This window comes from Phalacrocorax carbo, chromosome 3 (genome assembly GCF_963921805.1).
Source record: "Phalacrocorax carbo chromosome 3, bPhaCar2.1, whole genome shotgun sequence".
In the NCBI taxonomy this organism is placed as follows: Eukaryota; Metazoa; Chordata; class Aves; order Suliformes; family Phalacrocoracidae; genus Phalacrocorax; species Phalacrocorax carbo.
Genome location: NC_087515.1, coordinates 3,693,649 through 3,833,426, shown reverse-complemented (window position 1 = coordinate 3,833,426; position 139,778 = coordinate 3,693,649). Strand labels below are relative to the sequence as shown.

The 139,778-nt window shown below is 45.7% G+C and overlaps 7 protein-coding genes and 1 long non-coding RNA gene across 12 annotated transcripts; 5 read left to right on the top strand and 3 right to left on the bottom strand.

Annotated features, from left to right (window-relative positions):
- The first annotated feature begins 10,133 nt into the window (after positions 1–10,133).
- TRIM67 (tripartite motif containing 67) lies at positions 10,134–46,218 on the top strand. Of its 2 annotated transcripts, none has more exons than XM_064445657.1 (10): positions 10,134–11,313; positions 17,580–17,675; positions 21,202–21,324; positions 22,634–22,744; positions 24,964–25,117; positions 31,734–31,879; positions 34,773–34,911; positions 35,972–36,275; positions 42,240–42,402; positions 43,704–46,218. In XM_064445657.1, the coding sequence occupies exons 1-10, from the start codon at positions 10,423–10,425 to the stop codon at positions 43,767–43,769; spliced, it is 2,193 nt and encodes a 730-aa protein (XP_064301727.1). In that variant the 5' UTR covers positions 10,134–10,422; the 3' UTR covers positions 43,770–46,218. The 2 variants fall into 2 exon arrangements, with proteins under 2 accessions (XP_064301727.1, XP_064301726.1); XM_064445656.1 differs by having other exon boundaries at positions 24,964–25,123.
- A 7,931-nt stretch (positions 46,219–54,149) lies between these two features.
- On the bottom strand, positions 54,150–61,470 carry C3H1orf131 (chromosome 3 C1orf131 homolog). Its single transcript, XM_064445655.1, has 6 exons — positions 61,392–61,470; positions 58,581–58,637; positions 56,971–57,066; positions 56,178–56,264; positions 55,139–55,191; positions 54,150–54,486 (listed from the first exon to the last, which is right to left on the bottom strand). Exons 1-6 carry the CDS (start codon positions 61,407–61,409, stop codon positions 54,357–54,359), a joined length of 441 nt encoding a protein of 146 aa, XP_064301725.1. The 5' UTR covers positions 61,410–61,470; the 3' UTR covers positions 54,150–54,356.
- Positions 61,471–61,492: 22 nt separating this feature from the next.
- On the top strand, positions 61,493–85,132 carry GNPAT (glyceronephosphate O-acyltransferase). 2 transcript variants are annotated; one of them, XM_064445649.1, is made up of 16 exons: positions 61,493–61,919; positions 65,370–65,558; positions 68,015–68,191; positions 69,035–69,164; positions 71,746–71,873; positions 72,323–72,398; positions 72,987–73,138; positions 73,230–73,360; positions 74,035–74,258; positions 76,750–76,995; positions 77,677–77,756; positions 80,255–80,395; positions 81,899–81,998; positions 82,090–82,183; positions 84,291–84,352; positions 84,653–85,132. In XM_064445649.1, exons 1-16 carry the CDS (start codon positions 61,668–61,670, stop codon positions 84,694–84,696), a joined length of 2,226 nt encoding a protein of 741 aa, XP_064301719.1. In that variant the 5' UTR covers positions 61,493–61,667; the 3' UTR covers positions 84,697–85,132. The 2 variants fall into 2 exon arrangements, with proteins under 2 accessions (XP_064301719.1, XP_064301718.1); XM_064445648.1 differs by having other exon boundaries at positions 65,367–65,558.
- A 355-nt stretch (positions 85,133–85,487) lies between these two features.
- On the top strand, positions 85,488–91,182 carry PDCD2 (programmed cell death 2). Its single transcript, XM_064445650.1, has 6 exons — positions 85,488–85,811; positions 85,895–86,146; positions 87,467–87,652; positions 88,687–88,802; positions 90,012–90,128; positions 90,783–91,182. Exons 1-6 carry the CDS (start codon positions 85,514–85,516, stop codon positions 90,978–90,980), a joined length of 1,167 nt encoding a protein of 388 aa, XP_064301720.1. The 5' UTR covers positions 85,488–85,513; the 3' UTR covers positions 90,981–91,182.
- Positions 91,183–93,144: 1,962 nt separating this feature from the next.
- On the bottom strand, positions 93,145–103,717 carry TBP (TATA-box binding protein). 3 transcript variants are annotated; one of them, XM_064445651.1, is made up of 8 exons: positions 103,371–103,717; positions 101,016–101,259; positions 100,067–100,398; positions 98,580–98,667; positions 96,456–96,547; positions 95,091–95,258; positions 94,705–94,799; positions 93,145–93,812 (listed from the first exon to the last, which is right to left on the bottom strand). In XM_064445651.1, the coding sequence occupies exons 2-8, from the start codon at positions 101,067–101,069 to the stop codon at positions 93,733–93,735; spliced, it is 909 nt and encodes a 302-aa protein (XP_064301721.1). In that variant the 5' UTR covers positions 101,070–101,259; positions 103,371–103,717; the 3' UTR covers positions 93,145–93,732. The 3 variants fall into 3 exon arrangements, with proteins under 3 accessions (XP_064301721.1, XP_064301723.1, XP_064301722.1); XM_064445653.1 differs by lacking the exon at positions 103,371–103,717 and adding an exon at positions 102,939–103,235; XM_064445652.1 differs by lacking the exon at positions 103,371–103,717 and having other exon boundaries at positions 101,016–102,256.
- On the top strand, positions 101,068–103,061 carry LOC135312383 (basic proline-rich protein-like). Its single transcript, XM_064445461.1, has 2 exons — positions 101,068–101,088; positions 102,216–103,061. The coding sequence occupies exons 1-2, from the start codon at positions 101,068–101,070 to the stop codon at positions 103,059–103,061; spliced, it is 867 nt and encodes a 288-aa protein (XP_064301531.1).
- Positions 103,718–103,728: 11 nt separating the features above from the next.
- Positions 103,729–110,658, top strand: PSMB1 (proteasome 20S subunit beta 1). Its single transcript, XM_064445654.1, has 6 exons — positions 103,729–103,995; positions 105,046–105,153; positions 106,601–106,682; positions 107,111–107,240; positions 108,814–108,920; positions 110,392–110,658. The coding sequence occupies exons 1-6, from the start codon at positions 103,880–103,882 to the stop codon at positions 110,575–110,577; spliced, it is 729 nt and encodes a 242-aa protein (XP_064301724.1). The 5' UTR covers positions 103,729–103,879; the 3' UTR covers positions 110,578–110,658.
- A 16,290-nt stretch (positions 110,659–126,948) lies between these two features.
- LOC135312806 (uncharacterized) lies at positions 126,949–129,522 on the bottom strand. The gene is made up of 3 exons (XR_010372424.1): positions 129,200–129,522; positions 128,747–128,922; positions 126,949–128,228 (listed from the first exon to the last, which is right to left on the bottom strand). It is a non-coding gene; the product is annotated as an uncharacterized LOC135312806 (long non-coding RNA).
- Positions 129,523–139,778: the final 10,256 nt, after the last annotated feature.

Here is a 139,778-nt window from a genome sequence, read left to right as displayed (position 1 = left end):
TGACCCACCTGAAGGGTACGTGTCAGGTCTAACCTCGCCAGCTGCCTGGAGCGGCGCAAGCAGGGCAGTGGGTGGCTGGTCCCCACAGCTGGAGGCACCTGTCCCACGGTGGGAAGAGCCATGCTCTCAGGGTGGAATAAATCCCACCCTCCACCCCTTGCTTGAGGACCTGGAGACTCAGTTTTATCAAATCAGAAAAAAAAAAAACAAAAACAAAACAACCCAGCAGTGTTCAAATCAGAGACATTCCCATTATTAGGAACAAACAGAAATCACCGCGCTCTTCTCGTATAAAACATTTGCAGTGGTGCTAAATGAGCTGCTGCAAACGTTGTAATGCTCCACTGATTTTTTGTTACTCGGCAACTACCGTGGTGGTTCAGCAGCAAATAGGCTAAACTGCATTCTCCTAGCAGAAAATAACGAAAGAGAATGGAAAGATCGGGACACCGAAAGGGGCCGGTGTCACTGGTGGCACAGCGGGAGGGAAACGAGGAGCAAATATAAGTTTGGCAGCCTGGAAAGGTTACGTTGCTGGCAGAGCTCCTGGAAAGGGATCAGGGATCACCATCCTATTAGGAGATCAAGGGGAGGCAAATTGTGAAGCCAAGTGGAATAATTTAAAAGAAGGCTAGTGAGAGGGAGAGGTGAGGACAGGACAGCATACTACTAGGGCAGAGATTTGCCCAGTTTGGGACAGAGGAGTTTGGTAGGACTGTTATAATCTTAATCTTCCCATTAACTGAACAATTACAGAAGATGCCAACACATACTTCGAAGATACACAATTTCTGCTTGCAGTTAAAACTGGTTGAATGTTAGGGGCAATACCTCAAGTTAAAAGAAAAAAAAAACTAAAAATGAATGGTTGGCCAAATCCCCGCCGCTCTGCCTCTGCAGAGGGAGAGCTGGTCTCCATTCGCTGCCGTCAGGTAAGGGAGCACTCATGCTCAGCCAAGAGCGCTGCTCCCTGCGAGCACCGCTTCTGCTTGGAGCTGCCTCTCTAGAAATCCATGTGCGCTCATCCGAGAGAGCAAAGCCTCGCGTGCCCTGATACGGTGCATGTACAGCCGTCTACAAAACTAAGGGAATGATTTTAGTTCCTCAACCTGCCTTAACCTTTTTTTCCTCAAATTCTCCTGAGCCCTTTTTTGCCACGTTGTGCTCCTACTTTGTAAGGTTCCCTCCGTATCTGTTACTGGGTCCTGTCAAAGACAAGGTGGACCAGGTTCATAGTTGGGCTGATGTGGCCTTTTTTTATGTTCTTCCTTGGGTAACAGCTTGCTAAAAATTAAATCATTTAGTAAAAGGACAAATTAAATAATCAGCTGGGTTTTTTTTCCTTGGGTAACATAAGAGTATGTATGTTACTTCTGGTTTGAATTAAGGCTATAATCATATCCACATTGCTGAAACTGTTATGTTTCATAAAGCAGCCCTATTATTTTCTGCATATTTTTCTTTGTGTGTGGAGCTTTTTCATTTTATTAAATTGCATATCCATGGAGGATTTGGGGGTACTCAGCCAGTCAATCCAATTTGCAGTTGGACGGTGGTTGTAGTGGGCTAAGTCCCTTATCTGTCCCCTTCAGCTGTTTTACTCCTCTGCTATTGACAGAAACATAAAATGAAAAGTGGAATCAACTCAGAGGCAAGAGCCCAGCAAGAGACTTAGGAGGGAAAAGTCGAGAGGGGAGATTCTGACTAATCTCTCTGCAGCTGGAGTAATGTGCTGACAGATTTGGTTTTAAATATGCATGCGATAGATTAGGTATTTCACAAATATTGCCATTTCGTTTACCTTTGTGGGTATCAAAGCAAGTGTAAGAAGAAAACTGAAATCAGATTGGCAATGGTGGGGTTGGTTTTTTTTTTGAGAAGTGGGATTTATAGAATTCTGGTGTCCTGCGTGGTGTGTATTGGGAAATGGTGAAGCTTGAGGAATGAAGAGGAGGCCTGAAGGGTGATTAGCCATTCCTATAGGGTGATAGCAGAAGCATAAAGAAGAACTAGTCGGTGAATATCCTTGATTCTGTGCATACTTCATGTTATGTACAAACTATGCTGAAAAGCATTCATGCTTTTGAAATCAGTGAATTACTGAAATCAGTGGTTATAATGGTAGAAAATCAGCATAAATAAGCATTTGAAGCTGACGGACCAGACTGTCTGGTGTGCTTGGTAGGATTCATAGTTGTCTTTGTACCTTCTGACTCCAGACCAGAGAGGGTCTCGCATTTCTTCTAGGTTAGTACTTCCCAGCAGGCTAGATGGTGACAGCTCCCCACGCCCCTTGACGACCTAGATTGGAGGTTGTCACCACAGGAGTGTGGTGATGCTGCTTTCTTCATGCAAACCTCTCTGCTGTGCTTCTGTTTGGGGTCTGGCATCAGGCAGCGCACAATGATGAATAAAATCTCTTATGTGAGGGGTTCTTCCCCAGGGAAGATCCTCTGCCTCTTGTGATCCTCTGCCTTCAGTGATGTGAAAAAGAAAACCTCATGGTCAGCATTGTGTCCCATCAGCTGGCTGGGGTTTTCGCTGCAGTGAGGGCGAGCCTTTCGTGCCTGAGGGACAGGTAGGCAAATCTTCCTTCTCTTGAATGAGGGTTTCTTGCCACGGCCACTACAGAGGAGTGATGGGATAAACCCCACCTCTTTGTGTAGGAATCACGTTCTCCAGATCGCTTCCCTCTTGTCCATGGGGGAGACAAGGGTGCACCTGGGGCTGGGCTCAGTGTGAGGTGGGCAACAAGTGGAGTACTGGAAGGTGGAGGCGTCTGTCTGCGAGATGAGCGGTGGGAGAAGGGCAGAGAGGCTGCGATGGGTGTCAGGAGGGCAGGGCGAAGGAGCAAGGGAGTTTCTTGGCGACAAGGAAAGAATGAAGTGAAGAGTAGCAAGGGAAAGCAGCATAAGGAAGAGGGAAGCAGAATCTCTGTACTTATCTGAGAATATTAAAAGATACTATCATAGATGAAAGGAAAACATAGCAAAGCGAAAGAAAGGACAAAAGCAGAAAGAAATTTTTCAAATCAGAAAATGTAATGCTAAATGAAGCAATAAAATACATTGCCGGTGCAAATGTGATTGATTTGGCTGACTTCCTTGTCCTCCCTCCTACTGGGCAGCTGCTGAAAGACAGGGCCACATAAAACTCAGGTAAGTGAGGTGGTGTGTTGTTGAAAAAAGGTATATAGAGCATGGCATCTTGCAGACTTGCCTCCCCACTTGATTGATGCTGATGTCTCAGGCCACAGACGTCGCTCTTTGGCTCTGGTATGAATTCTCAGCGGTGCTGCAAGGGGCCACTCCTCCCCTCTCCCGTCCTTGTGCAGGCACAGGCATCTCTGAATTAAAATGCTGATGCTGAAAAAGAACTGTTCTGGGCTGGATTAATCCTTGTGGCTGCATGAAAGCTACTGTGAGAGCAGGAGAGGTGATGAGAATGGGCAGCTAGGGGTGATGGCGGAAAGGACCTCCCTTTATAGCGGTGACACAGATTTATGCCAGATTATAGTGCTCGTCTCATCACCGACTGGCAGGACACGAGTTCCCGTGCTCATAAGAGGCCTCTCCTGTCTTGTTTCTCTGGTGCATAACAATGTAGGTGTTCTTGCTTACTTATCAGAAACCCAGCTGAAAAAAGAAGGGGAAGCCCAAGGCAGCCCCTGTTGCTGCAGTGTGTCAGCCTGGGGCTCACTCGCAGTTATCATCTCCTGCACTTCTCTCCAGTGATCCTGCTTTCTCAGCTCCTACCCCTTGTTTCTCCACGCAGCTTTCAAGTCTCCTCCTGATTTTCAATGCTCCGGGACAACACTGCAATAAATGGCTTTGGTCAAACCCGCTAGAACGTCGTGCAAATTTTGCCCTAGTAGCTCCCGCCAAGGCAGGACTCACAGGTCTCCTGGTCTTCAAAATATGCATTCAGGGCGTGGTTGCTGGAGACCTCGTGGGAGGTTCTGATCTTGAGCTACTTGCAGAATAGAAAAGCAAAGCTCACCTCTTCGGGTATTTGTAGATCCTTTATGGCTTGGGGAAATTTCCTCACTAGTTGTCTTTTGATAAATAACAATAGCACTTTTTATCTTTTCCTATGTATAGTAAAGCTGTAGAAAAGCTACTTAGGCCTCCGTTCGAGATAAAAGACCTTTCTCAGTGAGTCAAAATGGATCAGCTCCCTAGCCCAGTTCACAGAATACCGCCCACACTTTCAAGGACAAAAATTCACCACACCATTTATGCATATCTTAAAGAAAAGATGTGAAGTGATTGTGGAGATTGCCACACGGTGGCAATTTACCTCCACTTTACAACTGTATATAAAAATACCTAGCCCAGCCCAGCTTCTTTTCCAACTGCCTGTTCTCTTTCAGCCTATGCTTTTAGGAAACGCTGGCACTTCAATGTTAATATTATTCACTTCCTTAGGTTTTGTTAGCAGTGTTTGTCCCGCTTCTTTCTTCCCGCCCTCCCCGCAATGCTTAGGATGCCATTACTTTTTCCTACCTCCTTCCAGTCTTCCTGCCAAAAGAGAATATTGGGACAGGTTTGGAGTTTATGCAATCATTGGCTAGTTTCTTTAAAAGCAAAATAAGCTTCTTTCCCTCACAGGCATGAGTGGGATGACCAGGGGACAGCTGGGGAGAGCAGGGAACCACGGCAGGACAGGTGCGGAGGGTTGAGACAGGCGGCAAGTCCGTGCTCAGGACAGTGTCCTACGACCCCCTCCTCAAGTGGGCACAGGGAACAAAATGAGGGCCATAACCCAATCTCTGCCATAATACCATTGAAACCAAATCAGCTCTGTGGGAAGTTTACACACTTACTTTAAAGAAAGGGGAGCAAACGCAACAAGAGCTCTATTATAATAATTGTATTGCGAAGACGCTGACCATGATCCCATCGCCAACGGCATTTGGAAACGGGTCCAAAGCAGGGCTCAATCTCCTGCCCTCCTTTAGAGGCAGCTGCTCAGGGTCCTCTCGCCTCTCGAAAGAGCAAGCACCCTTTTGAGGATGCTGCCTGCAGGTTGAACTGTAGCAGCGAAGGAAAGGACCTCACTCCACTGCAAGAACAGCAACAAAGAAAGGGCTCCTCACACAGCAGAAAAGCCAAGATGTCCCGGGAGTGATTCCAGAGCCTTGCAGGCCGAGGTATTTTTACAACATCACAGAAACATGAGAACTTATTTTTCAAGAGTCCTGACTGTAGGTTAGTGCCTTTCGTCTGTTCTTTCCAATACAAATTTGTTAAGAAGTGTTGAAACCGACCCGTTACTGAAATTTGCCTGTGCCAACCTACCGCTTTTTGTTGGCATATATGTTTAAAGCAGTATTCTCCTCTGTATCAAATTTCATTCATAGATTGCTGAAATAGATTTAGACGTGTATTTGTCAAGTAATATTTAGGATCAAGCATCATTTTTTGCCATTTAAACATCATAACAAGCGTATACCTAGCAGGCAGTCTGGATAAAATTGTAGAGAATGGTCCTCTGTTGTGAATTACATTTTTTACGGCAGATTTACTCCGACTGAGAAAATTCAATATGTAGCCGCATTTCTATTACAGATACAGTCTTCTGCTAGCCAACAGATAAGCTTTTTATCAGCAGCCACGCTTCTGTGGCACTATTCTGGGCTCCTGCCAAGCTCTGCCTTCATTCCTTTCATGAACAGATCAATGTGCAAACATCTGAAAACCCTAAATAACATAACAGCTACTTGAATGCATGCTCAAAAAATCACCCAGAACCAAACCAATTTCAAAAGTGTTACACGTACATATCGTATCTAACGCAAAGCCACAAAAGCAAGGAAGGAAGGGAAAGGGGTAGCACATAGCTGCCATTTCCAAAGCTGCCCTGCCCCACAGACCATATACATCAGTCTTTCCTCTAAACCACGGTGGAAGCCTACCCTCCCACGCCTCTTTGCCACATCACCCCTCAAACAGAACACGCAACACCAGCATCAACCGCAGCTAGTAACGTTGGGAAGAAGAGTCTGGATAAAGAACGTGATGAAGAACAAGCAGAGAAGGGAGGTTACAGTGTGGCGTCTTGCTTGTTATGCCGGGGTGTGATGTATGTGTGTGCATCAAAACACAGAGCCACTGGTTAGTACTCCAGCCCAAAATTCAGAAGATGACGAGCCGCGGCAGCTGCGTTGTCCGCAGCGGTTGCTGAGGGCATCCTCCGCTGATAACTGAGCACCGTGCATTTATAATGAGGCATCGAGACTCTACACCTTACGCTGCCACGCAAGCTGCTGCCATCAGCCCAGGTGCATTTTGCCTTCTCTGCTCCTGTGAACTGTCGGTCTTTCTTTTTGTAATGGAATAAGCACTTGTGGAGATAATTCCAGAATCCCAGGTGGGAAGGGACCTCAGGGACCATCTAAGTCCAACCTTTCTGGGAAGAGCCCAGCCTAGACAAGCTGGCCCAGCACCCTGTCCAGACGGCTCTTGAAGGTGCCCAACGTGGCCGAGCCAACCCCTTCCCTGGGGAGATTATTCCAAAGGTGACTGTCCTCACTGTGAAAAATGTCCCTCTGGTGCCCAGTCGGAATCTCCCCAAGAGCAACTTGTGTCCATCCCCCTTGTCCTCTCCATGGGACTCCTTGTGAAAAGGGAGTCTCCATCTCCTTTGTAGCTGCCCCTTAAGTACTGGTACATGGGGATGAGCTCCCCTCTGAGCCTCCTTTTCTCAAGGCTGAACAAACCCAGCTCTCCCAGCCTATCCTCGTATGGCAGCTTCCCAGTCCTTGGATAACCTTGGTGGCCCTTCTCTGGGCCCCTTCCAGCCTGTCCACATCCTTTTTGTATAGCGGGGACCAGAACTGGACATAGCACTCCAGGTGTGGCCTGACAAGCGCTGAGCAGGATGGGATAGATCCCTTTTTTCTCTGTTACACTTCAAACCATAGGATGCGTGCTTGGAGTGATGCCTGTTAGTGGGAGAAATGCTGGAATACTGGACTTTAAAAGTTCCCATTGGGGAAACAGCAGCGGTAAAAGAAGACAAGTGAAGAAAGTGACACGATGTTGGTGGACAGCTACTGAAGGAAAAAAATGAGAAAAAAAAAAAGAAGGAAAACTTATTGGAAAGGAGTTAATGTGTGAGCGCAATATAAAAAATAGGAGAACGGAAATGGGAAAACAATAAAAAAAGCAACAACAAACGGAAGGCGAAGGCATAAGCAATAAAACAAGAGAAGCAGAAAGACGATTCAAATCCTTTTCCTTACTGAGATGTTGTACAGCAACCCGCCTTATCTTTTATTATATAAATTTATAAATAAACTTTTTTTCCTGTCAGGGGGATAGAAAACATGCTAATAAGTTCTTACAGAGGGTAAATAGTTTAAGGGGATGATACTAGTGATACTGAAATAGTAAAATGAAGATCAAAGCTGTGACTGCCAGAATAAGGTTTCTAGGTTATCCATATACCGTTACAGCTCTAACAGATTAAAGACTCATTTGAACACAGAAAGAGGAAAAATCATAGGGATCATCTCTGTTATAAAGATGGCTTGATTACAAAACATCAGGCTTAGACTGAACAGTGCTTTATGAATAGCTGCGGATATTAAATGAATATTAAAATTAGTGGGATCGACTCAGCGCGGTCTGTTCTTCAGCAAGAGTAAAGGTGTCCAAAGCCAGGCTGCTGAAGCTCAGCGGCATTTTTTCAATGCTCAGGTCAGTGTCTGTTCCAGCCTCTGGAGCAGTACGGGTGACAGCGGTGTTTTGACTGTTCACCTCCGTCATCAGCAGCGTGCTTACAGTTTTATAGATAAATATTTGTCTTCAGGAGGAAAACCTGTGTTCTGCCACCTAAACCCATCAGAGCATTTAGTAAGTGCTAGCTCCACCAGTCCCTGGTGCTACGAAGACGAAGGTTTCTGCATTCAAACTCTACAATTCCTTAGAAATAAGAGCTGTTCTGGGATCAGTAGGACAGATAAACGGGGGCACCAGCCCACCCACAGCTCTCCCATCTCTCAAAGCCGTAGCTGTCCTGGGCATAAACATTGCAGACAAACTTCTAAAGTAGGTGCAAAATGATCCTGAACGAAGTGCAGCTCACACCACAGTACAGAGGAGTCCAGATCACTTTTTCATCTTTGTTTCAAAAGTCATCATCTGTTATGGAAATACGCTCTAAGGCCAGATCAGGTTTGTGGAGAGGAGGAGAAAAGTTCAGGTTGAAAGAGGGTGGTTGTACTTCAGAGATGGTTTCTTTCTTGCCATTTCCCTCTGTAGAAAGCACAAACAATGCTAGGATTTTATGTAAACTCTAGAGGAATGGTCAAAATGGAAATGCAAAATTCTGGAACTTGCAAGCCCTGGCTAAAAAGCAGCTCTGAAGGGGAGCTGGTCGTGTTTGATGTTCACACCTTTGCATTTCCACCACTTCCTGACTGGTACGTCCAGTTTTGCTCAGGTGTCTCAGACCTGCTGGTACCATCGCATGTTACGATCGCTGGCACCTTCCACACAAGATGGGTGAAGAAAGAAAGCAAAAGTCCAGGAAAAAATGATACCGTGCCTTCCTCATTACCTTTGGGATTATGGCTTCCAACATCGACTTGAAATTTGTGACTTGGATTCACCTACAGGTCTGCAAGAAATCTTTAGCATACATCCACTCCCGCCGCCGACAGATGGTAGAGCAGAGAGCAGAGACTGTGAAGATAACAGCATTTCACCCACAGCTTTTTCTTGCGATGTAGTAGCATAAGGTAGCTGCGAAATCAGTGGCGTTTCAGAACGTTTCTTGCACCGCTGAGGTTTCTGGCTGGAGGTAGCCCAAACACACAGTCAGTCTGGAAACTCTCAATCTCGGCACAGAGGTCACGTAAAAGAAGAAGCTGCCGAGCCAGAAGATAGGCAGGTTTATGTGGGTCACGGCTGTTTCTTTTATGTGCCAGAGGACAAACCTGCCCCTGTCCACCTTGAACTGGGGAACTACAAAGCTTTAAATCCCTCAGGACTTTTTCCCCCTCAGCTTGTCATGAGAGAGGCTAGGCAAGACACAGGAAGGAAAACTGCAGAAAGGAAAGACTGAAAAAACTGGAAGCTTTAATATATTCCTACTCTCGGTCCCCACTCCTCCTTTTCTACGCATCAACAGTTTTAATAACCTGGCGAAAGCAAAACCCGAGACTAGAAAATCCTTTCCTACCCAGTGTCACAAAATGCTCATCATGTACTAAAAAACATTATGATGGGAGGCGATGCATTTAATGTGTTCTCTCTGCCCTTTTTTTTCATTTGACACCAGTTAGTTCTGCATTTTTAAATAGCTGCTCTGAAACAACCCGCTCACATTTTGAAAGAAACGAAAAAAAATTAGGATCTGCTTATGGATCTGAAGTCGATACAGAAGTGGCTTTTAAACAAGACGGACGAATAATAATAATGATGATTAAAAAACCCACAGTGAAATCACTCGCACGTATAATCGCTTCGCTATGGAAATAAACCACTGCTACCTCCACGCTAAGCATATGTAGAATAAACAAAACAGATGGAGGATTTCCCACTGCTGGTTTCTTTCTTCGACGGATGGTTATTTTCTGTTCGTAAACTCTCAGCTGTCATCCCTGATTTATCTTCCCAGCGAATTTCTGTTGGGGTTGCACTGCCGGAGCTTGGGCGAGGCGGCAGCTCTCCCCGCTGCCCACACTCTTCCGCCCCTTCCAGCCGCAGCATTCGTAACCGGGGTCCGCGCTTCTCCTGTAACCCCTTTTCCATTCTTCCCTCGAACAGTGCCTGACATGTTGGGCATCTGGGTCGTGCTCCAGCACGGCGAGGTGCGTACGACGGCGAAACACGCTTAGTTTGTTGGAAAGCGTCCTCCTTCCCCCTTTGCTCGGGGAGGGAGGGCTACGAGGGACACCCAAACCCCGCCTGCGTGCAATCCGCTACCCAAACAATGGCTTTATTTAAACAGCTAAAGACATCGCTGCAGAGAGAGATCCTTTAAAAAATGTTTTCGCCGTCCCCAGCCGTAGAGCGAGCGATCACTTATTTGCTGGAAAGGGCTCCTCCCGCCCCTTCCTACTCCTGCCCTCCCTCCTCCCCCCGCCTCCCCTCCCCATATATTATTACTCTATGCCACCAACGTTAAAACAGCCCCACCGCGCCGCCGGCCCGAGCCAGCCGCTCCCTCGCCCCAGGCAGCCGCCGGGCGGCCCCTCCGGCCCCGCCGCGCCGGGCGGAGCTGTCTGTCCCCGGCGGTGCTGAACCGCCCGCGGCGGCGGCGGCGCCCGGAGCCCCCCGGCCTCGCCCCGGCGCCCGGAGCCGAGGTAGGCGGCGAAGGGCGCCGCGGGGGATGGGGGGAGCCGGCGGCGGCGACCCCGCGCCGCCCCCCTGAGCCCGCCCGCGCCCCGCACACAAAAGCCGCGCCGCGGCCATGGAAGAGGAGCTGAAGTGCCCGGTGTGCGGCTCGCTCTTCCGGGAGCCCATCATCCTGCCCTGCTCGCACAATGTCTGCCTGCCCTGCGCCCGCACCATCGCCGTGCAGACACCGGAGAGCGAGCAGCACCTGCCGGCCCTGCTCCACCCGCGGGGCCCCGCCGCGGGGCCGGGAGCGGGAGCGGCCGCCGCCTCCGCCGCCTGCCTGGACCCGGAGTGCGCGGCGGGCGGCGGGGACCACGCGGACAAGCTGAGCCTGCACAGCGAGACCGACAGCGGCTACGGCTCCTACACCCCCAGCCTCAAGTCCCCCAACGGCGTGCGGGTGCTGCCGCTGGTGCCGGCGCCCCCGGGAGCGGCGGCGGCTCCGCGGGGCGCCGGTGCCGCCAGCTCGTCCCTCACCTGCCCGCAGTGCCACCGCAGCGCCTCCCTGGACCAGCGCGGCCTCCGCGGCTTCCAGCGCAACCGGCTGCTGGAGGCCATCGTGCAGCGCTACGAGCAGGGCCGCGCCGCCGCCGCCGCCGCCGCCAAGTGCCAGCTGTGCGACCGCAGCCCTCCCGAGGCGGCGGCGGTGCTGTGCGAGCAGTGCGAGGTGCTGTACTGCGCCTCCTGCCAGCTCCGCTGCCACCCGGCCCGCGGGCCCTTCGCCAAGCACCGCCTGGCGCCGCCGCCCGCACACCCGGGCGCCCCCGGCGGCGGCGGCGGCGACGGCGGCGGGAAGGGGGCGGGCGGAGGCCGCAAGCCGCCGACGTGCGCCGAGCACGACCTGGAGAACTACAGCATGTACTGCGTGAGCTGCCGCAGCCCCGTGTGCTACCAGTGCCTGGAGGAGGGCAAGCACGGCAAGCACGACGTGAAGGCCCTGGGCGCCATGTGGAAGCAGCACAAGGTGAGTCCCGTCAGCCGGCCGGGAGGAGCCGAGGCGGTGCTCGGCGCTGGGGTTTGGCCATCCCAATGCCGTGACGTCGGGCTGGAGTTTGCGGGACTCGAGGACGCTTCACGTCCATCAGCCTCCGCGACTTTTTACCCCTTGCCACGGTGCGTTTGGGTCTCCGGTCCTTCCCGACTGCCCAGCGACTCCGCAGCCGCTGCTCGGGGTTAGAAAACGCACAGGCTCCCTCCCGCATTGGCCTCGCCTTGCCTCAGCCGGCAAACCTCAGGCTAAACCAGGTCCCCGGAGGCACCTGGGAGTCGCGAGTCTGCCTCACAAACTTGTTTGCCTTTCACAGCGTCTCTGGCCGTCCCGTCCTCTCGCGGGTGGCAGCAGCCGCCTGTGCGGAGCAGCAGTAGACAGGATGGTCGTTCCTCCCTTTCACCTGGGGCTCAGCAGGAGCTGCCACAACCATTTCCCGCCACGTCCTCCTCCCTGCCGTTGTGTCAGTGAGGGGGGGTGGCCCGGAGCCACCCAAATGCTTTAGACAGGAAAGCGTGATAGGGAGGATCGCGGGACATCGCGTTGCCTCCTGGGCCTCAAAGAGGCCTCTCCTCCCTCTCAGTTCCCAAGCGGTCAGAAGGAATGGCTTGAGGGACCTTCATGACACAAAAAAGAGTAAGGAAGAATAGGACGGACGGGGTCTGGGGACAAGTAAAGCTTTTTCTGGTTCACATAATGTCGCAGTCTGATTCATGCTTCCCTGCAAGCGATGCTCCTTAGCCCTCCCTGGAGCCCCCGTGGGAAGACCTCAGAGCCAGCCACTCTGCAGCACAGGCAGTTTGCCGAGTTCTAGTAGAGCTGCTGGGTCAGAACGTACAGAGGGGACTTTAATACCTGCGTGCTGAGAGCAGTCCTTTGGAGCATCCCGCTGTACTGGGGGAAAGGACTTCTGCCACAGCTGTGCAAAGAGCACTTGGCCAGCTCTGCTGGCTGCAGGATTCCCTTCTTCCCACCTTCTGCTGCAGTTAGCAGTAGAGGAAGCACAGAGAGATCCCTTCAGACACTGCAGGAGAGGACAAAATCACGACTGGTGTCACCATCCCTCAGCCATGGAGGGGTTGAGCACAAGCTCGACTAAGGCATTTGGCAAGGAAAAAAATTGACTTTTGATTTTAGGATTCAAAAAAGATGCCCCTTGGGGTGGTCTGCATGGCTTGGCCGTCTGAGAAAGACACTTCTTCAGTACGTGTTTCGGTCTGTGCCAAGGGCTCAGCCATCTCCGCCCTAACGTGGCGGGTGTTTGTGCAGGTGGGATGTTCTCCCGGCTCAGAAGGAGCAGGTTACAACTATTGCTACTCGTGCAAATGGCAGGATCCACTTCGGAGCAGAATTACCTTAGTGAGTAGGGACTAAGTTCAGTGTTCAAGTGTGGCTGATGTTTTGGATTGTGAGGGACCAGCTTGTGCTGTATTATGGTCTATCTCGAGTTAAAACCGTTTGATGCCTTTTGAACGATGTGATAAACTCTGGTGTGATGAAAGTGCAGTCAGTCATTTCTTTCCTTCCTACCATCAAATATTGTCGAAAGAAAGACCAACACCCTGGGGGATTGCATTTTCACTGCATTTTTTTTCTGGAAGGAAGGTATCGCAGAGGGTGATTTTCTCTTGATTTACAGACTCAATTGATGTGACAATTCTAGTGAAAGGAAAAAAATACTTAAAATTAACTAATTTGTGGACTCACAAATTGTGCTATTGGGAATATTATTTTTCACAGAACAATGAGCTTGGTGGAAAATAAATATAAGGGAACCATATAGCCAGACAGCCTAAATCATCAGCTTATATTCATTCAGATAAATTGTTTTGGAATTAGATAGTTCTGCTTAGAAATAGTTCTCAGATACAGCAATTTCTGCAAGTTTGTTACCTGTCGTTACTTTGGCCAAACCATAAATTACTTACGTTAAATTGCCAAATGCAATTCAAGTTTTATGTGTTCTCTCGAGGTGCTCCAGGCGTAGCCAGTAGAGGCAGGTGGAAGGGCTTGTCTGTAAGAGTTCTCAGCCCAGTAAACTGGACAGACTGACAGTTGTTCACCATCTGCTGATAAGCACCTGCTTATCTCCTCCTAAGGCCAGTGGCTGGCGTTCTTCGCCTAAGGAGGGCTGCCAGAGCCACCTCCCCACCTCTCACAGCTCACCCCACACCAGCAAACTTGAACCGTTTTTTCGACTGACTTGTAGAACCGCTTTTCCAGAGGCCTTGTGTGCCTTCAGCTTCAGAATCCGTTCCCATTCCGCTTCTGTATCAGCCTTTTGCTCAGCCTGTTTGCCTACTCCTTTGTCTGGGCCTTATATGGTGACCGGTGGCAAATAGAGTGTATAACCTTGTCCGCGCGGTGCTTCAGACCGCGCAATGAAACGTGTGTTTACCCTCAGCTGTACTGCTGGCAGGAAAGCTGGTTGGCCCTGTTAATGGTTCAGGTTTCCCCTTTACGCTGCTGTATGTAACTTCTTCAGAGAAACTGAAAGTTGTGTACAATGAAACCAGGGGCCCAATGGCATAAATCAGTGTAAATCCACTGACTTAACTGGACTGTATTATATTCACTTGCATGAACCGTGCACCTAGGCCAACAGTTGAAGTTCATGAAGTAAAACTGGCTTAGTCTGCCGCCACAGCAAAGTCCTTTTAGGTCTTCATAACAAGAACAGTGACACTGCTGTCAGATTTAGGTTGTTTTGACCCACTAATATGAGGAATGGTGGTGGACACATTTCAGCTCTGCCCATTCTGAATGGTTAAATATATATATATACACATACATCAAAATGTTGAAGAAGGAAAAAAGCCACAGCTGGACAGGTCTGTGACGGACAAGCAAGCACGTGGTCAAAAGCAAGTATCAGAGCCTGAACGCCTGCGTTCATTTGCCAGCCTAAAGAGTTGCGTTCCCAAAAACATGAGGGCTGTTTCAGAATTCAGCGCCAGGGTAAGCTTATCTAATCAATAGTTAATCTGCTGCTAAGGAGAGACGGAGGGAAAACAAATTAAATGAGCATGAACCGTTCAGTTGAAAAAGGATGTTGGCATTATCTGGTTCATTTTCTAAAATCAAAGGAAGCATCAGCCTTCCGTGCCCATCTGGGTTTAATTACTCACCCTCATTATCTCTCTGTTCCTGAATTTGATAGAAGTAGAAACTTAGTATCCATATCCAGCGTCCACATTTTTGGTTGCAAGACCAGGTATTCAAGTAAAGATAACGCCAGGTAGAATACCGTTTGTCGGGAATTATTAATCGTCGCAGCCAATGGAGCTTGTAACATTTCAGTTTGGCTTCCAGTAAATATTTCTGTAGCACAAAAGATTGCTCTGAGTGTACAGTGCATTTTTTTTATGGCTTGGTTGGTTTACTGAGGGCTTAGTCATGTAGCTCCGTTTGATTTTAATGGGAAGCACATGACTAAATTCCACTGCTTTGTAAGGTGTCCTTTACAAATGCTTGGAAAAACAAGGCTATTATCTCTAAGTGGGTTTCACAAAGGAGATCTGATCTCCTCCTTGGTTTCCTGCTGCAGTTGCGTTAATGCAACCACAGGTTTTAATGAACACGGCATTTCTCTTACAAGCCCTTTGAACAATGACGTTGTTGAGTTTCTATTGCAGCTCTTTGCAACGGGAGCCTGCTGGGAGCCAGGAGTGACTGCGCTAATTGCCATCGTACATATGCTGGTCACAATTTGTCTGCATTGAATCAGTTTTCTGTGGTGGCTGTGATGCCCACATATGGCTTGTGGCTGTTCTTATCTTGCAAAATGTGCTTTGAGATGATTTGAGAGCCAGGGCAGTTGTTGGAAAAGTGGAAGGTTTACTTTTGTTGGGACCAACCTTTGGTTTTGATTTGAAAGGAAGGAGCACTTGCCTCCCTGGGAAAATTTGGTTGGGCCTGTTGATGGCAGACCATACCATGCTTTTCCCACCTATTTCTTCCTTACTTCTTCCCCAGATGCTTGGTCATATGCTGCTTTCATCTTGTCCTGCAGCAGCTTGACAAACCAAAGGCTCAAACGTGCTACCTTGTGGATGTGCGACCAAAAATTCTGTCAACCGTGATCAGCCCATGGAGAGCTGATCTGAAATCCTGATGGTCTGATCTGGCAGAAAATAGGGACACTTTCAAGGACTTAGAGTTTGGTTCTGTGACCTCAAGTACCGTTTGTATCAAACGTCGTCGCTTTGAATTTTTGTGAAGTGACAGGAGTTTGTGTAAGGGAATATTAAATATTCAAATATTGAGAAACATACACAATAATGTGTATTCCCATTACATTTTCTCCAAATGGGTTGTGGTAAAGCATATATTATTTTCAAATTTAGCACTATGTAATACCTACAACTGGGCTAAAAGGAAAAGGTTGTGTGAATTGTAGCGAGGTGGGGGGTTGGTCTCTTCTCCCAAGTTACTGGCGATAGGATGAGAGGAAACAGCTTCAAGCTGCATCAGGGGAGGTTTAGATTGGATATTAGGGAAAAATTTATTCACTGAAAAATTGGTCAGGCATTGGCACAGGCTGCCCAGAGAGGTGGGGGATTCGCCATCCCTGGAGGTATTTAAGAGACGTGCAGACATGGCATTTTAGGGCATGGTTTAGGAGACATGGTGGCGTTGGGTTGACAGTTGGACTTGATGATTTTAGAGGTCTTTTCCAACCTTAATGATTCTATGATTCTACGAACGTGAGGGAAAGAGCCTAGGATGGCTTCTTCCTCTATGACTCAGTCCCAGCTCCCGGTCAGGGTTTGTACCCACTTCCCGCGGAGCTGTGCGGGGTTTGGCAGGTGCCTCTGCCTGCCTGCGCCTGCCTGCCCTGGAGCTGGGCTGTGAAGCGCCCAGAAGGAGCTGCCGGGGTCTGCTCTTTGCTGTCCTGTGCGAATGGGCGAGGACAAGGGGAGGAGGAGTTGGAGACGTTCAGGCAGGAGGTAAGCTCAGAACTTTGGCAGCCTAAAGAAGTGAGCTCTGCCCTTTTCAGGGATGGAGTGGTTTTCTTCCCTCCAGGAGCAAGAGGGAAGCAGAGAACGGGTGGTGACTTCCCAAATTTCAGTTAGGTCTCCTCTTAGAAGCTCATAATGTTTGTGCCTCCCTACAAGGCTCTGTCTCAAGGCACACTCTCCTCCTAAGGAATCAAGAAGAGGAATTAACCTTCTGAAAGCCTGACGTTAGCAAAGATACTTTGCTCCCATTTCCTGATGTCAGTTGTCTTGTCTGTTTGGTGAGGATAATTAATTAAGTATTGGCAATCTGGTAGTTGCCAAGTCTGCCTGAGGGGTAGGCCCACGAAGAGAGTGTCTAACCTGCAGGATGCTCACGGTGGGACCTATCTGGTCACTCTGTGTGATGTCTGCACCGACAAGTAGTGCTGGACCTGGGCTTGCCGTGGGCTCACAAGCAGAGCAATATGATTTCTGTAATCCTGGCCACGCTTCCAGGGAAGCTGCGCCGGGGCTGCTCTGCTCAGACCGTGGCGGTTCTGGGTCTGCCCGGGGGCAGAACCACCATTTCCCTCCCGTCTTGGAAGCCCATCAAGAAGCTGCTTGCTCATTTTAGAGATCTCAGGTACCAGGTGAGCAAAGAGAATGTTGGGTCTTCAGCGTAGACTTAAAATAGATATAGCCCTTATCTTTCATCAGTCAAAAGTTAGAGAAAGGGTTTTTTTCCAACTTCTCCAGAAATATTCACCCCTTTGTTGGGTTGGAGCATGGGAAACTGGAGCCCCAAAGGGACATTACTGTGAAGTCTGAAAATTTGTCTTTGAAGTCCTAGTGTATCTCAGATTTGGTAGAATTGGCCACATTTGTTAAAAAAAAAATATTAGGCTTTGATTAAAAAAAAGTGCCATTTTGGAAAGCACTTGGGGATTTTTTCAGCATGACAGATGCTACTGTGTAAGTGTAAGACTGTTATTTCCTTATATATGTGGGTAGCTGTCTTAAAAAAAGGTATTTTGACTTACCAAGTCACTGCAAGAAAGTGGAATGCACAGACACAATACTTGACTGCCCCCACATGCATATTTCACCTTTATTAAATCTTATTACAATGAAAATCTTCACTATTCTTTTCTAGCACAAACACTCTGTGTGTGTAAGAATACATGTGACAGCAAATAAGCCTTTTAGCACATTATTAATCATCAAAACCAAGGATTAGTAAGAAACAGATTTGCATTTTATCTCTGATTTTTCCTTTTTTCCCCCCTTTTTTCTTTCTTGCAGGCACAGCTGTCTCAGGCTTTAAATGGTGTTTCAGATAAAGCAAAGGAAGCTAAAGAATTTCTTGTTCAGCTGAAAAATTTATTGCAGCAGATCCAGGTAATTGTAGAATATTAGCTGTTTTGATAATACAGTAATCAATTGAACTGAGTGAATAATTTATTTGATGACTTTGTCTCCTGTGCTGTTCTTGTCTTTCCTGGAATCATCTAACCCTTTTTGAATGGATTTGCTAGGCAAAATAATTCATCAGATAATGCCTGCAAGCCCCTCTTAGCTTCTAGATCGTTTGCTGTTTATTGCAAGAAGCTGATACTCAATACTGGACATCCGAGCTGTGGTGATGGGTATTTGATTGAATCATGCTTCTGGGCTCCTTCCTGACTGCGATTGCTTCAGCTGGGCATATAGAAGTTCTCATTTTAACACATTTGAAATTTACTACTTGTTTTCATCTTACATTTTCTAAAAATGTACTTGTTTCTGGACCAAATCCAGTCAACCTGTTTATTAGAGTATTTGTAGGAAGTCAAAAAAAAGAAGAAACAAATGCTGCTAAATTAATGTGGTCATTTATTGAAGCAGAAGGTATTTTCATGCCTATAGTTGCCCAGCTTTAATAGTCAGAAGAGGGCTCATGGTGAGTGCAGTAATTGAGGGCACAAACCCAAAACGAAACAAGTCCCTTTTTCAACCAAATTTAGACTTGTCAGTGCTGGAGGTCAGATGATCCTCAAGGTCCTCTCACCCTGCAGAGTGTGGCTGGAAATGTGCTGCCGTAGTTTGAGCTTCACAGCGCCCGGGAGGGGACACTTGTTATCTGTAGCAGCAGTGCTCTGCGGTGGTGGGTCTTCTCTGGGATAGACACCATCTGCCCTGCGATATGCCCGCTCTGCTGCTTGCTCATCTTTCATCAACAAGCAAGTCCTGTGCCCGTTACTGACAGAAAGCCAAAGCAGAATTTTGAAAATCTGTATTTAGTTTAGAATTTAGCTCATCCAACCTAGCCATTAGGGCTTCTTTCGTTGTCCGAGGAGAAGGACAGGCACCTCTAGAGAGTGGTTCTTCCCATAGGTGTGAACAGCTATTTTAGGATGGGATAACTCATCTAAAACAGTAGTCTGTCAACAATCTTTTCCTGAGTCACCTAACTCCATTAAAAATGTATTTTTTCCCTTCTGAAAGCTAAAGGTGGCCTATTATGACTATTTATGACTATGCTGTAAAATCCTTTAATGCGTTTCAATAAAAGCACTGCCAAATTGCTCTGCGTAAGGGAGCTGCTACAATTAGATCCAAGGACCAAGCCATTTCTTCGATGCTGCTCATTGCTTAAAATGCTAGAGGAGAACTCAGAAGAGGAAATTGTATCCAGCAATCACCTTCTAATATTTAGGCATGCCTGGGCACAAAGCTGGATCCGAACCTCATGTGTTGAGTCAGTCTCCAGCATGAGTCTGAGTGAGGACATCAAATTTCAGCAAACCAATACAGCAGGACTAATCAGCTGCATATGTATTCATAAGTAAAACAAGGCTAGGGCATAACTCTGAGTGCTAAAGGATGATCACCCACAGAGTTTAACCCTTAACGAGCTCCCTGGCATGGTTTTGTCTCGTGGCAGATTGCACTCTTCCCAGGTGATGCCTGAGCAGCGTTTGGTGATAGTGCATGCCAGGGAGCACTCCTGGTAGCCAGGGTCGGTACAGCCACGCTATTTTAGGGGAAAGGGTTTAGATGTGTCGTGAGCTGATCTGTGCCTTTTAGCATCTGGACGAAAAAACCAGTTCTTGGACTGTTGTTTGCGGGGGGAATAGATGTAGCCTTTGTGCGTAGATTTATACCCAGAACCATGGATCTCAGGGCAGGTTATTTCTAATAGAAGTCTTACGATGGTTGCCACACACAGACATACAGACATTTACCCTTCAGCAAAAATGTCTTTAAAATGTATTCTTACACAAAGCAGTGGGCAATTTGTACATTTTATCCTGCTGTCTCAATGCACAGCAGACTGGACAGCCATCTGCACCCTTTATCTCCTCTCTGAGTGTGCTAGAGCTACTAGGAGCTGTGCTTTTACGTTGCCTGGGGCAGCCTGCAAATTCATAATCTAATTTTCTTTTCCCTGATTTGCAGATCTCTTGTTTGCCCATCTTTTTTCCTTCCCTTCTCCTTTCTGAGGTAATTTTTACATGTCGTGGTGGTCTCTTCTTTTCAGAAACTGCCTGTTCCTTCCTTGCTCCTGCTTGTTGCTGTCATTATCTGATTTTCACATTTTCCTATCTGCTGTAACAATTTCCTCCTTTCTCACTTGAGAGAGGCATAGCGCCAAACACCCCGTTTGATGTGTGAACAGAAAATGAGGAGAGAAATGATGCACTACAGCCGTCGACGGACGCAGGCTTTGTACACAAACCAGCACTTCAGGAGTGGCTGGATGGAAATGGGCTTAAGAGGGAGTCGGGTGTGATATAAGCCGAGGAGGGAGAGATGCAAACAGGAAGAGTCTGAGACAAACCTGTGAACAGTAACTGAGCCGCCCTGGTGCCTCTACCCCCATGCATCTTGCTGGCAGGTCTAGGACTGCGGCGGGGGCCTCTCAGGGAAGAGGGACCTTATATCCCTCAGCTGGAGAAGGGGATGCATGGATTGCAGTGAGGGAAGGGAAAACGGTGCTGAAAATTTTGCTCTCAAATGAAGGAAGACAAAGCAATGAGCAGAAAAGCAGAGAAAAGCATAAACAAAAGAGCTAAGGGGTAGCAATGGCTTAGGGGTGTGTGATGGCTTTCCGTGGAGATGCTTCTCCTTCAGCACATGTTTAAGATCTTCTCACATTTAATGCTGCTTCTTTTTTTTTTTTTTTAAACTTGGGGGATTGGGAGGGAAGCTGATGGGACAACTGAACATCTCCTGGGAAAAGGAGCTTGAAAGCTTTCTCCTTCTTCTAGTCTGATGAGCAGGGGAAGCAAGGGAGAGTCTCCCTTTGAATGGGTGCTACAGCATCAGTTCCAACACCAGGGAAAGCCACCCCCAGGAGGAGGAGCAGCTCGGAACCTTGTGGTACCATCTACTCAGATTTCTACAGCTGCAGTGGGATTCTGTGGTAGCAGGGTTTGTTCCCCACTGACAGGATGGGGTTTCTGTAAGGCTGAGCGATACACAAAATCTCAGGGATCTGCACCTGATTAGTTTCCTTGTAATAAGCTGCAGACCAGATTCTGGACTGTAATTGTCTTCTAATTGCTGTGGTGTAGAGCCAGTGATTTCAAAGTTGCTACAGTTGGATAATTAAAACAGAATGGGGCATAAACCTCTTATGTATATGTATGCACTGTGTATGTTAGGTTCGCATTTTACATTATATTGTACTACAGCTGTTGTCCAGAAAGTGCCAGTAAATCAGGGTTTTAAATAAGCCCATTTTGTGGCATAGCATCTTACTCTTTCATTTTATAGCATGCAGCTATTACTGGTACAGCTATAATAAATTCAGAAAGGCAACAGAAATGCCGAAGCCTTGAAAGGAAATCTTTTTCTGAATGGAAAACCCGGTAAGAATGAACAATAACTTAAGGTGTAAAACATGCTTTCTTTGACGAGTATGACTCTCGCCTTCTTCTAGGAGAATGGGTTGGATTATGAAGCCTGTCTTGTCGCTCAGTGTGATGCCTTGGTTGATGCGTTAACGCGACAAAAGGCAAAACTGCTCACAAAGGTGACCAAAGAACGTGAGCACAAGCTGAAGGTGAGCACAACTGTCATCAGCCGAGCACAGCTCTTGAATACCTGGCATTACTGTGCATTTTGTTAAGTCCCCAGCCCTTTACAGCATGAAAACTTCTACTGACCAAGTCTTAAAGTCCTTCAGCAGGTTCCAGTTCAGCTGTTTGGTGGAACTCTGCTTATACACTTAAAATGAGGCAAATATTTCAGCAGTTTGTTGAATCAGGCCATCAGTCTTTATTTATCTGATAGGTTTGGGCTGGCTTGGGAGAGGTGCTTGTCAGTGAAACCTGTGTGGTTTGGATTCTGGGACCTTCCAAATGCAAGAAAGCCGTTCTGCCCAAGTAAAACATTGGGATTTTGGTGTCTCTTCAATGCTTTGAAATTCAGGCAAGCCACCCCCAGAATTCCATGTGCTTACCCAAAAGATATTAAAGAAATGCAGTAGAAGGGTGTGGGAGAAGAAAGCTATAAATGGTTGAACAAAGTGGCAGTCAAGAAATGTTTAGACACATTTCTTGAAAGCTCAAACTGCATATGTGATTTTTGAGGTATCATAGTGCCAGAAACATTAACAGTATCGAAGGCAGAAGGAAGAATGAAGTGAAAAGTGTAACATGGCAAACAATGAATAAAATCTACCTGAGATCAGCATTTAAAGAACCCCATGCTTAACAAGAACCAACACTCGGGACATACTGCTAACAGCACAGCTAATCCTGCAGTTTGTGCCTCTCCGGCTGCTGTACCTCCGGAGCTGTGCTGTCGGACACAGTGCTGCTAGGCCTAGCCTCCAGCCATGTGACAGCAGAACCAAGTCCAAAAGTCCGGAAAAATGAGTTGCAGCTTTTTTATTTCTTAATCACAGAATATGTTCTTAAGCAGAGCAGGATCAGTGGTGAATTGTGAAGAGAATGGTGGGGTATAATCTGCAAGAAACCACTTCTGCAATTATCCTCTATAATATTTGCCTTTTAAGCGATGGATTTTTTAAAAACTCAGATTTTAGCATGTGATTGTAAATGTGAACACTGCAAACGCTGAAACATGTTCTGTGCTCTTTCTGCCCCGAGCAAGCCTGATCTTTGAGCAATTAATCTGCTCTGAAAATTGAGATTCCCTGTGCACAACATTTTGCCAAGCTAATTATCGGTATTTACAATACAGAACAAGCGAGTGTAGCTGATGGAGATATGGCAACGGCCATATGGCATCTAAATTAAGCTTAACTTTAACACGCTTTTCCATCCGTTGTCTCTTCTGAAATAATCTTGTACAATTCACTGTAAGCTGAGGCAGTCATCAGAACTGTACTGATGCTTGTTTTCCAGGTTGTTTGGGACCAGATAAATCACTGTACGCTGAAGCTGCGCCAGTCAACGGGGCTGATGGAGTACTGCCTAGAAGTTATCAAAGAAAATGATCCCTCTGGGTTTTTACAGGTATTTTTCTTTCCAGTGTCCTGGGGAAAAAAAAAAAGATGTTAAAATTAAATCTAAAAATGGATGGCTTTGCTAAATAGCCTCTTCCACCTCCGAGGCAGGTTCACCTTCAATCCTCTTAGTACTGCCTAAAAGCTCAGCTAGCCTGGTGACTGCATGCATGTCCCAGCAAAGGGAGGGCTTTGAACAGCCGCACTCTGACCCAGGTGTGGGAGTCAGTGGTCACAGCACTTCCCGGACTGCTGATGTCTTTCCTCTTGCCAGCCACCCCTCTGGGCTGAAAGAGAGATGCTATACAGTTAAAGATAACTTTCTGTGGAATATTATTTTGTTCTTGTCTGAGAAACCCAACACGGGGCCTCACGGAGCTTTCTGCTCAATTTGGAAAGGTCTTTGACTCAGCAGAGTAGTATTTCTCCCCTTTTTGCTTCTCCCCTTTTTGCTTCTCCCCTTTGCATTACTCTTTCCCATGTGAAAGAGTCCTTTCAACATCTCCCCCGTAAGGAAATCCAGCCTTGAGGGCTTGCGTGTAGCTTTGCTTCGCTCGGGTTGTTGCACCTCACAGGGCTACAAGACCTGTCTTTAGCTGAAGGATCCAGGTGCCCCCCCCTTTGCACAGTATGGCCTAGCCAACAATTGCCTTAATTTGCACGATATTGTTTCGTAGGTGCAAGCAGTGAAAGTGTCTATTGATGAGATAAAATGTAACAGTTTTATTATCCAATTAATTATTTTTCCTAATTAATCCTATTATTTTTATGAATTATTTTCTTTTGCCCTGTTAGTTTTATTGCTTTATTAATTGCCTAAGAAGAAAAGCACATCAAACAAAGTGATCTGCCTGTCAGCTGAACAGGGCACGCTGCACACAGGAATGCATGGAGTGTCAGGGGCTGTCACAGTAACCCTAAAAAACAGGATGAGAATTAGGCAACTTAAACTTATTAGCACTCCAGATTGATTGTTACTGTCGCGTCTGGTCTCAAGCGAGAGTGGGGCATGTGTGGTGTATAGTAATCTCAAGACTGCACAGATTTTAGCAGGCTGTCGGTTGGATACTGTGGGATAAACGAAGCCTTTAGGTCTTATCTACGTGCTCGCTAGATACATGCTTCGCTTTCATTTCAGCTTACTTTTCCTGTAACCTTTGTGGCTTCATTCTTTGCGGTACCTTTTGTAAAAAACATACTTCTGGTTTTACGTTTTCATGGTTTATCTAATGATGCTTTCAAGGCAACCAGCAAACACTGAGACACTGCATTACTTAGAGCAACTACTTCTGCAGCCAGGCCATTGAAACACAGCCAAGGGATCCAGCATCCCAGAAGTGACTCCAAGGTTGTAGGAAGGCCATAAGATGCTTCTCCACTTCCTGCACAGACTGATTAGGAGCTGTTGATGCAGGGGCTCAGACAGGAGTGTCTTCAATAACAGTAATGAGGAAAGGTATCTGAACTCCTCTGGTAAAGAAAAACTCTCTCTGACCTATCCAGAGGAAAATTCTGCTCCGGTGAGTTACGGGAAGCTCACTGGCAGGGACTCCAGATATCCAAACGGCAGCTTCACGGAACTCAAGGACAGTTGAGTTCATTGATTTCCGCAGAGCCACTATTTCACTTCTAGACGAGTCCATTGTGATCAGCTTAGTCTGACTTTCGGCTTAACCGTCTGTGGGCTGAGCTAGAGCAAAGCTTTAAAAATGAAATTCAGTTTTGATGTAATGGTAGAAAATCCACCATATTCTTTGGAAATCTACCTTAAAACTTATCACCCTCACTGTAAGAAATATACACCTTCCTTCCCATTTGATTTTTTAATTTCTTTCAGCTTTCATCCACCGAATCATCTCTGCTGAATGGGAAGACCCTCTGACATTTAGGCCTGTCTTTGGGCAACTGCTTTTTAAATGGGAGAGCAAAACCAGACTGTGCATGTCAAAGAACAGAATGCAGAAGTATATGTGTCATTCAGAGGCATGATACATAACATAATCTTAACAGGCTTTATAAATGTGATTTTTACGTTCCTTCCGTAAGATGAGATTTGTTTTGGAAAGACGAGACAAAAGGATGCAACATAAATGGAACTCACTCCAAAATGACCAGACCCTGTCTCAGCTGTGCTGTCATACTCCCAGCTTCACTGAGCTGTGTCTATCCCACAGGCATTCTGTCACTTCTCAGCTGCAGTTTCATCATAAGCCTGACACTGTCTTTCAGATTTCGGATGCTTTAATCAAGCGTGTTCAGGTATCTCAGGAACAGTGGGTCAAAGGAGCCTTGGAGCCAAAAGTGTCTGCTGAGTTTGACTTGACTCTGGATAGCGAACCATTACTGCAGTCGATTCACCAGCTGGATTTTATTCAGATGAAATGTAGGGGTGAGCTTTTTCTGTTTTTCTGTTTTTCATACATGTGTTGAAACAGTGCTGGGAAGAAGGGGACATGGAGGGAGGAAAGAGGAATGACTTGAAATTGCTTTAAAAGGTTTTCAAGCAAATTCAGATTACTGGGTGTTTCCTAGAAAGGTGCGCTCACCTCACATGCGGTGACCTGAGCAAGCTCAGACAGAGATAGCAGGTGCAGCTAAAGATTCGAAAAGATAAATTCTTCAGAGTAGGGCTATCTATCAGCTTTGAAGATTTGAAGATTAAAAATACATTAGCTGCATGTAACTTCATGCCATTTTACAGCATTCCTACATTTAACATAGTTAATTCAAAATACCAATTACCCCTATCTTGTCAGGAACAGCTGAAGTAGTAAATTCCACCCCTCCACATATACTTGAATGGGGGGAAAAAAAAAAGCTCTTTGACTTATATCTGGACTGTGCTGCGAACAGTGCCCAGCTTAAAAAAAATAGTGAGGCAGAGATTCACAGGGGGAAAGTAGCACTATGGCTATACCCTTCCTTGATTCCAGGTATCTAAATAGTCCTAAGGGACACACTAAAGGGAAAAGAGGTTTAAAAAAGTATTTAAAAGCAGAATCTGATGAACAGTAGAGGCTATTGAACAAAAAAACCCCAACAAACAAACCACCATGCACTTGTAATGAGCTTGGTTTATATGGAGCAGGATGAGAACTGCATCAGAATTAGGTAGATCCTTAGACCAGCTAGATTTGAAAGCCAGTGTGGTCCCTGGGAATGATGCCATTAGCTTCCCTCAGTGGTAATTCAAGCCCTAATTATACATGTGGGTGACAGGGTAGAGGCTGCCAGAAGTCAATGAATGAGTTAAGGGTAATCGTGTCGTGTTGCCGGATGTGCTTTTTTTTTTGACTCTAAGCAAGCACAAAGGTTTCTTTTCTGTTTATCTGTCCTCTCTGGGACTAATTCTGAACATAAGAGACCCAAGATGAAGTAATTAGGGTGGATAAATTGCAGATAAGTATGTGGAGATATGACAATAAACAGTCAGAGGCAAAAGTCTGCTCACCAGGAATGGTTTGCATCTCGGTGTAAACAGGCTGCATTAAAGTTACTCGGAAAATACCTGTGAACTGCTCCTGTGAAATGGTACCGGCCAGGAAAGTGGAGTCAAGAAAGAGTATCACTGATAAAACTTCTCTGAATACTGTCTGCAATTGTCTGTTTAAATCGGTTTGTATTTAACGCTGGCCATAGTTATTGTTCAATATATTTCATACTAATCTTCTGCCACTCTCCTTCCCAAACATATAAAGAATTTAGTTAAACTCTCAACTTAGGTTGCTAATTAACCACAGGTCACTTGAGGTGACAGCAGTTTAGGTATCTGGCTTTGGGACATTCATCTAGCTTTAAGTTTGAAGACTGAGAGATTTTAATCGAGCCAGATTCACTCGAGCTTTATGAAAGATAGTGCTGTCTGCTGATGCTCTCATTTATCATGCAATCGCAGTGAAGCTCTGCTACTGAGCTAGACACGGTCTGAGAAGCAGAGAAGAGGACAGGACTGCTTCTGCCCAAACCTGCGCAGAGCTTACAGACACCCTTGGGCTTTGCTCCCCAGGCGCACCTTAACTGTGAGACCTCAGGAAGGGTTATTCCTTGAGCTGCCTTGGCCTTGACCAAGGAGTAGCTGCCGCAGGTCCCATCAGGTTGGTCAGCACAGCTGGCCTCACCATGTACATGCCATGCAAAGAATGGTGGAAACGCCTTTTATCCTGGCCACCATTCCTTCACAAGGGACTGCACTATTCCTCTTTGCACCTCTGTGTGCCCAAGCAGTACAAGCCACCGACTGGTCCCAAGCTAGCATTCATAGGTGTTGAGGATTGTTTAGTATATAGAGGTGTATTTATATTTTTCAGTTTGTGACTGCAAATCTATTTGCACTTGAACTGCTCAGTCTGACACTTTGGCCTTTTTTTTTTTCTGAAATTTACCTCCGTGACCTCAACGGGCTCTGCGTTATCTTCTCCTGCACAGTGGTCTTGCATCTAGAAATACAGGTACTGCAGAGTGCTTTCAGCAGTGAGCACCCAGACTTACTGGGAACACCGCTTCGCTGACTGTGCAGAGAAGCTGGTGTTGCAGGGCGATGTTTTGCTATTTATCACCATCAGGAGTTGTGTATTTCGGAGCCTCCAATTTCTCAAAAGAGCAATCTATGGGTCTCTTCACGTCCGCTCCTCTTTCTCCAATCCGACCTACCCCAACGCCCCAACAAGTGATCAGTCTTTGCCAAACGCTGGTGTTGAGGGGAGTGTTATTAAGTCACTATACTGGTTGTTCTGACAAGAGTAGATGCATTAAAGACATCAGAGACGATCTGTAAAGGGAGTTTGGGGGAAACCTAGGAGAACGGGGCCAGCGTGGCTTTTCCAACTGCAAGCGGTTTTGTTCCGAAAGCTTTGCAGTGTGTACTGCTCTGTGCTACTGTTATCGATGCTTAGTGCATGACTGAATTTCTACATTTTTTTCGAACTCTGGCCTCATTCAACCTCAGTGAGCTTGCAAGGGTCATTTAGAGTGAAAGCATGCTTGTAAGTAAACATTGATTCACTAGACAAAGAAAAATGAAAACGAGAACAAATCACATTACATTTGCTTTGATGACTTGTTCATGTACCTTGCTGGTAGACTCTGTGTAAGCCCATATCTAAAGCTAATCTCGATAAATAAAGATCAGGGGGTGTTTTTTCTTTTTACAGAAAGAAAAAGCAATTTGGTAACAAATTAAATGTGCAGAGATGTGATAGGTGCAGAAGTAATGCTTAAGCAGTCGTGTTGACCGAAGGCTCGCAATGATAGCTCCCCAAGCTAGCTGACCTGCTGAGACACACTCACAGCTCTAGGAATTCAAAGCTTCCCAGATCCCTTTCCTCTGTCCATGTTCTCTTCTCTCTGTTTCTCTTTTTGAGCGCCTCTGCACAAAATTCCTGTCCTCTTTGATGACTGGCTCAATGTGTATATCACATTTCCTCAGTGCAAGCTATGGGCACAGGCAAATACGTGTTCCAGGTTTGTTTTGTTCAAACAGCTAGGACTGCCATGCAGTCTTGGTTTGCTGTAAACGGGAGACTAGGTGCAAAATAGGAAAAAATATAGCTGCTCTCTACTCTTCTGTACTCTGAATACTTACTCATATGCCCCTTCTCCTTGTCAGGAGTGACTCCTTCCTTCTGCAAACCAAGTCCATGAAGACTCCCCAGACACATCTCCTGGCACAGCTCTTCTCTCCTCCTCCAGCCTTGAGCTGCACAGCCCTGATGATGAAAGAGTAACTGTTTCATCGTAGGCTTTATCCCCGGGTCTCTCTGCTCTGCATCATGGACCCAGGTCTTTGCCTGTGGTCTTTCCTTCTCTCTCGGTAACACTGTTAGTAGGGCACTTGCTACAGCAGTGACTCAGGCTATTACGGGGCTGTACTGTGGTTTTGCAGGAGGTTGAAGTTTTCGTGTTTCTGAGGGTCCTGCTCTTTCACGGCATTTAGTCCTATAAAAATTAATCTGGGAAGGTGGAGGGCATCATTGCACAGCTTGCTCGTCAAGAGGACAAATAACAGACGACATCTTAGAGCAGCCCTACTCCACCCTGAGAGGAGATCAGCTGCGAGATACATTGAGCAATGTGGTTTTGAAACTGCTGAGTTGACATGAGACATCAGTATCCCATTTTTTAGCTAAATGTGACCTGCGTGAAGCACTTTTAAAATAGCAGGACATCATTCAGACTCATTAATAGGTCTTGCTGTATGAATGCAGTGTCATTTGTCCCTTTATATTTTTAATATTTTCCTTCAAAAACTCTCTGGGGGACTTTAAGTTGAACAAGAAGTGGGATGGTGGTGTAATTTAACATCTGAGTCTTCTTGTTTTTCTGACACTTAGCCTACATTTTTCTTTTCCTAGTGCTGTCCCATTGCTCTTCACTATGAAGTATATCCCAGCATCCTGATTATTCATCTCACTTTGCACTTCCCTATGACTTTTACAATAACTGTTGGCCTTTTCCCCTCCCAGAGGGAATGTGAGGTCAAGGCACATCTCTGCCCATCCACACTCAGGGGAGGAGGCAGGAGGGCAGGCACAGCGACGAGCGTCATCCAGTAAAGCTGCGCAGCCCCTTGGTGGGAGCTTCTTACCTCTCCTTCAGCTGGTGTAGGTTGTGCAGCTCAGGCCATAGTTTGGCCCAAAGGGCGTGGGAGGCTGATAAGGATTACTCACAAACCTTAAATGTCCAGTGAGACAGTAAAGAAGCCCAGACACTTCCCATAGTATGTGTGACTCACAGGCAGGGCCAAAATTCACACTGCCCCTGGGAAGTAGGAACAGCGGCACTTTACTGTATGAAAACATATTCTAATCCTAGATGGCATTCCTGTTTCCGCTATTAAAAGGGACTCATAAAAAACACCCTCCCCCAAAAATTCTGCTCTTTTTTTTCAGCATTGTGCATTACATGACCAGGCCCTGAAAGCCTCCCGTCAGTGTTCCCAGGAGATCTTTCCAGGGGGTTGGAGAGGTTAGTGATTTATTCAGAGGTGGGGGGGGTGTTGTCTGTTTTGCACTTTATAAACCTCAGGAATCAGGTTTTCATCCAGTTTTGCCAGGGGGAGTCTCAGAAGTGGGGAAGACCCAGCGAATGCCTCCTGAGAGGGTTAACCAGTTAGCTGAAGTGACAGGAGTGTGGGCTGCTGATACAGCCCTGCCTTCTCCCAGGCTCATCAGTCACTGGAAGTACCCAGGCTAACAAACACAGACAAAACCCTGAACTTAAAATGGTTCACTTAAAAAATCCCATTACCTCTGAATTCCTTGTTTTCAGGTTTTTGACTCTTGTAATGTCACATTTCTGTTACTTCTCCAGACGCAGTGTCTCCTAGAGAAAAGTCTGAACTTTCCGTGTGAAAAAACAAGCAGGTTTTTATTTGTGACACCCTCTGAGTCATCCTTAAATATCAAGGAATAGGAACAAAGCTTTTTTTTTCTCTCTCTTTTCACAGAAAAACCTTCAAGAGCTAATTTATAAAGCTCTTTCGTTTCAGACCACAGTCATTCTTCTGGGCTACCAACCATCCACGTTCACTGCAGTGATGGATAACGCCAGCGGAAAGCCACGGTAGCTTCTGCAGTGCTTAGCACAAGTGTGACGTTGACTTTTGTGTCACTTCCAAAGTGGGGGTGAAGCCTTAGCCCCGTCACACAGTAGCGTCCATTTTCCCACAGACTGCTTGGTACACGAAACACAGTCCTCTTTTATCTGAAGAGGTAAAATAGGACAAAAGGAACAGCTCGAGGGCTTAGCTCTCACGCAGACAGCGGGAGGAAAATAAACTAGAGGCTCAAAGCAGAGCAGATAGAAGAGCAAACTGACATTGTTAAGAGCTAAGTCAATGAGTGCGCAGAGCACTCAGCTCCTTGTAAGACGTGGCTGAGCTCTGCAGAAATGAGCCTGGACAGAGAAATTCAGCCTTGGGCAGAAGACCAGGCAGGGTCTATGCACCACGTACATCCCACTTAACCTGTGCGATTTCAACAGTGTGTAAGATACATGCCAGGTCTCTTCAGAAGACCAAATTTTCACTTTATAATGTCCAGCAAAGAGTGAACGATGAGAGTTTAGTTGTGTTTAGCAGAGAAGGTGTGGTGGAGGCCTCTTTACCACAGAGGCACGGCTGAATGTTTTACTCTGTTTGTTTTTATTTTTAAGAGGCTGGTCTGGTCAACAGTCTCTTTGTGCTTCTCCTGAGCAAGTCACTAAACAGGCATGTTGGTAGATAACTTCGTGCCTATAATTTCTGAGAGGGGAGAGCCACAAGCAGTCTCCTGTGGTGCAGAAGTTCTTTTTTGCTGCCTGAACCAAGGGATTTAGATAACATTTGCAAATGGAACAATTTTCTTCAACAGTTTCTTTTAAGTGTGGCTGCCATAAAGATAACATATCCAAGGTGGTTTTGATGAAAAACTGGCTGAGGGGTGGTGTGTTACATTAGATTTAAAAGAAAACCAAACCCCTATTGTGAAGAATTGTTTTCCTGCTGTTGGTGGGGTTCAGGCTCTATCTTGTCGCCGTGCTGGGAGGAGTGGCTGCTCTGCTGGTTAATAACCCAAGTCTTCATTAATGAGCTGGGCTTCCTGGCAGCACTGTGTCTCCCATGCTGCCCCATGGCCCCTGCCCCCCACTGCTCTCTCTCCTTTGGAGGACAGCAGGGGCAAAGTGCTCTGGAGTGAGGAAAAAACCTCTTCCAGCCAGTGACCCCTGGGAAGGAATCCAGACATGGGGTCCCCAGACTGTAGTTCTTACGAGGCACCAGAAGCATGTCTGGATGTGTTTCTGTTTACACATTTCAGCCAAACGATTTGTCTAACCCAGCAGCAAAATTTTGTTATATCATTTTTACTGCTTTTTCTTTCAAGGAAGGGAACAGACCCTCTTCCCAACGAATACTGACTCCCCGGTGAGGGGAGGGAGGAGACGAGTGGCTGCCTTACTGCTCGGGGCACAGACTAATGGGGTAGGGTGGAGTTACACTAATCTGTACCCAGTTCCTGTTACAGTGCCACCCATCCCATTACTGCAGCTGGAGAAGTGTTGTACCAGAAACAACAGTGTGACACTGGCCTGGAGGATGCCACCTTTGAGCCACAACCCGGTGGAGGGTTATATCTTGGAACTTGATGATGGAGACGGTGGCCAATTCCGAGTGAGAATTTCATTCAGCATTTATTTGTGTTTCTTTGTATGTGAGTTTCCTCAGGATACGGATTTGTGTCTGTCCGAGGGGTGGGGAGAGGGGGTAGGGAAAATATGGGTTGTGAAAACATCCCTGCCTACATCGCATGGATGTAGAAAGCAGTGCAGATGCTGCTTATTAGAAGGACCCCCAGCTTGGGTAGGAAGTTTGGCTGAAGTTATTCTGAGGGCTCTGGCAAAGAGGGCCTTGAGGTCCCCCTGGAGCATACCAGAGCAGAAAATCCCATACTAGCCTACAGAAGCTAAAAGTGATTCATTCCACAAAACTGGTATTTCTTTGAAGCCCCTACTCTCATCTGTCCATAGCGCTCTTTCAACAGCTGAGATTCTTGGTCCAGAAATGCACCCCAATTTTTCCTAGTTTTCTGCGTAAAAAATGGGATCCTACATAAAAACTACGGGATTTCTAAATCTTTTCTCTGAGAGTGGATGAGACCAGGCTGGTGGAAGCTTTCCACAGACCTGCTGCGATGGGGTTGGTAAATATGGGAAGGCATCCCGAGTGCTGTCCTTCCAGACCCTCAGGGTAACACCACAACTTCTTGCTCCAGGCTGCAGGTGCAGGGTACTTAGATGTTCCCATCCCTTCTTGCCACATCGTGATAAACAAACTACAGAAATAATTCAATCGGCCTTCTGCCAGCCATGATCCTGCTGGAAGCTGTGGCCCTTCCTCCTCTGGCAGGCTTCATGCTTCTCTTGCTCCAGGACCAGGATGGCCCAGTGCATTCCCTAGGGGCTGGGGCCTTGAAAGCATCTGGAGGTCACTGTGGAGTACAGCTGCTCTCTTCACAAATGGGAAATTTTGCCAAAAAAAAAATGTGATGGCAATTCTTCAGGAGCTGCAAACTGGCTTCTCGCTGGAAACCTAAAGGTTCCTCAAGCAGAAAATGGCCTGGCACGGGTCCACCCGAGGAACTGCCTTCCTAAGCCCAACTGCTACGCCCATAGCCAGCAAAAGCACCTGATTTGGATGCCCTCATTAGAAGAGACAGCGATTTTGGCAGGACATTTTGAAGAGGGCACTGTGTTTCTGGAAGGTCTCCTCCATTCTTTGGTACAAGTACAATTTCACATGGGTTTTAAGAGGCTGGTCTCCACTACTGAAAGAGTGAAAAGGTACCTTTGTGAACTGCCAGTACAGTTAATTCTAGTAGGTAAGAGTGTTATCAGTGCATGATGAATGAAGACTTAGGAACAAGGTGTTACAAATTCCAGTCTCTTGGATAAACCTTTTCAAGTGCTATTTGCATCTCAATATATACTTGTGATTAAACAAGATTTCAGGCTGGTGCGTATCCAAGCTCAGTTGTGTGGGGTGTTTTGCAGCTGGCAAAGGTTTTAGGACTGCCAGTGCTGCTGTGTCAAGATTTTGGATTGGAAAAGCTACAAAACCATCTCAGTCCTGAGCAATCTAGCTTCTCAGGGGAACTTTTTGCCTGCTGTGGTAGAAGAACCCTCAGCTTTACCCGCTGAAGGATAAACTGCAGGCTTCTCAGTAATGCCTTTTCAATAAGAGTTTGCTGACCCTTTTCATGAAGCATTATATACCTGAAAGCAATGACACTGACTGCACTTTATCAGCATTCCATGAGTGAATTTAAAGAACCATTTTTGTCTGCCTTCATAGCAGAAAGCATCAATCTGAATAAACACAAGCAGTGAACAGTGGTAAAGATATGAAATGGATTAGAAAATATGAGAGTTGTCCTACAAATACTACTTTTTGCACAGACAGCATATGTTATAACGTGGAGATAAATTAAGCTGTTCTATTAAAACTCTTCTTTCTCTCCATTAAAGATCATCAGCTAACTCAGGACCCAAGAGATTTTGATATTGGTAGCAGCCTCCATGGTAGCACATGGGGTGCTGTAAACTTAAGTAATTCCTTTCTTATTCATCACATAATTCACTTTGGGTTCATATCAAAGAGCCGTAATTAACAGGACTACTCTTGGGCATACACCTAAGTGTCTTAACTGAACCGGAGCCTGAGTGGTCTGCTTAGTCACAGCCGTCTTGAGGGCATTTGCTACCATAAATCTATGGATTTCACAGACTGAGAGAAATCAGAGGAGGAAAGGAATTGTGGCTTTCAACCTGCTGCCAAAACAGGATTTTTTTTACTTTTCTGGTCACTTTCTGTTCAGTTTTCCAACAAACATGAGGTTTCTAGGCTTCTTTTAGTTCACCATAGACCCTACAATCTGACTGATCCTCTTCAGAAGTCTGCCGAGATGTTCCTCCTCCTGAAATATTTCACATTACACAAGTGCTTGCTGTTTAATAGATCTTTGCAGACTTTTATGATGTCTCTGTTGTCTAGTTGCCATTTCATCATGTGATGCATGTGATCCTAATCTTTAGGAGATCAGTTTCTTCTAGCTCTGTGTTTGCAGGTTTCAAAATTATATTTTAACACAGGCATGAAGCAACCTTTCCGTCAGGATAAAACTGTATTTACTCAGGTTTTTTGGTCCCACATAAATATGAGAATGGCCATAGTGGGTCAGACACTGGGACTGCTACCCAAAATGGTGTTTTAGAGTAGATGTTTAGGAAAAAATGACAAAATTTAAGATCTTTCTGTGTTGCCCATTTTTGCTGTACCCTTCCAGCTTCATCTTCATCTTAGTGTCTCTGCTGCTAACCATCCTTGATGTCTCCACTGCTGTGGCTGTCCGTGTTATAACAGCATAAGTTCTACATCCTGGGTAGCAATAGGAAGCTGTTTGCTTGTGGCTTCTAAATAGAAGTCTTCAGATGTGATCACAAGGCACAGAGAACCAATTAAACTATGTCCCTCTTTCTCTTTTTTTTTTTGGGGGGGGGATGTTTAGGAAGTATATGTTGGCAAGGAGACTCTCTGCACCATCGATGGCCTTCATTTCAACAGTACTTATAATGCAAGAGTCAAAGCTTTCAACTCATCAGGAGTTGGTCCTTACAGCAAGACAGTTATCTTACAGACGTCAGATGGTGAGTTGGGTTTTTGACTGTTTCTAAGTGAAAAGCTGCAGGTCTCAGTGGCCGGACACTTGCATCCCTTTATACCCTGTAATGTCTTTGGTGCTTACGGGCATGGAGATTTTGGATCCCAGCAGGGAGGCCAGGAATCAAGTGTGCACAGGGACTGACCTCTCCTCCCAGGACTTGTGGGGATTTTCCATTATCAGTAACACTTCAGATTTCAAATAATGCAATTTTATTTGGCTGTAGAAGTCTGGGGTCTAACTAAGATTCTTATTTGCTTAAGTGTGCAGAAGCAGTTATGCAACACACGGGATATTTTTGTGTCACTCTGTCCCCACTTCTCCATAAATCTTTGGAATTTGCCTTTTTCTTCACTACTGCTTCAATTTCACAGCAATCTTTGATAATACAGAGATGGGAATTCATGCTTCTTCCTCTGTAATTATACCTGACATCCATACAGGCATTACAAGAAGTTCATCTTCATTAATGATATTGTAATGAATCGAGAAGTGCATGCTATTATCGCTTCCACTTTTATGCTGTGTTGCCAAAATAGGCCAGTATAAAATATTTATACTTTAAGAGCTTTTTCTGGTTTTATTTTTTTTCCTTTTTTTTTCCCCTCCTTTGATAAACCAGTGAAGTCAGTCCCAGCCAGCCAGTCCTAACCACCTAACACAGTGGAACTCCATTTCCATTAAAGGTGATCCTGAACCAATTCACCTATGTGAGCAGTTTCCCTATCATGGAGAAGCCTTTGTCTCCTCAGTGACTTTCTTGTTACTGTGTGAGAACAGAAAGTCGCTGCCCGTAGCAGCTCACGTTCAGAGGAACAAGCACAGATAATAGAAGGCACTTCTGAGCTGAAAAATAGCAGGGTACCGGCTCAAAGCAATCTTGTGTAGCTGCCTACAGTAACGAGGAAAGATCGTCTTTATTATTTGAAAGTGCAGTGGGGTCTTTGGGAAGGCAGAATCTCATTCTCCCAGTTGAAGTAAAGCAGACAACACTTGAACACAGCCCGTTCTGCCATAATCCTGCCTTTCCTTTTCCCCTTACACAGTGGCGTGGTTCACCTTCGACCCCTCCTCAGCTCACAGAGACATAGTGCTGTCGAACGACAACCAGACCGCCACCTGCAACAGCTACGATGACCGGGTTGTTCTTGGCACAGCAGCCTTCTCCAAGGGCGTGCATTACTGGGAACTGCACGTGGACCGCTATGACAACCATCCGGATCCAGCCTTTGGTATTGCCAGGATTAATGTCGTCAAGGACATGATGCTAGGCAAGGACGACAAGGCGTGGGCCATGTACGTTGACAACAACCGCAGCTGGTTCATGCATTGCAATTCTCACACCAATCGGTAAGCACCGCTTGCATGCTTTTCTCATTACTGATTGTTTTTTCTGCTTTGCATCAGAGGAGGGGGGCTCAGCAAGCCATCTAGTCCATCTCCCCGCTAAATGTACTTTACTCCTTCTTAAAAATCACTGGTGACGGCGATTGCACCTTAGCAGTCTGTGTTGGTGTTTGTTATCCTCATTGTTAGCAGATTTTTTCCTGAGCTATAGCCCAAATCCCGCCCTGCTGTGATTTAAGCCCGTTATTGCACGTCCCACCTGCAGCACGCTGGGATGGAGGATTTCTCTCTCATTGCTGGAGGAGCGTGGGGAGAAAGACGGTTGGTTCCCTTCCTTAGGAGGAATCTTGACTGCAGGGTTGCACAATTACTAGGCAAAGCACTGGTGATCACCTGTCCAAAATGCAGGTGTTTATTGCCAGTCCTGAAAGCTCATTAAAGGTAATGCTGAAGGTCACACCTAGGGTGATCTGGACACAAGGGACTGTTTGGTGTGGAGGGCTAAGTGACAGCTTCCATCCAACGGAGCTGTTGTACTGAAGAGCTTTGAAAAGTGTCTCAACTAGTACAACCAACTTACACAAAGGAGGATTTCAGAATGCCCTTGACCCATCGTTACCAAACCCCTCTTTCTCCCACCACTCAGAGGCTCTGGGTGCTCTGTGCAAGAGCAGCGGGGAGACATGTTCTAACTGGAGTCACCTCCAGGGACCGATCACAGAGAGACAACGTGGATCGGCATAGATCCAGTTTGTGCTGACGCGGTTGCATGGCTTTCAGCGCTCATGATGGTTACCTCTGCCTAGCGCCGGCTGTGTTTCCTCGCTGTGACGCTGGGCTGTGTAGGGAAGACATGGGCAACTTCGCTTGAAGCTCCCTGGGCTATCACCAGAGCAGAACTGCACTGCTCTCTCCGTGTCCCATGAGAGGGTCAGCCCTAGCTGAAGGTCAGCTGGGTACTTCGGGAACTGAGACCCTTGAGAAGATCTCCACTGAAGGGTGCGATTCAGGATCCTACGTCCCTTGCTTGTTCTGGAAATGGTGTATTTGTATGCCTACGCTACCGTGAGGGGAGAGTGATGTATTCATAAAGTGACCGACCAAGGATATGTAGTAGGTCTGTGGCAGAGCAGGAATCAGTTTCAATTTAGTTTTCTACTAACTGTCCCAGCAGGTCTTCCACACTCACTAGCTCAGGTGTTGTTTTTGTTATACCAAATGGTTAAAGAAAGGCTTGCAGTGATTTTTAAAATGCTCAAATGCAGGTATTGTCTCCTTAAAGAGATAAGTTCATACCAACATGCACTGCATCCTAAAGCTGGTGGTAGCGTCTCCTGTTGAACAGTCATTTATACTCTAAAGCATACTTCTATTTTAAGTAAGTATACTGCAATTGCTGGGAATTCTTGTTTGAAGCATAGTTTGGTTTTGCAGTTCGTTACAGACAGGTGGAAGAACCTTGGAGCTGGATCAAAAGCTATCTGAAGTCAACTGGAATATTTTCCATGGCTCCAAAGACCTCAGATCATGCCCTGAGAAAATATAGAGTAAAATTACATCCATATAACAAATGCATCCAAAGGTTCTCTGTCCCTTTAACATCTTGATTCGATTTAGGGCGGAAGTAATGTTAAGCTGTATTAATTTTAATGCTCTGTGGAACAGCTTATGTTTTCTGGAAAAAAAGCTGGCAACCATTCTGCGTACTACTGTCCCAGAAACCTATTTTATGGATGTGGTCCTTGGCATGCTCCTCCCAGCAAGCAACACACGAGCTAAGCAAAAGCTTTTTCTCTGGGAAGCACAGTGGAAACATTTTGGATTTCCAATCATCCTGCTTAAACAGGAAATCAAAGTGCTTTCGGTTGATGATAGTTTCCCAGTTTTTACTAGATAAAACACAAAGGCTTTGGAAGGACGTCCAAGGGATGGGTAGACCCATGCAATATCTGATCAAGTGAAGTACACTCGTAAAGGGCATGTAGTCTTATGAAATCACATGCGCTTCAATGAAATTAGGTCTAGGCGTTATATTTTTAACCGTGACAGTCAAGTAGGTCACTTTCTTAACTCATTAGCTGTAATAGTCCTGTGGAAACAGTTATTTCTGCCTAGCTGTTTTTCCCCACTGGAGACAAGGGCATGAGAGCACAGTATCACAGTCCAACGGCAATTTATTGTCAGCTTCTAGACTCTCAGATGTTATTGTGATGGAGGTTACATCTTGGTAATCATTTCATGCATCCTAATCTTCATGGGAATAAATTAGGGCAATAAATAAATGACTAGCTTCAGGGATAAGCTGAGGTGGAGCTTGAAAGACCTATTCATGGGACCGTTCACACTTAGAGTACTTTCCTGTCCTTTCACTCACAGCATGCAAAATCATACCTGTCCACATCCTTAAAAACTAGCGTGACTTCTGTAATGCTGGAAGAAGCGGCATGAACAGAAGACTCTAATGCTATCAAAAACAGAGGGAACCTTCAAGAATAGTTTGAGCAAACTGGTTTACAAAATGCTTTCGGGCAGGGGTGTAGCTTTGTGAGGTACCTTTCAGCCTCGTAGTTCCTGGAAATAATCAGTTCACACCAGAGGTGCTGTATGCTCACTGCTAAGAGGCGCAGGCATTCATTGCAATAGATCCATTCCTTGTCAAAGTTCCCGAGAGCGGGAGTACCTGGTGCTATAGGCGATGCTCTAGCCGCTACGTGGTTAGGTAAAGAAAGAGGTGGAAGTTGCACTGAAAAGTTTTGTACTGAAAGACAGTGGGTAGCCAAAATCTAGACAATTTGGAGTGTAGTCTTAAGCCCCCTGCGATCAGAAGGGTCTCTGCACTGACTTCAGAGATCTCACGATCAGGTTTTCACCACACAAAAATGTTACAACTGACTGAAAAATACCGTCCTTGACAATAGATATGGTAAAGTTGTTAAGTTACTGTAAAGCTCATGATTAAAATAATGTCAACGGAGAGTTAAACTAATTCTTCCGTTTATTAAAGTGTTCATAAATCGTTAAGCTTTATTTTTCAGTAATAGTGAAACTTATTATTTTTCTTAATTCCTCAAACCGTTCCCTGCAGTTCTGTTCTGCACATCGTCCAAGCTGCTGCTGAAAGGATCTTAGAGTAGCAGCCTCCACTGCCACAGGCAATGGCATTTTTCATGGTAGCCAAATTCCCCTGTCTGCACTGCAACCTTCCAGGCTTCCGCACAGCACTTCAATGCTCAGGGCTTATCGTCGCTCACAGAAATGAAAATATGCCGGACTGTGAGAAAAGAGGTGTGAGAAGTGGGATTTACTTGAAATAGCGAGGGGTGCATATCTTCAAAACAGGATTATCATTTAATGAATGCTAAGTATTTATTGAAGTATTGTAACAAACAGCTGTATTTTCCTTTTACATGGCCTGCGGATTACTAGAGGCCTATGGTATAATTGTTGTTAAGTAGTTTTAAAAATGCATTACAGTAAAGCAGCAGCTTTTTTACATGCTGCCGGAGAAGTGTTCCAGGAGAGAGCAACATCAGTTTGAGTCTCTTGAGCTAGCTGGCTTCTTTTATTGCAGCTAAGGCATTTATTAGAAAAAATTATCCTGTAATACTGAATGATGTATTAAAAGCATGTCTAAATGGTGTACTAGGTGATGCCTAAGTCATGAGAGTGAGGAAATGCCTTGCGTAAGTTTGCTCGTGAAACTTTGACTCTCCCACCTCTCCTCCTAATGGAAACGACCATGACATTAGTCCAGAAAGCACAGGAGTCCTCGAAGTGCTGTTCCCAAGGAAATCATGGGGTGCTCGGGAAGAGCAGCTGGTCAGCCTCAGCAAAAGCCCAGCCTCCCTGCCCTGGCAGCAGCACGGCGAAGTGCCCCTGCTTGCTTTTGCTCTGGCTTCATCCTGCCGGAGCTGGTTGCTCACTGTGGGGAGGCGGCAGCTGAGCTACGGGGCAATCTACCCACCGAAGTCCTGCAAGGCTTGTGGCAGCGAGGAAGGGAGAGGGTCCCCGTCCCTCTGCTTGGTCCCCGCACCCTCGTGGCTCCTGGAGGGGCCTCAGCTGGGTCCTGCGCTCGCCTCGGCTGGGCTCTGCAGGCAGCATCTGTCTGCTCTTCAGCGGGGTGTCCCCGGGGGCTGCAGAGGGGTCACTCAATGTCGCTGTGCAGCACAGCTAATTAGTCCACAAGAAGCAAATTAGCTTATCATATAGGAAAGAGCATAATAATCTCAAAAAGGCAAAGTTGCTGTTTCTGGTTCCCTAGGAGAATCAATGTCATTTAAAAGGATGTCATAAAAATCTATTTTAAAACACTGCAGGATATAAACCATAGTGCCCTACAATCAAAGCTGCTCCTAAACAGAGAAAAAAGAAAGAAGTAATCTATGTGTGAATAGCTGTAGATCGTAGCACTCTTGCTTCCCTCAATCTCATCATGGGTTTTATGATTGAGTGCTTTTAATAAAACAGTTTAGGTACTGAGATACTGAGGATAGGTAAGCATCTTAACTTTTGTTGAAAAAATAATTTACTTTATGGTTTTGGAAAAGAGCTTAAAGAGAAACAAATTAATGCTTACAGGACCAGAAAGCAAATAAGAGGAACCTGAGAATGGTGAAGTCTGAAATCTAATGCATCTCAGAGCCAGTCGTGATTCTCAGCTATACTATTGTTGGAAGAACTTTAGAGAAGTCAGAATAGCATTCGATAGTATTATGGCACAGATAAAACTCCCTTTACCTTCAGAGGAAATGCCATGTGCCACGTTTAGTCCAAAGGTAACCTCTTTATGACACCTAGTGGACAACATGAAAATTTCTTACCCTGCACTATATTCTCCCTAATATCATCTTGATCCCTCCCCTCCCTTTTTTTTTTTTTTGATGTTTTGCCTACTTATTGTGATAAATTTTACATTAAAATTGCATTAATCTTGTGAATGTTGTGTGCCTGAGGGGAGTGCGTGGGACAAAAGACAGCCGCTTCCTTTCCTACTGCAAATTATTTGAACTCTGATTTACCCTGAACAAATTGTGTCAGGCTGTAAATCCATCGCAGAGCCCCCATGATGTTAGCAGAGTAGCAGTGCCTGTGGCCAATCTGCATATCTAGTAGATGTTTTTGCTCAGTGCTCTTTAAAGTAATACTGGGTTTGACTAACCCCCAAATCAAAGTGCATTAACATCAAATCGCTCAAGCGTGTAATGGCCGGCAGAGTCTGTCCTGGCAAGCTCTGATACCACGGTAGCTCTCAGCAGCTGCTCCTGACACAACCAATTCTCACTGGTATTAATAACCGTGCCTGCGCGCTTGAAACAGCTCCCAGCCCTATAGCTGAGCACCCTGTCAGCCAGGGAGCTGCGCTTATCCCCAACCAGCCCCACCTTCCCTTCTTCCCCAAAACCACTATCTGGTGTACCCGTGCTGGCTCCCTGGTTTCTGGAAAGCTGCGTCCCCTTAGGGGATGCCAAGGTGAATACTCAAACTGGAAGTCCGAGTCTCGAGCTTTTAGCACGAATAAGGACTAGAATGGAATTCTGATTAGGAGCTCAGCTTTCTGCTCTTTCACTCCCTGCTGTGCATCGCTTCGCTATAGCAGGGGTGCTCTGAGGAGCCGTGTCGCCACGACTCCTGTCCCGCATGCTCGGTAGGGACCTGACCTGCTCTTCTCCGTGTCTCTCATCAGTTGAGGGGACCTGTTGGCTCTGGACCCCATTTTCAGCTCTGAGATTGCAGTTGGAGGACAGATGGACCTAATTTTGCTTTAGGATCCCCCCATTAAGCTCCCACGAATGTTACATGTGCTTCAGATAAAGGTGCGGATCCGTCATTGCCAAATGCCGTGGGGATAATCATGTCACCGTGCTGCTCCCCTCTCCCTTTGCTTACTAAGACGGCCTTGTCCTAGAGAGAGCAGTGGCGGTGTAGCACTCTGCCTTCACCAACGGTGTGGTCGCTTTTTTACCTTAGGACGGAAGGAGGAGTTTCTAAAGGTGCCACCGTTGGCATTCTCCTGGACCTGAATAAGCACAACCTGACCTTTTATATAAACGGGCAGCAGCAAGGGCCGCCAGCGTTTGAAAACATCGAGGGCGTCTTCATGCCTGCACTGAGCCTCAACCGAAACGTCCAGGTAACTCTTCCGCAGTTCGGTCCCACTTACCCGTCTCATCTAAAGGAGAACGTACGCTACCGGCCATTGCTGCGGGGGCTGATAACGTCCCCTGTAGGTGGTCAGTATGGACAGGGGCTCTTCCCTTCTCAGACTGAGACCTAGGCTACTAACACTTGCTGGAAAACCGCATCTGACCTTCTGCCTGGCCTCACAGATGCGAGGAGTGAGGCTGTAAAAACAAGTAAAAGTACTTGCGCGCACTAATTCCTGCACTTATTTTGCTGCAACGCTCCGTTCGGAAAGCAGCGGCGCTAAGGCTTCCTCTGCCAGTTTGACTAAAAAACATGAGTATCCTAATTCCTTTTAGGTCTCATGTTTGGAGATTATTAATGTTGGCAAGAGACAGAAATGTGAGCGGCACAGTGGTAAGGAGAAGAAAGACAACGTAGGTCAGGGAGTTGTGGCAACAGAGAAGACCCAGTCAGCACATCACTCCTGCTCCTTCTGAATTTTGGAGATTGCTCCCCGTTTTCAAGAGGATCTCCTCTTGAATGCATTTTTTACTTCAAGACCACTGTATATGGCTAGAAACAGGATGTAGTGTAAGGGAGAACCTATGGAAACGCCCAGGAGCCTGAGGACCGAAGGATGTCAGCTTAGGTCAGACAAGACCAGTGCAGCCAGGGTGGAACACTCATCATTTAAAACACCCAAAGTGAAACCAGAAACCTCGTGTGGCCTTATTAGTACACGAACATTTACCACAACTGAGTTACGGCAAAGTGTGGCCAACAAGGTGGCGGCAGGGGGGGAACTCTTGAGACTTGTGATTGCTGTTGAGTGGTGCTTCGGTACGTCTGTGTGGGAACCCTGATCTTGTAGGGATCCCAGGTTACGGAAGGAGCACAAAAATGTCCTGTGCTCCGTCCTGCCAGGACAGCAAAGATAAAAGGATTTGCTCCATGGGCTCCACCGTGTGATCCCTGTCGCGAGGTACTCGCGGTCCCTCACACAAAGACGCCATCCGCCTTGTGTGTAGCGAGCAGCACCGCTGGACACCTACAACCCATGGCTGGATTTGGGCAGAGATACAGACACCTGGCTCCTAGCCCCCAAGGTGTTCAGGAGGGAAGGGGGAAGGAGACTTGCTTATTTCAGGGGCTCAGTATCACCTCCATTAATATTCTCAATGACTTAAACCTGGAGACCTGAAGTCCTACAGCCCTTCCCCTGTCATTTACTTGCTCTTGGCCTTCGCAAACGTTTTCTGCTGAGGATGTCCCGCTTTTGAATCTACATGTTGTTTCTTCTTTGCGCAGGTGACGCTGCACACAGGACTGGAGGTGCCGCAATGCATGAAACAGCCCAAGTTACCCAACAACTAGTGAAGCCCCTGCCCGACCCTGTGCTGGATTCTGTAAGCTTTCTCAGTGTGATTTGGCACTTTTCAGTAAGTCAGTATAAACGCATTCTCTTCCCTGACTTAAAACATCGTACAGCGTGTTGCTCACCGACTAATCCGCTAGTTACAGCTAGCCCACTCCTTTCTTAATTTAACAGCTGTAGCAGGCATACCCACTGAACTGGCGCTCGATTGCAGGTGCGTACCCGAACATATATTTACACTGCATTGCATACATATGTGCACATATACACACGTATATTTATAAAGCAAAAGGTTAAAGAGTGTATTTTCTCTCTCTCATGGCTGGATTTGTGCTTAAAAGTTGGTAGGGATGCTGGAAAAAAATGGGTAGGACTAAGTCTGAGGGACAAGGGCTGTTGGAGCAGTTTACCAGTAGGTGAACTGGATTCCCTTGCCACCTGGAGCCCTTAAATCAAGAAAGCATATGTTTCGCCAGCTGAATTGGAGGCTGTGTGCTCAAGAATTCCAGGTTGTCCATTACATTCAGGGCTGAAATGACCATTAATTATTCCTTGTGGCTCTAGACTGCAGTAAGCTATGGGGTAACGTTCCCCTAGAATTCAGTGGCAGAACTTACCTCGTTATCTTCAATGAGAATAAGATTGGTTTCCAAACACTGCCACGTAACAGTTGCACTCATTTTAGCTAACACCATGATATGTGCAGAATTCAGATACAAAAAGTAGAGAGAAAAACACCCTTGGTGTGGTTTAGTGTTTGTTATTTAGGTGTAATTGTGGAGACTATCAATCACATACAGGTCTGATCGTGGTTATCAGCACAACTCTTGAAAAATGGTGCAGGGGAAATCCCTTTGAATTGAATTAATAAGAATTTTTTTAAATATAGCACATGCAGACTATCCCATGCAGAGAAATGCTGCTTTCCAGCCTTGATCCTGATAAGCCCTGGGCAGCTCTAGTTCCAATGTAGCTTTGAGATCAGAAGCCTTAATTTTCTATTAGATTAATATGAGCTAATTAATGTTTTGATCCCAATGAGGCACTTGAGCAAGGGAGATTCATAGCATTCATGTGAAATCTGTCCCTAAGAATTTTTCTGGATTGGGACATAAATCTTTTGCAAGACTTAATTGTGTCTGGCATCTCCCATGAAAACAAGCAGCCGTTTCAGGCGCTGCCCGTGACAACTGGAGTCTGACTGACAGGGAACTTTTCCCAGTCGTGGCACTATCACCTGCACACTGTTGTCAGAAAACACATTGATCTGTGTGTGCGCTTCTTTTCCTCTGGCCCCAGTTAACGTATGCAAGTGTGCGCGTATAGCGGCAACGGGTAAGGACAAGATGCAGCAGGCTGCGTGAGCCCATCACGACTCAGACTCTGTCACTCTAATCCCACGTTAAGCGTGGTGCTGTCAAACCTAAAAAGCATAAACTCTTAAATCCCATCGATGTACTAGTTCCTGTTTTTAAATCCTGCTGCTTATACAAATTTTTCTCTCCAAGCATATGTAGACACACACTTATTGTGTAATAACATGCATATATGTTATTAGACATGTAGTAATTAAGCCTGAAAACAAATATTCTAACCGAAATCCAGCTTACTGCCTTGTGTTAAACAACAGCCATGGGACAAACAGCCCAGGCCTGCCTCCGGGCAGCCTGCCAGCCCCCAAGCATCCTGCTGCAGGTCCACTTCTGGTCTCCGGCCGGAGCACATCGCTCAGGTAGCGCTGAGCGACAGCAGGGCTTCCCTGTGGCGGAGCGGCCAGGAGCCTCCCTGGGGTCACCCCCCCTCGCAGCCGTTGTGGGGAAGGGGAGGCAGCCCAGGACGAAACAGTCCCGGGCTATTGCACAGACAAAAGGCAATCTGCCACCATGCTGCCTGTAACCAACCAAGCATCCCGCAGCCCATCTCTTCTGCAGAACAGCAGCGCACCTTCAGCGATGTCAAGACTGAAATAGGGAATAAAACCAACGGGAGAAGATAACGTAAGCTTTTAAGTGGGAAAGCAACGGTACTTTCTTCAAAGTCTGGAATGGATTGTATTAGTAAATCTGTAGACATTGGAATAACTGTGCTACGCTCATCTTGGTTTCTTAAAGAACAGCAGAGACCAACTGTGTTATAATTTTCTCTTTTGTTTAATACCATATGAACTCGTGCAGGATTTTCTAATTAGTGGGTCTGTTTTAACCTACCTCAGCTAGAATGCTACCGGACCCTGAATTTCCTCTTGAGTGTGCTCTTCTATGTACCTAACAGCTGTAATCATAGCATTGGCTTTGAGTATTGCCAGCCAGGGCAGTGTATGGGAATACTGTACATAAGTTGCACATAGTTTTTTATATTGGGACACATCCCGTAATAATTTTAATACAGAAGGCACTCCACTTTCACTTGTATTAAAGCCAAAATGGCATTGTTTGTTTTGGGACCGAACCTTTGCCTTTACCCCCAACTTCTGTGAATGCAACTCAAACGAATTTACACCTTTCCAACCTTCAACCATCACCAGATGTTTAAGATTAATTCTGACTGGGTTTTGGAAGTATTTGCAGTACTCGGTTTTGGTTTTCATAGCTGCTTTGGTATCGGTTCCTGGTGTGTTATACCTTGGGTAGAACACGGTGAGTGATACGGGCTACTAATTTCTAATGGAAGTACTGACAGTAGGTAGGGAGATGCTTCAGTGCTGTAGAGAAGCTCTCTTGTTATCCTCTACACATTCTAACATTCAAAAAAGTAGGGTACAGATTAGCTACCATTACAGCCTCCTTTTAACCTAGAGGAAATGCAAATAAAATAAAAGGAATACGGTTAGAAGTAGGTAACCTACATTAGTAAGACTAATTTAGCCTAGGTCAAAAGCTAAACAAAGTGGTTGTGCGTGTCTGTGTGTACACATTCAAGGACTTGGGTTTGGCATGGCCCGTAGCAATAAACCAATTACCCCAGTAGAGCGTAGTCTCATGACTTCAACTGAATACATTTTGGTAGTTTGATTAACAGAAATAATGCATAAGTAGTTAGAATTACACTAGGAAACTAATTACTCCACACGTGAATATTTATGCAGAGCATCCAGATGGCTGTGGCCATCTGAACACGGCCAGAGCAGAATTTTCCCTTTGCAGGACAGCATCGGGTGGGGTGACGTAGGGTGCTTCCACCTCTCTGCTCAGGCTGGAGGTAGTTTGCTTCTCTGCAGGTAACTCCCCCGAGGTCCATCTCGTTATAAACCCAGCAGTTTCCACGTTCTTTGTCTACAGCATCTCTCATACCGGTTTTTGTTTCCTCCAAATCCCTTCTTTAGGAAGGAGCCAGCCTTTAGTGCTATAGTCCTTGCAGAAACTGTGTTGCTGACTGCCTAGGGAGAACCCAGGGGGCTGAAGAGTAGCATAGATACCCAAGGGGACAGCTTTGGGTGCTCTTGCTTCCTTTTGATTCCTTGGGGTATTTGCACAGCTCTGAGACTCCAAGCTCCCCCAGCACCTGGGCCCGCACAGAGCTGCCTTTCAAGGGGCTCCTAGAGGCCAGGCTGCTCCTTGTAAGCAGCAGAGCAGAGCCTTTCGCACTGGGGTGAATCCCATCCGCTCTGGTACAGAGCCCACACAAGGTAGCTGTGAATTGACTTAATGTTTTTTAAAAAAAAACAAACCAAAAACAAATCACAAACAAAGCACAACCAAACCAGCCCTCCTCAAATAAACGTAACGAAGTTTGACTTCTGCATACAGCGATTTGGAACCTCTGCACAGCTGCTGAGTGAATACAGCAGGCAAACTTTCTGCCCTGCAGAGCAACAAGGGACTCTCGGTTTTCATCTACCCCTGCAAACACCAACCTTCGCGTTTGTGAACCTTCCTCCCAGCTCTTTCCTCTGCAAACTTCCCGGTTAAGTTTAGTGGGAACAAAGAGAAGCAGCGTGCCATCAGGAGCATCGCCCGACTTCCCAAAGCACGCAGTGCTGCACAATTTCCACTCCCATCTTTTCCCCTCATCAACTCAAACAGAGCTCACAAGATCTCTTACTAAGGCTTAACGTCAGTCTGAGCACAGGCCTAGTTGACAATCCCCTATTACTTCTGCTATGGAAAGGTATGTGCTGTAAAATAAACGTCAGTGAGGACAGTAGCGTACTGTGATGTATCATGAATTTGGAAAGCAATTTGGCTTCTAAAAACACAGAAAAGAGAGGCAAACAGCATTGTCACCTGTGTACTTGCCTCTTCAGCTAAGATACATAGGGGAAAATACATTGGACTGAACAAAATAAAATTTAAAAAGCATGAGCTTACATATATCAGAGTTTAAGAGGAAAAGTATTAATGTAATTTATTATATGCAAAATGTTCCATCGTGCTGTAAATAATACCATGATAGTGTATTGCTGTAGTTTGTTCTTGGCTGGTGGTAGAGTTCTGTCGTAGTGCTGTGTAAGCTTTTCGTTTTGGTTTTGGGGATTTTTCCCCCCCCCAAAGTGTAGTCAGTAAAGATGGCAGAGAGCACCCAATGCTCTGGTTTCTGAGTTGTTCTAGAGCAAGAAGATATGCAAGACGCAGCTTTTTTTTTTCTTTCTTACATAATAATATTTCTTCAGCAAGGTGAGAGAGAGGCGAGATCAAGGCTAAGCTGCCACTACCCCTGTAGGAAAAACACCGTGCTTGCGCCTGCCAACAAGAGGCGGTGCATTTTTGGACCATTATTCAGATTACCCGTTCCTGTGAGAAGGGATGCAAAGTACCAACAACCTGGTAACAGCAGCTTTCTGGTGCCGTGTAGTAGCATGTCCTTTGCTCACGGGCAGAAGGATGAGGAAAGAGAGTAGTTAGATGTGATCTCAGGCCTTACCAGCTTTGCAGCATTCTGCTTAAATAGCGAAGTTCAAGAATTCAACTTTGAACCAGGCAAGATGATATGAAAACCCCAAGCATCTTGGCTAGATCAGCTTTAGAAGGGAGATTACCGTTTCAAGCCCTTCAACAGGTTACAGTAACAAATCAACCACACTGCAAACGTAAAGGGCACTTGTCACTGAAAATTACCGAACAAAGATGGAGAGTCTTTTGGTTTTGATTTTTTTTTTTTTCAAGTGAGCTGCTTCTAGCTTTTACTGACAACATTTCTGGCGATTCCTCTGCCCAGCGCTCCTGAACGCTGCGCACACACAACCGGCTGCAGCGGCAGCCTAAAGCACAAATCCATCATAAGACGCACACGGTCTTCCTACGCGCGGAAGCCCACGCGCGAGCCACAGGGACTAGATGCGCGGGGCTCCTGCATCTTTGCACAATACAGGAGACAGACGTGCGTCTTACTGACAGAGGCACTCAGCAGCACTTTCCCCTTCTGTTAAGCGACGTTTTTGTTACCTTTGTTATTGCAAACAGATCCAAGCAGAATTAATTACAAAATTATTTTTTACGCTGATTGAAGGATTTCTAACATTTTCTTGTGAAGCCGTAGATAGAAATATTCCTGGATCCCAGCTGCATTCCTTCATCCTCCACCTCCCTTAAATGTCGTCAATAAAAAACACTAACCTTTCTAGGTAGCATGGTGAGAAGACATTATGTGATGAATATAAAAAATAAATGCATGAGGTAAACCCGCTGTTATTTCTGATTGTTATATGAAGCATGAATAACACTAAATGTTGGCAACCAAAAAAGTGCAAAGGAATAAGAGAAACGGCATTCACTTCTGGTAAATGAAAGACGAGAAGTTGTTTCTGTTTTCTTCTTAACCACTACATTATTTTTTTCTTTACCGTCCTTTCCCACAGCTTATATGAATTTGGAGCTGGTGAAATATACATCTCTTCCGTATGTGGCATGTGTGTGTCACCAGATCAAGAGGAAAATGCAAACTTTTTATAATTTTGTACCTGTAGCAAACGTTTGTATTTTTTGAATTGGAAACAAACTGCTTTTTGTCTTTTGGTCTGACTAAAACTTTGTGTATTATTATTATTATTATTACCACCCTTTTGGAAAACCTGACATATGAGTTTATGCTGTTTTACAGTTTCTAAATAAATTCTTAAAACATTGCCAACAAATTGAGCATCTGTACCCTATTTATTATTACAAATTATTATAAGAAGTTTTTTGTCATACTGTAGATGAGGCACTCGTGCAAGATGCACACCTAACTCTTAACTGTTGATACCTGCTTTGTTACCACAGTCGAGAATAATCCAGTAGCTAGAGAAAGCCGAGTCCTCCCTCAGAGCAACCATCTGTGCCTCAGCTTCAGACATCCCCTAGATTCAGTGGCGTGAAACACCTCCCTTTCTCAGCACCACTCTGTTAGCTCTGGCTCAGGTTGGTTACAGAGTACCTGGGGATGTGTTATTTAGCTCCAACCCATCTTAGACACTTTGGGTGATTTCCCAGTCTCCAGAAATTTCCAACACTGGAGTCAGCAGAGCCTGGAAATAACTGGCACCGGTAGGATCCACCTGGAAAGGCCTTTGGGAAGGTGTAAAAGTCAAACTGGGCAGAAAGCCTGTCAGGGCAGGGAAGACGAAACTTTGTGAGATGGTTTAAAATGACATACCGTCTTGGAGCTGCACACCTCTATCAAGCGGGTGCCTTGTGAGAGACTGAGCCATGCTAGAGAGGCAGCACCCTCAGCCCCTGCAAAACGGCACTCGCTGCAGCTACGCAACCTTCATAAATGTCTGTTCCTAAAGCAGAATAGAGCATGGCGACACACGGACAGCAGTGCCACGGTACGAAACAGAAACCCGGCCGAAACAAGCAGAGCGAGTACAGGCAGGAGTGGGGTGACACCATCCATCATGGCCTTTTGGTTTTTTTTTTTTTCCCCCCTGTAAGAGACAACACCACCTTGGCATCAACTCCTTCATGGCAAAGGGTTTGACTGGGAGGAAGGATAATCACCGTGGTTTTGGCATATGAGGAGATAGGAATAGAGCTAACCGTCACAGGGAAGGGCATGCGAAAGACAGCAGGTAAGGAGAAATCCTTGCCTTCTTCCTTTATCCCTCGTTCCTCTATTCGATGCAGGTAGAAGGCAAAATAAAATAGTCCCTGCTCTCCCTTGCCCATAATCAATCAGTTATTCAGTCAACACTGGCTTTCGTGTATCAGCACATGCTCCAAAAGCAATGCAGCCTGCTGCCTGAACATACGCTCACATAATCTGTTAATTACTTGCGTAATTAATAGCACACGCCAGTCCAGAGGAACACTAGGTGCATAACAGGTTCTCAGATTTGTTAGCCAAATGTCAGTTGTCACCATTTTTGTTAACGCATCTAGTAACAAAACAGGACTGAAGGTACCGTGTTTATCTGAGAACAGCATCCTACAAGGATGTAGCATGGCCAGCTCAATCCGCTGTGGGGATTTGATATATTAAAAAGTAAAAAAAGGGAACCTATCACCATACAACAGAACGTTTTCATAATGCATACACGCCAATGTTAAATGAGTGAGAAAATGCTAATTTTTTAATAAGCTTTTATTTTCTTCCCCAAGTTTAACGTTCCGCTGTCAGCTTGGCATTTCAGTTTTCAGCTTTTTATTTTAAGAACGGATTTTTTTTTTCAACTATTCTTTAACAGAGCTTACAAGCTTGAGACCAGGGCTGCAAAAATTAGGCGCTCCATTCTGACCAAGTTTCATTCCTATATAGCTTTTGGGAGCTGTGGGGGTGGAAAATGAACCCTTTAAATTACCAACGCTGATTGAGGACATAAACTCCCACAACACGTTACACCCAAAGCCAGCTGAACAAAACTTTATCTAGAAGCGAGTAGTGAAAAACCGAGTTCGAGGATTAACCAGGAATTAAAAAATAGAGGTTATGCCACAACATCCAAAGCCCATCCGTTGCCTCAACAAGCCTCGATGCTCTGTACTCAGCTCTGGTTAGCGATCACACCTTCACATGCAATCATGATTTGACATTTCTCTAAGTATGTAACCAGACAGGATTGTTAATTCTGGTATGAATCTGCAACCAATACTGAATAGGAAGAAATTAAATGATACAATTACGAAACGTGATAACAGTACTTAGCAACCCAACTCTGCACCACCCTGCTCTTCCCACATGGCTCCAGAAACACTCCCTTCCGCTTTTTGCCCAGCTCTTGTTCCCTCCGGGCCCTCTCCCTCCTCTTAGTCCTCTCTGCGCTGGCAGGACACTTCTCTAGGACCTGAAAGTAAGGCGGAAGGTGTGGGGGAAGGAGCATGCCAGGAAGCATCCCCTTCTGTGGGGTGGCTCCCCCCCAGAATACTTTCCTCTCCTGTGAAGGGGGCAGCCTCCGATGCTGCTGTTTGGGGTGTCCTCCTTGCCAGCTGCAGGCTGGCGCAGACCTCGCTGCTCGCTCAGGGTCAGAGAGCGCCTTACTCAGGCTCCCAGGCGGCAGCCAGGCAGCGTGCTTTGCTCCCTCCCCGCCGAGGGGTACCCTGAATTTCACCAATACACCCAGAAGTTTCCCCAGTAAGGGCTGTTTTCGTTCTTGGATACACCTGCTTCACTGCCAGAACTGTTCAAACAAGCTCCAGATAACCTTACATATGAACAACACAGCATGAACTTTTTCTTCTGTCATTTAACAGTTAACTTTATTTTTGCCTCCCTCTAAAATATTCAAGTTTCTTTAGCTTGAGGTAGAACGGAGAGGACATTTTGGAAGGTTACCAAGTATTGCCATTTCTAATGGAAACACAACCTTAAAACCAAAAAAATATTTAGGTACAGAGAACAAAACTGTTCTTTCAGAAACACCAAATCGCTGAAACCCAAATAGCACTAAAACTTCAGTTTTGAAAAAGATTTCAGAGAAAAGCCTTACAAGGCATAGAATCATTAAGGTTGGAAGAGACCTCTAAGACCATCAAGTCCCAACCGTTAACCCAACGCTACCATGTTTCATAAACCGTGCCCTGAAGGGCCACGTCTGCACGTCTTTTAAATACACTCAGGGATGGTGACTCCCCCACCTCTCTGGGCAGCCTGTGCCAGGGCCTGACCACACTCTATAAACCTCCCCTGACACAGCTCGAGGCCGTTTCCTCTCATCCCATCACTAATGACCTGGGAGCAGAGACCAGCCCCCCCCTCACTCCAGCCCCTTTCAGGCAGCTGCAGAGAGCAAGAAGGGCTCCCCTCAGCCTCCCCTCAGCCTCCCCTTCTCCAGGCTAAACCCCCCCAGCCCCCTCAGCCGCCCCCCAGCACACTTGTGCTCCAGACCCTGCCCCAGCCCCGCTGCCCTTCTCTGGACACGCTCCAGCCCCTCAAGGCCCTTCTTGTCCCGAGGGGCCCAAACCTGAGCCCAGCATTCGAGGTGGGGCCTCCCCAGGGCCGAGCACAGGGGCCCCATCCCTGCCCGGCTCCTGCTGGCCACACCAGTGCTGACACAAGCCTGGGGGCTGGTGGCCTCCTTGGCCACCTGGGCACTGCTGGCTCATGCCCAGCCGGCTGTCAGCCAGCCCCCCCAGGGCCTTCTCCGCCAGGCACTTCCCAGCCCCTCTGCCCCAGGCCTGGGGCGCTGCCTGGGGTTGGTGTGACCCAAGGGCAGGACCCAGCTCTTGGACTTGTTAAACCTCACACAATTGGCCTCGGCCCATCGATCCAGCCTGTCCAGGTCCCTCTGCAGAACCTTCCTACCCTCGAGCAAAACGACACTCTCGCCCAACTTGGTGTCATCTGCAGAGTTACTGAGGGTGCACTCGATCCCCTTGTCCAGATCCTTGATAAAGATATTAAACAGAACTGGCCCCAACACTGAGCCCCGGGGAACCCCGCTCGTGACTGGCCACCAACTGGATTTAACTCCATTGGAGCATTGGAACACCGATCAAAACAAACATGAGTTAACCACAAACACCCAGTAGCTACTAAGTGTCTGCGTCTCATTTGGCTCAGTCTTACAGGGTTTTGTTTTTAAAAACAAACAAACCAAGCCACTAAACCACCATTTGAAACAGTGCTTATTTGGAGATCTCTGCAGGGATATACAAGTCGAGTTCATAACTCTTACCTGAGACAAAACTTCAGAGAATCTCATTTTCATTCCAAAGCAGATAATTTTGAAACCTTAAGAGGTTATGCTGGACCGGAAAACTGTTGTGCAGTTCCACTATCCACTAACAGATCATAAAGATACAGAAACAGATGTTTGCCCAGTAAGTGTCTGGGAATACCTGCTTCAGGTTCAGAGCAGGTAAGGTATTGCTTTTTCCATATTCCTTCCAGATGAAAGCGAAGACCTATATATTTTAATCCATTAATTAATGGATGAAATGAATGTTTTACTTATAGCCAATGAGCTGATTCTAGAAAGTGAAATGCTTTCTTTAGCACGTATTGACTACTAAAAATAGCCTGTGTAGCATTCTTAATAGAAAGTCTTATTTTTATTTACTAAATGGTAAATTCTCATGTTCTTCCCAAGGCAGAATGGAATATAAAAAATCCTTCAACAAGTAAGGTAAAAAAAGGATATGGTGGGAAGGCAAGAGGCTCCATTAGTCTGTGTTGGTAGCAACGTGAATTCTATCTTATGCGTATTGTCCATTTCACTCTGTATCATAAGTTCATTTGATAACTTTAGATGATTTAATTTTCTTTATGTCATGGCTTTGCAGAATCAAGGTCCCATCTCTGAATTTTCCAACTTGTCCTGCAGGCCAAATGCTAGGCACTGATTTCTTCCTTTTGGCCTTCCTGAAATAGGAAGCGGGGGGAAGAATTAAGAGAAACAACAGAAACTCATGAAAACGATTAATATGGTGAAAAATATCACCTGTTTATGCAATCAGAGTTTGGTATTATGGAATATCAAATCATAGCAGGTAATGGCCCCAGAACATTTATTACCTGCATAGCCACTGAAAATTTGCAGCACATTTATTTACGTTTTTAAAATTTAGAAACAGAAAGACTTTTGGCTAGAGAAGGAAGTTACAAGAGTACATTTCAGTGAACCTGCTACACTGTGATGAAGAACACCACTTCACCTTTCAAGCCTCTGTGTACTGGAGCTCGTGTTTCGCAGAAATAATTTCTCAGGGCAAATGCTCAGAGTAAGTGGCACATCCTGAGTCCGCACACAGGGACTTCCACGCATCTCGCCTCCAGCTGCAGTCTCAGACACGTTGGGGCAGAACTGACATATTTTCAGTTAAGCTGTGTAACTTAAGCCTCTGAAATCGCCAGGCACAGAGCAAGGTCACCAGTCTGTGACCGAGTTGTTCTGCAGTTGAAGTTCCTTCCACTGTGACTTCTGGTATAAGACTACGCATAGTTATGCAGGGGAAATACACTGGGGAGGCGATACAAAAGCAAGTCAATTTTAACGACTTTAAAAACAGCTCACCTCTCCTTCTGTTCTTTCTTCTTCTTCTTCTTAAGAGAATCACCTTTATGTTCCTGTTTTTAAAGATACGTATTTTAATGGAAAAGGAACAGAGCATCTTGGGTAAACAACCATCTGCACACAAAGCACGTGGTAGTCTTTGCTTCACAGAGCAGCAGGCATTTAAAGCAGGCCAGGAGTGATGCAACACATTATGGAAGCACTGCTAGGAGTACTCAGAGCCCTTCCTGTCACCTCTCACGACCAACATGCTGCCCCTGCCATGTGAGGAGGCACAAACCCAGCCACACGAGGAGAGAGGTTTGCTTCTTGGGCGTGTGACAGATCCTTGGGCCAAAAGATGGACTTGCTACCAGGCAGGTGTGCCCAGTCACCTGACTGAGTGTACCTGTCAAATAACAGGGTTCAACCGTGCCTGGTCATGCACTGGATGCTCTTTGGGCCACATGACAGAGGAGAAGTAGGTCCCCTGGAGAAGAGGGTGGCAGGAAACAGGCTGATAGAGCAATTACCCGCGCCGCAGCCTGCTCCCACCTACAAGACTCCATGGGGAGGCAGGGAGTAGGCTTGGAGCCAGATGGGCCATGCTGGAGGACGGATGCAACAGAAGCCTCACCCTGGCTTTAAATAATACGCAAGATCCTAGATGGAATTGTGCTGATATAAAACCAGCTGAAGATCCAGCTCTCTGTGGTTAGACAACATGCAAACTTCAATGGAGGGCCGTTTTTTTTTCCCTTAAGAGGCAAGGGGGAAAAAAAAGAAACCCACAAACCTGCTGATTTTATGTCATCAGTCTATCAGCCTCAAAGAATGAGGCAGTGAAACCCACCAGGACAGAAGCCTAGCTCTGTGCCTTTCATACTGCGCACAGTCAGCTTTTACTGATGAGATTAGTCCCACTGGAGCCAGGAAACCATTCCATGGGGAGCAGCGGGCATCAAGCTCGGGCAGTCCTCCTGCGCCTGAGGCATTATCTGTCAGGCTCTTGGGCTAGCTCTTACATGCTGTCTTAATAGAGAGAAAATTTCACACAAACCTTTCCCTTATCATCATCCTTCGCTGCTTTTTTCTCTTTCATTTTCTCTTGGTAAGTCTTGTAGTTCATGTGTTCCTTTTTGGGGGGCTGCAATAAAGATTGGGAGGGATGCCACTGAGGAAATTTTCAAATGGGTTCAAAAATATATTCACACGCTTGCATGGACAGTATTTTTCAGGTGGTGGTGGTGAAACATTAGAAAACATTTATTTCCTTTCAGGTGAGAGGAAGGGACTTAATTGGTGTAAGGTAGACCCATAAAGACCATATCTTTCTTGGTGGAGACAGCAGAGAGGGATGTTTATGCTCTGTATCAGTCCTACAAGGTTTCCACATACACAGTGAGTTAGAAAGAAAACCATATCCCTCCCCCCTCCAAAAAGACCTACACAATTATTTTTTTCTTTTACACTATTGATGATAAATAAAACTGAAAAATTTTGTCCATCTTTAACTCACTGGGAGAGTGAAGCTTTAAAAAGCAAGCCCCTGCCTCCAACAATTTAGCTTTGAATGGACTGATTAAAAATTAGTATATGTTGTTTTCCACCTCAGTCATATTTCATCAATATAACATCTCTGATAACACAACTATGCTAATTTTCCAAACGTCTACAGAAGATAGACAAGACAGCATAGAAAATGTAGAAGTAAGAATGAAGTGGGAGAAGGGTCAGGGTAGGGAATATTGTGTTTTAAAAAAGTAGTGCCAAACCCCTCCTCAGTGTTTTTTACCGCTTTCCTGGGCTGTAACAGCTGGGTGATCACCCAGCACAAACCAAGCAACAGTTACCTTGGCTCCCAGCATGACAGCACGCTCCTGTTCCCATACACGTTGCTCCTGCTTCCTGTAGCCCGTGATTCCAAACTTGTGCACTTCCAGACGAGCCTAGATCATTACAGAAAATTGCCAGCACTTGTAATTTGTCCAACCTGTTGTAAAATAACACTTGACAGACCACAAAAAAAGTCATACTCCCAAAGAAACCCTGGCTAATACCTGAAATCACAGAATCCCAGAATGGTAGGGGTTGGAAGGGCCCTCTGGAGCTCATCCCGTCCCACCCCTGCTGGAGCAGGCACCCCCAGAGCAGGGGCACAGGGCTGCGTCCAGGCGGGGGGTGAATGTCTCCAGGGAAGGGACCCCACAGCCTCTCTGGGCAGCCTGTGCCCCTGCTCTGGCACCCGCACAGCAAAGGGGTTTGTCCTCATGTTCAGGTGGAGCTTCCCGTGTTCCAGCTTGTGCCCGTGGCCCCTTGGCCTGGCGTTGGGCACCGCTGAAAAGAGCCCGGCCCCATCCCCCTGACACCCGCCCTTCAGATATTTATAAGCTTATAAGATATAATAAGATCCCCCCTCAGTCTTCTCTTTTCCGGGCTGAAAAAAATCAGGCTGTGCTATAAAAACAAAACTAACTGAGTTTGGAGCTATACTGCAGAACAGTTAGCCACTGTCCATCTAATCTCTGGACAATGAGGACTGACAGGGACAATTTTCGATTCTCCTGATTTCACAGAAAACTACACATGGAACGGATCTCCTCTGGATAAAAAATGAATCATGCCATGCTGCACAAAGAACAAGGAAACACGCTACCCACAGCACCCAACGTTTACAAAGCATCTTAATTCCTTGGCTGCAGAGCACTTAACCAGTGAGAAACATGGATGGGCAGATGGTGAGGTGGTTTGACCACACACGCACACACGTATAGTTGACGCTATACAAGAATACTCTGGCAAAACCAGTGGTGAATTAATAACCTTTTTAAAGGCAGTGGTTAAATCTCCACTGTTCTCAGCAGTACAGAGCTCCAGGCAGAATCTCCAGTGAGAGACTTCACTGGATCACAGCATGTCCCTGAGCAGAGATCAGGCATGTAATACAACTTGCACAGATCTGTAAATGGATCAGTATCTAAGGCGGCCAGTGCTACTTACACTCATATAAGAACAGATGAGAACAAAAAGACAAATGGAAAAAAGTCATCTGCTGTTTCCAAAATAGATGCCAATATGCTTTTTTATTTCCCCTCCCACACGAGATCAGGAATCCAGTATTACCACCCTGGGCCTGAAAGAGCTAGGCGATACCTTTCGGGTACTCACACAGCTTTACACAGCTAACATACAGTGACACTCCTCAAATTCTCACTGGAAGATGAGAAAGAAAGGCCACCGAGTTGTTACACACCTCCCTTCACACAGAGCAGCTGGCAACAGCCACCACGCTTCTCCTTTGGGCACGGCATGCAGCCAGAATTACCTCTTTGGAAATCCTCACCTACAAGGGATAACCTTTTCTGGAAGCGTTTCCCATTGGTCCCACTGTAGCTTTCCCAAGGATATAAATACACACCCGTGCATGCTAAAATAGTGAGATTAGATAAGTCTGCTGACTTACTTTTTCAAAGTTAAATTCTTGTTCGTTTGCATTTTTCTCTTCATTCACTATTTTGGTCTATAAAGAAAAACAGAACATTTCAAATTAATATAACAAGTAACACCAGTGTAAATGCTGATTGTAATAGTGTTTTTGGAAAGCAGTGAAATGTAAAATGAGTTGTAGGGAGTATACAGCTTTCCAGCAGTGTATTTTTCTAGCTTTATCACCTGGATTTATTAAAAGAGCATTTTTGCTATGTAGATATTATAGGGTCTTAGTGGAACAACCTTGCACAATTTATAGGGTACCATTATAGCACAGTGCATACAGCTTTATCCTGCATTTTCTTGCCGGGATCTTCTGCTAACACTTAGAAAGACTTTCAGAATTCAGAAAGATATTAATAGCTGCAATTAATTTTTATACCTTCAAGTATAAGTTACATCTTATAAGAGAAAAACTGCCACATGTGAGCTAAACGTCACGCATATTTCCACTTCCAAATCCATACCAAACTGCTAACACAGGATAGGACACGAATTTTAAGTCATTTTGTTTGAGAGAGAGAACACAATGATAATAGTGCATGTTCTGATAGCTGGTGGCAACACGCAGAACAAGCTTAATTTGTAACTGTATGGACATATATTAGTGCACATATCCAGCTTAACTAATGCAAGAGAAAATACTCCAAAGGAAGCACTGTCAGCAAACGGCACACCCCACTTAATGCTGTTTAAAGAAATTACTTGCTCAAAATGAGATCAGCAAAAACTACATCTTTTTTACTCCACTATTTACACAGACACCTTCCATCGGCAGTTCTTAGTTGGGCAGGGAACAGATTGTATCCTAGGATGAAAAAGAAGTGCAAAATTCCCAGGAAGAGCTCCACTCCTGCTTGCTACGGGAGTGTCCCACATGCGACACTTCAGAGCGGTAACAGATCTCCCCGAGTTATTTTAGTTTGTGTCCGACTCTTGATATTGGGAAGGACGTGCTGAACCACCTCTCCGAGCGGGTGCTCTGCCTGCTCCCAGGCGTGCGGGTGCAGGCAGGCAGCACTGTCAGGGAAACCAGAGTAGCACCCCCTTATCTTTTTCTGTTTACTCTCAACGGCACTCTTTCCCCTCTGAGGATGCAAGAGTAATACACATATGTATTTAAACTGAACCTGAATGCTTTTAATGCGTTTCTTTTTCACATCTCCAGGATGTTAAGTCAAGTCAAGTCACAGGTTCAGGTCCAGGGTTACATCAGAGCTTCCTTCTGCATCCACCAGAGCCAAACCCAAACTTGTCTCAACTCTGCAAAAGCTTCTACACAAAATTGTCTGTCTCAACCAGAAATAAACCTGGTTATTTTCAGAGCTCTTTACTGACAAGCCTAACACCAGTCTTTTCAGGCAGAAAAATTTAAGTTGTAAAAAGCATAAGAAAATAAACATCATGGGCAATTTTTAGAGGAAAACATGCTGGAAAAAAGCACAAAAGTTTATCAATTCAACCAACTGCTTGGTCAGACTCTTGAACTTCCCAATTCCAAGCAGTCAAACCTCAGATACCAGTAAGTCTCTGTTAATTCAAGACAGCCACGTGTTGGCCCATCAGAGCTTATTTTAGAATTGTGCTTCTGACATTACGGCCATAAAAATGACTCAAAGAAAACAACCAGAGAACCTATAAGATCTGGAGACCAACCAGTGACCAAGGGACCTTCTGGTTAGCATGGAAGGCAGCTCTGCTTCCAGCCAAACCTAATCCGGGCCTCTCTGTTGAAGCCACTCGGCTATAGTTTTTGGTAGCACAAGGGAATTTAGCACCCACAAACCAAGCCAGAGGACTGAGATCTAACGCTGTCATGCTGTCCCCCATCAACCACCCAACACTGGTCCTCCAAGATGCACATTGCTCGTGAACAGCCAAGCGCTGCTGCGATGCCAGGGAAGAGAAGGAAGCTTTGGCACCTCACATCCACACCTATTCACATGAACACAAAACCGCTTAGGCAGAGAAGCTTTGTTTTCCGTTTCATTCACTGCTTGCCATCTTGACACTCCTATCTGCAGATCAGCTTATTTTGTTGGGATACACCTGTTGCAAATACAGGATATTTATCCAAAGATCTTCTGAAATTGGCATAAAAAAGAGCCTTCAAATCCTGCCTGCAGCCCTGTTGGGAATCAGAAGGGCTGGATGCCATCAAACTGAACATACAGGCAGCTGAAGGATCCTGGATTTACAGGCAGTTGTATCAGCAAGGGGGAAGAAACTGGGGGGTGGGGGTGGGGGTAATTAGAGAAGGTATCTTGCAATTTATGGGGAGAGTCTGGGGAGAGAGACACCCCCCACACACCCCAAACACGCCGAGGGTTTTGTTTGGTTTGAGCTGTCACCAGAAAAGGGCAACCCAGTCCAGTCCCTGCTCACTGTAAAGTCTCTGGTGTGGCTTTAAAAAACCCAAACCGGTGCTTTGGAGAACTGAGCCGGTGCCGTACCCCGGGAGCGCGCCCCGTCGCACCGAGGCCCACGGCCAGGCCTGGCCCTACCTGGGCGCTGCCGGCGGGTGCCACCGCGGGGCTGGGCCGAACCTTCTTCTTCCTCCCGCGGAACACGACGACCTCCACGGCCGGCGGGGGGGCGGGGGGCGGCGGGGCGGCGGCAGCAGCGCCCAGCTCGGCCCGCAGCTCCCCGAAGAAGCCGCGGGCTCCGCGCCGCCCGCCCGCCGCCCCGCCGGCACTTCCCACTGCCGGCTGCAGTCCCCGGCTCTCCTCCTCCACCGCCGCCGCCTCACTGTCCTCCGCGGCGCCCCGAGCGCCGGGCTCCTCACCTGCGTGCCGGAACACATGCCCCCGGTCAGCCGTGCGCGGCCGCCGTCGCTCCGCTTCAGAGTGAACGCCCAACCCTTTTCCCTTCCCCGGTCCCCACGGAAGCCACGATGCAGCCTGCAGGGGCACGGCCCCACTCGCTCACCCACCCAGGTCGTAGAGGGCGCCGAGCACCGCCTCCAGCCGACGGCACGGCTCCCGCGACCCCATGGCGGTGGCGGCGGCGTGAGGAAGAACGGAGGGCGGTTTGATCCCAAGCGGCTTCCGTCGCCCCCAAGATGGCGCCGCCCATCGCACGGCGCCCCCGCCCTCCCCCGCGCCCGCCGCAGCGCGCCGGGCAGCCGAGCCGGGGCGGCGCGGGGCCATGGGCGCCGCGGGAGGCGGCGGCGGCGGCGGCGGGGGTGAAGCCACCGCGGCGGGCTAGGGTGGGCGAACGGGGCGCGGGGCGGCGCGGCGGGACTCGCAGGACCATGGCAGCGGCAGCGGCGGCAGCGCCCGCCCGGGCGCGGCGTGGGGCGCCCATGTACTCGGTAGGTGGCGGCGGGGCGCGGGGAACGGGGCTCGGTACTGCTGGGGAAGGGGCTTCCCGCCTCACCGCCGCGCCGCGGCGGTGGCGTTCACTCTGGAGTGGAGTGACGGTACTTGGTGCAACTAGCCGTGCCCCGGGGGAGGCGCGGGGTCCGCGGTCCGGAGGGAGGTTTCCGGGGCCTCAGCTGCCGCGCTCGGCTTCCCGGCCCTACCCCCTCCGCGGGGCGGCGGGGGCTGCGCTCTGTGGGGCTCGGGCGGGGACCAGGCCTCTCCCGGGCCCCAGCGGGGACGGAGGGCGGCCAAGCGGGAATCCGGACGTTTCCCCTCACAAATTCGCCTTCCCCCGCCGCCGCGGGCCCCAAGCCCTTTTCTCCTCCCCACCTGGTTCTCCGGTACCTGTCGTCTCAGTCGCGACAGTCAGAGCTCCCGATCGCCTCTTCTCCCCTCAGATATGCTGTGAAACACCAGCCGGGCTTAAGAAGGGTCGGAGGGGGCTCGGGCTCCTCTCTAGAGCTGCCCCGCAGCCCGGCTGGGCGGAGGGTGGCAGGTGTCGGAGCACGGGGCACATCACAAGGCTGTCGTGCGGGACAGAAACCTGCTAGTGACGACAAATTCAGCGCTAGAAAATTGTCATGGAGATGGAGTGGCTGAAGCAGGTTTTCCTGTGCTACACAGTGGAAATTACTTCATTGACCTTGTTTTTTTCCCTGCAGCTCCTATGGCAGCCTCGCACAAGGACATTTGGGTGTGGGGTGCTAAACCCCTCTCCCTACTTGGATTTAGAGGAGGGGGCCGGGGGAGAGGGAAACAGCTCCTGGTTTCAGCAGAGATTCTCAAATTTTTCTTCTGTAGCTTTGGCTGTATGCTGGTATCCCAACTGCCTCATGAGCGCTCCTGTTTTATTGCTTTCAGAGGTTATATGGAAGCGAAGTTCCAGGCTCCCGCTGTTTTGCTGTTGTACTTCACCAATGTCGCAGTAACTGCGCACGTTACTGAATTGTCTGATGTCGAGGCTTCCAACAGTGTATTTTCTAAATGTGTTCTCTACCGGTCGACAACTGAAGAGTGAAAACCAGCTTGGCTGTAACGTGTAAAAGCGGCATTTCTGTTCTTCGGTGGTTGGTAAATGTGTGTTTTGGCTCCCTCAGCGCTACTTTGGGGCAGGGTGTGAATATTGCCATGGAGAGAAATCGGTTGCTCTTCAACTCTGGAAACGTGAAATGAGGAGCAGTGCCAGAGAGGTGACTTTTCAGTTGTCCGTGGCCTTTGCAAAACTGCGCTCACCAGAGCCGTGCGGGGGAATGGCTGTAGCAGCGCAGTGACTGCTGATGTGGCTGGTGATACCCGAGCCTGATGCTGGGTTTCCTCGTCTGGGTTTCATGTAGTTACACGCTGCAGGATCTAAACTCTGGTAATTGAAATAAAAGTTGCCTAGATTTTTTGAGCAATGACTTTACACCTACTTAGATGAGTATGCGACTACTTAAAGCCAACTAATGGTTTCTGATGCTATTCTGGACTATCTTTTTTGCTATTACAGGGTATAAGGTTTTTTTTCCTGTTTTATTTTTAATCAAGACGGTTGATATAAGGTGTCAATGGCAACAAATGGCTAATACGAACTATTTCCAGTTCTTAGCTTACTTGGTTCTTGCAAAATACCAACTGGTTGAAGGCTGTGGAAGAAGAAAGATTGAAAACTGTAATGCTAAACCATACAAGCAAAAAAAAAAAAAGCCCTGAAAGATGTAAATTAATATGGGCCTGGGTTTAATACCTTGATTAGGATTGTTTTAAAAGTCCTTGGAGAGTCGGTTCTGCAGTTACTGTGGGACAACTCTCTAAACCTCAATAGTGGAGAGAGATGTTAGATGATCTATGGTATCCAAATTTGACTCTGCTGAGTGGGGAAAAGAATGAGAAGGTCAAAAATTATAGTAGGATTTGTGTTCTCTGATAAAATGGAAGTGGCTTTTGATCCAGTTGAGGCTTTGAAGGACTCTTTTGTGGTTCTGAAATGGAGTTATTCCTGATCTTGGGTTTTTGTTTTTGTTCTGCCAAATTATCTTGTATTGATGGATGGACAGGAACTAAACGTTTGCTCTCTACTTACTTTAAATGTCAGCTGTTTTTGATAGTGTTGCTGATGTGGCTGTGGTCAGCTGGCAGCGAAACCTGACTCCCTCTCCCAAGGTTGAAAAGCCGGACACCACTGCTGGGCGTTTGGCTTATCTGTTCCTGGCACTCTCCCGGGTGTTTGCTGGCTTTCCTCTCAACATGGGAAAAGGGCCCTGTAAGAGCCCATGAAACAACATGTTTTATCCTTCATTGTCAGACTGGTTCTGCACAGGTTGTGTTACAGGGGGAGGAGGCAGAATGAATGAAAGGGTTGCCTGTGCTACCCCACCAGTGGTGCTGTAAAAGAACATATAAGCACTATTATTTTAGTATCTTCTTCTAATAAATATGCTTGATCAGAACCAATACGCTTATATTTGTGTTTCACAGAGGCTTGCTCCCGTTACCTTGCTTGTCTGGTGGCTGTTGCTGCTGGTTTGAAGTTTAGAGAAACACAGTTTCGGTTTTGGAAAGACGGAGGTGTCATTCACGCGGACTGTGGTGTTATAGGAGATAATAGGAGACATCTCCCTCCAGCGTAGGGGATGCCTGCTGACTCAAGGACAAGAGCTTTGTCACTGAGATTTCTGCAGCGGGATGGATCCACAATCAGTTGTTGATGTACAGTTTGTTTTCCTGCTTAGCAGTGGTGCTGATTACTCAGAGCCTGTGCTCGCTTTTTAACTACGTGTGCACCATACTGCATTTTGGTCTTCATGTGGCTGATACGACTTTTGTTGTTGTTTGTTCCTGCCTGGCTGTGGTTTACGTACCCTGTGTCCAAGCTTGATGAAAGCCCTCCCAAATCACGAAGGTCCCAGATGCAACTTAAAGTAGCAGGGATTATTTTTTTGTGTTGATTATTTTGTTTTTATAATGTCATTCATGGCATTGTCTTCATACAGCTGTAAGAGTTGGAATTGAAAATGTTTTAGTTAATGCCTGTTAATCATGGAGAGGCACTTCAGCTTTCAAAGCCCAGGTGTTCTCTCAGCTTCTTCCTGTTGGCCAGAATTAAGTAATGTTGCATAGGGTGATTTGGGGATCTTTGCAGTTGAAAAGGGTTGAGTTGTTTTGTTGGGGTTCGGTTGTGTGGTTTTGGTTTCTTGGGTTTTTTTTTTTTTTCCTTTTTAGTTACTTTCTACTTGCTGCGTTTTTCCAAGCAGGTAGATTTGTTCATGCACTCAGAGTGTGGAATGCAGACCATACAGAAAGCTAAAAAGAACCCCAAACATTGCAAAAGTATTGCACGTCAGTATTCTGGTACTGTAGCCAAGCAGACCACTGAGTGGCTTGAGACAGTGTCTCATTCTTTATTTGTATGTTCCCAGCAGAAAGAGCTCACGTCAAAGAAAAGAGATGAGTTTGAAGATATCTTGGAGGAAAGACGATTGTCCAGCGACTTGAGATACGCGATGAAATGTTACACTCCTGTGATCTACAAGGGACTTTCACCTTGCAAGCCAAATGCTATTAAAAGTGCTGTTCTCCAGTCAGAGCAAGTTCAGTATGTTATCAAGCAGGTGAGGCTGGATGCTGAGCTGTAAAACGAAGTAGGTCGAACACAGCCAAACCTTGTGTAGCAGCCGGGGAAAAAAAAATATTATTGCTGACCTTGCCAAACACGATAGCTGTAGTTTGAAAGATGGTCCAACACATCAGTAACTTGAGAGCCATACTCTTTTGGCCGGAAAAACAAATACTAATTTACCACCGAGTTCCCACTAAAGTTGTGAGCTTGTTCGTGAAATAGTGTTTTGATTTTGCATGTATGACCCTTGACCATCTAACTTACCCAGTGTGCTTGAGTACCTCTTCTTCTTCCCTCCTCCGCTGTCCATGCCACAGAGCAGCATTGTGAAAGACAGAAGCACTCTCCTTCTTAGTAGATGTTTTTGTTCTTTGTGCATGCCTTGTAGGAATTTTATAGGCCCGTGATGTATTTATGAAGCAGTCATAAATGCTACGTTTGCTAAAATGGGCATTATATTTCACAGAGAATTCTTTGAATTAGAAACACTGTCTAAGATGTAACAGTATTTTTGTTTTAACACAGAGAGCAGCTCCTACTTTCTTATGGATGAAATATTTTATATTCAAACTGGCTCATAATTTACATTGGGTTGAAATGGCTGAAATAAGAGTTTGTGTTAGCAGAGTAACTATTTTCAAAAATAATTGGAGGCCAACAGAAGTATATAAGACGTTTTGGTTAGTCCTGAGTGAGTTACCATAAAAATTTTATATTTTTTTTTAAATGGTCAATGTTACCTATGATATATCAAAACTTGTTACGATGTGACAAACTAAACTATATCCAAAGTAGCCCTGTTGCCGTCATGAATCGCGAAGTAGCGTGAAATAATAAAATTCAATCTTTCAACTTTAGAAACGCTAAAACATTTACTGAAAGAAAATATTTTACAGAGGATTTGACAGAATGACATTTGTGTGATGTTTTCTTCTGAAGTGCTGCTTTTTTGATGGAAAATGATTTTGAGGGATATTTTCCCGGCTAGTGTCAAGTGGTCGAAGGGGATTAGCAGAGCTGCCATTGCAACCGAGTTAGCAGTTTTGCACTAGAGATTACTGAAAGTATCCAGCTGGGGCCAGCTTGGGCAATATGCCCAACAGCCTGTGATTAGTGTGCCTCCTGCCCGGGCGGAGTTTACACAGCTTTACAGAGGCACACTAGAATTTGTTCTTGTGACAAATTGCTGAGGTTACTAATGTTCAGTATGTGAAATTAAGTGCGTTTGTTTTAGCGTGCTATGTATGACTGGTCTGGTTTTTTTTTTTTTATTCCTGGTTTTGGGGAGTAAGTGCTTAGCTCTATAGTGGATGTGTACTTAATTCACACAGGCTTACCACACCAACTGTGTGGTAAGCCTTTTACTGGTGAATGACAACAGTATCTCTTCCTCTAGTGAATAATGAGAATAATTTTTTGGCTTTCTAAGAGATTGATTTTCTCAGGCTCAAGTGGAAGCCATTTTTGGCTTCTTTAAGTGGTTAAAATAATCAGTTATAGCTACATGTGGAAATACGCAGGATGAAGGATAACGTGCATATATTAAAACATGACTGAACCAGTAGATATGATGGTAAGGTGGTATATGGAAGTAGATTGGAGGAGTTGGGTTTTCTCATATGTCACAAAATAGAAACAATGGGTAAGTAGTGCTGCCCTTTGAACAGAGCCATGATTTTTTTGAGGCTGTCTCTTCTGCCATTCCTCCTCTTTCCTCTGTGTTCAGTAAAAGGCATGTTCCTCGTTCCATAACAGTAAAAGACTAATGTTTCAATTAAATATTTCTAGATTCAAAGTATCAAATAGGAGGGATGCCCATTATTTAAAGTCTGTTTTAAGAAACTTCAAAAGGGAATGCGCATAGCAACAGGAAGATCATTGATATGCAAAGTCGGTAGAGACAGTGCTTTGTACGCGTTTCAGCTAGCCATTGCCAAAGTAACACATTACAAAGAAATTCAGGCGTGATAGGGCTGAGGTTCTTCAGCCAAGTCTTAAAATCCAGCCCAAATGCACTCTAAAGATTTACACTGTGAGTCTTTCTGCAAACAATAGGTTTTGTTCTACTTGTCAAAGAAAATTGTATACGGCCTCCTTCAGGCTGATAATATAGGAAATATTCTTCGAACTTACATCTCCTCTGAAGATGCTGCAGGTTAAGACATTCAGGTGGTGTGTTTGGAGTGGGAAATTGTTGCACATCTACCCTCCCACCCCTCCATTGATATCTAAGGTTATTCTTGGTTTTGAAGACCTTTAACTTGACTTTCTCTTATGGGCTGACACCGAACAGATTGTGCATGATTAGACGCATGCCTATCATAAACAAATCTTGCTGACTATTGCAGGAGTTCTGCCGTAATTGTTGCGGCACATAGAATGGCGTGCATGGGCCAGGAGAAGGGAGCAGCACCTGACTGACGTTTTTTTTGTTTTGTTTCTCTTTAGTTAGCAAAAGAGATGGGAGAATCACCTGATATTATTCAAGAAGAAGCCACGGAAATCCTGGATGAGATGGGCCACAGTATGCAATTAGGAGCTGTCAGATTTTTTGCCTTTACTCTGAGCAAAATATTTAAACGGCTTTTCCAGAGAGTTTGTGTAAATGAAGAAGGAATGCAAAGAGTAAGTACTGTTGGGGAGGAAGAAAAATTACAATATTTTCATACCAGTCACTTGGACGAAGACTTTAATCTTTGCTCCAAGTAACAAATATGAAAAATACCTTTTTTTTAAAAAAAAAAAAGACTGCACTTGTGTTTATTGCTGTGTTTCTTAATAAGGGGGGGCGAAAAGACAGATTATATTTTAGAGGCAAACTGTCAGCAGGACTTTTTGTACATTTTCCAAATGTTTCCTCTGGAAAGGAATACTTGCAGTCATGTGAAATTGATTCCGTTAGGATCACTGAGAGAGTTTTTCTAACCGGTACTGTAAATTTAATAATGCATTTAGCACAATTGGGGGTGAAAACCCAATGTTATGTGACTGAGCGGGTTGGCTCTCCTGCAAAACCTTTGCACAGCTAAGAGTGGTGAAACATTGTGCGCCTCTGAGTCAGGAGATGCTTGAAGTTTGCCCCAGTTCCCTGGGGAGCTGTTTTTCCCCCTGGTTCCACTGCAGGATGCTGCCGTTCTGGAGGGTGCAGCGCATTCCCTGGAAGACAGCAATGTCAGCCCTTCCAGCCCCCATTGGGTTTCCCGTCCCCATTAAAAGTGATTTGAATTAGACTATCACATAATGAGGTGGCGCTGGATTTTGAGTCCTGGGATGCTTGCGAACCACAGGTTGCTAGTCTGGAAACTACTGCTCCAAATTTCCTATGGTTCCATGCTGAAAAAGGTGTGGAGTATATGGACAGAGAAACCAGTTCCATTTGCCTTAAGCCCTGTGATGGTCTGTATTTGCAAATTTCAACAGTGTGTAAATATTGGTACAATATTGTTTGTGCCTTTTTTTTTCCTTCAGTTGCAACACGCCATTCAGGAGCATCCGGTTGTGCTGCTGCCCAGTCACCGAAGCTATGTAGACTTTCTCATGCTGTCTTATTTGCTCTATACGTATGACTTGGCTTTGCCTGTCATTGCTGCAGGAATAGGCAAGTATGTTCTTTTAACAGTGTTTTCAGGACTCAGAGAATTGGTAACAAGGGGTCTTGTAGCTGCTACTATAAGTAGTTGTGTTTAACTTCTGTTCCAAATATGCCTTGTTAAAACCTCCTAGGGTGAGTTGTTTATAGTGTCAGAAAGCTTCTCATTGGTGCCGAGTCCAATCAAAGATGAATTTTTTCCTAGCAAGTTTGGCCTGAAGTACCCCATCTCTAGACCCAAGGCTGGGGCAAAGATAGGTGTTGTGAGGAAGACTTCCATACTGATTTTTTTTTTGTCTGGGAACAGGTGAAAACTTGCTAAAGGGCTACCCTGTATGCAGAACCTCTTGTGATACTTCATACAGTTTTAAATGCAGTCGTAGTAGCCAGATATGAAGTGCCAGCCACCTCGTGCTTGTTGCTGATGTGACCGATTCCCTTGAAGCCTTGGCAGGGCGCTGTTATGTGGCTTTCTGAGAGCAGAGCTGGCTGGGAGACAAAATTTCACATCAGAGGTCACAGTTTTGGACATACTTAATTCTAAAGCAGATGAAGCCAGTATATTATTTAAAACTTTAACAGTAAATATCTTCTGAGTTAATGTGATTTTTGAAAATCTGGACTCTGGCAGAAATTTACTGAGAAACCTGATCTTGGAAGTCTTGGGTATCATCGAGGTGTTCTAAGCAGGCAGACAACAGCCTCCGGTCTGGTGCAGCGCTGTAATGCGCACAGGCAAGCTAGCAAAGATCTGGGAACCTTCTACTCTACCGTAGTCTGCTTTTCCAGTCAAGAGGTTAGGAAGACCAGTAGGAAATAGCAGATGCTGGGAGAATGTACATGCTAGGGAAGATGAGATTCTGCTTGTCTTTGAGTTAGTGGTATCTTGCCTCTGGGCGATACAGGTTAGATTCTGGTGAATTCCAAAGTCGATGTCTCATATCTGCCTTGACTTGATAAGCAGCTGCTTATCTGTCCTGTATTGTTCAGAATCTGCTCATGTGCTGTCATGGGTATCGGTGTAATCCTTTGCTGACTTTTGGATTAGAGCCTTCTTGAGTTTTGGGCCTTGAAACAGTACCTTAAGATACTACTAGTTTAGCTAAGAGGGATTTTTTTAAGTGATTAACTTTTTTTTAAAGTGTTTTAGGGTCAAAGTTCTTCAGAATTAGGGGCTTGCAGCTTGATTACACTTCTGCATGTGTGTATTCTTTAAATTCCTCTGGAGAAAGCACATTTCTCTATGGTTGTAGTTGTATTTACTACATATTGTGTTAGAGGTTCACAAGATGTGGTCTACAAACTTGCTCTGAAAGTGATACTTGTGCTGAGTGGAGAGATGCTGTCCTGTAAGAGGTGGTAAGTGCCTCTGCTTTGTTAGTTACTGCTTGGCTTCAAGTAGCATATGGATAGATCTATGGGGATTAGCTAAGGGAAGGTAAACAGTTGCCAGTAACACTAGAGTACATGCTCATACAGAACATGAGCGGGAATCTAGCTGGTGCTGGGACTGCGTTTTTATCTCAGGTCTGGGGGGCAAGTCAGGTTGGAGGCATCGAGCTGGTGAGGTGTGGGCTTGAGGTACGTGAAAGGACGCGTTTCAGTCCCAGTTTGCGGGGTGGCAGTGTGCGATGGGGAGAGGCGTTGGGCATACAGCCAGCATCCTGGCTAGGGGGTTGAGTATGCGGCAGGAGGGCGGAGGTGAGGGAGGGGATAGAGTCTGTGTAGTGGTGAGAGCGGGTGGGTAGTGGGAGAGTAAGGGAAAAAGGTGGACCTCTGCACATGGGAAGCTCTGAGAGCTGCTATTGCTGCCCAGGGTCCTGTAGCCAATTTGATTTTATCTGTTTTTTCTTGGATAGCTCTCTTTGTCTCTTGCATATATGTGCGTGTGTGACATATGACATTTTCAAGGCAGTTGTTGTCAGCGTTGCAGCTGGAGATGTGAATTTATTTTACTGAGTGAATATCTGATCTCAAGTGTTTCATGGATTGAGGTGGCAAGGAAGTTGAAGCGGCACATGGCCAGCTGCTGTGTAGAATCATTTTAAATGCTTCCCTAAGAAATTTGTTGACATTGTGTTTCCTGGTTTTGACAAGTTAAGCATTGACTGTCATTGCTTAAAACTAGAGAACTATAAAAAATTTTAGCTGGTTTGGTGTACACCTCCCAAAGTGATGAGTCAGGATCATAAATGGTTTAATATAATTGTCTGTTAATTTCTGTGTCTTCTAGGATACACTCAGTGTAACTGATCTTTGTGGCGATGAGTGAGACAATGTACTTCAAAAACTTAGTCTTTATTATGACTAAACTCTGGCGATCTAAGTTGTGAAAATAAATCTCTCTAAGTGAATGCTACTTACCAAAAAAAAATGGAAAGCATATTATAATATGCCATTCCTGTGTACATAAGTCTTGCTAGATTATCTGAAAACAAATAAAGGTATTTGCAACAACAGAATCCTTGAGAGAGATTTCCTTTATTGTTGTAATTGAATCAGTGTATTAGAGAAAGTGGTTGATTCTGCTGGCTGATATTAATAAATTTTTTTGTGTGTGTTTTTTGGTTTTTGTTTGATTGTTTTTCAGATTTCCTAGGAATGAAAATAGTTGGTGAGCTGCTGCGAAGGGCAGGTGCCTTTTTCATGCGACGTTCCTTCGGTGGGAACAGACTCTACTGGGCAGTGTTTGCTGAATATGTAAAAACGATGTTAAGGGTAAATAAGTTACTGACCTCTCAAAATGTATGCTTGAGAAATACTCTGTAGGAATGATTCGTGTGAAATATGCATGACGTTACAGCTGTGTGATTGAAAGTCTTCACTGGTCTGATTAAATGCGTTTTACCTCAGAATTTCTGTAGGTGAAGGGCTTGCGTGTGCTCCATTGTTGTTATAGTTGTTCTTATAATTCAGCAGTAGATGGTAAACAAATTGCTGCTCCTCAGTTGCTTTGGATCATGTGCCCATATGTCATGACAATGTTTTTGTTAATTTAACTGTGTGGCAAATACAGTGGATGAATATAGGCTTAGAGGTGACTGAAGTTAGACATGCATGGCTTCCATTACAAAAAAATTTACATTTTAAGTACTGAAAACTTGTGGGCAGTAAAGAAATGTTTTTATTTTTCTGACGAGCTTTGTTTGTTTGTTTTACTTCTGAAGACTGGCTATGCCCCAGTTGAATTTTTTCTTGAAGGGACTAGAAGCCGCACCGCCAAGACTCTGACTCCAAAGTTTGGTAGGTTTGTTGAAAACCTGGAACTTTTAATGATTATTAGCGTTTTCGTTAGTGGCTCTGGGCTTCTTAAGTTCTTCAGACAGGAAGGGACGTTAAAGTGGTGGGCAAATCGGTGAGGTCTGTCAGAGCAGCGAACGCTGTGGTTAGTTCCGAGGCCATACAAAGAATGGCAGTACACGTCTCTTGCACTCTGCTGCTTTCTCTCCCTTTGCCCCATTTTGTACTTAATTGTGTAACTCTTCCCCATTTTCTTTCTAGAAAATAGGCATCCCCTTACCAGCAAAGAAATACTGTAAGCTAACTGTAAAAGTAATGGGGAGTCTTTAGAAGGAAGATGCCGTGCGAGTGCAGCGCAGTGCTGCTGGAAAGAGCACAAATAGTTGTCCAAACGCACTGCTTACATTCACCTGCTGTTTTAGAGCTTGGCAATGCCTGTGCTTCTGCTTGCCTGAAGAGAGAATGAACACAGTGCACACATATTAGCAGCTTCTAAAATCTGAAGATACCTTTTTTAAAGTTAACCTGCAGTTACTTTTCCCTCCTCAAAAAAGACAGGCGATTCACCTTTTTTTCCCCTCCAATTTGCAGGTCTTCTCAGCATTGTGATGGAACCATTTTTTAAACGTGAAGTCTTTGACACGTACCTTGTTCCCATCAGCATCAGCTATGAGAGGATATTAGAAGAATCTCTCTATGCATATGAACTCCTTGGAGTCCCAAAGCCCAAGGAATCTACATCTGTATGTAAATTCCTTAAGAACAGAACAAAGGTGGATGTATACGCACCCTGTAGCACCAAAATTTGAGTTTTGCTCTTCCCGTTTTTCTTAGGGGTTGTTAAAAGCCAGAAGAATCCTCAGTGACAATTTTGGCACCATACACATCTATGTTGGCCAGCCAGTATCGCTTAGAACCTTGGCATCTGGGAGAATCAACCGGTGCCCCTACAATTTGGTTCCCAGGTACCACATCTTTCCGTGGTGTATGCACGGGGAAGGCATTTTTTTAGTCCTCACCCGTGTAAAATAATGATGTTCTCCTGTACTTTGTTTTCAACTTCTCTCATCTCCCCTCCATCTGACTATTTAGACCGCTGAACCTGTTTTGTCTCAGGAGGGGCTTATCGTGCTTGCGATTGGGGGTTTCTGAAACAGGTTGTTACTTGCATAGCTTTGTACTGTGTCGGGAAGGTGCCATTTTAAGAATGAATGATGATGCGTGAGCCAGGCAAAGCTCTGTTTTCCAAGAATTTGATGGTTTTGCCTCTTAAAGATTCTGCCCTTCTCTCCCTTCATGTCACTGCAGACTGTTACGTGATCATGAGCCAGAGAGCTGTAGCCATGACTGGATTGGGCAGCTTTTGCAGTTTGTTATATAAAACGTAATGCTTTTGAATGTTTCTTGAAGACAGCAAGGGTATAGCATCAATAGAGAGATCTGTGTTTCAAATACTATTGTGAAGCTACGGACGGTTTTGCTCTGTACTTCTGTTCTATATATCACATAGATATAATTGCCCTCCAGGCGTTAGGTGCTATAAAGTAGTTATGGATCTGAGAGCAATACAGAAGAAAAAGGTGTGATATATATTCCAGTTTTTGGAGCTCTTTACCTTGAACTGCATTGTTCTTTTCAGGCATCTTCCCCAAAAGCCATCTGAGGATATCCAAGAATTTGTCAGTGACGTAGCTTATAAAATGGAGCTCCTGCAAATAGAGAACATGGTTTTGAGCCCGTGGGTGCTAGTTGCTGCTGTCCTGCTGCAGAATTTGCCAGCCATGGATTTTGAACTTCTAATAGAAAAGACCCTGTGGCTTAAAGGCTTAACACAGACTTTTGGAGGATTCATTGAATGGCCTGGTATGCAGAAAAAGTGTTATTATTTCTATTCCTTTTGTTGCTTGCGAAGGATAAATGATGTTTGTGTGGAAGCAGTGTACAGTGACAACTTTACAGAATGTTTTCCTCAGAGCTGTAAATGGATTTTAGGATGTGCTAAAAATTATGCTAAAACCCAATAGGTTTTGACTTAGCCTGTAGAAGATAATACTTTGAAAAACAGTTAGGTGGAAGCAGAACAGAATTTTACTGTTACATCCTGAAGTGTGGAATGAAGGGGAAATTGTAAGATACTTGTATTAGAGTACTGAGATTTGCCTAATGTCTCTTTCTGAACCCTGTGTAAGTCACAGACAGTTACCTGATCCGCAGCAAGTTAACTTGATGTGATGCTGTGTTTATTGCTCGATACCAACCACAGTACAAGTTGTTTCTGTGGCGAAGAATTAGCAGAAACAAACGAGTGAGAGGAAAACAAAACTGCAAGTTGTCCTATTTGTCTTTGAATTTCACTTCATCCCCAGAAACAGTGATGAGTTTTGGGGAAAAGGCTTCTTTGGTAGTTTTATTTATATATTTATGCACAAATGCACTTTTTTTTTAAATACATATAATGTCTATGTATATATTGGCTGCTAAAAGGTTGATTCTCCTTCCTAACTTTCTGAACAGTTGTTTTAAATTTCTCTCTGTGAGCCAAGGTGACACAGGTAATTAATTTCAGAGCCTCAGGACGTAAGTGGTAAACCTAGCAAAGAAAAAATGGGTAGTGCAAGTACATTCACCTTTTCACTGTAGGTAGACTTAAACCATGGATCTTTGCTTTTGTAGTCATGTGTATAATCAAGGATCCCTCTCAGTATGGCAATAAAGAAATAGGAGTGGGCTACTGTTCTAACAGAACTCTGTCGTTTCTGGAAGAAAATCACTTCTACTTTCAGGGATCTGCACCGCAGTGAATGCAGGCAAGGTCTGCTCCTGCCAGACTGGTAAAAGGAAGAATTTCATGGCAATATTTGAGCATAATCTAGAATCTTACCGCACAGTAAAATGAAAGGCATACCACAGGTTTGCGTATTTATTTTGATTGTTTTCTTAGCAACAATGAATAAGCTTTTGTATTAGTAGAGTTGTGAGGCAGTCAGGGAATAGCAAAAGGCATGGTAATGAAACAGGAATGACAACAGCTGAGCGGGGTTTGTCGGAGTGTGCTGGCCCCGCTCTAGGCAGCCGTTGCATAGAAACAGGGTTTGTTGTTTTGTTTTGTTTTGTTTTGTCAATGATTTGAAAGAATAAGTATATATTAAAGGCTAATTTGGTAACGTCACCAAGTTAGCAACTACATGTACCCTGTCCGTTCGTCTGTCCAAACAGCTAGTTGTTTCTGCCTTTGCCACGCCGGTTGTTGTTACAGGCAGAACTTTTGCTTGGCTGTTAGAAATTTTATATTTAAAACAGGAACTGCAAAATTACTTGCTCAGGCTTCTGCTTCTTATTGCACCGAGAAACTGGGGACCTCTAGCAAAACTGGAACAAAGTAGGCTGAAGGAGCAAATCAGATGCAAGGAGATTATACATGAAATCTGTGTTAAGGGGAAAGAATATTATTTTTTTTCTGTGGGGCTATATTGATTTGATATGCTTCTGGTGCCATGAGCACGTAAAGTGTATTTTTAGTGTTCAGTAAGAAGTTTTTATTACTTCTTTCCTTGCTTGCCAAAGAGTTCACATTCGATGCAGGGAATGTTTTGGTCATGTTTAAAATGTAAGGTATTCTCAAAAGGTGAGTGTATTTTCAAGACCTGAGATGCTGCTCTCTATCCAAATAAAGTTCGCAGTGTGTCACACTGACAAAAAAGCTTAACCAAAGCCCACAGGTTTGTGAAACTCAAAACAAACAAGCAAAAAAAACCCAAAGCCAAAACCACACACTTCCTTGCTTTAGGCATTTTAAAAGGATTGTCTTAACGTGTCAAGAAGAGAGTTGGGTTTAAGTACATTCTGGTTTCTCTTTGAGCAGATATATTATGTAATGATACTTTTATTAGGATTTCTTTAGACTGAATTTGGGATGAGGCCTTCAGTGTATATGAGGCTTGAGGAAAAACATTACAGAGACTTGTGCATCTGATTCAAAGCTTGTAGTGTCAGAAATGCCTGAGCAAAAGGATGGTCTCCATCTCCTTACTGATGAATGCATCCGTCCACCACATCTATCCCCTTTTATTTGGAGGCTCAGAACACTGGTTCCAGAGACAAAAGAAGTATTTGTCATCGTTAGCAAGTGGAAGAATTTAAAGTGCTTTAATTACAGAAATTTGTTATCTCCATCTCATACTATGCCTAGGCTGCCAGTTCCTGGTAGGGATTGGTTTAGAAAGCCTCTCTGAGTGTTTGCTGTAATAATTGGTCTTCAGTGATAAAACTCCGTTAAGTACTGGTGCATTTTAGGCTGTTTCAATACAGTTATGTTCCCTTTCGCATCTTCCTGAGCGGTGCGTTTTCCCGCTAGATAACCTGTGTGCCAAAAAAGCCGTCATGGCTGGCCTCACCCTGCATTCCAACGTAGCTCGCCTCGTTGATGGCCATGTGGTCCTGAATGACAAAGCGGTGGAAGATGGAGCCATAGGGGAGATCGTCTTTAAGCGTGCTCTGGCCACCCTCATGTGTGCCACCTACAGAAACCAGCTGCTGAACGTGTTTGTGCGGCCGTCTCTGGTGGCAGTTGCCTTGCAGATGACACGCAGCTTCAGAAAAGGTACGTTTGGGTAGCTCTGAGAGCCCGCTGGCTTTGCTCCTTGCACTGTCGGCTGTGAGAGGAGCACGAGGTTCCTATGACAGTGGGAGCTATCTGAGACTGTTACGCTCCGCGTAAGGTCCCATGGCATAAGGTGGGTGTGTTGGGAGGGGGCAAGGGTATTTTTGCTTGCCTTTTTTGTTTGTTTACCCTTTGATTCTTTTGAAGAGAGCTGTATTCTTCTGAGAGGGCAGGGTTAAGATGAGCTGCCCCGTTCCTAAGTGTCTTACTTTGGTGTTTAGGTTACAAATTACACCCAGCTCACACTTGCATACAGCACAGCCAGTTCTGTCTTCGTCCTCTTCCCACTACTGCTTCTGAAGTCGTTCACTGACTGTTTTCCAATACTTGGCTTTTAAAGAAACTTTTCAGAATTCATGCCTTAGTTTTGTGCAGCATCTGATAATGTGGTATTTAATGCACGTTCTGAGAAGCTGCAACCCCCTGCTCTTTTCTTTTGGTAACGATTGAATCAAGTGCTTTGAGTACTTGCTGTTCTGTTGTGGTGGTTTCTGCTGTATATGTATGTATAATGTCAAGTCCCAATTGTGTTCAAAGTAGGTACTCTCTCTGAAATGGCATTTCACTTGCATGTTTTAAATTATATTTTTAAACAGCAGTACTTTACAAAATTTTTTTCAGAGGAAGTCTACAGCTGCTTCAGCTTCTTGAGAGATGTTTTTTCTCATGAGTTCATCTTCTTTCCTGGCATTTCATTGAAGGTAAAAACATCCTTTATACAAAAATACTGATAGTCAGTAACACAGCTAACTAAAATAGCATCTGATTTCAGAGCTCTGCAGAATGAGCGCTTTCTGATAAACACCTACAGTGATATCAACTTGATCTGTAAGCAGGAGGGAGAACCTAAAAGAGAGTCATTTGGTTAGTTGCAAAACATTGTCCGAATCCGCAAGGTTGCGTCTGCAATCCTTCCCCCTGCCCCTCTTCCAGCAAAAAACCTAAAAATCCCGAAACTGTTCAGTTCTGAACTATTAAAAAGAACTGTAGCAGAAGTTTGGCTTTTTTTGCATAGACCTACCAGTCTTCCAGCACAAATATAAAAATATATGTAAAGCAGTCTTTTAAATGAAGTGTAAATACTGTTCTCTTGCTCTGCAGTTACAAAAGAGACCTTAGGCTGCAAAGGAAAAAGTGTTGATGTAGGCTTAACTGAATTCTATCACAGAGCGGGTATGTTCTGTCACAAAACAGGAGTTCTCACTGAAGGTACGCCAGGATAATTTCTCCTAAAAGCTCTTGCAGACTCTGTAGCAGAGGGGCACGGCTGCTCTTTCAGAAAGTTAAACTATAGGTATTATACCAGTTGATGATCAACCATTGTATGCCCTTATTATCTCTGACAAATAGAGTACGCATTTCTAAATTTAAGTACCTATTGTCCTTTCGTTGCTTATACTCCTTTAGTGCAGCTGTGATCAGTTGTTCTGTGTAGCTCCGTGTGTGCGGTCTGTGATGGCAGGGCTGCCAGACGACTGTGCCAACGCCCGGTGCCTCAGCTGTTAAAGTACACCTCTGTACCCACCTCTCCGTGACCGCACAGCATGGCGGTATCTGCTCTCTGGTGTTCATACAATGGCTAACGTTCCTCTTATTCCTCAAATTTCAAAGGTTTCGATGTTCCTGTGCATTAGGAAACATGGGGTTTTTTAGTGTTTTGGTGGTTCATGGTTGAGCCCTTTTAGCTTTTTATTACTGGCACTGATCTTGTGTAGATTCAAATAGTACCTTGCCAGCACTATGCGGGAAGCGCTTGTAGTAAAGCCTGATTCAGATTTGTGCAGCCAAAAATATTCTACAGAGTTGAGGCGATGCAGCCTGTGAAGGTTTTGAAAGTGGGAACTTTCTTAATGGTGTAACAGTGTTCCTTGCAGAGTCTTATGGAAGCTTTAGTCGCATCCGATGTGCTTGAAGAGAGTTTCCCCTCGTTTCACCCCCCAGACCCGTACAGCCATTACTCAGACAAAGCCAGTGTTGTTCCTGCCTACTGCCTTATTACAGGGCTGGGTATGTCTGCGTGCTCTCCTAACACAGCTGGACACAGGCAAGCTGTGAAAGCTGCGGGCAGCGCCTTGCTCTCTGCAGGTCTTGCTGTGTTGGTTTGTGCACATCCTGCTGGGTTGGAGCTGGCTCTAGTCCAGCCAGCTCGAAAGGCAGGCGAGCACAAGTTTATTAGTTAAAAAAACTGGTTCAACGTCATACCCAACATAAACTGGTAAGTCCTCGTGTAGTTTTTATTTGGATTTAAAACTGATTAAATGTGATTTTTGTCACTGCTAAGGCCAAATGTCAGATGGTGATACTTGTGACATTTCCTGCATTAAAAAGAGATAAGTATAATTTTCGTAAGAATAGTCAAGTCTTGTGACTATATTAAAATCTCATAGATTTTTGTATTGAAGAGAATTGGGCCTTTTTTAGAAGGCTGAATAGCACAGTTATGTTTTGTTTTCATTGTTAGCAATTGTTGCTTCTTACGGCTTTTTTTAAGTACCAAAACCAAGCAGGGAACAGACTGGCTATGACTGACTTTACTGGAGTCAAATTCCTATAACTGCTATAATGTTAAGGGGTCTCGTAGCGCCCCACCCCTCTAGTCATCCATGTGGCTGTCACATCTGTGTCCCATCCCCTCGCATCCTCTGTGTGTGTGTGTGTGTCCTGTCCCCCCTTCCCCTTACACTAATATCGGCAGTAAAAGGCTCTTGGCATTGACGTTTCCATAACTTGTAACTTTTGGCCATTGTATTGCCTCTTGTAGAGGACAGGTCAGTGAACTATGGTATCATTTATCGCAAACAGTGGATGTGAGATAAAGGCAATCCCCAACTTTAAAAATAAATAAATAAAAAACACCCACCAAAACCAACCAACCAAACAAAAAACCCAAACCAGACAGCCTGACCCTATTCTGACAAAATCCTGAGGGAGCTCTGGCTGGCGGTCACAAGAGCAGCACAGCTGCTCTCTTTGCGCCTAGGCCTGTTGTGCATCGAGATACTGCTGTGTTTGAGAACATGTTCCCATGTTCTATAGGGTATTGCTGGTATATAGGAAGATTTACGTTCAAGTCTCTTGAAAACTGAGTTCAGAAATGGAAGTGGTGCCCTGTTCTGTGGGTTTTGTTGTTGATTTTGTGGGGAAATGTAGCTGCGCTTACTGTAGATGTTAAAATTTCAGTTATGCTTCTCTCTCCTAGGATTTTGAGGAAGGATGTTTTCTGCTCACAAAATGCGATGCCATTCAAACAAGTCAGCAGGAAATCTACCCTACTGACAAAGGAAGTGTTACAGTGTCTTTCTTGTCAGCTATGTTCAGACCTTTTGTGGAAGGTTATCAGGTATGTTGTTCTTCAGAAAATTATCTTCTTTTTTTTTTTCTCCTTTTATAGGGGAAACTAGGAGAGCTGTGATACTTCTGCAATACAATAGTGGCTGTTTTCATGGCGGGGGAGTGCAAGAGTTGAGAAATCGCAGTAATAAATATCTTAAGTATCACCCTCCTCCTGAGATCCTGATTTCAGCTTTTGGCTCAGACTTTGCCAGCTGACTAAAGCAGTAACTACCTTGTAAGGGGATGGCCTGTTGTGGGTTTATAAGCTTCACGGCGAGTGTTCAGCTACCAGTTTCTTAAGAGGAGCTCTTGCTTAATTCATTTTGTGTTGGCTGTCCTTCCAGGTGTGGAAATGAGTTTGCATTTCATATCTGGTAGCTTTTTGGGGAGTCACTGCATCCGTATTTCTTTAAATTCTTTTGTTTTTCCAAGGTTTTAATAAGACTAAACACTTACATTCCTGTAATAAGCAATGTAGGCAAAAACAGGAGGCTAAAATCTCAGGTATGTCAGCAAAAGATTGGTGGGACTGTAGACGTTTGAACCTAGGGGAATCTGTTGATGAGCTGGTGTATGATGGGCTGAACTGTGCTGATTTGCCCACTTTTTCCCATCTGTAAAACAGGTATTGCCTTGTCATGGTTTTAGCTGGGACAGAGTTAATTTTCTTCACTGCAGCTGGTGCAGTGCTGTGCTTTGGGCTTAGCATGGAAATAATGTTGATAACACACCGATGGTTTGGTTGTTGCTGGGCAGAGCTTGTGCTAGTCAGGGGCTTTTCCAGCCTCCCGTGCTCTGCCGGGGGCACAAGGAGCCGGGAGGGGAGGGGGCACAGCCACGAGAGCTGATCCAAACTGGCCAAAGGGATATTCCATATCATGTAATGTCATGCCCAGTATGGTAACTGGGCGGGGAGCTGGCCAGGGGGACTGGCAGCAATCGCAGCTCGGGGACGGGCAGCATCGGTCGGCGGGTGGTGAGCGGTTGTATCGCTTGTGGTTTTGGTTTTTTCCCTTTTTCCCTTTTCCATTTTATTATATTATCACTATTGTTATTATTATTATAATCATTATTATTATTATTATTTTAATTATTAAACTGTTCTTATCTCAACCCACAAGTTTATTTTTTTGTGCTTTTGCACTTCTGATTCTCTCCCCCATCCCGCAGGGGTGGGAGCAGTGAGCGAGCGGCTGCGTGGTGTTTAGTTGCTGACTGGGGCTGAACCACGACATAAAATAATTATACTGTTTTTGATTGTGAGAACAAGAATGCTAAATTGATGTCTACAGTAACTATCGTAGTAATAATTAATCTTATTTTAATATTAGGATTCTCATGCCTGTTAAAGAGTAATAAAAATTTCAGGTGCTCTATGTAATGATACCTTTTGAGTTCCTCTCCTACGCTTGTCAAGAGAGTAACAGTATTACTTATGAGGACACGTCTGTAATTCATAACACGCTGACAGTGAAAAGGAAAGATGTGCTAATTTCTTTTTAAATGTTAGTTAATTTTCAGATACCTCTCAAAGGAAGCAAAAGAAGCCTTTACCGAGAAGCAGTTTATACCTGGAGTCCGCAACTTTGTTTTCCAACTTCTTGAGAAGGGTGCGTACTGCCGTTATGCAACATGATTTTACAAGCGTAGCCTGTTAAAGGCTGGTAACAAAACTTAATTGTGTTTCTGCTTTCTCTGTAGGGAATACGCAGTGTTATGAAGCGCTGTCTTCCGACATGCAGAAAAACGCCTTAGCAGCTCTTGTGCAACTGGGTGCAGTGAAGAAGAAGAAAATGTAAGCAAGATTGGCATTGTGGTGTGTAGAGGACAGTGTGTGGTCTTACTGGCGATTCTTAAAGACTAAGCTGGTAGTATGAAGCAGAAGAGCAGAACCCTGGCTGCCTGAGCAACAGAAGGGTGATTGGATTTACCCAAATTCTGGTGAAGACCCTGGTAGTTCCTTTTCTGCGCACATTGTAGAAGCAGAGCGGCACCCCCTTGTAGTGAGAACACTCCTTGGGACCCAGCAACAAAATTCATTAACTCACTAGCGGGCTTCTTCATCTTACATATTTGATCTTTATCAAGGATATGGACGAGGGGACTGAGTGCACCCTCAGTAACTTTGCAGATGACACCAAGTTGGGCGAGAGTGTCGTTTTGCTCGAGGGTAGGAAGGCTCTGCAGAGGGACCTGGACAGGCTGGATCGATGGGCCGAGGCCAATTGTGTGAGGTTTAACAAGGCCAAGAGCTGGGTCCTGCCCTTGGGTCACAACAGCCCCCTGCAACGCTCCAGGCCTGGGGCAGAGGGGCTGGGAAGTGCCCGGCGGAGAAGGCCCTGGGGGGGCTGGCTGACAGCCGGCTGGGCATGAGCCAGCAGTGCCCAGGTGGCCAAGGAGGCCACCGGCCCCCGGGCTTGTGTCAGCACTGGTGTGGCCAGCAGGAGCCGGGCAGGGATGGGGCCCCTGTGCGTGGCCCTGGGGAGGCCCCACCTTGAATGCTGGGCTCAGGTTTGGGCCCCTCGGGACAAGAAGGACATGGAGGTGCTGGAGCGTGTCCAGAGAAGGGCAGTGGGGCTGGGGCAGGGTCTGGAGCACAAGTGTGCTGGGGGGCGGCTGGGGGAGCTGTGGGGGTTTAGCCTGGAGAAGGGGAGGCTGAGGGGAGCCCTTCTCGCTCTCTGCGGCTGCCTGAGAGGGGCTGGAGTGAGGGGGGGGTTGGTCTCTTCTCCCAGGTCATTAGTGACAGGACGAGAAGAAATGGCCTCAAGCTGCATCAGGGGAGGTTTAGACTGGATATTAGGAAAGATTTCTTCACTGCAAGAGTGGTCAGGCATTGGCACAGGCTGCCCAGAGAGGTGGGGGGGTCACCATCCCTGGAGGTGTTCAAAAACATATAGATGCGGCACTTCAGGGTATGTTTGGAGCCATAAGGTTGTTGGGTTGATGGTTGGACCTGATGGTCTTAGAATCATTAAGGCTGGAAAAGACCTCTATGATTCCTCTGACTCCCTTTACCTTTTGGTTTTCAAAGTTTTTCTCAATGCGTTGATAAGCAAAGAGAACAGTCCTGCTTATTTTTAATAGAGGAGTTACCCTGTGGGTAACAATAAGCCTCATCAGGCAATGTAAGCAATAATTAGGAATACTACTAATTTTGGGGGGATTCAGCACTGACATCTCAAATCAATTTAACTGAAAGCTTAGTCAAGGGCTTTTCACACGGTTCATGGTTTATAGACCTAAGTTTAAAAACCAGCTGTTGTTATACAAAACTATTGTGACATGTGTTTGCTGTTAACAAATTAATTTGTGTTGTGGTGCTTCTTACTGTACTTAAAAGTATAACTCTGGAAGTCCCTGATACAAGAAGTCCCCATATTGTCTTGAGTACTTCACAGAACGTAGCTGGCAGCCGATGACCCTGAGCTATTTTCGTATGCCTCTGTTCAGGAAATAAATTGTTTAAGGCTTATAGTGCCCTTGGAGAGTACACCTGTGCTAAACTGATGTTTATAGCTAAATTCCCCCTTCAAATAGAAGGAATAAATCCATTTTGTGCAACAGAAATTGACATCAGTTGAAGATGTGGTTCAGTGTGAGATATGGTTGTGGAAATTATATGACTGAAAACAAACAAATGTTCTCTTCCTGTGGTTGTCCCTAATAAAATTGAAAGGAAGAGAGAGACATGGGGACTGTGAACAGGAGGAGGGATAAAGAAACCGTTACCATCCTTGAGTACAATCTGCTCAGAAATCTGCGATGTCCTTAAAATGAATATGAGTGCTGGTAGAATGAAAAATATGATGTAATTAGGAAAATGTTCAATTCAGTTTGTTTGTATAGAAATGACTGGAATAAGAAATTCATTGAAGAAACAGGGTTTTTTCTTTTAACTGTAGGTCCAATGGATTAACTTACAATGTAAATCAAGAGGCTGTTAATAAAATCTTGGACATGTTTGGTAAGTGTTCTCCAATTTAAAGAGAGCTTCTCAAGTTACAGATCACTTTGGACAGGCACATATGTTAGATGTAGAGTTTTTTCCCTGCTAATTCCTTAGATTTATCTGTATAAAAATCCTAATGATATTTTTCTTACGATACTTTTTCTGATGTCTTTTACTGCAGCTTTGAATCTCCCTTCTTTATTTGAAATACCGTGTAACCCAATGACCAAGGAAAATAAAGGAAAAAGTAGTTTAATGGAGTGGTATTTACAGCATTTTGATGATGTTTACTTTTTTTTTTCCCCCCCTTGTTAGATGCTAGGATACCTGTACAGAAGCCTGTGGCTGCACGACTCTGAGTGGTTCCTGATGGTGTAACTGGATGTCAGTGCTTGCTGAGAGCACTGACCACCGCCCGGCCAGAGCAGGGATGGAAGAAGGCGAGGTTCCCCTCTTGCTCGGCCAGCCTGGAGCCGTGGGGGCTGAGAGCTGTTCTTCAGCCGGGGCAGCTTGCCATTACTGCTTAGAAACTGTTGCTGCCGAGGGTTAGAGTTGTATTTGTATCTTCTCTGTGTTTTGTTTTGTTGTTTTTTTTTTTTTGAAACAGATTAAACATGGTTTTGGTTATTCTTTTTTTTGGGTAAATATTTAAAGAGACGTGCACAGTAATGGCTACTTAAGTACATTTTTCTATGCTTGTAACAAGGAATGTGATTGGTTTCAAATACTTCATGGCTGTGAAAATGTAACAGGGAATTAAAGTACTTGCTATTAAAATTAATATTTAGAAAAATATGTTGCTGGCTGGCTAAATGTACGGTAAGGCCGTTATGAACAAAGACCACACCTCTAATCTTGGACAATAACCAGAAATGCTAGTTGAGTTGGGGTTTGTGGTGGTGGTGTTTTTTTTTTAAAGGCAACTTGGCATCACTTTAATTACTTAATGAACGTTACATTTAAAGGCTGAATTAAAGCAGCGTCGCTAACGTGTCTGTCATCTCTGCCCCCACCCCCGCTGACTGCCGCCTCCGTTCCCGCCCTCACACAACCCGAGGGGCGGGCGCGAGGCGGCCGTTGGCCGTTGGGGGCCGGGCGCGTGGCGGCCGTTGGGGGCGGTGGCTGAGGGGGCCGGGCGCGAGCCGAGGCCCGCCCCGCTCCCTTTCCGGCGGCAGCATGGCGGCCGGCGTGGAGCTGGGTTTCGCCGCGGCGGCGGGGCCGGGCGAGGCCTGGCGGCTGCGCAGCCCCTACTTCCCCAGCAAGGTCGGCGGGCGGCCGGCGTGGCTGGGGGAGGCCGGGCTGCCGGGTCCCGCCGCCCTGCGCTGCGGCCGCTGCCAGCAGCCCTGCGCCTTCCTGCTCCAGCTGTACGCGCCGCTGCCCGGCCGCCCCGACGCCTTCCACCGCACCCTCTTCGTCTTCGCCTGCCGCCGCGCCGCCTGCTACCGTCTACCGGGCCCGCGGGGGCCGCTCTGCGGTGAGGCGGGGGGCGGCGGCCACGGTAGGGGGAGAGGGCCGCCGCCCGTCGCCCCGCTGACCGCCGGCTCTCCTCCCCCGCAGTGTTCCGGAACCAGCTGCCGCGGCGGAACGGCACCTACCCCGAGGAGCCGCCCCCCGAGGAGCCGCCGCCGGGCGCTGCCGCCGCGCCCCCCTGCCGGCTGGGCGGCGGCGCCGCTCTCTGCCGCGTCTGCGGCTGCCTGGGGCCCCGCGCCTGCGGGCGCTGCCGCCGCGCCGCCTACTGCGGCCCCGAGCACCAGGCGCTGGACTGGCGGTGGGGACACCGGCGGACCTGCGGGCAGCACGCCGGCGGAGGTGCGGGGCCGCGGGTGGGGCGGCCGCTGCCGGGGTGCCGCTGGCGCCGGCGCTTGCGAGCCGCGGGGTGACGCGCTCTGACGGCCGCTGCTCGCCGGGAAGCGTTACTGTTGCAAAGACCGCGGTCCCTTCAGCGTGCCGGGCTCGCTTGCTGGTGGGGCAAGGGCCTGCAGGGGAGAGAAAAAAGGGCATGGCTTTTGTGGTGTTTTGTGACTTGCAAGGGAACCGTCAGCAATTTTTTCAGGCGCTTTTGTTTCTCCTAGATGTTTACTTAATCTGACATAAGAATGTGGGATCTTTGTTCTTCCTGGAAGGCTAATAAATTTAAGGCCTGCCTTTGGTCTCTTTCAAAGACCTCTTGCTGTCCGCCTTACGTCACAAAAAGCTGAAAGGATGTAGAGCAGTTTTTTCCTTTTGCAGGTTACTTTTAAGATGGCTTAGTCATAAATTGTAGAAGGATATATACCAAGGTGTTGCAGCCACAGGGTATTGCGAAGATCAGTAGATGAAAAGAGCAGTTTCCACGAGTGTCCTATTTTAGAGACCCTTTTCTTAAACCATCCTCTCTCCTGCTGTCTTATTCATACTCTTGTTTGCTGGTTGTTAAAGGGACAAGTACAGAGCATTTAAAGTTAGTCTTTTTTTTAGCCTTCAGAAGTATCACATTATTAACGGCGCAATGGAGCGTGGTGTGTGGGAGGTATCTCCCATCGCACGGTGTGGGATGCTAGTCCTAAAGACTTCGATTGTAGGAAGTGGAAATAAGCAGAACGCTAAAAGTTGATTTGTGCAAATCCAGTTATGGGTCAGACGTTTGAAACATTTAATTGAAGGAGCAAAAACCTGAAATGTACCAGCACGTAGTCAGTGCCGTCACTACAGAGGGTGTTACTGGATGCGCTTGTGGAAACTTTGCCTACTCACAGTATGCAAAGTAAAAATAATAAAAACCTGTATGGCCTCAGGGCACCTGATGCACGCGTGACTTGTGTGTGTGCACTAGTCAGAATGAGATCGCACCGAGCGGTCGGACTGCAGGTTTGGGTTTTTAAAATGCAGCTGCCAGTGCTGTTTAGTCTGTCTTCTGTGTCTCAGATTGGAAAAGATTCAAAGCAACGCATCACCTGTCGTAGTTTTCTACTGTGCTTAATATTAAGTCTTCCTTATCCCTAAATCAGGTCTAGCAGGGATGTAAATCACTCTTGCTTATGTGGTGCTTGTGCTGTATTTTTGCTACATAGTTTGCTGTGTAGCTTTTGGGGGGAAGGACGCGCAACGTGAGATGACGTTGTGAAGTGGTATCTGTTTTCTGTTTTGTAGATAACTCAGTGGATGCAATTCCGGAGCATAATGAGTTCCTTTTTCCAGAATATGAAATTTTGATAGAACCTGAGGAACCAGAATTTCCTGCTGACAGCAGTGTAGATCCCAGTGATGAACAAGGAGCTGTAGATACATCAAAGGACCCGAAAGAACCGGAGGAACTCGGAGCTATGGGCAGTGCAGGTAAGAAATAAGATGCTGTCTGTAGTTCTTCCTAATGAAGCTGGTGTTACATCTTTAAAATATAATACTGTGATTTTTAAGTGTTCATTGTTAACTCCTGGTGACAAAAGGCTGAATCTACAGTCATTTGTGATGCAAGTTACCTGTATACATCCCATATTATAAGTTGCTTTTAGGGAAGAGAGTTACTAAGCCCCAGCCCCAGGAGCTGTTGGGGTGGCTGTTGCTGCAGCAAAGCTGTGAGTAGCTGGGAGTTACGCTGTTGAGCTTCCGCAGGTGAGGAGCAACCAAGTGAGAAAAACAGGGCCCTGAGCACCTGCTGCTGGACACTGTTGGAGTCAGGAGACGGGGTTAGATGGCCTTCCCTTGACTTGGTTCAATTTGTCTTAATTTACGGAAAATACGTAACAAATCTGTCTGTGATAGAAAACTGTTCTGGGGCTAATTTGATTGACCTTGAATTAAGCAGTCCAAGTGCAGGCACCTCTTCCCTGCCAGCTTCGCGATGCGTTTGCAGCTCACCACACCAGCTTTGCACACGCCCGGGTTGGGGAGCTTGTGGTGTTTGGGACAGGAGAAGGCCGCTGGCCTCTCAGCTCTCCCTTGCTGTGGTCTAAAGGTGTCTCGAGGCTGCTGGGTTGATGTGAATGCGGGAGTGTAACAGCTAAACTCTTCAGTGCTAGAAACTGAAGTCTGGCATGTGTACATGCATGGCACGGGTGGCCTTTTCCGGATGTCACGTTCTGAAGGCTCAGCAACCTTGGTGATCCCCGCTGGGAGCCATAAACTGTGGTAGATTGACTCCTTCCCTTTCCAGCGTTCTACTACTGACATCTGTGTTTAAAATGCAACTAAAACTAGTAAATGGATCTGTGTGTGGCTGAATTGTAATATATCACAAAAAGAAGTAGTCTTGGTGATTTATCCTGCAAATGATTCTTGAGGGCAAAATGCACTTACAGGTACAATATTGGTTTTAACTTTTGGCTGTCTTGTATTAGCCTTTAACCTTTGGATTTTTTTTTTCTTGTTAGGTGAAGCATTTCAGTCCTTGGATGAAGAGACATTGGAAGCAATGGCAAAACATGAGACCAAAGAAGACAAGATCTTCCAGATGTTTAAAGAGCGAATAGCTGCTGAACCAGAGCAGGTCAGAAGATGGGGCAGCCATAGAACTTGGAGGTTCTGGCACAGCTGCACCTGCAAAATGGTTCACTGCCTTTCATGCCTGCGGTTAGAAATGGCAATGAGGATGCCCCCTCATCCTGTACACACCCCAACCACATGCCCCAGTCTTCCTTATGTGCAGAACTTGATTCATGCTGGAGTAAGAATTTAGCACCTGCTCATCTATCTCGGACAGAAATTGGTCAGGATGAGGAGGCGGGGAGGCCCTGCCGCGCTGTGAAGTGCTTCTAACCAGAGGAGGTGGTGAACCATCGCTCTGCTCCCCACCTTTGCCCTGTTGGCTTTCCTCCTCGGCAGAACCAAAACTTGAGAGGGGAGCTCTGTCAGTCACCAGCTGCATGGGGCAGGGGTTGGTTGGGCTTTTTTTAAGGTTGAAGAAATTAGTGATGGCTTTAAAATTTCACCTATGTACACCAGAGATCTCCCCCATGCTATCTCCTGCTAACACAAGAGGCTGAAAAAAGCCACATTGTCAAACAAAAACAGTTCCTGATTCCAGCCAAAGGAAACACAGGCCTAAATCTGTGAAGGTCGTGGAGGAAGAAGAAATCCTCCCCATGTTTTACCTCGTGGCTGAGGGGTGAGGGTACATATCCAGAAAGCAGGAGATGTTGAGTCTGTTCCCTCCTCTGGGGTAGGTGCATCACCTCCCTCTCTGACCATCCCCATGCTGACTGATCTGCATAAGGGTCCTCTTGCTCATAATGCCGGCTTTGCTGTGTAAGTAGATAGTAACAACAACAGAGGATATCAGTGGCTGAAAATGCCTCCTCCTCGGGCATTAGGACACTCCCCTTGCCTTTGGACGCAGAGCTGCAAACGGAAGGGAAGGAGCTGGGTTGCATTCCTGGCTTTTCTATACACTTGTATCTGCTCCTCCTCCATCCTAAGGCTGTAAAATGCCTGATCTAGCATTTCTGGGTCCCTTAATTACAGAAACCAAATCTTTGCAATTTATCCCTGGATCATTGAAAAAGGTGCTAAGAAAACTTAAATAAAGAACCTCTCTTATTTAGAGTACTGCATTTGCGACTGACAGACATCGCCATGGGTATTACTTAAAGAAACCGTTCTTTTTCTGCACCATCTTACCACTCTATGTCAGTAAATACCAATTTTATACCAAGATGAAAAGACAGTCTTGAGAACTTAAACTTCCGCTCTATTTCAGATTATTAGATACTGCAGAGGAGGAGAAGGCCCAATCTGGGTATCAGGTGAAAATATTCCTGAAGAAAAGGATATCCCAAATTGCTCATGTGGTGCCAAAAGGATTTTTGAATTCCAGGTACGTAAATTCATTTAAAGATAATATAGGTAATGTCGTTCAGACTTAACAGGCTCAAATTGCGTAGGTGTTGGTTTGTAATTAGAGTGAGGTAGTTCAAGTTGTTACAAAGTGACTATGCTAAAGTGTAGAGCGCTCTTATACTGTTATATAACTGCTTTTTCCTACAGACTTTCACATACAGAAGGTAGGTTCCCAGCTGATACTTTGCACTATCCATAAAATGGTGCATTTGTGAATATGGAACCATCTCTTAAGTATTGTATGTGTTTTTTAAAAAAAAGCCTTTATGCTGTGAATTGGCAATTCCCATTGGAAGCATTCAGATGTAGAATTTCGGATGCTAGAAGCATGTGTACGGTGAATACGCTTAACGTCATGCAAAGACACATAGTTTTGAAGGTAACTTCAGCTTGCAGGAGGCAACGCTTAGTCAAATAAAACTTCTGTAGATAGAACAAGTAGGGCCACGCCTTTCATTCTACTCCACTGTTCTGGGAATTCCAGATGTATTTTATCTGCGCTGATGAGTTACTGGCTTTGACTGGGATTTTGGTGTAAGAGAAGATGAAGGCAGGACCCTTCTTTGGGAAGAGACACAGGGAGAGGGTAGCGAGCGGCGGCCTGCCTCTAAACCCTTGTTTCTCCTTGAAGATTATGCCACAGCTCCTGAACCACCTTCAGGTTGACAGCCTTGGAGAGAGCATTGACTGGGGAACGCTGGTGGCGTACACTTGTGCGGACAACTGCGGTGAGGGGAGTGAATACCGGGAAGAGTTCATATGGAAACAAGACTTCTCTGCAGGCTCTATTGAACTTCCATCAAGTTACTACGCGGAGTCATCTAAATAGAACACCTGCCTTGTTTCAGTGCATCTCTGCACCTTGCAAACAGGTAACTGAAGTCACCGATACCTGTGTGCCTTCTAACAGTGATAGAACTACTGGAAGTGCTCCACAGGGGCTTTTACTTCAACCTGGTAATGAAGCCAGATGCATTTGCTCAGTGAATTTCATTCTAGATATTTAAATAAAGATGAAATATTTTTTTCGATTGGTGAAAGTACCTTCTGTTGGTGACTGAACTGTCAGGATTTTCTTTGTGCTACTCACAAATTAACATTAATTCACTGAGAAAAGCAGGCTGCTGTAAGACCACTTGAGTGGTTAAGCTCAGGAGGCGTACAGAAGTCATAGCTAAGGCAAAGCTGTGTAGCCTTTCACTGTGGAATTGAAATCTGCTTCTCTTTCTCAAAACGCACACTGACGCTAACTTGGCATTTGTTATGTATTCTGAGTCCTTATTCAAGATAAAATGCACAAAAATTGTTTTATCTGACTTAAACCTATTAACTGAGTTAAACTATTTCTGCATGGAACTATCTGGTGCAGAAGCAGCTTAAACAGAGCCAGCCATACCAGAATTCATGTTTGTTTTGTTACTCGCTGCCTGGAGCAGCAGATTTTCAAGCTGAATTGTACCTCAACTCTGCCAACTTTGGTGAAGTTGAAAAAATAAATCCCCTCTGCAGGGATTCTTCTGCTGTTTGGCTGCCATATAGCTGAGGCAAGAGAAACATGAAACCATAACGGTGATTTACTGGCGTAGTCACTTAACTGCTCCTGTGGCTATAGCTACCTTTGGTAGCGGTGGTGGGCTGGGCTTTTTTTGGAGGGGGGAGGAGTGGGTGGAACATCTCAGTATAGAATTTACTTCAGTTGCATATTCCCTTATCCTGCTCAAACCATTCATGGCTGCTTAGCAGTGATTTTGAAGGTGATTTTATGAAAGCCCTAGGCCCACCGTTGAGTTTTTTGGGGATTAATTTAGATGTTGCACATACATAAAGCATTCCTTGCCTGCTCATTTGAGTACAAGCTGTTTGGTCATCACAGACCTTGATTTCTAAAAGGGTGGTTTTAAGCCTTGCTACGTGTCATGATACTGTTTGCGGTATCTTAAATGACTGTAGTGCAGCTCAACTGATTTTATTGAAAACCATCCCACAGTTACTTAAAGGCCCAAGTTTTCCTGCAGAGTGAGGAGTTCTGCAGGTAAGTTGGTAATAGTTCAAGGTCCTGCAAAAGCACGGGCAGCCATAATTATGGTCAAGAGCACCCAGGAATGTTCATTAGCTCACAGCACAGAGAGGCCAGTGCAGTGTTTGGGTATCTTGAACTCACCCTGGCAAAGCTACATTACTAAACAGCAGCTTTTTGGTAAGATTCGTGAAGCCAGTTATTAAAATGCCTGGAGAAACACTGGTGTACAATGCTACAGGGGGAGGGGAGAGGACTAAGGATTAAAGTCACTCAGAATCTGCACATGGAACAGTAGCAAAGCCAGCCAGAACTTCATTGTGTCTGGAATGAAACACCAACCACGGTGTTGAGACCACCATTACGCTGGGGTTAGTTTTAGATAAAAGCTGTTTGAAAGAATGTGCAAGTCAGAGAAAGGAGGTTACTATTACTGGAAACTTACTGGAGAAAAAAAAAGAGTTTATTTTCAGTTCTCTGCCCGTTAAGCTTCAAGCACAGTTCAGAGGGAAGATTATGTACACACTGACTCTAGTTGGAAGGGCTTTGACATTTTACAGGAACACTAATATAGTGAGACTGGCATAGTTGGTAAAATACAAAAGTAGTAATTTAAAGAAATCCTAGAAGCTAAGCAGGGACCTTTTGTTCCAATTCAGTCAAGTGTCGTTATTTAAGACTTGAATAAATCCCAGCTATTGAACACGAGGCAAGACATACTTGAACACAACCTTCTTTAACCAGTCATCTCTTTTGCTTTAACATACTAGAAACACTCAAGCTAGACGATGCCAAGGATGTGACCGCTGGTAAGCAAGCCAGAGCAGTGCTGAGAGTCTCTCAAAATGACAGGTCCCTTCCAGCACTGCATGTGCTACCGAAAAATCCAGATGAAATGGGGAAAATAAAGAAGTTTTCGATGTATGTCGCTCTACCAGCTGGGTAATTTTAAAATTCATTAAGACAGTTCCCGTAATTGTATAAACAGGGTTTATTGTACATGTGGAGTGGAAGGAAGAAAGAAGAAAGGTATATATTATATATATATGTACAGTGAGCCATTTTCATTAATAAATTTATTCTGTCTTGCTTAATACTGGAAAGAGGGAATGTGTCTGGCACCAAAGAAATTTAAAATTGAAAAAATTTAAAAGCTTAAGTTCTGAAAATTATAAAAACCATGGTCTTACGGAAGGAAGTTAAAACATATATACATGGCAATTTAAGTGGTTTATACACTGAGTGACACAGTTGCATTTGTCTTTTAAACCAACTTATGGATTTTCTATTAATAGAACTGGCATTAAAACTATTTAAAAGCTAGAATATAAATAAAACTTGGAGAGACTGCTCCAGGAACAGCCCAGTAAAGCAACTCACAGTAACTCAGTAGACATAACCAATAACACGGTTCCCCTTGAGCGTCAGGGAAGTAGGCACTAACTGGGAAAGAGTCCAAGTCCTGGTGTTGCAGTTTCACTGGAAGTCCATCTCCTGTCACTGCTGTGCCATACGCAGTACCTTTAAAATATACCCCCAATTTCTCTGAAAGATGGAGAAACTGTTACGTTGTCTTTCTGAATCCCTTTAAAATAGGATAGATGTTTTCAAATGCTTCATAGATCTCTGCTCGTACTTTAGCACCTAGAGAAAGAGCAGGAATTGAGTTAGTTTGTACCTTTTGCCAAATACTTGATTTCAGCTTTTAGAACGTTTATTTGAATGTGACTATATAAAACCTATGCATATCCATAAACCCCTATTTTTACAATCTGTTTTTTTAAAATATCCATTTCATATAGAGCACACGTTACCAGCCTTCTCATGTTTATTCTGATAACTGGTAAAACTTTCATTAGCAGCTCTGTGCTTACGCTGTACTTGCAAACGGGATTTTTCTATGCATAGATTCTGCAGGGGACCCAGCTGCAAAGCACAGCCCTGCAGGGTGTCCCTGCAGAAAGGCCTAACTAACTGGGGGAGCTGTTTTTGAGAGTGGGAACACCTGGGGAGCACCACCTGGTGATGGAGACCGCAACAGAGCCCCACTGGCCGCTTGCCATGCTGCAGGGATATGCTCCTTCTTTTGCCTGTGAGCCTTGTGGGCTTTTTTCTCCATAGTAAGACTCAGCAGGAAGGGAAAAGGACGGGCATAGGAGGGGTGCCTGAGGCTGAGGAGGTCCCAGAGCCTCGGGTATGTCCCCTTCTTTGGCAGCTGTGTCAGAGGAGAACAGCAGCAGCCTCCAGCCGAGCTGGAGCACGCACAGACTTTCAGATTTTGCCAGAAGCATTACCTGCGCTCTTACAGCTTCTTGGGCACCTGCACACTTGATTAGGATTCACAATCACTGCTTATATGGATTTAGCCAAACGTGTTGTTTGCTTTGTGTGCTCTCATCCACAGGATACTGAGCTATCTGTTCTTAGTACTGTCTCCTCTAAAGGAAAGCACCTAGCAACTAGCACACCTCTGGTATTGTGTTCTCTGTAACAGTCTACATCTCACCTACTGGCGTAAGACGCCACCTTCACTTACCAGTTAAAACCACTTTTCCAGAAACAAAAATAAGGAGAACAATTCTTGGCTTGATCATTCTGTAGATTAAGCCAGGAAAGAGTTCCGGCTCGTAGCTGTAAGAGAAGACAGTGTTTAAACATGCTTGCAGGCACATGTTCCAGTCTTTCATCTGCAGGACTGCAGGAACAGGCAGAGCAGATGTAGACCTCACTGAAATCTGGAGAGTAGCAGGGAAGATCACTTTGTTGGGTTGATACTCAGCGACCTCACGTTACAGCTGAGGCAGAGCAGTGATGGGAACAAAGATGCAGGTTTCCCTCTGGTGCAAGGGAATAATCTAAACAGGCCTCACTCTAAGGCCGTATGCAGCAAGAATGAAACGAAAGGAAGCCTTTTGTTTTTACCTGCTGAACTGCTGGTGTGTGAGTACCAATCCTTCTAATCTGATGGGAAACTTCACATCACAGCTGCCCACCATGTTCTGAATTTTAAAATCCAAAAATTTTGCAGGAAAACCCAGTTTCTGAACAACTCTTGCATACTTCCTTGCTGCCAGTCTGGATTGCTCCTCGCTGAAGTGAGAGAAGAATATCCATATTATTTCCTCAGTTATTAACTGAAACAAATAGCATTAAACCACAACTACTTAATGAGGAAAAAAAAAAAATGTCTGTGTTGAAGGGGAGGGCAAGGTCACATGCAAAATCTTCACAGCCAAAATTAACATCTAGCACTGGTTTGCACACTGAATTTGGTACTAGGATCCTGACCACCATTAGCATTGTACTCGCTGTTCATGAGGCAGAAAACAGTAAACTATAAATCCACATATTTCACACTCCGAAAATATCAACCTGCATCCCTCTAATGAGGGATGAAAATTGTTTTCGGTGAAGAAAACTTTGAACTACTGCTAGAAAAATGCGTATTTCCATAAAAATCTGTAAACTGCCAAACCTCTCCGCTCGAGCCAGCCCAGGCATTCAAACCTGGGTTTAACGCAACTGCACAGCCTTACACGCTGCTGCAGAACTCAGTTTGCTTCACTTTTGTGAACCGCTGAGGATCTGGTTGCTCCTAACACAGAGTAAGACAACTTGAACTTCAAATGTCACAGGGCAAAGAAAGCACTTCTTTACGGCTCTCTTTTTTCATGTCTGCTCATTAGCTTATTCCTTCTGGATTCCGAACAGACTTCTTCAGAGCAGAATTTCTCTCCTGCCCGCTGGAGTTAAGCTTATGTTTAGCTTTCGATTCTTACGCTTCAATGATCATGTTAAGAACAGATCAGGCTACAGGGACCAGAGACTTGGAGCTCTTGGCCTGTGGTGAATGAAACTATTCAAATATAAAATCACTCTTCCCCTGCCACTGTCACTATGGTTTAAGCAGTTCCAGTGCAGAGTTAAACATTTTTAATTATTAGAAAAAAAATATATAACCACAAAGCCAAAAAAGTGAATATAACAACATCCGCAAGCCAGTTTATCAGACTGCATGAAAGAGCTTCAGAAACAGAACTACCATTTCCCCTTTTGTAAGGAAGTCCTTTCAGTCACAGAAAGATTCTATGGAGAAATGTATATTAGCCGATTTGAAATAACTGGGAGGCAACCTTAGTCATACCTTTTTTGTATATATACAAATTTTTTTTATATATAACTGTACAAGTTTGTTGTATATATAAAAATACTGCATACAAGTAATAGTACTTCTACTACAACAGAAAAACCAGCCTGAATTAGTTTGCTTGTAATGCCTAAACATACCTTTTCGCTCCTGTGCACACCATTTTTCCAGAGCTGAATATAAGCGCAGTAGTCCGTGGTTCTCTTATTCTCATAATAACAGCAGCAAAACGCTGAAATGTGAGTGTTGAAACTATTAGCGATATATTGCTGTAATCATTACATTAAAACAACGTTTGCATAATAAGTAGCAATTTACACCATATCGCGAAGAAATACTAAGTTCAAATGTACTTATGGACCACTCAAATTTCACTTGAAATGCTGAAATCTTAAGTAGCTTCGAACACACACACACACCCCCCAAACGGTAGAGTCAGACAGGAAGGATATTTACCGTTGCATTCCTGGTTTACTAAGCTCATCTCTCATTACCACAATGCAACATATAAATATTGCTAACTTTTGCAACAGAGCAATAGAGACCATCTTAAACAAACAACATTTCCTCCACGTCTTGAAATGTGATCTGCAGGACGGAAGACTATCTGTCTGCAAATATTTTACCATCTGTTTTGTTTGTGTCTTAAAAAATTGGACAGTGTTGGAACACCTGTGAACAGAACAGCTGGAGATCAAAGTCCTGTGTAAACAAGAGTCACCTCAACTACCACAGCGGAACACAGCAGCCTGGTTAGCTCTAGCTTTTTATTCTAAGTACTGTAACATCTCTGCCTGCATTTCCAAATATTCTTAAACTCTTTGAAGCAAGACTTAATGGAAACCGATGTGGGCACACACACAAACCCCTGTTTGCCTGTTTTATTTAACTTGGATCACCATGTGATCCCATAAACCGCTCTGGTGACCCAACCAAGGCAGTAGGCGTGGGTTACCCAACAGCACATTTGTCAAACTATGGCTTAAATCATACAGCTGAGCAACATCTTTCGTTGATAGAGGAACGGACTGACTAAAAGTAGGACTGTGTTACATAACCCTTCTTTCTCTCCGCTGTGGAAAATGGCATTTCGTTTTGATTTTTCTAGCCTACAGGTTTTACACAGCCACCTACCTCGAGAGTTACCATGGCACGCTCACATTTTTGCTGCACTATATCCTACTCACATGCAATTACGTAAGAGCATCACTGATATAAACGTACAGCCACAGCTATTTATCACACATGCCTGCGTGCATGCTTTAATCTTTAAAGGGCAGAGTCCAGGTAAACTGTAGCAAAATCCCAAATACTAAAACAACAACAAAAAACGCACACCCCAGGAAAACGGAAACCTTCCCAAGGCAAGTCAATTCACCTACACAACCTCTAAACTTTTATTAGAAATGGCGTCCAACTATTGTGGTGGCAAAGATAACATTTCCAAGAGGAGCCACCCAAATGAAAACTGGAGTGACGTAATTTTCTTGATACAACGCTCCAGGTCCTCTGCTGTTGTTCAAAGTTTCCTGAGCTAGAAAAAAAACCCCACGGTTTAACAAACTGCTATTTAGAAGCAGCAGGCAACTTAGAAGTTGACAAGAAAAAAAAAAAAATCTATTTCATTTTGCTGTTCCACCAAACCTAGCCATTGGGAGCGAGAGGATGGCGGAGTACTGAGGGGTGTCATGTAGAAATGGAGCTCAGAGGGGAAGCAAGACTGTAAAAACACCCAGTGACTGCGCTGCGACCACACGAATTCCAGGGGAGCAGCCAGGTGGAGGAAGCCACAGCACATACAGAACAACTGTGGCTCCGGCAGGAGCCCGGGGGTTGAATTCCTCCTTCCTTTCTCCTCGTTGGGAGACAGGGAAGGCGGCTTCTTCATCAGACATTTCACAGTAACATGAAAAAGAAACTTTCTGAGCACTACAAACACACACGCCCGCATGCACGACAGCGGAGGCCAGCTCTACAACAGAAAACTTTGCCAGCTTATTACACTGTTGGTTGGGTTCTTCCTAAACATGCTGTGCTCTTCCCAAATCTGCCAAATTACAACCTGGTGTAAAACACACCTACACCAGCGTGAAAATGCTTTTGACTAGTTTGACGGAATGTTCTGAGTTTCTTAAACATTTCTTTAACTACAGTGTAAAACTGCATCTATAGTAAAAAGGTTTTTCAATCTATTACAGCAAACTACACTCACAACCTGTGCCTTTGACATATCTGTTATAGGATGCACACTACATTTCTCTTACCTTGGGATTATATTCAGCATTTCGGGCACGAAGCGCAATAGTTTTTAGGTCAAGTTTGCAACCAAGATTCACCGTGGACACAATATTCCTGAAGATAGTTCAGAGAAATACATTAAAAAGACAATAAAGAATTCATGTACGTTCCTCATTTTCAACCGTGCTTGATTAATTTTATTGGTTTGGTGGTTTTTTGTGCTTTTCTTTTAAATTTGTTTCTCCCAGTGAGTTTGAATTACTTTCCTACTGACAGGAGCACTGAGCAGTGTTTTGGCTCAGGAACCTCCTTCTGTAGGGCAGTAGCTCCTAAGGCATGATTGCTGATTCCTCCTTATCTGCCAGCTATTATGAAAAGCGTCTCATGAGAAGAATCTCTATTTCAGTTTGGCAGGAAAAATTCTTCATGCTGAGAGCCCCCACCAAAATCGGGGAAGTTGCTGGAAACAGGAGAAAATGAGGTAGCAATAGTACCACCTGAAATTCTCCTCAGTATGCCCTTCAAGGAGGAAGAAGAGGTGCCGGACTAAGTGGGAATGACCCAGGAGGTAAACCTATTGCCAGGTGATAGAAAAGCAAGTCTCTAGAAAGTTTAAGAGACATTTCTAGATGCAAAATTTCCTTGGAAACTCATTTTCTGGGAAAACCCTGAAATCTGAAGGTCCTCAATGGGGAGGAAAAAAAAGAAATAAGAGGAACTACTCTTTCAGTGCAAAATTCACATTATCAGCCATTTGTCTTCAGGCCTTCTGTAAATTGCTTAGAAGTCTCTTTAAAACTAAAGTTTGGTGCAAATACTTCCATACCTAAACCTAGACCTAGTTCTAGGGTTTTTTTCCCCTTATCACAAACTCAGCTGTAGCCATGAGTTAGAGAAGGGCATGTGGAACATTAAGTACAGCTCAGCTCTAGCTCCCAGACTAGCAACTAGTTTCTTCCCCTTTACCCTTCTAATTCCCTTTCAGCTGTGACAGTTCCCGCATTCTGCTTTAGCACCTCACTAACAACATTCTACGCACAGCAAAGTGGAGCTGTTCGCAAAGTGGAGCCATTTGCTTTTCTGTGAACGGGTCACAAGTATCCAAGTAAATCACAAATGAGGATATGTTTCAAGGTATACATATTTTGAACTACCAGATTATCAACCCAGGCTACTTCATAGCTAAAGCATGACGAACTCCTAAAGTGCACAGATGTAAAAGGTACGGTGGTGCTAAATGAAGATGTATATATAACATCCTCCACTGGTATGCTTAAAAGATGTACAGATGACAAATCATTAAGAAACTGTTTATATTCCTAAGTGGTTTAGCAATGAAGCTAAGCTAAAAATAAAAGCAAAAATTACTCATATCGCTGGAGGAGGCCCATAAATTCTCAGGGCCTTCCTTTCCACCAAAATGCAGTACCCAATTCCTGACACGGCTTTGGTCCCAAGTCTTTAAAGGGCTGTCTAAGAACGGATGTGATGCACTAACACGCAGGACACTCACTGTAGCTGCGGCACTATCCCAGAGCTCTCTGACGCCGGTGTCGCAGGAGTTATCGGAGTCATCGGCGTCATTGGAGAGGGGTACAGAGGTGTGGTTCCCGGTAAAGGGGCTGTGGTAAGAGTCTGTGAGTGGAAGAGCTGGGGAGTTTGACCAGACGTTCCCTGCGTCGCTTGCTGTGATGTAGACTGCTGCGCTGCTTGCTGCTGCTGCTGCTGCCGCTGCTGTTCCTCTAGGATGGACAGACTGTTGGTGCTCTGGACAGGCTGTGGTGTCAGTCCTGTGCCATATGGCATCATCGGGCTAAAAATTGGCATTCCTGGAGTCATTGCACCCTACAGAAGAAAGCGTGAAATAGAAACCACAGATCCCAGTGACTCCATTTTGGTTTTAAGACAAAAAGTTTTCAGAAGGAGTCTAAAAATAAAACAATGTAAGTTGATCATATCAAACCTGAGGCACATAGTAGTAACTCGCTAAAAAGAGAAAGCCCTTGGAAATCCAGTTCTTCTATAGAATAAAATAGTACCTCTAGGGATGTGTCAATTCTAGCACTGTTCACCTCCAGCCAGTGATGCCGATACGCTTCTCATACTACCTTGCAAGCTCTTCTCAACTTTGACCCACAATTTAACTTGCATTTGTTTGAACAAAGACTGTGCCCATCGTACCAAACATGTTCATAGCACAGCGACGGTCCATTACATATAAGTTAAAGGGCAACCACCAAAACTAAATTAATATTTCCAACTTGTCAGTCACGTTTCAACTTAAAGTAATCCCAGCTATCTGGAGATACAAATCAACAGCTTTAAAATTCTGCTTTATATTAGTATTATAAGTAGCAGAATTTTTCAGATCTGTGAGCAAAAAACCTGAAATTACATGCAAGAAATGGAAACACTTTCACAAAGAAATTCAGATCACAGTTGCATATTAAATCATTTTTTACCTGAGGGGAGGCCAAGCCTTGAGCGTAGGGTGGCAAGCTGTTGTTCTGATCCATGATTCCAGTTATTTCTTTGGTGAGGCCAGAAGTACTTCCTTCAATTAATTTAAATTAACTTCAAACCCTAGAGGGTTTTTAACCCTTTAAAACATTCCAGCAAAGTAGCTTTTTAAGCCAAGCTGAAAGCTTTAGGAAAACATCAGCTCCAGAGAAATGTGTGTTATGAGTCTAAAATACTAATCAAAGCCTGAAAAAAGAAAAAGTAGTATCTTGAGAATAATATCTAAACACAAAACCAATCCTATCAGCAGCCGAGTTAGATAAGAGACACCCACATACAAATATATATATGAGCATTCACACACACACACGTGCACAGTCCATAAAAATAACCCTTTTCAGGCACGCTCTATGGAACCTTTGCAGCATGCTTCTGTTGAAATCCCTGGCGGGTAACCAGACTCACATGAGCAGGCCTCTACCTAACCAAACCCTCCTGCACAAACAAGTCAAGCTGCTAATGCTCATTCTACTCCAAGCTTTGCTTTAGCTGGAAAAAAACTGATGATTTTTTTTTTTTTTTAAATTGAATTCCACTGACTACTAACCGACAAGCTCACGGACACACTACTTGTAAGCCTCTTCCTGGCCATTTTAAGGCTTGGGCTTCCAAAAGTATTTATTCTTCTATGGGAAATGTATCGCCAGTCAAATCAGAACTAGGTAACCCTCTTCCATCCACTTCCATAACAAAGCACTAACACGTTTCAAACAACAATGACATGTACTTTAGGGGGGAAAAAAAGAAATATGTGAAAGCCAATTTCAGGTACAGAAGTGAAATGCATGCAATTTTTTAATTTTTTTTTTTTTTTTAACTATACCTCTCTTGTGTTATGGAAATAAACACCACAAGTGGAGAATTTAAACACCGCAAGTAGAGAATTTACACCTTGACAGTGAATATTTTTCCATTAGATTACAGCTTTCTTAGCTAGATACATATTGCCCAGAAATAGTGTCATTTTTAGACTAGAGGTAGACCACCTCAAAATTTTTAGAAAGCCTATTCAGCTTTTTTGGTTTTGTTGTGTTTTTTTTTTTAAGGTATGACAACTCAAAGTTACATTAATATTTATACTGCAGCTGAAAAAACATGCTTTTCTTCCACATGCCCATAAGATAATATTATCTTTACTGAAGGCATCAAACAAAGCACCCAGCTCTTACAACCTGGAGACAGGGGTAAAATACAAGCCTAAACGTTACCCCAGAAGAAACAAAGTCAACTCCTCGACAGCCCGGCTGTTCAGTAGGAAGCCCAGACACCAGGCATGCCAGGACCCGTCGTCAGGACGCCACCTACGCAGAGGTCCATCTTGCAACCGCCTAACCGTGGCTTGCTCGCCTCTCCGCTACAAACGCCGGGGAACGTTTTTTCTCGAGGAAACCGAGCCCGGAGGCAAGAGACGCCCCGGAGAAGGCCCCGACTCCCCGCAACACACAGCCAGCCTCGCAAAGAGCCGCTTTCGGCATGAGGCGACCCCCTCCTGCGCCTCCGCGCCCCCCACCCGCCCCAAGGCCGGCCGCAGCACCGCACCCCCCCACCCCGGGGAACGCGGTGACCCCCGCGGCCGACCCACCCCCAGCCCCGCCGGCCGCTGCTCGCCCCCGGGAGGCGCCGGAGCGCCGCTGAGGCGGGTGCCCCTCCCCGCTTCCCCCGCGGCTCAGGCCGGCCCGGAGGGCCCCGGCCCTGCGGCGGCGCCGGAGGAGGGAAGTGCAGAGCGAGCCCGGCCCCGCGCAAAGCCCCCGCCATCCCGTCCAGGCCCGGCCATCGCTAGCACCCGTCGCCCCTTCCTCAGGCAGCGGCCCCGGGGAGGAGCGGGGGGGAAGTGGTGGAAGGAACGGGTGGGGCGCGGACGGTACCTGCCGCTCCCGCCGCCGCCGCCGCCTCACAGCGCCCGCAGGAGCCAAGCTGCGCCGCCGGCGCGCCCCGAGCGCGTCACTTCCGCCGCGCGCCCCGCACCGCCTCCCCCACCACCATCTTGAGTGAGGGCGTGGGGAGGCGGCCGCCCTCGAGCCCACGGACCGCGGAGCCGGGGTCGCCGTTCCCCGGCAGCGCCCGGCGTTAGCACGCGTGGCTCCTGCGCCGGGCCTGGCTACCGGCTCCGGTGCCGGAAGGTCGTTCCCCATTTCCTAGCTGTGCAAATCGCCGCCCCTCGCTCGGCGGAGGAGCGCGTCCCCTGCAGCCCCCCCCCCCGCTCCCCGGGCGTGCCGCCACGCCAGCCCCTCCCCGCCGCCGGTTCCTGCCGGCGCCGCGCCCCCCGACCCACCCCGAGGACCCGCGCCCCTCCTCACCCTCGCTCCTCATAGCGTTTCTCAGGGTGCTCCCCTTATCCCAGAGCAGTAGCCGCTCCGTTCCCCGCCGGTTCAGATACACGGAGGGTGGTCTTTGGTCCCCCCACCACAGCCGCTATCGACCTGCTCTGCCTCAGAGACCGGGCCCGCGGCAGCAGGGGCTGACAGCGCCTGGAGCGGGCGAACGCCGGTGCCGGTGCTGCGCGCCGTGCCGGGGGAGCCCCGCCAAGCCCAGGCGGGGAAGGGCCCCGCGGGATCGCGCAGAGCCCGCAGCCCGGCGGGGAGCGGTGGGAGGGTAGAGGGTCGGTGGGAGCCGGGTACCCGCCACCGCAGCGCCCAACAACCGCCAGGACCCACCACCGCCCACGCGCGGGGCTCAACCGTCCTCCAGAGCAGGCGAGAGAGGGTGGCCGCTTTCCTAGAGCGGTGTGTCGGCACTTCCGGCTCCGGTGCCGCCATTTTGCCGTGAGACAGCAGCGAGCTGGGCCGTTCTGCTCTACCCTGCTGGGATGTTGTCTACTGCTGCTTACGCGGGCTCCGAGCCCGAGATGGGTTACGAGCTCGGCGGCTACGAGCTCGGCGCCCCCGTGGAGCACCGCTTCTCGCCCTATGCCTTTAATGGAGGGTGAGGAGTTGTAGGCAGGGAGTGGGGTGGGCTGAGGCACCCACTTCCCGGTGGAGGGGGCCCTGAGGGGGGGCGGTGGTAGGGCTGAGTCTTCCTCCTCTTACTCGTGCCTCCCCCCGGCCATTTGGGAGGGTTTGTCTCTTTGCGAGCGCCTCTTTGTAGAGAAAGGGGAGGGGGCAGTATGGGGGATAGTATGGGGGACAGTTGGGCTCGGCCTTGCCCAGAGCTGAGCGTCCAGCGGGTCCTTGTAGCTTTCGGGGGGTTCTTGTATGTCTGTGTGGTTTTTTGTCACGCTCGGGCTCCCTGAACTTTTACGGGTCAAAATAAGCCCCTTCCCTTCCTTGCAGCGTTGTTTCTTTATAGTGACTCAGGAAAAAATGACATATTACTAGCTTTTAAACGTGTAACTGAGTTGAAAACTACCTTGTCATAACTGTTGAAGGTAGGCAGTGTTTTACAGATTCTTGCTCTGAGTTGGGGACAGGATCTGGCCAGGATAGTGTTATTCAGATATTTTTGTGTTTTTTTATAATGCCTAACTGCTTTTTAGAGGACATCTGTTTGTTACTTAATAGTAGCATGTATGTGACAATTGCAAAACAAGCTATTTGGAAGTAAATAACGTAGGATAACATCAGATTAAAAAAGCAATGATAATTTAAGTATAATGATACTAGTGCTTAGTATTTGGCTGGAGTGTTTTTGCCTGGAGAGCCAAACTGTTTTAGAAGGGTGAATCTTTCATTAGCAGGCATCTAAAATTGCTGGTCCATTGAGTCTGCTTTTTGCATTATATAGAAACTTCGTTTTACCAAGTTTCCACAGTTTTAAATCAAAATAGAGAGTCATGTATTTTTTTTAGCGTGTTTAGTATCTTCCTCCAATCTTGAGTCACGTGTAAGGATGTGTGTAGTGGGAAACGTAGCAAGGAATATAACATATTTGGCAAAACGTGAGTCTGGATATAGAACTACTGTCTAGTCTGTTCCTCTGTTGCCTAAGAAAATATTTGTGCTAAAAGTCATGATTATATGAATACCCTTCTTTAAGGACTGTGTTGGCGATTGCTGGAGAAGACTTTTCTATCGTTGCCTCTGATACACGACTGAGTGAAGGTTATGCAATTCACTGCCGGGACAGTCCAAAATGCTACAAACTGTAAGTCCAGATCTTGTAAGAATTGATACACATGAAAGATTTTTTTATATTGACGAGCATGTCATCAACCTGGAACGATGTATCGCTTTCTTTAAGCAGAATTCTCAGAAAAAAAGGATAGTAACAAAGTTGATTTTGGAGTCAGTGGTGACTCTTGCTGTAATGCAAGATGTGATGTGGTAAATACAGCCAGATTTCTCATTGCGTGCTCTTGCAGGTAGCTGATAACAGAGCATTTGTAGTGTGATACAAGACTTCATGTAAGCTAGGTGGTTTCTTGGCTGGATAGTGAGAAGAAGTTTTGTCTTAACTGTAGCAAAACTTAATCCTGTGGTAACTCGTGCTGCTTCATCAGGACACCTGGTGTTAGTACATAAGTGTGCCCGCTGCTGCCAGTTGTCCTGCGTCTCTCCAGTCAACCGTCTGGCACTTGGATGAGGTGTTTGTTTTAGGAGAGGGAAACCTGTCAGTAGTTCCGTTATTGAACTTTTTATGCTCATTGTATGCTTATCTTGACTGACCTAGATAGCAGCCCCTTGGTTTAAAAATACATATTGTTTACATTCTTTTGACTGTAGCAGGTGCTTACCTAGGAGGCTGCCAACAATTTTTTTGTTTAGGGGCTTGGTTTTTTTGGGTTTTTTTTGAGTTGATGACACAACTTCATGTGAACTTACTTTCTCCTGGCTAACTCCTTAGAATATCTTTGACTCTCTGATACTGTCCAAATGGAAATTACCGTGGTACAATCTGCAGACTGCACATGATGGCTTTGTGTAATCCTAATGACAGAACATTTCAATTTAAATTGTTTTCCAAATTACTGCTTTGTGTTAATCTAGAAGTATGTGTGAATGGTTGTAGACTCTCACTAATTTGATAGAATTTAAATTTCAAACGTGGGTTCCTGTAGTTAGTGTTCTTGAAATGTTTTGAAACTGAGTAAAGAGCTAACCTTCTATGATGCATCCGCATCCAGGTAACTTCTGTTGTGCAGACACAGAAAACCACCTGCAGCATAAATTTTATGTGACCATCATATAATCTTAACGCAGCTCTTTGCCCAGGTGGAGTAAAATTGGGCTGAGCGATGAGATGTAACAGCCTCCCCATCTCAGAACAGGTCCTCTAGCAAGATTGAATGGTGATAGCTAGAGTTAGGGGTGCATGAAGAGATGAAGAATTCCTTTTCGTCAGTCTTGCTGTGGAAGTCAGTGCATTAAAGACAGACATCTGCGTGGTCCTGCACTTAACAACCCCTCTCCAAAATGTAGGTTGCAGTTACCTTTTGTACACAAAATATCTGTTAATATCTTTTAGACAGCTCTTTCTGATAGCATTAGAGAAACTGAAAATACATTTGGTGTTTTCGTAATAATCTACTGTGTAACAAAGTGGTATAGTTCATACTAAATCTAAAATCACAACAAAACTTTACGTTTTACAGAACAGAACAAACGGTCATTGGATGCAGTGGTTTCCATGGTGACTGCCTTACCCTTACTAAAATTATTGAAGCAAGATTAAAGGTAGCTAACTATCTTGTTCTATGTAGAAACTTATATTCTTAGTATTGCATTTGAGACCAATAATTTGATACGTTTTAAATGTAATATTCGCTGGTTTTCTTCAAGTGTTTGTATCATAACTATGGCTGTATTACTAGGGAAAGGTCAGGAAGGGGAAATCGATGCTGTGTTCTTACTAAGTGTAACATCACAAATGTAAAGAGGGTAAGAGGGTAATGTTAATGAGGCAACATATATTCTTTGCAAAACTTTGGGGAAGTGTTTAAAAAGGCTTTACTTTTAGACCAGTGTGTTTTCAGTGATCATGCTATTTAATAATCTTGGCTAGCGTCAGATTCTACTGTAGTAAGGTTGCAGAAAATGTAATTCTGATTGTGTGTAAACTGTAGCGTTTGACTCTCTTCTTGGCCACGCGGTACCATTTGCAGATGTACAAGCATTCCAACAACAAGACCATGACTACTGGGGCTATTGCAGCAATGCTCTCTACAATTCTGTATTCTCGACGTTTCTTTCCTTACTACGTTTACAACATAATTGGTGGGCTTGATGAAGAAGGTAAGACTTTAAACAAAAAGTAAGAGGGGCTAAATTTCTGTAGGTAAATAGCTGTCGTTTTACATCTGGGCTGTACTGATGGAGTAACACAGTCTGTTCTCCTATTCCTAACACCTACCTTTAGGCATTATGGTACTTACACAGGTTAAATGCGTATTATGCATCTGACTTGTTTCCTAGTTTCTGCTACTAACTCGATCTTCCATTTCTGAAGGTCTGAAAGTCTAAAAACTATGTTACAATTATTTGATTACAAGTGAAATCTGCTAACGCTTACCCCTCATACTTCACTGTAGACTGGAGCACTTTAAAACAGCTTTGCTGGAATTATTATTTGTGTCTTTAAAGGAGACATTAGCAGTAAAGTTGCATATATTTTACTCTAGCCTGTCAGTGTGGTGGAGGTTATTAAATATGAAGAGACAGGTTTCTACAAAGAGGTTTTGAATCATTAACTAATCTCTAATGAAAATCATGACTTCTACATGGAAGCTGTAGTTTAACATGTAGCCCTTCCAGGGCTTACTGGGCTCTTGTCCAATGGTTTGGTTGGGTTGCTAAAATACTGTGTTCTCTGGCTTTGAGCAGGAGCTCAGAGGTGGCCTTGTTTGGATAATTTCAACCGTTCCCCGCAGTTTGTTTTTACCATTAAGTTATACTGCTTTTCCAGTCTTGCTAAGACATGTCTATGATATGTGGAGTCTGGAAAGGGATTAGTCTGCCCTGAATAATGGCAAATCTCAGATTATGAGGGTGCTGTAGAAGTTGATAAGCCCCTGCACGCAAGCCTGCACTCTTAGTTTGGGTGCAGCAAGATTGATTTGTTCTGATTTAGTGTTACTTCCTCAATCTCTGCTGGCTTTCTAAAGGCTGCTCAGTTACCTGTGCTGTGCCACCAAGTGCCCTGGCCAGTTTAGTAAATCAGCTGCAGCCTGTCTCAACAGAAAGGCTGAGCTTGGCCAGGTGCTGCGTTTTGACTAGTATGTCCCCATCAAACGCTGATGCTTCAGAGGTACAGTATGCCTGTGTCTCTGATGCTGGCGTGAGCTAAAAGCTTTGCACATCCTGGCCTGACTCCAGAGAGAAGCATGTAAGAGATGAGAGCATCATCCCTGGTTCTGGGAGGGCGATGCAGAGATATCCAAGCACATTCTCTGGAGGCAGTTCAAGAACTGTGTTGTTCAAGAACGATGGCTGGACTGCCTCTTTGTGCTAGCTTTAGAACCAGCAGAGCTCTTTGTGCAGCACTGCACTCTAGCACATTCTCCTGCTTTGATTATTCTGCATCAGCGCTTTTTCTGCGGTAAGTACTGTAGAAAACGTCTGTTAGAGCATGGTTATAGCTTAGATATCAAAAATAACCTTGCGTGTAGTACCAGGCCGCAACCATAGCGAGCCTACTGTGCAAAGCATTGTCTGAACATACTGCAGTATTATCTGGTAAAGGTTTGCTGGGTTCTCTGGTGCTCCAGAGACCACTTATGGAAAAAGCTAGTTTTTGATGTAAATGCTTACCTGCGCTGAGAATCCTTCTGGATTGTGATTGCATACTACTTTTTTTTTTTTTTTCCAGGGAAGGGAGCAGTGTATAGCTTTGATCCAGTGGGCTCATACCAGAGAGATTCATTCAAAGCAGGTGGATCAGCAAGCGCCATGCTGCAGCCTTTGCTTGATAACCAGGTGAAATAATTCTTTGGTTTTTTTTGTTCTCTCTCTTTTTTGTTTTTTTAATGATCTCAGCAAATATTTCTGACATTCAAAATAAAGTAGCTTGACTTTTGGGGAATATTACTTTTGAGAGAATTTTAAATATATTACAGGTAGGACTGTTAATCCATACATTTATAAACTGTGTGGCTCTACCTTCTCAGGAGAAATCAAAGTTTTGCTTTAGAATCACTTCATGTTTTTAATATGCTACAAACAGTGGACTGCCTGTTTAAAGTATAGGTAAATGTTTTCATCAGGGAATTACATTTCCCATAGAAGCTGTTTGGGTTTTTTTTTCCCTGTTTGGTTCCCCTCCCCCAGCTGATAACATAAATATGCCTGTCACTTAGCATGAAATTGTACTAAATTAAGAAGATAAAATGCATTACATACACCTACTAATTCTATCACTTAACATACACTTGTTTAAAAGTCTTAGAGTTTGTACAACTCCGTATACAAAGCAATGGTTTTGTACAACCATTTTCTGAGAATGTTCTTACATAAAACTGCTGGAAACTTATTCAACTAAATCTGTCTAAAAATACTTAAGAATATTTCATATTTAATTGAAGGTGTTAATTGTTGAATGAGTAAAGCGTGCTTTGGTATTTCTCTCATTCTCCCATATTGGCACTGTTTACACTAAACTATTATTTAGTCAGTTGAGCCTGGTGTCAGCACAGCTTTTGTGCTTAAAAAGCCACAAGCACTCTTAGTTCTTATCAGCTGAGAAAGGAACAGTCTTTCCTTTTTTTTTTTTTTAAAAAAAAAAAACAACTCCAGGTTCTCAGCTTTCACTTAGTTTTGAACTCTCTTAACTGAAGAAAATATCTTCTGCAGGAACAAAGTTGTCATAAGGTGCCTTTTTTCCACTTACAAGTTTGAGGCATAGTAAGTGACTCTTCCCCTCCTTTTCCAGTTCTGATGCTTAACTGGATGCTTCAGGTTATCAGCTAAAATACGTTATTTGATAGGACCTGGTTATGCTCCAGTATAGACTGTTATTTTTGAATCCTAGGTACGTTTAGGAACATTTGCATTTAAGAGATGTTCCTGACTACAGAATGACTAGAGAAAAGGCTTGTGTGCAGTTCTGGTACTGCTCACCCGGTGAGAAGTTTATGAAGAATTAGATCAGTTCAGATCTGTGTGTTCATTGCGATCTTGTATGTGCTGACTGGGTGCAGGGAGCCGTGCTGGCTCTGTACTGTGCCTGCGGCTAGTTACTTTTGTAAGAGGATCAGCATTGGCAAAGTTCTGATCACGCAGCTGTAAACTGTGTGGCGGAGTACTTTTGCCAGCTTCGGGTTTCTAAAGCAGACCGACCATTTCTTCTTTTGAAGTTGTCTAAATCTGCTCGTTCTCGTGCAGAGACTGAAACGGCTTTTGTGCTAGATGGGCCGTACTTCCTTTAAAATGCATTTTTGTCTTTTATTAGATTGGCTTCAAGAATATGCAAAACGTGGAGCATGTACCTCTGACCCTGGAGAAGGCTTTGCAGCTGGTTAAGGATGTCTTTACGTCTGCTGCTGAGAGAGACGTGTACACTGGGGACGCGCTTAAGATTTGCATTGTCTCAAAAGATGGAATTAAAGAGGAAACTGTCCAGTTACGAAAAGACTAATTCAGTTCACTTCTAAAGGCATAATCTGTCATGTACAATTTACTTGTGTTGTGAATACGCTTATTAAATTTTTTCAAGAAACTTGACTAATGCTGAATATTTTTTACCTTTGTTAGAAGCGATAGAGTGTTTTAGAAACCCGAGCAGTTCATGGTAAGGAAGCGGCGAAGAGTTACAAGTGAGTTTCATTCATCTTGTCTTAATCTATTGCTCAGTCTAATTCCAATGTCAGTTTAATCCCCGTCTTGCAATCCCTTATGCTACAATATAGAGGAGTTTAAACTTGTTAAAATTTAGGTTCACAGGCTTTTCTGATAATGCTTTCAGTTCTGCCTTGGTTTAGTGAGAAAAGCATTTGTTGTGTTCCTGCTGCCTGCTCTGCACTTCATAGCTTGCTTTTCCTGTCTTCTCCTTTATCTCTCTGACACGCTGTCCTGGCATTTGACCTCCCTGTACTTACTTACAGAGACTAAAATATGAGTCACCTGAAACCAGTTTCTCTGTGTCAGAGGGAAGAATGTTAAATGGAATCTTCCAGAGTTTAGTCCTGGGCTCTGCTTCGGGGCTCACCTCTACATGTTTCTATTCAGTTAATGCCCCAAATCTGAGGCATCATCCTTTTTTTTGGCTACTGATGGAAAATAAATTAGTACGGAGATTCCTGAATGCCTGTTAATGTCTGGGGGCTTTGTTAGCCCTACTACTGATTTTTTTTAGCCCTACTTTTGATTTTTAGGAAATTGCATCAAGTGTAGGCTGTTTGTCTGATGTCCTATATAGCGCTCCTGGAAATTGGCTTGAGTACTAGGACCTTTAGAAAAGCAGAGCTGCATCATCAAGGGCAAAATAATCTTCTCTTGCCCAGGAATCCTTTCACAGTCTGGAGCTATTTAGAAAAGGACATATAAAATACCTTGTTGCTTGAGGTGGCATACTTGTTTTTTAAAGTGAACACTTTTGCTGATGTGTTTGACCGTAGAGTAACCTTGTCTCCTGTTTGGACGTGGCTGACTGCCTTCTGCACAGCATTTCAGGTGCTGCGCGTTTTTCCTAGCTCTGGCTAGTCTTCACCAGTTTCTAGACAGTTTAAATAGCGGGTAGCGTTTTGAACCTCAAACAGCTAGCGCTTTTAAATTGACTCTGGCTGTGCTTAGGTTTCCCAAAGTGTTCATGAAAACGCTTGACCGCTGGGTGCCACTGTTGGGCAGAGCATGGAGGGAGCACCTCATCCCGGGGTGGTGAGGCAGTAGGGCAGGAGCACGGCGTCCTGCTCGGAATAACACCGCGGTGGAAGTCACTTGGTTACGCGAGTCGGAACTTCCAGACAGGTTCGGGTAGCTTAATGCGACGAATAACATTATTTACAAAAGTCATCTTATGTGGACGAGGTTAGTTGTATGAAGGACTGTAGCTACGCGCTGTTCTGTACTGAGCAAACTGCACACGGTGCAATAATTGTAAGAACGGAAAGCTTGTGTATGTTTAAAGTACAAATCAGCAATACCAAATTGAATACGTGCCCTGTAACTTCTATAAAAGTCAATTAAAGCACTTCAAGCTCGGCTGTCTGTGATACCAGGTTTTTGTTGAATTGCTCAAGCGTTTCACAATAGATTGTTAGAATCATAGAATCATTAAGGTTGGAAAAGACCTCCAAGATCGTCGCGTCCAAGCGTCTCCCCAGCACCAGCATGCCTCCTAAACCGTGTAGCCATGTGAAGTCTAGCGAAACTGAGTAGAATTTAAGTTGCAAAGAAAAGCAGCTGAGGGGAACGGGCCTGACGTGCCTGCCTTTGGGACGGGTCTGCTGGCAGCGTGCGAGGTCTAGATGGTGAAGGGAAGGGCAACAAACAAGGGGAGCGATCTAATTTGTACCTGGATTAGTTTAATGTTCTTACAGGATGCCAAGTGTGTAGGAGAGTTGCATTGATTCGGTTTAAGAAAAAATTTAGATAAATTTGGATGCTTTTATATTTAAGGCTAAATCTGACATCCAAAGTCAATGCATGTCCACCAGGTTTTAGGAATGGCTTGTTATAGGTTGAGGCATCTAGGCCTGCCTCTGTAAGTTGTTTTAGGAGAAACAGACGGTGATGAGAGCGTTCAGGTCTCATTTGCAATCTCAGAAGAGATGTAAGGGCAGGTACCGAGGGTGCAGGTTCTCCTGCTGCCTTGTGTTGGCGCTGTCCTGTTGGAGCACTCCTGCATTTGAGATGGCCATTTTTGTATCCGCTTCAGTTTTCCATTTCCCTGCAGAGTACGCCTGGCTGAAGAACCAGCAGGGAGTGGCAGCATTTTCACAGGCCCTTTGGGCTGAAAACACCAAATTTCTTTTACAGAAGGTAGCGCTGCATTCACTCCCTCTCTGGTTGGGTTTGGGACCAGTAACGTGGCAGTTTTGTTGCCCAATTTGTTTTTAACTTCCTGTTTATGCCCTTCCCTGATGTCATCACCACTCGTGCTCCGAGTCAGGAGGTGCAGGAGTGACAGATGATGTGTGAGTACAGAAGCGTTCACGGGCTGCCCAGCTAGAAGTTACGTTCTTGCTAATTAGCATTAAAACATTCCAAAATTAGAGATGTCAGATGTGTCTTACAGATAAAAGGCACCAAGAGGGTTTGGTTTGTCTTTTAATCCACCAAGTAACGTAGCTTTGTTTGCGAAGATTGTTGTCACCCAGGGCTGGAAGGTAGGAATGCCCTGCTTGCCCGCAACTCTCCTTGGTTCCTGTACTTCCTATGTATAAATCAGGTCTGTAGTCATCTCGCACCGTCTCTGCAATGTAAATTAATAGTTTATGAAGCACTTTGAGCACTGTCTGGGCAGGAAGGCTACAGAGGCGCAGCTAGGCAAAACATGTGCAACACCACTACGTAGGGCTCTTAGAGGCAGGGGTCTGGGTTTGGCAGATCTACTTGGCCAGGGATTAGATGTCTTTAATTCAATTGTATGTAAGAGAAAGGAGGGAGAGGGAAAATGTTTACCTTGCAATACTTTCTCTTAATACTAAACACATTACCTGTGTATTTCAAAAGCAAGGTGCGCTGCAGGATTTGACTGACCTTGGCGCGAGCACTTCTCTACCACCTCCTTCACGAACTTGCAGGTGACGGGTACGCGACAAGAACAGGGCAGAGCAGCAGCAACAGCTAGCTCGACGTCATCTGCAGCCGTTCCAAGGGCCACCGTGAGATGGCAATAGTTAGTTGCCATCGCTGGCTTCAACACTGTTACACACGGTCTGGGTAAAAATAGTCATACACGCGTTACCAGTTTCCCACTACGATGTGCTTTGCCGTACTGTTTATTGAGGAGACGGGAGGCTTAATTTTGATCTCAGCCAAACGGCAGCATACTCTTGCTCATATATGGGACCGTATAAGGTCAGAATCGGCCTTAAAAACTAGGTTTGTAATAAAGTAGACCTTGCTTTATTTTTGGACGTGTTTTCAGCTGTATTGTTTATGCATCAAATCCATTTTGTGTACAGGGGAGGGGGGTTGTTACTAGGGAAAGTGAAAGTGCTTAACAGGACATATCTATTGCGTATATGCTTCTAAAAGTTTAGTTCACTATATCATTCGCTATATCAGTCAAGGATAAGCTTAATTTTCCTTTAACTAAACCCAAGACTTTCTTAAGGCTGAATCATAAAATGTTGTTTTATAAAGGAAATACTGAGGTTTCTCACTCTAGGGTGACATTTTTCCTCTTACAGTGAGATATGCCTGTTACACCACCTATGACACCGTGTGCTGGGAGTCGGGGCCGGGCAGCTTCTGTTTTATTGCCGTTTCCTAGAGAAAACCATTTAAATAGATATTATAAAACACTATTTGAAGTACAGCAGTTGAAATGGCCCTACTGCAACTTACTCCTTTTACATTATTTATTTCCTTGTGGGAAATTACAACTTTGTTCCCTACTTGAAAAACTTTATTTTGATACCCCAGCATCATCTGTCCTGGAAAGCAAGAGGAAGCTGCCTTGGGGAGTGATCTCAGTTTAGCAATTCAGGATTTTACAAACCTAAGCTTGACGGGTGGGAGCAAGTGGGGACTGATTAAAGCAGCATTGGTGTGAATCTGAGCAAAACAAAGTAGTCCTCTTTCTCCTCGGTCCAGCAGAAGATAGTTTTAGGAGCATAAAGTAACTGCTGTCTTGTTCAGGGTTTCTGATCTAGACTCAGGAACCAACTTTTAAGTAGAAGGGGTTTGGAAATGACAGCTTTCCGATTCTTCCTTCTCTTCCTTTCAGCCATTGCTTTTGTGTAGTGTGAATGTCCTTTGCTTTCAGGCCGTTTGGGGCAGTCGTAAACCAGACAATATGGCACATGGGCCTGAAGTTAACCAAGATTTGTCTCCAGATTTGCCTTCTCAAGCCAAATTCCTTTTGAGAAGGGGTTTTGTCTGTGTGAATGCAACAGAGTGAGACCAGCCTTACAGTCTTTCAACTCTAATGTGTACTTAGTTTAATTCTATGGACCATTTTACGTGCTCTTCCTTTTCTAAGCAGTTTCAACAAAGTATTCATAATTACAGAAACATGGTTTCGCAGAAAAACAAAAAAATGCTCAGTATCATCCCTGTTAGGCTGTTCTTGGCCCTTTTCCTAACAGTTGCTGGCAAAGTTCAACTTCACTGTTCATTCCAGAGGCTCAAGTGGGGGCAGGGATGGACTTCGCTGTAGCCTACAATAATTAATATTCTTTGGCACACGACACACATTAAAGGGGTACTGGCAAGAGAGTAGTCACGGCACCAAAAATTCAGCCAGTCCTCTGCACTTCAGATCAAAGAGCTACAAGGAAAATTAAAACCCAGGATTCCCATTTTTTGCGGAGGAAGAGGAATGAGGTGTGGAGGACTGCAAGTTGTACTGCAGGGTTACAGATCGTGATCGGGGTAAAGTGCTTTCAGCTTACCTGAGACCCGACTTCCCTGAAATTTAGGTATTTCCATTGCTTGGCTTTCTCCAGCCACGCAAGTTTGGTGATCTCCTTGGTGGTTCTACGAGAAGTCACTGATGTGCTGAGTTACTTGGTGCTCACCCAGGTGTGGGTACGTGGCACCTGCAGCGCCCAGCCCACTAGGGTGGCTTGGCCGAACAGGATTACAACCCCACTGGAGCAATGTTCTGTTTAACCAGGCTTTGTGGAAACCGTCCGTAGTCAGCTTGGCAGTTGGGTCTGGTGGGTGATCAAGCTGTTTATTGGTCTCTCGACGTTTTGCTCTTGTACTGGAGGCCTTGGGTGCCTCAGCTGGGTGCCTCTTCTCCTCCACAACCAGCCTGGGCTGCTGATGGAGCTGTACCCAGCTAGGGGTACCTGGGAGGTGAGAGGTGCTGCAGAGTGCCTCAGAAGCCTGTCCCCTACCGGGAGCCCATCCTTAAATATGCCAGTAGGAAAAGTATTTCTGCTTGTAGCTCGTTCATGCAGCCTTTGCAAAGAACCTCATGCACTGAGATAGCAGAAAGTTAAGAGGCCTGATGGGTGGTAGGTGAGGAAAACAAGAGAAGAGGGAGGCTTTTCCTCAGGTCTTATATATGCAACCATTTTGGAGAAAGCTGCATTCCAGTGTCACTGCCTTACGCTTGATCTGAACTTTTCTTGACACGTACCCTTGAGTGCAGAACGGTTAACACAATCTCCATTGAGTCCCACGGCAAACAAACATTTTGGTGCGGCTGGTATTTGTTTGCTAGTTGCAGACAAGGCGATCTCATTAGAACTGCATTTACAACTTTTGCCAAGCGTTTTGAAACTGGTTGACACGCGCAACAGCTGCCCGAGCCGGAATGGCATTCCATTCCCCGCCTCCGTCGTATTAGCGCAGGGGATGGCTTGAGTAATGACACTTAGATGGGATTTTTAAAAATGAAAGATAATTTGTCTTTGGAAGCGCCGTGCAGTGTGTTTTCATTCTCCATTTTAAAATAAGCCACAAAGTTTGGGTTTTATGGCTTTTCACAAAAGCCAAGAGAAGCGCTCACCCAGAGCTAACCCACAAAATCTGAAGTCAAAACATTTTAAAGAGTTATGCAAAGTGTTTTCATCTGGTACTTAGTGAGGCTTTTACATTAAACTGTTCTTTAAAAAACACAACCAAACACGATTTCAGTGGTGGCACTTAGATTTTTCTCATACAACTCCAACATGGAGTTGGAGGGGGGATCTCATCAATGCCTATAAATATCTGAAGGGCGGGTGTCAGGGGGATGGGGCCGGGCTCTTTTCAGAGGTGCCCAACGCCAGGCCAAGGGGCCACGGGCACAAGCTGGAACACGGGAAGCTCCCCCTGAACATGAGGACAAACCCCTTCGCTGTGCGGGTGCCAGAGCAGGGGCACAGGCTGCCCAGAGAGGCTGTGGGGTCCCTTCCCTGGAGACATTCACCCCCCACCTGGATGCGGCCCTGTGCCCCTGCTCTGGGGGTGCCTGCTCCAGCAGGGGTGGGATGGGGTGAGCTCCAGAGGTGCCTCCCAACCCCCGCCAGTCTGGGACTCTGTGATTCTATGGGGATCACCACGTAAGGTAGGCAAAGGAAAACTTTGCTATCCACACCCTTTTGCATGGTAAGTGATGCTGAACAGAATTCACAGAAGTTTATGTGAAGACCGGTGTGATACGTGGCTCAGTCTGGGCTACACATTTGTTAGCCTGATGCATAACAAAGTTTATCAACACTCCTTAACTTTCTAAAGGCATCGCATGTCTGCTGGCCTGCTGGCCTCGTTCAGCCAGGGCATGTACTTGGTCACAGCCAAAAGCATTTCTGCAGGAACACAACTCCCACTCATTTCTCCAGACCCTTAGTGCAGAGCTGTTGCGCTTATGGCCTCGGACATGCGGTCCAAGGTCTTGATTCCGTGCAGGCTATTAAATCTAAACCATCGAATGTATTTTTTTTTGGCTCTATGAGTCAGGGGCTGCAGTGCCCTTCACCTCTGTTGGTGATGATGCTTTAGTGATGATGCTTCTCTATCAAAGAGACACGGCATCAAACTTAATGAAGCACTAAATAGCCGAGACACTCTTTTCTCTGAGCATCTGGGGCGTGACAGTGGCCAAAGCAGCTCCTACATGCAGGCATTCACATGCCTAATTTAACCCATAAAACTCCTGCATGAACATTTAAGAGTGGTTTCTAGCAGTTTAGTTTAAACACCATGTTCAGTTTAAGTAAGTCTGGTGTTGGCAGGAAAGCTGCTTTCATTTTCACTCTGTGCCCAGACCTGGAGCTCTGAGCTCCAACTCATGCTCCCAGTTGTATTCAACTATGGTGCTAGAAGTCATTATTGCAGTTAAAAAAGGTCAGTGAATCAGGCTCCTGAAATAAGTGAGGGCCTTTTTCCCAGTTGGCTCAGATTTTTTTAAAAAAACAAAACACAAAAGAAAACACGACCTCGCATAAGAGAATGCGGTTGCAGCGGTGTAGCTAATATCTTGACCTGCATAGGTTCATAAACTGTTTCTCTTCAAAGCCAAAATGTATTTTGGCGCTACTCCAAGAATTTAGTTTCTATTAGCAACTACACAGATCTGGCTTTTTCTTGCACCATTTCTTCCTCATAGTCTCGCTAACAAAAAGAGACATCATGGCCAAGTTATCCAGCAGAGAGTCGCGGATGGTCCTTGAGCATCCCGTTTGAGATCCCAGTAGTCTTGTCTCTGAACTGGAGACTAAAACCCACCTATTTGTTGATTTTTAACTGAATTGCTCCAGTTAGTCTCATCGCAGAGAAGGTAAAGTCGGAGGCGGTCTGGTACATTCAAGCTTCATCTTAGAAGACGTGGGATGAGTTCGGAGAGACGCAGGTTCCCGTCGACCTCTGCATCCACATCCCAACCCACGTGCAGGCGCTCGGTCAGCCAGTGTGGCTCTAGCTACAGTGTTGGACTACAGGACTGCTGCCTTATAAGTGCTAATTGTAAGTTTTAATGAGACAACCCAATTAGATGGCTTGACAGACCGTCACAACAGTGACGCAAGCGCGCTCAAACCCCATTACAGAAGCAGCAGAATTCCAAAGAACTGCTTTAAAAGAAAAGTCACAGAATAGCTCGCACGCAGCCCTGCAAACAACAACATCACCCACAGGCTGTGCAGAGCAAGGGGAAGGGCTGTGAGAGGAAAGGCAGAAACAAGACAAGTCAAAGGAATTAATCCAAATACTGATTTTTCCCTTTCTAACACTCAGCATGGGTGCAGCTTGGGTTTCAGGTACCACCTCGGAGTATAACTGCTTTAGGTAACTCCCACTGTATTGGTTTAATGGTACCTACAGAGAGTTATAACGTGGCTTTTGCAAAAAAACACGCATGTACCAAATCACTTGTGCCAGGCAGGGCGTTACGTGGTCCTGCAGGTACCGACTGATGCCCAGGGCTGCATTCACTGATCCTCCCACACCCACAAGGCATTTCCTACCCCAAAACTGGAGCAAGTTTTTCTCGCCCCCCCACCCCCGACTTCAGAGGATCAATAGATGTGGATTTGGGAATTCTTTTCTCCCCTTCATCCTCCAGTCAGGAATCATTCATACATCACCCGCAGTCCCTCCTGGCTTGAACTGGGAGGCTGGGCATCCTCACAAACGGCTACAGGTAAGCTCTGTGACGGCCTAGCCCCAAACCACTGGTTTTCCCAGATTGAGCTCAACAGCTTAAATGTCACCAAGCCACAAGCCAGCTACCAGAGTGTTCGGGTGACACTCCCAGGACAAAATTCCCTTCGCATTAAGTGATTCTCAGTTACAGTCCTCTTCTTTTGACCAAAAGAGAGGCCAAGGTCCAGCAGGCTCAGCAAGGCCCCACTTGTCAAAGCAGAGAGCATTTTACAGAGCTCTTCTCCTTTCCACATGAGCCCCTTTTGCTCCTTTTTACGTCTGTGTCAAGGAAGGTCCAAGACTGACACCGAGGGTAATGAAAGTTCCTGGCTACTGATACCGCCGTGGCTTGTCAATGTTATTTTCCCTAAAATAAAGACCCATACACACATCCCTGCTTGAACTGCCTGACACGTGCAGCAGAGAAGGAACTCTCAACACCTGAGCTGACGCTGAGAGGAGCAGTTATTTCTCTTTCCCATGAAAGTGAAGGCAACCATTACGGTGCTTCCATAGTGCTCTGAGAGAGATGCAGGCAGCAGCTGCGTGGAACATCTGCTCTGCCCTACAGATGCTGTCCGAGTCTTTCCCAGCCTACTGCTAAATGCTGTTCAAAGAAATATTACCCAGAGACATCTCCTTTGCCATCAGCTCTGACTGTCCCAGTAAGCTGTTGATAGGAAGCAACCACTGAGGACTGGGAGGCACCATACTGTGGTTTCAGCCTCAGAGCCAGTAACCGTAACGCAGCTGGAGCTGCAACGCAGGCCACCACAGGCTGCAAACTCAGTTTCCCTCCCTGCCTGCTTTATAAATCACTTGACACCACGTGAAGTGTTGCTGCCAGCTCTGACAGCCTCTCGGGAGGATCCAACAGACTACTGCATGTCAGTGGGAGTTCTGCATTAACAAGTCCAAACCAAGCTACCCCAACCCTTGCAAGCGAAGAGCAACACTTCAAGAAAAGAACAGATGAACTCTGCAGCACTATAAACGTGCCCGTATTTGTTTCTCTGGGGTAAAAATATCCTGTCAAGCAACAGGTCATTAACACATAGCTAGCCAAGTTTTCACTAAGCTGGTGCCCAACTACTGTGGTATTAAATGACAGCCCAGTGCCTAATAGCATCAGTGAAGTCAAAGCACGTCCCTCTCCTAGCCACCACGCAGTCACAGCTCTGGAGGCTCTGGCGAGCACGGCGATACGTGATACGCTTTAGGGAGAGGGGACGTGAGGCAGGGCAATGCGATACAGAGCAGAAAAGCTGGTCTGCAGAAAGCAAGCTCACCGTAGGTGCAAGGCATGTAACTGGTTTGCAGGGTGGGAGCTACCCGCCCCGGAGCTGCCCCTGTAGCCCTTGTCCCAGCCCCAAAGGGACGCACCTTGAGAGTCCCTCTGCCCCGCACGTGCCTTACAGACACCAGCGAAGAGCTGCCGTCACGGGGGTGCAGTGGGCGGCGCGCAACGACTGCTCTCTAGGGGCATGGGCTGGCGGAGGGGAGACAGCCGAGAGCAGCAAGACCACCGCCTCGTTTTCCACACTCCATCCAGAGCACTGGGGCCAGCGGCAGGTCAGGCCTCTGCCAGACATATGTCAGGGGGCAAATAAAAGCCAAACTGCTGTCAGCAACAAAGTCAGCCTCCAACTGTATGCCAAAAAGCAGCCGCAGGTCTGCAGCGTGCCTCCCTCGCAGAGTACCCCGACACCTTTCTGCTGACAGTGTTCTTGTGCCGATGCTCAGCAGACAGAAAATCAACCCAAAACAAACCAACAAAAAAAAAAACCCCAAGCAAGACCGAAGAAAAGCTTTACAAGTGGCTTTACAGGTCTGTTCATTGCAAGATGAAAGTCTGGGACGCAGCGACTGCGTGGCTGGGCCAGTCAGCGAAACTCGGAGCAGCGGGCAGCGATGGCGTGGAGGCGGAGCGGGGCAACAGCAAGTACTGTGGTTTACGAGGCTTTCCCCAGCGACAGCTTTGATCCTTATGTCCATCAGTCAAGTGACTGAAATATGAACCTGAGCCAACACGCAGGCACGGTGCAAGGCTCCGAGGCCTTTCTGCCCACAGCCTCTTCCTTCCCATTTACTTGGGCACCTGGGCGACAGCATGTCACGACATGTCACAACACAACATCGCAGCTCAGCGCCTGATGCCCGTCTCCCCTCTGCCCCCCAAACCCGCTCGAGTTTGTCACAACGGCTCAAGAGGGAGCGAGGCCAGCCCTCCTCCGCCGGCCCCCTCACAATAGAGGATCACCCTATTTGTGTGCAAAGGAGAGGGGCTGCCGCCGGGGCCGCAGCCCTCGCATCTGTAAGGGCCGGAGACAAGCCGCACAGATAGGCAGAAATCAATAAGCTGGCGGATCAGAGGGCCCGGCGGAGGAGCCGCTCCGTGCACACGCACAGGGGCCGAACATCTGTCAGGCAAACAAAAAGCAACCCAAGCGGAACAAAAGAGAGGATTATTTTCACTCAAGTTCTTCTTCAGTCTCAGCAGGCAACGTTCAAGCCGTCCTCGTATTCAGACACTGAGGCCTTATGGAGTACGGGCTGTCCGGGAAATGCCAAACGCTGTTACCAGAAGACAAAAGAGGGGGGAAAAGAAAAAAAAAAAAAAAAAAAAAAAGTAGATATGGAAAATTCAGACTGTCTTGTTGAGTGCGATCGAGCAGGGGGAGGGTGGAGGGGGCACCGATAAGGGGGTGGAGGGCAGGGAGGGGAGGGGAGGAGGACAGCGTGACGACGCGCCGAAGGAGTTGATGACAAATCTCCACAGCAGCCCTTGAAAACAAAGCTGATCATATCAGACGTGCCACAGAAGCACGAACTGCTGGCGCACAGCTACGGATTCACCAGCTCTGAGGCTGCACCCCCGCTTTCCTCCCTCACCTAGAATGGCAGAGTCGCTGCAGACCTGGCCCGCTCCCCGATGCCCCCCTCACCTGGAGGGGTCCCAGCTTCGCCCCCCGCACTTCTAAGGGAGTGAAGGATTTAGGATAAGCTCAGAAACAAGCTACCATGCCTCTCCCTTGTGCTCAGCGTTAGGCAGCTGACACGGTCACTTTGCAGCTTGGTTTCTCCAGCACAGCTGTCTCTTCTAATCGGCGTGTCATATACAAGCTAGAAATAGATGCAAAAAAGTAAATTTGTGGTGAAACAGATTAAGTAAGATCAGATTTGGGCTTAAAATGTCAGAAGCCTTCATCCTTTCTGAAAGAGAAGACTTTTTGTCCTCCAAATTATTTTGCAGTTGAGAACTCCCCGTGCTGCATTCACGCGCTGCTGCTCTATGCCCTTACGCCGGTGCTGGCTTGGTACACGTTCAAACTTAATTTCTATTAGGGAAAAACACCCTCTAGGTTTTCGGTTTCCTTCAATGGTTTCACAGTAGGTAAGCTGCCCTCATTGCTGAAGGCAGGAGCTGTTCTGGATAAAGGTGAACTTGCTTAGTTGGAAGATACGCGCTCTGACCTTGCAGCTCCATGCCCATGGATGCATGCACCCGTCACATGCTAGCCCACAGCATCGTGCAAAACAGGTATATGTCTCTGCCTTGAACGTGGCTTGCCATAGAAGACATAGGGTCTTAATGGCATTTTAGGGAGTATTACATAGGTATTTTGAGCCAGCTTGATTTTATTACATTGTGTTTGGGGTGGGGGAGGGACGTGAACTGGAACAGGTTTTGACTTAGGGAAAACAGGCAACTGCATTAAAAAAAAAATCCCAAAGTAATGACCGGAAAAAACCCCAAACCACATACTTACCTGCTGCCTTATCTTAGAAGTGCCTAAATTTCTTTGCATAATTTACAGTGCCAGACACAACTGGGTGGGCTGCCTCAGTGAGAGTGCCAGAATGACCCTTAAAAAGAGTAAGCCCTGGGTTTTGTTTTTCTTGAGAGAGTGAAGGAGAGGGAAGGACTGCCTTCCCCATCCCTGGAACGGCTCCACGCTCTCAGTCCCAGCTGGCTACAGGCAGCTTCTTGGACCTCTTGAACCCAGCCTCTACATGTGAGGGAGGAGTAAGTAAGGCTTTGAGGGACTTACACCGCTGTGTATTTTACTCACACTGATCTGAGAGGAACGAGAGGCAGCAGACGAGGGGATCTGTCAGCAGCCGGGGACAGGCACAGCAGCCTGGTGCCAGCAGCGTGTTCCTCCCTCACTGGCAAACGAGAGCATCTGCCATAGACACACCACCTCTTTTTCCCAGGAGTTTTGCTCAGGCAGACCACGAGCATTTCATAGCTCGTAGGCAGGACAGTAACCTCCACCAGCCACTGCAGATGCTGCAGACCCAGGTACCTTCACCGCACATACCCCTGGAGACTCCCCAGCATTCATGCAGAAGACAAAGAGAAGTTCAAGCAGCAACAGACATAGCCTTCGTGCTACACCGCAGGTCTGTGGATGGAGAGCATATCCAGCACCCTGCACATGTCCTACGCAGGTCATGCACACATACCCTGACTGTATAGAGGTAGTCAGATATAGAGATATAGAGTTACTGAAAGGGCTCACATGGCCAGAAAGGTCAAATCTGTTCATAAAACAAAGTAACTCATACGCCAGCCTTTGGTGTCTCCTCATCCAAGCTTCACCAGTCCTGAGCTATCACCTCTTCTGCAGGGCTACAGGGAGTCTAGCCCAGCTTCTCCCTGGGGAGAGACCCAACGCCAGGAGCAGACGCTGCTTCCCACTGCTGCTCTTGACCTACCTGGGTCGCTGCTGACTTCCTGTGGCCAGCAGTTACTCAGCTGACCTGCAGCCTTTCCTGGATGACCCCGCTCTGCTCGCACGGCAGCATTTTGTAAGAAGTATTTCTAACCGCCTGCTTGGGCACGTCTCAGGAATTTCAGGGGTCCCCTATTTACCTTTGGCAAGCAGTTCTCATATAGACCATCAATAGTAAATCAATACCTTCTTATCTCATGGTTAGGATATTACTAACATTTGTCCATGGCCAATGTTTTTCCTTAAAGCCAAAGCACTCGAGTTTCTTTTGCTCTTTTCGGTTATTTTTTGCAAGCCCTGAAGCACATGCAGGTACTGTCCTAAGCTGTACAAGCAAATACTTCTATAAAGCTGGGCTTTAGGGGGAGGGTGTTGAAACAAGGGGTTTGATGCTATGTTGATAAATAATTTTTAAAAAATACAAAATACAAAGCTCATCATTTACAGGAGAGAAAACTGTTTCATATGAGGAACAGTATCCTCATAAAAGGTTTTATGGTAAGGGAACAGTATAGTATATTATGCAATAAAACAGTGCAAATTTTGTCCTTTACTTCCTACCACTGAAATCTGCTCTCGATTCTCCCTGCACAACGGCTCCTCCAGAAGCTGGATAAGGACCAAGGGAAAAGACGAGAAGGGAAAAAAGACGAGAAGGGAAAAAAGACGAGAAGGGAAAAAAGACGAGAAGGGAAAAAAGACGAGAAGGGAAAAAGAAGAGAAGGGAAAAAAGACAAGAAGGGAAAAAGCCGAGAAGGGGGAAAAGCCAAGAAGGGGGAAAAGCCGAGAAGGGGGAAAAGACGAGAAGTGAATGTAGTAGAAGTAGTAAAAGTAATGGATGTAGTATATCTTTTGTGCGACATTTTGCAGCTTTGCCTTTGGAAACCAAGCATGTTTGATCTGTTTAATTTTGTCCTGGCCTACCAGCAAGCCATCTCATCAGTAGGATCTTTTTTTTGGAGGGGATTGAGTTTGAGCCAATCTGGCTGTGAGAGGCTTTTGGATTAGAAGCCTTTGGGGGCATCTTTTTTTATGCACAATGCATGGCCGGTTTCTTAGGAAAACAGGTTTTGGGGTTGGGTTGATGCCTGTGAGGTTGCTCCACAGGCAAAGGATAGATCTGGAAGACACAAGCCAGGGACAGGGAGCCTGGCCAGCAGAAGGCACTCGTTACCTGGGAGTGGAGACTGGCAGAGACGCTCTGAGGGCAAACCTAACCTGTCAGTTTGATGGTCCTTGTTTCCTCCGAAGCCACGGAGCACCCTGGTGTTTCCTGCAGCCTGTCACGCTCCTCAAAGTGCTTTTACCTGAAACATTGGAGAGGCAATGCCAATGTGCAGTGTTAGTACGGCTTTGCAGACTACTTGTCATGGTCCATTAGGCTGCAGCTTGGGAACTCCTGCTCCAAGTGCCTACAAGAGAGACAGGACTAACCAGTGACTCTCAGACAAGCAGCTGTGACATGTGCCATCACAGTAAATTAATGGTGGCCACGGTTTTGACAGTTTAAGTCAAAACAGAACTGAAGAATGAGAGCAAGTTTTTGTCTTGTGGCTGCAATGAATTCCCTGGTGGCTGCACGCGGCCACTATTATTGTCTTTGAGAGTCACTGCCCGAAGAGATGAGCTCTTTAACAAGTGAACAAGTAACTCAATTAGAAATTAAATAGTACATTCCTGAGAGGAGCTCAGCAGCCCTTTCTCCCATCAGCGACAGTGGGAGTTGCCATGCTCTGCACCTCGCCTAGCGATAGCTGTTCTCCCTCCCTTCGGAAGATGACTCTGCTGTAACCACTTGCTTCACAACGTCATTCCAGTTCGCCTCTTTTGGGGACCAGTCACTCATATGTGGGAATGTGCTGATTTTTGGTTACGTTTCAGATTAGGGAAAAAAAAAAATCTAACTACACAAAACAAAATGCAAAGGGCAGGGGAGAAAAGACCAGATTTATGAGTTGATGAGTGAACTTTTTGTTGAAAAGTAATTATTGAGTAGTGACTTTGTGGATGAGCTTGCTCTATCAAGGAGAGAGGAAGATCAGTCATCCTAGGATCTACAAACAGTTGAGGAATCAAACTCAGGAAATCCGAGGATGACAGACTAGCCAATCTGTATTATGTGAGGAGTACAGATATAATAAGTTTCCTCCAAGGTAGAAAAGAGACAGAAAAGTATTTTTATTAAATGTATTCAATGGGCATGGGAAGCATCCTGCAAGGAAGAAATTGTCCTTTGAGTCTATGTTGTGGTTGTGTGGTACTGAAAAACAGAAGGGCTGAAGGAATTGTGAACAGCTGGTGAGTGGCAGCCCTATGCCAAAAGAATGACGTGTGGAGGAGGGGAGAAAGCAATTAAAAAAAAAAAAAGGCCAACAACCAAAAAGAGCTAAAATCCTAACTTCAACAGCAAAATAAAAACCCAAACAGAAAAACAAAACAGAACTGTTGGGAGTGTACTGTCGAACACCAGCCTCCCATGGACTGTAAGAGCAACAGAAGCCATTGTCCTCTGTTGGGGATGGGAACCATAAAAAAATAACAAGCTGGGCTGGGAGCATAACTGCGGCGTGCTCTCACTCGCATTTCTCGCCTAACCCCGACACAACTCTCTCTGCTGAATGCGAGGGATGCTGCAGAGAGGATGATCTGCGAACACTCACCTTCCTTAAAAAAAAATCCCAACAGCTAAGTGTCCGTAGCGACCGTAGCCAGTTGATTAAGGCTCTCGGGAGAGGAATAAATAACGTCCCCACGGTGGGCATGCGGGACAGGAACCCGCAGCCAAACACGCGATGCTGCCGCCAGCTCCGCGGGCGATGGTTGGGCCGGGGTGGTGGCAGGCGGCAGCACGCCCTGCTCCCGGGCACGCATCTGGCACGGAGCTCTGCTGCGGGGCTCCCGTCCTCTCACAGCTCTGCTCCCGCCAGGAGGACGAGGTTTGCGCTCAGCCTCAGGCGAGGCACGCCGACTTTCCTGGCAAGCTGGCCCCATGAGCCACCGCTTTACAAGGTTCGTCCCTGCCCGCCTTCCCCCGGCATGGCAGTGCCTCAGAGGTTCGGGCACCTCCGCAGCGGGGCCTGGGAGGAGCCGCCTGCTCCCCTCCGGAGGCCGGGGACCCGGCACGGCCGAGGCGAGCTCGGCACGCGCTGCAGGACGGCGGTGCAGCACAGCGCTTGCTCTAAGCTTGCTGGAAGCCAGGTGACATACTGTGCAAAGATGCTTAAACGCAGGACGTGATTTCTGAGGAAGGAGAGATTAAGCAGATGAAGACTCTAACTGAGGAACAAGAGCAACAGGCAACATTGTGACGGATATGGAGAGGCATCAAGGGAACGGTTATGCGCTATTTCTCACAATACAAATATTAATGGGCTTCGCCTGAAATGATCTGATGACAAGTTCAAAACAAACAGAGGAAGTACCTCTTCCTATAAAGTACCAATTATGAAACTCTGGATTGATTAACAAAAAACAACAACAACAAAAAAAAACCCCAAACAAAAAACCCCACCAAAAAACTCCAAACAAATAAAAAAAATCAAAAATCAAGACAAATCTATTTAGAATACTCCATAAATACAATTCAACACAAAGACATAGATACAACCTCAACTCAAAAGATCTTAAATCACAGCCTACCACCTCTCAGGATACACAAAAAGAATTGTCTCTCTTTGCTAGCCTGTTCTTACACACCGCTGTTGACCGCTGTTGGAGGCTGGATACCAGGTTGGAAAGATCTTTACTGAACCCATAAGTATGGTCTTGTTTTTCTTGTATTTTTTATTTGCCCTTTGAAACCTGGCATGCTCGCTGATTAAAAATGAACCTGCCGTTGAAACAAATATATCCAAATCACAGGTATCCAAAGCGCTGCGTTAACCTGACCACCACATGTTTTGACATTCAGACTATTTAAACTTCTAAAAAGGATTCTGCTCATGGATGGGCTCATTTTTTCAGGGCATGATTGACAGGGGTCTATTTCAAAATGCTTGCCATTGGGCGGGGGGGGGGAAGAAAACTACCTTAATGGTGAAGCAGGGAATGACAGCAGCAGACAAAAGGTCGTTGCCTCTTTGTTCTTCAACTCTGAAGAAAATACACAGAACTCCATTGTATGACTTTTTCATGCACAACATTGTCTCCCTTGACCCCATGCACATCTGCAGCCTGAAGTCCTCTGTTATCTCTGGATAACAGCTGTTCCATCACTGATTATTCATCAGCTCCACTTCAGTCTGCTTAAGGTGCTGTGAAGAGCCCCCAGGTTGCTGAGTTTGCTAACATAAATTCAAGATAAAGCCTGAAATTGTTGAAAAAAATAGGATAAATAATGGATAACTCTCACTGGCTATTTTGTTTGGTTATCTGTAGCACATAGGCCTATATTTTAACATAGTGGAATTGCAGGATCTTTTCAAAAAATCTCATAGAATCCCCTCATTCTAACGCCTTTCTGATTTTTATTTGGTTTTGGACAGCAAAACACGAGGGCAAGGAACACAGGCAGTCAGCACTGGAGAAACAAGCAAGCTCTTCAGATATATGATGTGCAGGAGCAGAATTTGCAGAACAATTAATTAGTGAGGATTTCCAGTTAAAAGAAAGTGACCGAAGAGATCAGATATGTGCAAAATCCGACCCCTTTGAATGCAAATACTCCTTGATCTTTATTTGGGGCAGAGGAAGTCATGTCTCTTCTATCTTCTCACACTTGCTATGGAGACCACAATTCAGTATGCACCTCCTCCCCAGGTAATTTATCTTCTGGGCTCTTCCACCCTCCCCAGTCATTTTCCACCCTTACCACTCCCTACTTACCAATGCTCATATTCCCACATGGGTGCTAAATCCCATCAGTCTCTCTGTCAGAAGGATAAGGATGGAAGGGGATTTCTTTGATCTCCGAGACTCTTTCATGGGTCGTTTGAGAGGTGAGGATGGAAGAAGGCGAAGATTTCCAGTTTATCAGCAAGGTGTTGATGGCCACCAGATTGCTGGGAACATAATAGAGGACATTCCTGAGCGGGGGAGAAAAAAAAAAAAGACACTTTGCAGCCCAGCACTAAGTTGTTAATGAGCTCCTGGTGTAAATTCGTAGGGTGCAGGGGCTGTACCTAAGCAGGTGGCTCTGCAGTGTCAGGCAGCCCCCAGTTACCTACTTATGAGTAGGTCATACGGCTCCTGACCTGAAATACCTCCATCCTTAGTATGTGAGTTTAGTGTTACAGAGTCCACAACGTGCTAGATGTATTTCCAGAAATATGGGCCCACCTTGCAGCCTGTAAACTGGAGGAAACTGCTTCTGTAAGAGCCCCAGAGGAGGCACAGGCTATTTCACGGAGCGGCCCCGAGTCCTGGTACCAGTGGCTCGTTTGCCTTGTGGCCATCTGTAAAACGGGCTGCTCAGAAGTCACCACTCTTTGATCTCTCCAAAGGCGAAGGTGCTACACGTGCACAAACGTTGCAGGTAACTGCAGTTTGCCTGTCGTAGTAAAGAGTACTGTAGCTCAGGTACAGGATGCTGACACACAAAAGTCTACTGAAATGATACAGAGGGGCAGAGTTAAAGGTACATATTCAATCTTTGCTCTAAATTTCCCAATTTGGTTGCAAAACTGACCTTTTTTCATGCTCCCAAGTTGTCTTTTGTCTCTTCCAATCCATCTACATCACATCCCTTGCAATTATATCACACTCCCTTTGTCCGTATGCCAAGAATTTGCCGAGGACTTGCAAAATCCTCATTGCCAATTGTTTACCTGTTTTGTACAACATCTCTGCCTTTCTTAAGAAAGCAATTCTGCTATAGCCTCCTTCTGTTAGACAAAATTATGCAAATTGCATAGATTAAATTGCTGTATAATGGTTGATCAGCTTTTCCTTATTGTTTGCCATTTGTTACACAGGATTTGTGTGCATTTAAGAGTTTTATGTGTTTAATAGTTATTTAAGAGGCTTAGCATAGCTAATACCTTCAAGCAGTTCTGTCCCTGCAGACTATAGAGAAGTGAAGGCTACCTCTGTCATCACTGGGTTTGAGTCTAGGAGTTTTCAAGATTGTTTTAAAAGCCTGAGCAGCAAGGGAGCTGGGGAGAAGACGCAGTGACCGCTGACGTTGTTTAGGGAGCGTGCTGCTGTTTACCAAAACGACCCCTGTCCCTCTGCTGATAAAAGGGGCTACAAAGCAGACCCAGCTCCCACTGATGGAATGGGCCCTGCAGAATCAAGGTCTCCAAATTCCACATTGTTCTGTAACAGCCTGATTCCACACATGTACATGCAAAAGCTTGGGTTCACTTTGGCGCGAGCGTAGGCTCCTATTCCGGCTCAAGGCTGGTGGCAAGCAAACACATAGGCATTTCCTCTCAGTTGCCAGATCCTGTTCTCATTAACGTGTTGCCAAAGCATTAATCATATCTCAAATCCCACGTGCCCCTGAGCAGGCTTTCCCTCCCAGCTGCCTCTTCCCCATTCCTTGATAGACAGACTTTCATCTCTCTCCCACTCCTTACACATCCTTGATCTTTCCCAAGAGCTGCAGCCCCGCCAGAGCAAGCAGGCTGGGAACAATGAGCGGTTTGCTGCCATCGAGCTGGCTTTTCTGCTTCCTCGCTGGTCGCGTAGCAGAGGCCACTCCAGCGCACTCAGCAAAGCACACAGAACCCATGCAATACCTACAGCTTTTCTGTAAGCAATTAACTGAAGAAGTCAGGTTTGGTTTTCTTAAACAAATTAGCCTTTTAGTATTGAGTTATACACACCGTTAAGAAAACAGAGAGTAAAGTAAATACGTTCTTGAAAAGCAACCCTTCTCCCATGCAGCCCCAGAGAGTAGTACTCACACATTTGCCCACTGCAAACAGATGGGCCATTTTCTTGTGTCTCTATTAGGTAATAGGCTCAAGCTGTGAACAAATAAAGCAGAAAACACCCAATATGCCAATGTGTTAATTTTGTCTTCCTGTAGGTGTCCCTGTCGATTGCAAAAACGAGGCAGGCCCAACTTTTTTGTTGCTTATTTTTCACTGACAGAAAAAAAAGACAACTTATAACCTTTTTCCTGTGCAAAATAAACTCTGACCATTTTTCACAGTAACACATATACAAAAGGTGTCGATTAAGCCACCTGTGAGAAACAACAAAACCAGCCCTAACGGCTTGATAGGCTGTTTGTATATGTGTTGCCTTTTTAGATAGCTGGATTCTCCTTGAAAACATTCATCTCTATACAAGTTCCTTACCAACCCTAAGTTTTAGTGATATGCCCAGAACCGGTCTCCCTAGCGCGCATACAAATACACACAGTATATATAATTATTTGGTATTTGCACGGCCTTTCTTGCAGGTGGTGCTTGATGTACTTCACTGGGGTATAGCTCGGGAGAATCTGGCTCAGGCTGCAAGACCTTATAAACTAGTAACACGCGTGAGTGGCTCATCATTGCTTTTATGGAAAATACAAGACTGTTTCCATGCTTGCACTGGAACTGCCAAGAGGTTTCCACAGGGAGCAGAATGGAAGATAACAACCTCTAAAGAGGTTAGATATTGACTAAACCCAACAGAGATCCAACAGATTTTTCCAGGGTACTTGGCCCAGATCTGCAATTTTATTTATTTTGCCTAGGAAGTCTTTGTCCTTGCAGAGCTGAATTCTTCGGCCCAAGGAGGAGCAAGTGCTGAGTGCCACAGGGATTTATCTGTGTACTTCCCAACACAAATCCAACAGTTCTTAATGCACTCAGGCCTATACCGGAGAGGTATAAAGGTGCTTCTCTTTCTTTAAAGTCTAACCTGATTAGAGTCACTCCTATGACTCTTAATTTACCGCTATCAAACTACCTCTCCTATTGTTATAACCTTTCTTTCTTTCATGAAGGCCCTTTGGAAGCTTTTCACATACTTGTTAAATGCTCTTGGTCACAAAGCCTGCTCAAAGTTCCCTTGATCATGTCATTGCTATGGTGTAAAATTGAATTACTTTTACAATGCGTGCTGTACCCTAGCAAAGTGAAGCCTTTTCCCACAGTTAACAGAGGTGGAAGGCCACAAAAATAAAGGAATATAGGAGGACAAAAAAAGAGTGAATTTTCATTAAAAGGAGAAAAAAATCCTTTTTCTTGAAATGCGGGAAGGCAAGATCAAGTATGTGTGAGCCAGTAACACTACCTCACTGTTTCAAGAGAGAAATAAATTGACTTGCTGAGGAGGGTTAAGAATAGTGAAAAATAAAGCATTTGCAGTTTGCTTAGATCTTTTTGGTGGTGGTTATAGACAAAGTCGTGTCTCCCACAAGGAATCAAGAACATGAACAGCTTCTTCACTGCTGAAAATGCCTGTGGGATGTTGTAGGGTTGCAGATCAGAAAGTTAGTTCTCATCCTTATTTGTGCCCTTTTTATAGGACCGGACATCAAATGAGTGAGGTTATCCAAACAAGAAACAAGCATTAAAACCAGACAAGCATACTCAGAGCACACGCCCCCTACCCCCGAAATAAACCCTCCCACATATCCCTTCCTGGAAAATAAGCCAGGCTTCATTATTCCTATTGTATCATCTAAATAAAGGACTTTGATTAGCCCCATTTTTTCCAGGGTCTCGTTGCACATTTGTAATGCAGTACAACAAGCCCGCACTGCAATCCATTGCTTCATGCTGGAGATAGCAGAGAGCCCCTTGAGCCTCTCCTCCGGAGAGGTATAAAACTCATTAAGCAAAGCACACGGACATGCCTAACATCTTGCTTGAGTCCAGCATGGTCCTCCAGCGACCACATTGACCATTTTACCTGGTATCAGAAACTCAGGTTAATTTTCGTTTCCCCTCAGTTTCTGGTGCATGACCTGTTCATTTCTATTATACTTGTCTGTGAAGCTCCCGCTCCTTCCTGTCACAGCTACAGTGGCTTCGTTCAGCTTCAGGTTTTCATGTACTCGACAGCACATTCAGTCCTCGAGCCAGTGGGCCGGCACCAGCAGGACCTCATGGCCAGGGGATGCGGCAGTCATCCCCGAGGATATAGCTGGAGAGGGTCTAAATGCATCCATTTTTGCCTTTGGTAAGTCAGACCCAGTCTCAAGCGCCCACAAAGTCCTAGTTCAGTTCAAGACAGTCCTGAGGGGTTTCAGTCCTGCCTCTTCTGTAAAAGGGGCTGTGCTGCCATGTCACAGGGTAATCACCTTCCACTGGTGGTTGTGCTTGCGGATATATATTCTGCTAAAACCAGGCTTTCATAGTGAGAGCTTGTGTCCTGCCTAGCAGGGTGATTTCATTGTATTGTTACCATGAAAGTTGTTCGTGGGGAGCTGCTTCCACACTGGCAGCGCTGCCCTGCCCTAGGATATGGGCAGAGCACATCTGGGGAGATGTGACCTCTCTGTTGCTCAAAGGGATTCCCAGTTAACCAAGCAGCAAGAGGAACAATGGGAGCAGCATCCTTTTGACTTGCATGGTTTTCATCTTTCTTTTGCTTCCCTTGGATTTTCTAAGGCAGGCTGTGAATACTGAAGTGTCACCACTTGCACTTAAAGACTTTGCAGGTGATGGTGCGATGCTTGTTCACACCAATATGAGAGGAACCCCACAGCAGGAAGGCAGCTCTTTCAGACCTTTTTAGAAATGTGTGATAATCTTATAGTGCATCAACACTTTCTCCCTCCCCTCTCTCCCAGCCTCTAATTTCTCTCAAACAAGGCTATGTTAGTCTCTACGTTTTGATGCTGCTGCTGACGTAGCTCTCCTTTCTCTAAATTTGCCCTGTTTCACACCTCACGATCCCATATCGTTGAGCTATTCAGTACTTTGGGAACAGGTTTATGCATTCAGTCTACACCTCGCCTGCTGTGTTGCACTCTTCGCGATGCTTTTTTCCACATGTTTTGAAAAAGGCACATTTGGTGATAGATATGCAGGCCTTTTTATATTCTCTTTGTTTTTTCTTCTTTGTCCCCCTCATGCCTTGCTTTCTCTATAAGAATTGTTCATACTTAAATTTTGCACTTTTGCATAACATTCCTCCTGTTCTTACTATGTGCAGAGCCAGTCAATTTTTCCTCTTTTTTTTTTTTTCAACACCAACAGCTTTTTTTAACCAAACCCCCCTACTTCTGAAGAGTTTTCCAGGGAAGGAAAGCCCCATGATCAAGCCCATCTATGAAATGAGTTAATGGCAATTTGAATGTGAGGCCACATCCCATAGAAGCATGCTCACCACCAAAATGATGTCTGGTTTATGTAGGTATTTGTTTCAATTAGCAATCCAGCCATTAACCTTTGAAAGATTGTTTTATCTTGATGTGCAATAAAGTTGAAGGATCTGAGACGAGTTTCCTGCCCAGCTGTATTTATATCACTGTAGTAGCTGAGTGTCTCTCAGAGGCTGATTAATTTGCTCATGCAATCCTGCAAACAAGGCAGTAACGTATCAACTCGGGCTTAGAGCTGGGCAATAAAGACACAGAGGACAGGTTAAGCAATTTTCCCAAGATCACACTCAAAATAGAAATGTGCTCCCCCACGAGACTCCCTCTCATGCTAGACTAATACTTTATCCCCAAGCTCAATCATTTTTAGCTAAGTACCTAACAATATTTGTGCCTTTACCTGATACCAAAGCACTGAGACTTACTGAACCTTTCATTAAAGCCGTGAGCAAACACTAAATTATCACTGGGTCCTTCTGGAGTAGCGGTCACTATATTGTCTCCTCTGCAGGCTGTGACACTAGAGGGCATATAGGAAAGATGACATGACCAAAACCGTGCTAAGAATCAGCAGGGAAAGTCCTGTTATTGTCCCCGTCCCCTCTTATGCTCACCCTGGGTTCCCTGTAGAGGACACAAGGTTCCCAGGCTGCTTTTCATTTGGTTTAAACATTGTATGCTAATACTTTTGTGTACCTTATTAATTCCAGTGAAGGTCAGCATTTCCTTCTTTATTGCAACCGAGGTGTGTTAAAACCCACCAGGATTTACACACCACATGTGGGCCCCTTAAGAAGCTCAGCTGTAAAAATAATTCTCATCACACATTATGAAGCTGACTGTGGTGTTAAACACAGCAGACATTTGGTGAAGTGTACTCCTGGACAGGACCAAGTAGTTGTTAAGCACATTAAGAAACTGTTCTCTCATTCAAACAGAGGCCACCAAAATGGTTTTTGAATAAAAACTCACTGGGTTTTCTTTACCCTTTCATCTTGTCAGGAAATCTCTGTGAACTTCCCTCCTCTCCATTTGCTTTCCTTCCCCTTTCTCTGCTGTCATTTACCAGCCGGGCTATTTTCTTCAAAGTACCCTCTAAATGTCACAACCACCAAACAACCACAGCAAATAATGGAAATGCCCTAGCAACCCTTCCCAAAACACTTATATACCAACGCTGAATAATTTGACCTGCTCTCATTCTTGGGAGCATATTTCACGGTAGTGGCAGAGGAAAGAGAACGGTTTTAAGATTTTGTTCCCTTTTCTCTTGGTTCTCTTTTGATGTAAGGCAGCTCTACAAACACGAACTAGAAAAAACCCTACAGCCCAAACCAGATGCCCCTTGGAAGGAGTGTGACAGCTAATACAGAATGAGGAACACTCCCATTTTGAGTGCTGTTGCACATGCTTCACTGTGTCCCCCCGATTATAAGAAAATGACTTAAAAGTCCTCAGGGACCTCTAAAACAAATAATCCATAACCATAAAGGGCTTGGGTATAGCAAAGGTGTGCACATGTTTATCTTTCAACAGAGTTTCACCTGGGAGACACAGTCTGTCATACAGGATTTCAGGCAGAAATCCAACTCTTACTTCAGCTTTAAAAAACCAGGAGTTTTTCAAAGAGCCATGAGAACTGTTCCTTTGCTGATTTTTTTCCAAGAGACTTGCTCCAAAGGTCCACACTAATAGGCATTTAACCGTGTTAAAGTATGTTAAGATACCCTGCTTGACTAACCTTGGGATTTCTGTATGATTTCTTTCAGTGTTGGTTAAAGTCCAAATCAGCTTATTTCTATCTGTTTCTTTCATCATTGATAAATACGAATTTCAGGGTATTTTGTATTCAAGATGTGCCTGAAGCAGTATCCTCAAACCAGCTCCTACTCAAGATCAGAAAACAAATACTTAAGTTAGCTTTGAAGATGACCTTATTGCAGTCCCAAGAAGACCTCTGGATCTAATCTAGATCAGGGCTTTGGTCGCTGTTCCCTTTCTCTTTTAGGGGGGACAGAACAATTCTGAATGTATTGTCTTTCTCACAATAGCCTTCCCTCCTTCCCTTCAGGCCTTTCACTGTCCCTGATTTGCCTTACCCTAAACAAGCAAGGCTGACCTTATCTACTGTCACCAGAGAGACACTTCAAACCTGAGTTACTCACTCTGGGTTACAGGTCAGGAGCGAACAGAAGCGTTCAGTTAAGCTCTCAGAGGTGTGGGTTTAGCGATGCACTTATCTGTTCACACATAAGCTCCTTCTGAGCTGCTTTGCATCTACAGAAAACAAAACAGCGGCACTGACATTGCAACCAAACCAAAGTCTAGGTGCTTCCCTGGACGTGGTTGAAGTGCACAAGTGAAGGAAATTTAAATGAAAGAAACAAGAAAGATCCCTTCCACAAATTAAGCTACCTGTGCAATTAGCTAACAAAGAGGAAAATTGTTTCTGGATCCCAGCTGTGAAACTTGAGGCCCGACACAACTCTGCTGCCTGCAGACCTGTTTCCAGGTCTGCACTGGGAACTCCTCCTAGACCAGCTATGGCAGCCAGGCATTGGAGAATATTCCTTCTCTTACCACCACCATTTTGCCAGGAAAAGCCCTTGTTTAGGTACAACTAAACCAGCAGAAATGTTCCTCGCTAATTCTGCTCAGAAAATGAACAGGATCGATACCAGCCAGAGGACACGACAGGCAGGAGCTGAAGGGCTTGCAAACACGGTTCGGGGAATAACTACACCAAGATCCCCTCTGAGGCACAGACAAAGCCTTGCTCTCCTCGCTGTGCTGTCGCAGGAGTTATCATCTGCCTCCCTGGCACCACACGGCAGCAAGTTCCTCTGGTTAATTAGAAGCAGCAGAAGCAGGAGATGTTTGTACACCCCGTCAGCCCCCCTTCCCCGTGCCTTATACAGCTACTGAGGAGACATGTTGGTCTTGTGGTTGATGGCACTGGCCCGTCTTGCCAGAAATGTGTTGCTGCAATACCCACGCCACTCGTATGCTGTAGCCCTCTGTCTCTTGTCGGTCAAGTCTGTGGCAAGGGCAATCTGGGCATGTGTGGTACCTGGTACAACAGGGCTCCCCTATCAGCTGTGGGTTCTGAACCCTTACACCAGGAGCTGCTAACGATGAGAGACCCTTTGAAGGGTCCTTCAGCTGTGCCCTCACCCACCTACCAACCCCGTCTCCTCTATTTTCATTGCAGCCTCTTTGGCTGCACGGAGCTCTTCACTCAACCGTTAATATAGTAAAGGTCATAATTTCCTAAACTGCCCTGTTGGCTTCGGTGGGATTTACAAGCTCGATCCTTCTGGTGATCTGATTTCCATGTGTATGAGATGAGGTGAGAGCATGGCCATTTCAAAGCCTCGGAAATGGACCTCCAGCACTGGGATGCTGAAGGAGGGCAGAAGAATCAGCATGAGAATGTTATCTTAACACCTTGGCAAGAATGGGAGCCCTCACACAAATGTTTATTCAGAGGCAGAGGGATGGCCTCGCTGGGCAGCATTTTATTTTTCGCTCCTAGGAGTGTGAAAGGAGGACACGTAAAGAAATTTACAACTTGTAATTCCCCTCCCGAGACCTAAAAGATGCTACGAAGTTGTGGAAAAACAAAAGGCTTTTCAGATGAGGGAGGGAATTGGCAGCCCACAGTGAGCTTAAACCTGCAGCTTATTCTTCTGTACTCAGGCAAAAATCAGGCAAAAAGTTGATGTCAGTAGAAGATGTATCAGAAAAGAGCAAAGGGACTTTACCCAGGCCAAGGCTTTCAAAATCAAACAGGATCCTTCTTGTTTGTGCTGACAACTCTCAGCAGCCTGACACAGTATGGCCGCAGAGCTGTGCAAGGGGTGAGATATCTAACAGGAGATCAGCAAATCTGGTCAAGTCATGAAAGTTACCATCTGCCCAGCAAAAGCTGTGAGTACTTATCTGGTGCTCTTGAAAGAGCACATGGCATATTAATTAGTGTCAGGCACTAATGAAAGGCTAGCCAGTGATTACTGCCGAAGCAAAGCCGTGACTGCTCCTGCTGCTGCTCAGCGCACGGTGCAGGAGAATGCAGAGAAGGGTCTTGTGTGCGGGTCCAGCCTGGCGTGGTCTCAGCTGTGCCCTGGGAGCTGCCTTCAGCTGCCAACAGCCCCCCTCTCTTTCGTCTTCCCTCTATAACAAGACCAGGGTACATGGCTTTTCACATTAACATATCACACCTTTCTCCTGGATCAGGGGATATTTCTAAATACTTTTTTCCAACTTTAGGAGAGTTTTGCAAAAAACCAAGCCTCTTCTGACCCCACAACATCCCTTAGAAGACCATCCTGTAAGTATATTTGACATATGTAGAATCAAACATAATCGGAACAAACCGTATCTAGACAGGCATATTTCAAACCCAGGAAGCCCATTAGATTTTTCTGAGCTGAACACTTGTGTGTCCTAAGCGTCCATGGAACTTCAGCCCATTCCTCTGTACTGAGCAGGGCTTTCACTTCGGAAAGATGATAAATTGCTGTGCCCTGGTGGAGATTATAAGCAAGTCAACAGACAGCATGGCCTTGACCTATTTCTCATACATTTCACACAGGTGAGTTCACCGGTTTCTAAAGTTTACCCACCTGTCAATGAGATGCAGTTTACATTAGTTTCCTCTTTGAACCACCAGCCTCTGGCTACCTTGCGTTACAGAGTCGTGCCTCTCTACTCCAGTAGTCAGTGAGCCCATCCCACAAGCGTGCTTCTGACCAAAGCTGGACCAGCTCAGGAGGAACTGAAGTAACAGGCTTAGCACAGCAGCTTCATCTGATTTCCCAACCTTTTAGGACAACTGGATGAGATGAACATATCCATCTGTACATCAAAAGATGGTGGCACATACTTCTAAGTTGTGTTAACGTGACTAGGACTAACATGAGCAAGGCCACTTCTATGGAGCAATGTGCTAGCAAGTGACAATTTATTATTATATTTCGTTCTCCAAATAAAGGCAGCCCGCTTTGTTGAGTTCACAGGCGTAAATGTCCACGTTCAGATGTCACAGCAGACTATTTTCTAGCACATATCTTCACTTCATGAAGAAAACCAGCTTGGTAAGTCAAAAGTTTTTGGTAAGGCATTTGTGTCCCATAGATGGTAACACTTACAGGCTTCCTTATTCGGAAAAGCAACAGGTCCCAGAGAGATTTCCCGTGAACTGGCAGAGTTCCGGGGCTCTGCAACAAGCCCCCTCTCCCTCTCCTCCAGAATAAGACTGCAGGAAGACAATCTGGCTTCATCATAACACTCTCTCTCTCAGCTGCCATTTCAAAGGAAAAACAGCACTTCCCAAGGGCAGATTCGAGTCTCATGTGAACTGAATAACCCTCTGGTAGAGACTGCCATTCCTCTGTCTTGAGCAGAAGTGAAGGGAACGATGGGGCTAACTGGAGTAACGCTCACCTCAGGTAAACAAGCCACCAAAAGTCAGGCTTCTGGCTCGTGTCAGCACTTTGGGCTCCCTTTGCAGCCAGAGACAAAACAGGAACCTGTGGGAGACAATTCTCCCACCTGTTTTAGGAGGGGCTGAACAGCCCTCTGTCATGTCCTGACTGGCAAGCGAAGGAAGGCAGACCATCAGCTTGGGTCTGCCGCAGCCCAGCT

Excerpts from the sequence above, each read along its gene's own strand:
- TRIM67 (XM_064445656.1), top strand. The coding sequence starts at position 10,423 with ATGGAAGAGGAGCTGAAGTGCCCGGTGTGCGGCTCGCTCTTCCGGGAG. Across the intron at positions 22,745-24,963 it reads ATCCCTCTGGGTTTTTACAG|ATTTCGGATGCTTTAATCAA; the intron begins GTATTTTTCTTT and ends ACTGTCTTTCAG. Across the intron at positions 25,124-31,733 it reads TATTCAGATGAAATGTAGGG|TGCCACCCATCCCATTACTG; the intron begins GTGAGCTTTTTC and ends TTCCTGTTACAG.
- C3H1orf131 (XM_064445655.1), bottom strand. Across the intron at positions 57,067-58,580 it reads AAGAATTTAACTTTGAAAAA|GCTCGTCTGGAAGTGCACAA; the intron begins GTAAGTCAGCAG and ends GTAATGATCTAG. Across the intron at positions 56,265-56,970 it reads CTGTCATGCTGGGAGCCAAG|CCCCCCAAAAAGGAACACAT; the intron begins GTAACTGTTGCT and ends TCTTTATTGCAG.
- GNPAT (XM_064445648.1), top strand. The coding sequence starts at position 61,668 with ATGGCGCCGCCCATCGCACGGCGCCCCCGCCCTCCCCCGCGCCCGCCG. Across the intron at positions 65,559-68,014 it reads TTCAGTATGTTATCAAGCAG|TTAGCAAAAGAGATGGGAGA; the intron begins GTGAGGCTGGAT and ends GTTTCTCTTTAG. Across the intron at positions 71,874-72,322 it reads ATGTAAAAACGATGTTAAGG|ACTGGCTATGCCCCAGTTGA; the intron begins GTAAATAAGTTA and ends TTACTTCTGAAG.
- PDCD2 (XM_064445650.1), top strand. The coding sequence starts at position 85,514 with ATGGCGGCCGGCGTGGAGCTGGGTTTCGCCGCGGCGGCGGGGCCGGGC. Across the intron at positions 85,812-85,894 it reads CCCGCGGGGGCCGCTCTGCG|TGTTCCGGAACCAGCTGCCG; the intron begins GTGAGGCGGGGG and ends CCTCCCCCGCAG. Across the intron at positions 90,129-90,782 it reads AAAGGATTTTTGAATTCCAG|ATTATGCCACAGCTCCTGAA; the intron begins GTACGTAAATTC and ends TTCTCCTTGAAG.
- LOC135312383 (XM_064445461.1), top strand. The coding sequence starts at position 101,068 with ATGATTCCAGTTATTTCTTTG. Across the intron at positions 101,089-102,215 it reads TGATTCCAGTTATTTCTTTG|GCATCAAACAAAGCACCCAG; the intron begins GTGAGGCCAGAA and ends TCTTTACTGAAG.
- TBP (XM_064445651.1), bottom strand. The coding sequence starts at position 101,069 with ATGGATCAGAACAACAGCTTGCCACCCTACGCTCAAGGCTTGGCCTCC. Across the intron at positions 100,399-101,015 it reads AAGGCTTGGCCTCCCCTCAG|GGTGCAATGACTCCAGGAAT; the intron begins GTAAAAAATGAT and ends TTTCTTCTGTAG. Across the intron at positions 94,800-95,090 it reads ACACACCAGCAGTTCAGCAG|CTACGAGCCGGAACTCTTTC; the intron begins GTAAAAACAAAA and ends CTTCTCTTACAG.
- PSMB1 (XM_064445654.1), top strand. The coding sequence starts at position 103,880 with ATGTTGTCTACTGCTGCTTACGCGGGCTCCGAGCCCGAGATGGGTTAC. Across the intron at positions 107,241-108,813 it reads TGGTGGGCTTGATGAAGAAG|GGAAGGGAGCAGTGTATAGC; the intron begins GTAAGACTTTAA and ends TTTTTTTTCCAG. Across the intron at positions 108,921-110,391 it reads AGCCTTTGCTTGATAACCAG|ATTGGCTTCAAGAATATGCA; the intron begins GTGAAATAATTC and ends GTCTTTTATTAG.